This window comes from Pangasianodon hypophthalmus, chromosome 17, assembly GCF_027358585.1.
Source record: "Pangasianodon hypophthalmus isolate fPanHyp1 chromosome 17, fPanHyp1.pri, whole genome shotgun sequence".
Taxonomy (NCBI): Eukaryota; Metazoa; Chordata; class Actinopteri; order Siluriformes; family Pangasiidae; genus Pangasianodon; species Pangasianodon hypophthalmus.
In genome coordinates this window covers 11,965,347-12,101,492 of record NC_069726.1, presented here as the reverse complement: position 1 = coordinate 12,101,492, position 136,146 = coordinate 11,965,347, and the positions used below count along the sequence as shown (strand labels likewise).

Here is a 136,146-nt window from a genome sequence, read left to right as displayed (position 1 = left end):
GGAGAACCTTTAGGAATCCCACACAGACAAGGGAAGAACATGCACAGAAACTCCACACAGACAGTAACCCCAGCTCTGGATTGAACCCAGGACCCTTTAGCTGTGAAAAAGCAACAGTACCCACTGCCCCTATATATATATATATATATATATATATATATATATATATATATATATATATATATATATATATAAACACTTATATTCTGATCATTTAATGAACCGTTTGGTTCAACTAATAGGTTTTTTTTTTATACTTCTAACTTTATTAGTCACTGATTTAGTCAGTAATTTCTTCAATCCTTTCAAACCGTTTTCAAGACCCCTCTCAAGAAATATATAAACACACACTGGGTGATTATAATATTACTGTGGTAATTAAAAAAAAATAAGCACTATAACAGCAGCAATTTCCATCCACGCAAGCAGGTGCATATTTGATTTAGGGTTAAGAAACCAAGCAATGGCTATGCTAATTAAATTTGTACAATTAGCTGAGTGTGAAGGTGGTTGGATTAAAAGCTAAATTACATCTGAGCAAATGACACAACCAGCTTAACACAGACCGACAGGCATTGCTAGTCCTGTAGCTAGCTACTTATGTAGTTAGAAATAACAAATAGGCCTGGCTGGAGTACCATGGCACCAAGCCACAAAATTCAACACCAGAACTTTGCCAAGCGTCAGTGTAACTCTAGTTGGAATTGTGTGTGAAAAGCACCTGTTACTGGATCATCACTGCTAATTCAACTAATTAGATTTCTCATTAGATTATTTCAAGCGTTTATTTCTAGAAAGAAGCAAGATTATCTGCCAATAGAATAACTCGTAGGTAGGTTAGTGGTCTTATATTTTTTTACATAATCATCTTATAATGAGAAATTAGACCAATTCTCGCTATTCAAGATACCTTCACTTGCTAATATAATATTTTTTGCAGTGCAGCTGCCAAAACACAAACCTGGTAGACCATCTTTGCCAGCTGGTAAGTTTTTTTTCCAGCTTCCTTATTAGATTAAATATTTGAGATTTTCTAATTGACTGACTGTTGTGCAGCATTAGTAATGCTAATTGAGAACATGTCTCCTGTCTATCAGCACCTTCTATCTAGCAAAAAACTGTCTACCAGTTTGACCAGCTCAGGCCGTGTTTAGGCAGCTGGTAGCTGGTCAGACCAAGCTGGATTTTTCAGTAGTGATTTCAGTGCCAACAATAAATCGAAGTCAGAGTTAGTTTTTACCCCTAATGTCTAATACATAGTCATAGCCAAGAAGTGTCAGTATTTGTTTGAAGTTGCTTAAAGACTGCTTTAACCACAGTGTTGTTTGCTGTTACTATTACTGACATCCTGACTCATTAGTTGTGATAAATGTGTGCAGGGGAGACATTGAAAGGTAGAGACAGACAGACTAGGAGATGAAGGGAGAGAAAGAGACAGAAATGAAATACTGACTCCAAATGCCAGCAGCATCCTGCTGTGATTGATGATGTTCCTGGGCAAAGGCTCCACTTTGCTCATTAACAGAAAACGCAGCATCGAATGAAACTGGAAAATTGACCCCTCTCCCATTTGCTAAAATAGGCTGCTTTTTCTCACTAAGACAATTAACATGTAATCCCCTTTTTTTTACGCTAATGAGGCATGCCACTCATGGTGTGCCTGCTCCATCCGTTACTTGGCCTAAGGGATATGCCAGAGAGATTTGGCACAACGAGGGAACCAGGGAGTCATTTAGTCCGAATCAGAGTCATGATTATGCACTTTTAATCACTAACAGGCTCGTTTTAAGTGGTGTCCTAGTATTCCAGTATACCTGGTAAAATAGATTCTTGTACTGGGTTTGAGTTGACTGAGGATGGCTGTAGATTATAGAGATCTCTGTAGCCTATAAGAGCCTTGACGCGCCGTCATCTCACTCTCTCACTCTCCATCTTTCACTGTCTCCGAGATTTCTGAGCCTAGAGCACTAACCTAGAAATCCCCAGCCAGCCAATCACACACAGACACACAGATACATTCACCTCTTGCAGTGCTTTTTAACTGTGTCAACTCCTTCTCTTTCCTGTATTTCTTTTTAACACTTTCCTTTTGCTGCCCCGCGCTTTATCTTTACCTGTGTGCAGATTATTAATGGGTCTTGAATAACAAGCTGCTGTAATATGGATCATTTTGTATGCTCAGTGTCTTAATTGACTTTTTGCTCAGCATGTCATTTTATATTAATTAGTATATTAGCATGGTGGTGCAGCTGGTAGTGTTGCTGCCTCACGGCTCCAGGGTCCCAGGGTCCGATCTTGAGTTTTGCATGTTCTCCCCATGTTCGTGTGGGTTTCCTCCATGTCCAAAAATGAATGAATGAATTTTCCCTACTGCATCCTACTTCATAGCTTGGATTGTCAGTTCCTGAAAATGACCACTAGGGTAAAACAGGCACATTTATCCAGATGAACCAGTAGGGGGCTGCAGAGAGGAGCAGCCCTCATAGCCTGTTTCTGAAGCCCACACTAGAGAGTGCCAACACACCCGTCAATACCATTCACTGAGGTGAAGAACACATCAGCTCTCTCACCACTGAGTGTGTAAAAGTGCCACATGGGGTCTTCTTGAATCAGCTGGAGCTCAAGGACCACTTCATTTCCCTGCTCTTCCAATCTAAAGGCAAAGAGCAGACTTTTGCACTTATCTTCCTTCTCTCAGAAAAAAGAACCGTTCCCAGTTTCTTTACAGGTTCTCTGGATAGTCACCGGTTTATATTTGTTTACTAACAAGGTTCTATTGGATAGGGAAACATTCAGCTGTTCAGCATAGAACTAACTACTAATGCCATAGGGTCTATGAAAAACCCTTCAAGAGTTGCAGATTTGAACTTTTTCTAAGAGTATACCACTGCTTGCTATTCCCTTCAAATATAAAGGCTAGAGAGTTTGTTAATGCTATCTCTTTATGTACATTTTAAAACATGTTATATGTTAGAAAACGTGTGTTCCAATAGTTCTATTATAACTTGCCATGGCACCCTTCCTTCATCTTTCCCTAAGTGTACCGTCTCTTATGTCCTTGTATCACGGCACAGGTTAACACAGTTGATTGAATGCTGATTGAATGGTTACATTTTCAAGCGCTCTTCCCTGTGTCATTTACAAAGATTAAAATTAGTATTTAGGCCGCATTATTATGTTACATCAGCGTAAAAGGAACTGCATTGCATTGTTTCAGACACACTTTTCATTTGCCCTAAATTACCTATAATTCCTTTGTTGAATTATCTTGATGATCTGATTAATACTTTAGGATGTCAACCCAAGGTTACACCTTTTATATTAAAGCCTGTCAAAGTAAAAAAAATCCTATCTCTAACCAGTGTGATAATGCTCAACAAAGGTGTGACCATCAGTACAATACTCAGTAAGATTTAATTAGAAAGGGAGTGAGGGGTTAGAACAATGGTCCCTTCAAACAAAGGCCCCTTACAACAAAGTAAACATGCCAAAGATATATAGTTTTAATCCAAAGTTTAAGTGCAAAGCTGGATTCAGGCTTCTATTATCACATGAACTTTCATTATTCAAGGGGTTCATTTAATATACTGGAAATACCATCATGCTGTAAATTATTCTAAATGTACAGTACTGTGCAAAAGTCTTAGGCACATGCAAAGAATGGTGGCTTGTTTCAGTTATATGATTCAGGTAAGAAATTACCGCTGGGTATTAGCATGAATTCTAAATACTAGAAAGTACTGCAATTTCTCAAACATAATATTTAATGTAGCTCAAGTAATGTTTGTTTTTATTAGTTTCCAACAGATAACATCATCCAGAATTTGTAATTTTATATTACTCACTCACAACGCTAATAAGCAAATGACAGGAACATAACAACACAAATTATCACACCAACTGAAAAACTACACAGTGCATATAAACAGGGCGGATTTAGTTTAGGGCCTTTTTAATGAGATAACATGAGTCCTTAAGAGATGATTCAATCCCTGACCATGTCGATATTGCAGCGGGGTGGCTTTATTAATCACAGCAGTAGTCAGCTCAATCAAGACGACATCATTATATAATAATAACTGTTGTCGTGACATTTGTGATTGTGGATTATTTCAGTTGTGTAAAATACCCTTTATGGCTGCAGTAAAGCCAGCAAAAATGTAACCTTAAAAAAAACCTATTTGAATCATTTAATAAACACAGACAAGTGTTCTGGTTGAAAGGAGTCAGTGTTAAATGTTTTCTCTTGGTTTTCAAACTGCAGCTTGTGATATATGGAAGTGTGGCCTTCAGAGTACAAAAACAATTTTTAATGTACTGTATATATAATATTACATTCACAGTTTTGAAAAATTTTGAAAAACAGTTAAGTATCCCAATTATATGAATACTGTGTCAAACTATAATATATTAGTACTACGTGTTAATAGCTGACTAATTTACACAGATAAAGTATCAAAGTATGCTGTCTGCAAGGCTTGTTTTCAGGTTGAGATCCACTGCATCAGCACCAGATATTGACTCAAATACAGCTCTATGCACTGTTATCTTATTCCAGTTAATAAGAACACGTTAACCCTTTCAGTTAGACATTTGGTTTCATTTCATATTTTCATAGTTTTTGATAGGTAATGAGTTCTTAGTCATGAACTCAGATAATTGGGCTCAAGTGCATATGAAAACAAATGTCTCCTCCTCTTTAGTACTTCTACTTCCTCAGATGATGGCAAAGGCAGTAATGTGATGAACAGGGCTCAGAAATGTCTACATGGAGTCGTTCCTTTCAGGCTACCCTCCACACTGTCATTACAACTGCTCAGCACAAGACAGCATAGCTCTGCAGACAGGGCAAGGAGCCTGGCCTAGAGAATCGTCAGAACTTCTCACAATGGAGGCCACTGTCAGTACTTCAGTTACAGCAGCAATGTGACACGCATCAGGAAGGACGCAGATGAATAAGTACATAAGCACATGAGCTGTTCACATTTTTATCATCTGGGCGAAGGTACAAATCACTTGGACCTAAAGATCTAGAAACAGATACTTCCAGTCACCAGGTTGCTCAATAGGCAGTAGTTTGCGCTTATACACTATACTGCAGTATTTTACTCTTAGTACTCTAACTGCTTTACCTAATTTTTACCCACTTGCCACTTTAACAGATACTTGTCACTTTAATCTGTGACAATTATGTCAATCATGTACTGTATACTAAAATTTGCTGTGTGCCCTAATTGTGTGTCATCTGCTGTTGTCTATTATGGTGTTACTGTTACTCTTATTTCTAAACCTGGGTCTCTGAGCATGGACAAACCTGTAAAACATGTCTGTCGCTTCTGATGTAGTATATACGATATCAGGACTTGGCTTGCACAACTGATAAGGACATCCTTATCCTTATAATTCTAGACTGTTGTGACATTTCTCTGAAATTTCCTGTTTCTCTGACAACTCTGAGTACTACGTTCAGCTTTTACTACGTCCTGGAACACCTGTGCACCTGCTTGTTCATGCAGCACAATGCATAAAATCATCAGTTAATGGGGAAAAATGTGTTCTCAATTAATTTGGCCATGGCATGGTTACTTCTGCCAGACAGGCGGGATCGAGTACTTCAAAAACTGTTGATCTCATGGGAATTTCACACACAACAGTCTAGAATTTACACAGAATGGTGTGAAAAACAACAACCAAAAAAAAAAAAAAAAAAACACTTCCAGTGAGCAGCAGTTCTGCAGGCAGAAACACCCTGTTAATGAGAGAAGTCAGAAAAGAATGGCCAGACTGGTTCAAGCTGACAGGAAGGATACAGTAACTCAAATAACCAACCAAACCTCCCACTCATGCAACTTTTTTCCCAGCAGGATCCTAGTCTTGATGCACACCTCTGCGTATTTGTACTTGTATCAGTTTACAACACATTATCTGTTATTCCTAATAATGCATTCATATTCCGTTACATCGTTAATAGATAGACAGATAGATAGATAGATAGATAGATAGATAGAGAATGGAGAAATCGAAAACATGATCATCCAGTCTCCTCTTGGTTTCTCCAGTGTACAGCTGATTACACCTATTACAAGAAAGACAATAAGCAACTTCTGCAGTGATGCATGAGAAGAGAGAGGTGAGAAAAACTAATCCTTTAGGGCCTGTGATTTTAGTGGCTGTGATAATAGATTTGCAAGTGGAACCTCTACAGTTCATGTAGTTACTCTTAGGCTGATTTAATTCACTCCTGACATGTCTTTCATGTTTTTATCTCGTCTGTAGGAAATGACTGGAGCTTCCTTAAAAATGAAAGCAGTCTCAGGATCATTCTGGAGAATTTTTTTATTGGCAGGATGATAAGTGTGTACCAAAGGAATTCTCTCTGTCCTGGTGGTGGATTCTGTAGAGGCCATAAAAAGAAATTAAATGTTTTGTAGTACTTGGGATGGGAAGAGTTGTACTGTAAGTAAGAATGAGAATCTGTAAGTTGGTGGAGTAATAGATGGTGGTTTTCAAATAAGAATCTTCTGACATGTCCAGAAAGATTGTGCTTGAGCTAGGGTGCATGATACCCCATGTACAGTATAGTTCAGGGCTGGGTAAAGTGTGGAGAAGGAATAAATAAACATCTGCATAACAGCTGCATAAAGTTCTCCAAATGTGCTGGTAGTGATTCCATGGATGTTGCCAATGTACCTAAGGAATAGTGCAGATACCTGCAGATCACTGCATGTCATACCGTGTATGGTTGTATATGTGACCAATAAAATTTGAATTTGAATACATGTCCAGTGAATAGTTTTGCTCAATAAATCCAACAGATATCTGCATAGGATGGCTCCATTTTAGTGCCCAAAACATTAAAGCCAAAGCAGCTACAATGGAGAAAAAAGTCTACACACCCCTGTTAAAATGGCAGGTTTTTGTGATATAAAAAAATGAATCAAGATAAAACATGTCAGAACTTTTTCCACCCTCAATGCAAAATTACAACATATAAAAATAAAACAAACAGAAAAACAATCAGAAACATTTTAGGCAACATAGGAAAAATAAAAACTTACAATAACCTGGTTGCATAAGTGTGCACACCCTTTTATAATTGGGGATGTGGCTGTGTTCAGAATGAACCAATCACATTCAATCTCATGTTCATAAGTAATTATCATACAGCTGTTATCAGTGAATAAAGACCAGCTGTTTCTGTAGGATTTTCTTGACATCTTCTTGGTTTCATCTTACTGCTGAAGCCATGGTCCACAAAGAGCTCACAAAGCATGTACGGTATCTCACTTGTTTAAAGGTATTGATCAGGAGATCATGAAATCCTTGTTGCTTCCAATTTCCAAAACATTAGATGTACCGTGGAACACTGTAAAGGCCATCATCAACAAGTGGAGCAAATGGAGCACCACAGTGACATCACCAAGAACAGGTCGTCCCTCCAGAATTTATAAAAGGATACGACAAAACCTTACCAGGGAGGCTGCCAAGAGACCTATGGCAACATTAAAGGAGCTGCAGAAATATCTGACAAGTACTGATTACTCTCTGCACGTGACAACAATCTCTCTTATTCTTCACATGTCTGGGCTATGTTGTAGGGCAGCTGGACGGAAGCCCTGCCTCACTAAAAACATACCCATGGTGAAGCATGGTGGTGGCAGCATCACGCTTTAGGGCTGCTTTTCTTCAGCCAGAACTGGGGCTTTTTTCAAGGTGCAGGGAATCATGAATAGCTACAAATACCAGTCGATTTTAGTGCAAAACCTTCAGGTGTCTGCTAGGAAGATGAAGATGTAGACTGCTACTTTCTTTAGATTTTGGAAAATAGAACCAACTATACCGACTACTTATCATTAGGAAATGACACAAGCAGGATTAAAAAAGTCCTGTGCAGAGCTCTTGAGTGATATGAGGTTGAGGAGCTGTCAGAGCCAGAATTCACAGACTTATAGTGACAGTGCTGGCATTTCTACTGCTGGTTTTTTTTTTCAGTGTTTTCCAGTGTTTCCAGGAGAATAGTTTGTAGGGTTCACACCCTTTGATTAAATCCAAATAGACAGATATTTAGAGCACAAAACAGATACAGATACTGATATTGGCATTACATTACATCCCTAGTGTGGTAACTTCAACTACAGTTGAGGTCAAAAGTTTACATACACCTAGGCTAAAGACATTTGATCTCAGTTTTTCACAACTCCACACATTTCATGTTACCATACATTTCTTTTGGCAAGTCAGTTAGGGCCACTACTTTGTTCACAACAGAGTTAATTACAAGACATCAGCCAGAATGTTAAAACTCGGTCTTCCAGCAGGACAATGATCCTAAGCATACCACCAAAATGGCTTAAAGACAACAAAGTATTGGAGTGACTATCACAAAACCCTGAATCTCATAGAAAATTTGTAGCCTGAGCAAGGAGGCCCACAAACCTGACTAAGTTACACCACTTCTGTCAGGAGGAATCAGCAAAAATACTGGCAATGTATTCTGAGAAGCTTGTCGAAGGCTACCCCAAGTGTCTGATTAAAGTTCTAGCAATTAAAAGGTAAAGCCACCAAATGCCCACTGAAAATCTGAAATAGGAAATAAAATCTGAAATAAATCCTTCTCTTAGCTATTATTTTAAAATGGAAATAAAGTAGACACCCTAAGTGACTAAACACAGTACATGTATGGGAACATGAGATGTGTGGACTTTGAATGACTTTAGCCTAGGTGTGTATAAGCTTTTGGCCTCAACTGTACACCTAAAGTTTCTGCTGGAGTAACTGAGGTGGGGTACACATGACTTATTACAAAAAGGTAGAAATTCACATCTACACATCATGAAATCCTTGTTGCAGGTCTTATTAAAGCGTTATCTACAGCAAAGAAACTGACCAAAGTGTTGTACGTAGTTCAGAACATACAGACGTGGACAAATTTGTTGGTACCCTTACAGTTCATTGAAAGAATGCTTCATTCTTCCTGAAAAGTGATGAAATTAAAAGCAACATGCCTTTGGTATGTCATAGAGTAAAGCAACTTTTCTGGTACCCCTAGAAAAGATTATAAATAATTGGATTATTGTGATAATTCAAACTGTTTTCTTTAATTAGTATCACACATGTCTTCAATCTTGTAATCAGTCATACAGCCTATTTAAACGGAGAAAAGTAGTCACTCTGCTCTTTGGTATCATCATATGCACACTGAACATGGACCAGAGAAAGCAACGGAGACTGTTGTCTGAGGAGATCAGAAAGAAAATTCTAGACAAGCATGTTAAAGGCATAGGCTATAAGACCATCTCCAAGCAGCTTGATGTTCCTGTGACTACAGTTACAAATATTATTAAGAAGTTTAAGGTCCATGGGACTTTAGCTAGCTTCCCTGGATGTGGTCGCAGGAGGAAAATCATCCCCAGATTGAACAGAAAGATAAAAGGTAGACAAAGAGATACAAGCTGAACTCCAAGGTCAAGGTACAACAGTGTCTGATCGCACCATCCGTCACTTTTTCAGCAACAGTGGGCTCAATGGAAAAAAACCCAGGAGGACTCTACTGCTGAAAGAAAAACATAAAAAAGCCAGACTGGAATTTACTAAAATGCATATTGCCAAGCCACAATGCTTCTGGGAGAATATCCTTAGGACAGATGAGACAAAACTGGATGTTTTTGGCAAGTCACATCAGCTCTATGTTCACAGATGAAAAAATGAAGCTTTCAAAGAAAAGAACACCATACCTACTGTGAAACAAGGAAGAGGCTCAGTTATGTTATGGGGCTACTTTGCTTTGTCTGGCACGGGATGCCTTGAATCTGTGTAGGGCACAATGGAATCTCAAGACTATCAAGGTATTCTGGAGCAAAACATACTGCCCAGTGTCAGAAAGCTCTGTCTCAGTCGCAGGTCATGGGTCCTCCAACAAGATAAAGGCCCAAAACCCACAGCTAAAAGCATCCACGAATGGCTAAGAACAAAACAATGGACTATTCTGAAGTGGCCTTCTATGAGCCCTGATCTGAATCCTATCGAAAATCTATGGAATCTATGGAGTTGAAACATGCAGTCTGGAGAAGGCACACTTCTAACCTGAGACAGCTGGAGCAGTTTGCTCAGGAAGAGTGGCACAAACTACCTGTTGACAGGTGCAGAATTCTCACTGAGAGCTACAGAAACTCTAAAGGTTGTGCAACAAGATATTAGTTTAAGGGTCCCATCATTTTTGTCCATGCCATTTTAATTTGTTTTATTATTTAAAATATTCTATCAAAAATCAAAAGCAAAGTCTGATTTCTATTAAATATGGAATAAACTATTATGGATGCCAATTACTTTTGTAAGTTTCACTTTATTTCAGAGAAAATTGTGGGATCTTCTATCTTCTTCTTCTAATTTGCCCACATCTGTATATACAATAAATGTAGAAAAACAAAACTGAGAACATATAAAACACTAGTAAGAGGACAAACAATACATGACTCATCCACAATGATTAAAAAAAACTAATTTATAAAACTATGTTTTCAGTCTGGATTTAAAAACTGTGATAGAGGGAACACACCTGATGTCCAATGGTAGGATGTTTCAGTTTATTTCACCCTACCACTCGCATATCTGAATACTTTTACATTGAGTTCACTATCATCTCACTGTCCAGCCCCAAAAAACCTCCCCTCTACATATTTCAATCCATCATAAGCTCAGTTCCCGCTCTACAAACCTACTTCTCCTCCCTGATTTCCTTAAGCCTTCCTCTTCCCTAGAAGTTCTGTTCTCTTGAAGTAAACAAATCCAGTCACTCTTTGCTCTCCATTAACCATTTGCCTTGATAGCCTTTGTACTATCCAATCCTAATCAGTGCACACAGTATCTTCTAAGGCCTGGCTTTCTAGTGGTGTCTACAGATCCAGAACTACAGATACATCTCAGGATTACATTACATGAGAACTGGTACAGGTCAAAAGACCCCGCAAATGTGAGCAGCTATCTTCTCTTCTTGCACTATTACAGCTGCTAAATCCAGCAATTACAAGGATAATATTAACAACACTACGGAAACACGTAAAATGTTCTCCATGTTCAACACCCTTCGCAGCCTTCAAAACATACTGACTTTAGTAAAAGTACTGCTAATGTAACTCATCTGAGTAAAATTTATCGAGGAAATTACTCAGGTAAACATTAAGACTTCATCTAGTGAAAAACTACTTTAGTAATTATTTTACAGGTTACTTCGCTACAGCTGGGGTCCCTGGAGGACTAGTGGTTAGGCCACAGTGCTCTCACTGCTGCGGCCTGGGTTCGACTCCCGGCCAGGGAACCATCCTCAGCTACTGGGGTTGCATGCAACAGTACTCTCTCAGTGCCGGTCCCGAGCCTGGATAAAATCAGGAAGGGCATCCAGCGTAAAAACTGTGCCAAATCAAATACCCAGACCAATGATCTGCTGTGGTGACCCCTAACAGGAGCAGCTGAAATAGGAACAACAACAACTTTGCTACAACTAAACTGAAAATGTTCCATTTTCTATTCTGTTCTTATGTTAATTAACCAAGTGAGCTATACTGAAGTGAACACCACCTTGATTATCAACAATATATATAAAGAAATGTAACATTAGCTGGCTAGCTAACTTAGCTAAATGCTGTTGGGGTTTCAGTAGCTTGTTAGGTTCATTAGCTAAGTTAGCTAACTCATATTAATACATGTTTCTAACTACATATTTCGCTATCTGGCGAAGATGCCCCTTACACATTATCCTGAGTATTACCTGTAGACTGTAGCAGCACGTTGCACTTATGTAGCTAGTATTTAGCTAATGGCTTACCCGTAGATATTTCCACAGGTTGTTGTCATGTGAAATGGCAATACCTACACAGGTTTTGGTTCACATAATTAGCAGATTATTATCATGCTGTTTCTTTTGAAAACTAAAGATAGCTGATAAATTGAGGCAGGGATGCTCATCTGTCTCCACTGTCTCAGACATTGCTGCTGCTGACTAAAGCATCTGCCATCTGAAGTGTACACTTTCCACAGGATATTGCATTATTTTGATTGGGTATCAAAATAAATGCTTTATTTTGATTGTTGTCATCTCTCCCATCAAGATTCACCAGGAAGATTGGGGGTAACAGTAAATTACCAGCTTGTCTTACGAGACCACTTTGCAATGTTCTCCTGATCTTGTATATTTTGTGTGTAACATCATGAAGAGCTTACTGTACTTGTACCTGATATGTATTCAGGTATTTGTCATCGCATACCTCAACTCAGCTGTCTGCTGACTGGACTACCAGCTTGCAATAATAATCTTAATAATATCCCAGGCCACCATGCTCACACATATTCACACATTAATTCACACCTGGGGCAATTTATCTCCGCCAATCCACCGAATAGCATGTTTTAACAAAGGGAGGAAACCAGAGTACCCAGAGGAAGTCATTTTGGTACACAGCACACTAGGAGGTACATGGCACATTGCAGCTTGAGACATACCAGATCGGTCACTTATTAGTGACACAGTGCTGGCTCTAATGAAGTGTTGCATAGCATTAAAAAAAGATGCTATGGCAAACGGCACTGCTTGAACCCGTCCTCTTTTTATACAGTGGCATTTTTAATTGAATGACTTATTTGTCTTAATTTTATGGATTTACGTTGGCTTGATTTCTTATTTTGTTGTTCCTATTTATTTTTTTTACTTGATGTCTTTAATATGAAATTACTGTCTTTCATAAAATTTTCATTAAATTTGGGTGTAAATCTGAAATACACAACCTATTTATACTTGACAGCATAATCTATATATACACTGAACAGACCATTGACAGGTGACATGAATAACATTGATTATCTCGTTACAAGGGAACCTGTTAAGGGGTGGGATATATTAGGCAGCAAGTGAACAGTCAGTTCTCAAAGTTGATGTGTTGGAAACAGGAACAACGGGCAAGCGTAAACATCTGAGTGACTTTGACAAGGGCCAAATTGTGATAGCTAGAAGCCTAGGTCAGAGCATCTCCAAAACGGCAGGTCTTGTGGGGTTTTCCTGGTATGCAGTTATTAGTACCTCACGTCACCTGTCAAGGGTTTTACTGTTAAGGCTGATATATATATATATATATATATATATATATATATATATATATATATATATATATATATATACATACATAGGAAACAATGTTCGTATCCTACTTGTGCTCCCGAGTGTGTGTGTGTGTGTGTATAGATCTATATATATATTCCAAATTTTTCCAAAATTACAGAACTTTCATGAATACTGAATTTCTTGTTTAAATGCTCGTATGAATGATTTACAATTGAATCCGTTTGTATCCAGCTTGAGAAAAAAAAGACCCAATATCTTTGATGGCTGCATCTTTATTTTTGCCTGACATACTATTAGCAGAGATGTATGATCATTTTCCACTGCACTGTTCTGTATTTTGCTTGGGTTCATCATCAGTTCACCATTTCCTTCATATAAGTTAATTTATCAAATTCCTACCAATGACCAGAATACATCCTTGTTTGACGTGAGTAGTGCACACTATTAGTGTGTCATTCCATCATAGAAACATACGTAAGTAACAAGTTGCCTTGTGAAAATCAATATCTCTTTCTGCTCAGTGGATGGGAGAAAAGAGGCTGGCAACTGCTTTCTCAAAATCTTACTGTATAACTATTAATTACACCTGCCAACTCTTGCTTGGCAATTGGTCCATCAGGCAACTATGAATAAAAACCTAACAGCCCAGATACAATCTGCTTGTACCGCACACCGGGCTAGTGATTTTTCCACCCCTGTTGTGTGTTGGCAGGGATTGTGTGACCAGTTGGTACTATGTACATCTCTCACCACCTCAAAATACAGATGCTTGGTTTATATTCTGCCTTACTTGTGCAATATTTTTTATAGACGCATATGGGAAAACTCCAACCTGATAGATGTATTAAATTGAGTGTACAGTTTAAATGTGCTATTTCAAGTTATTGAATTAAACAAAAACTTTGTCCATGATTTTGCTAATGTTTTTTGCTTTTGTTTGTGCTCTTTTCTGAAGGTAAATTTATAATTAAAATTAAACAAAATCTGGGCTCAAAATCTAAAAATTACAGAGCTGTAACTGATTTTTTTTTTATAACCAATTAATGTTGATTCCACCCCAATTAGTAAACTAGTAGTAATCTAGTGCTTGGATTACTTTAAAAATATACAAACTACCAAAAAATATTTATTTAAATATTTCTTTCTTTCCAGCATTTTAATCAGCTAAAACTACTAGACAACTTTTATCTAGGCCTTTAACAGTTCACTAACCACAATACAATATTACTGACATTTTGGAGTGTGGCTGCGGGGATTTGTCCATTCAGTCACAAGAGCATTAGTGAGGTCTGGCACTGATGTAGAGTGAGGAGGCCTGGCATGAAGTTGGCATTCCATTTCAACCCAAAGGTGTTCAGTGGGGTTGAGGTCAGGGCTCTGTGCAGGCCACTCAAGTATTTCCACTCCAACCTTGACAAATGTCTTTATGGATGTGGCTCTGTGCACAGGGGCATTGTCATGCTGGAACAGGTTTGGACCCCTTAGTTCCAGTGAAGGGAAATTATAATGCTACAGTATACAAAGATATTTTAAACAATTGTTTAAACAACTACAATTATTTAAACAATCCACCTTCAAGGCTACAGTTTGAGGAAGGCCCACATACGGGTGTGATGATCAGGTGTCCACTTACTTTTGGCCATATAGTGTACTTCGGTATATAGTAAGTACCTTGCATGTTCAATCAGGATGCTGAAGATGAAGGACACAAGTGATGAACTTTCAACAGTGCTACCAATTGCTAATGGCTAATAAGGATGGAGTACTGTTCATCAGTGTAGTTCAATCATTTCATTATGCCTGCTGGTTTTCTATACTAAACAAGTCATTTTTTTTTACAAACAAATATAACAATAAGTTGCTATATTGCTAATTGCAATCATTTATCATCAGAAGGGTCAGAAGCATAGAGACAATGGCCATTCAGAAGATCCACTGTCACATCAGGCCTGCCACATAAAATCCACATATACTGTAAAATACTATAAAACACGTGTTTTTATGAATGTGTTTTGTAATTCTTCTTGGCATCTGAATGGGACATTAATACACACATAACATCACAGCCACATATACTTATGAAGAGCAACATACACTCAGTTGGAAGCTTATTAGGTACACCTACAATATAGGTGAACTTTGTAGGTACTTAATTACTGACTGTGGCCCATCTGTTGCTTTGTGCAGTTTGTCAGAGAACACCCTGCCCCTGACAATCCACCCCCCTAAACACACACACACACACATTCATGAATGGAAAGCAACCATTGTAGGACCACCGCTAACCAGATATTGGGTGATGGACCAATTGTATATAATGACTATGTGGTGCTGGTATAAGTGTATCAGCAGGTACAGCAGTACATGGTGCTTGTGTTTTTACTCACTGTGTACACTTATTAGCCTCTTTATTAGACACATGTACCTTGTTATACCACATAATACGTGTACGTTATATATAGAAATTGTAGCTCATCACTGTGTTGCCCTTTATCAGAGGTCAGTTTCAGACTAAAAGGCATTTTCTCAGTAAACTATTTACTGGTTGGCACACTGCTCTCAACCCAGCAGTGACACTCAGATGTTTATAAATCACACCAACACTTCTGCACCTAATGCACTCGTACCAGTGCAACACACACACATTACTATGCCACTACTACTTTAGTGTCCCTGCTACACTGCAATTGCTCAACCTCTCGCTTATTGTCTCATCAGTGGTGGTCCTAAGAGGTGATCCCTTTCCACTGATGGATGGGGTAAAGGGGAACTGACAAATTGTGCATAGCAAAAGATGGAGTGCAAGTAGTTTTACACTTACAAAGTGCACCTTTATGGAGGTGTACCTGATAAAATGGTCAATGGGTGCAGGTATAAGCTAGGTGTACCTAATGTAGGGAGTACCAGACTATTAGTTGAGAATCTGACCTTATGGTTATCATGATTTAATTTCTTTTCTTTTTTTGTTTTTTAAATCAGTCTCAATTCAGTGTGCCTAGGTAAGCAACATGGATGCACATTTAAATAAAACAACAAAAAAATATATGAAAAGGTGATCAATTCAATTAGTCAGCTTTGCACAGTGATGTTAATAAATGGTGGGAATTAATTTGGACAGAGAAGCCACAGAAAAATCCAAACTCTTGATAACAGGAAATTACAACTTTTCCAACCACTGGCTCGACACTCTAAAAAAAAAAAAAAAAAAAAAAAAAAAAAAAAGGTACTGTACTGTACTAACCTGTACCTTTCCTTGTCACTGGGCTGGTACCTCACAAATACACCTACTGTACCTTTAGTACGTGTCTTTTACCTAGAAATGTGCATGTACACTAATGTACCTTTAAAGCATTACTTTAAAAGGTAATTACAGTCCAATTGTGTACCTTAAATGTTTTTTTTTTAAAGATAAAAGATACATAAAGGTAGAAAAGATAAGGGTCCCACATCAGCGACAAGGAAGGAAAGGTACAGTTTAGTAGCAGGAAAGGTACAGTTTAGTAGCCTTTTTTTTCTGAGGAGTGCATAACACTGTCATTTGTGACTAAATTACACTGAATTAATTGACAGTATCTTGTCTATGGTTATCTGATGGTTACTTAGTATGTATAGTCCATAGAATTGGTCCTTTTGAGTGATTAGAGGTATAAATGGCCAGAAATCCAAAAGGCTGGACTAGCAATTGCATCAGTGTAAAGCTTGAACAGTGGCTTTGTAGTGAATAAGACTTAGATACATTAGTAAGCAGGTCGACTGTATGTATATAACAGCCCACTGTTTCTGATTAAGAGAATATACATGAATGAATAAAACAAGTCACCAGGATATCAAGTGTTAGTTTATAGAAGCCAAAACACCACCAGCTACTGTATACAGTAGGCTATAACTGACCTAATCATCATTCACTCATGCTCATCACCTCACCACCTCATCTTGCCTTTTGTTTTGTTAGCTACAAGCTGTGGGCTTGTTAAGGAGATGAAAAAAGAGATTACAGAATAGATAGCAAAGTGCTGTTGATAAAAAGGAACGAGGAACGAGTGCGTATGAGTGTGTGTGTGTGTGTGTGTGTGTGTGAGACAGGGAACCAGTGCATGGAAGCTCGACTAGGCTTTTAACACGACTCTTTTTATACGGAAATTGAGAATAGCAAGCCACTAAGCCACTAGCCCGTTTTACCTCAGCACGCTAGAGTATAGAGGAATAGTGCTTTTGTGTTTTGACTAGATGAAATGTAATAAAATAAAATAAAGCGCTAGGTGTGTGACATTGGCACAGTGCTCTCCAGCGAATGAGGAGCTTCCATGTCGTTACTGTTCACACCGAATGAATATTTCCTCCATAACCGCCGAACAAAACCATCTTGTCGTGTATGTACAGTAGTGTGAGTGTATAAGCAAGACATTTACATGTTGGATTAATGTATGTTTCGGGTGGGCGGGGAAATGGAAAGCTCTCTGCTCTCTGGGTGGCTGTGTGTCGCTGCCTCTCAAGTGCGCGGCCAATCGCGGCTGGCCATACAAAACACACATTCACTTACTCTGTGTACAGTAGCAAAAAAAAAAAAAAAAAAGTGAACAGAGAGATACATAGTGTGTGTCGGGAAGGTGACAGAGGTGGATAACGATACTATTAGAGCAACACTGTGTCCGCCGAGTCACTTTAAAGTGCCCGGGTTTGTTTCAGGTAAGCGCCTGAGAGCACTCATATCACAAACACTTCAGTGACCATTTCTCTCATACAACACCCAGGAAGCATTACTCTCTCTCTGTCTCTGTCTCTGTGTGTCTCTCTCTCTCTCTCTCTCACACACACACACACACACTCTCACAGGCTTGGTGGTCTGCTGCCTACATGCAATTTAGCTATCTGTCAGCCTCAAATGCGAAAAGTTGACGCTAGGCCGACATGATGATGCTGTTATTTAATAAGTATAGCTAGGCCAGTCTACACAAAGCTCTGGACATCCACATACACACACACAGAGAAACACACACTACTCCATGCACTTAGTGGGGACGCGGTTAAGGGGGAGGGCTGGAGAAAAACATGCAGAGAAAAAACTGTTCGACTGAACCGAAAGTACTGCTCCAGCACCTCGTTTCTCCTCATCCAGACTCGTTCAGACGATTTACACACTGTTTCTCTTCACTTTTTGTCGACTTCGAGGTCAGACTGCAGCGTTCACGCCGACGTCCATCCGGTTCAAAGCAGCAGGCGCTTGAAGTGTGTGTGTGTGTGTGTGTGAGTGAGTGTGTGTGAGTGAGTGTGAGCTCTAGTCTACTGTACGGCCAGTGCAGAAGGATGTGTCAGTAAGTTTAAGGTGGACGGAGGTTGGAATGACAAGGCCTTGGTGTTTGGGCTCGCCTTCATGGGGTAAGTTTCCGTTTTTCGACGCCGTCATGACAGAAAACTCGGATGTATTTTCCTGCTAAACAGCGTCAGTGCGGATTTATTGGCAGCTCGCGGCGATTCGCTGCGAAATTTCGTGTCAGTTTGTTGCACCGTGCGGCGCGAGACAGCTTCGCGACTTAACACCATTTCCTCCAGCCGCTTCAGTGATAGACACATCGCGTTTGCTGTTTGGTCACTCAAGAGCACAAAAAATCGCAATTAGAGCAAGCGTGAGATGTGAACTCGACCGTGCAGAAGAAGCACACGGACGACATGTACGACACAAGCCGAGAAGCAGCTTATTTACTCTCATCAGAGCCACAGAACGGGGCACTTCCCCTCATCTCGCCAGCTTCCACAAAAATACCGGCGAGCACGCGTGTCCTAATCGTCAAAACGGCCAATCTGGCAAAAAGTTTGAGTTAGAAAAGTGGCAGGATGTCGAGGCAGAAGTGAGCAGGGGCTTTTACTCGAGATCTGCTCATGACACGTTCGTTGAGCGGAGCAGCAGTTCGCATCAGTGAGCTAAGCTAGCTAGCGAGCTACTTTTAGTCGCTCTAACTCAGTTGCACAGAGCTGTCGAGGCCGCCTTGGCACAAAACTCTTCCCTCAAAACTCCTTTTAAGTAGCAAAACCACCCAAGTGCTGGCGGGATCTCGCAGTTATGTCTCTGAGAGATTTCCCCGACAGGAGTTTGACAGGAGTGAGATTTCTGCTTCGATTTCCCTAAAGCAAGATGGACTCTCTCTGGCTTGTCTGTCTTGTCAGACCCCAGAACGACATTTTGCACCGAGATGTAAAACTGAGCACGCTTTGACTAGGGCTCAGTCGGCCTCAGTAATGCCTCAGATGGGGGAAATCTAGCAAATATGGGTGATATGAGGGGCTTTTTGATGTACTTCTGGGTTGATAGGCTGATCTCGAGGGCACTTGGCTTGCACCGGTGTCTACCTGCAAAACTAAACACTGGTTCATCGTCCGGTTTATCCAATCATCCAATCATCCAATCACACAGCGAGCGGGTAATGAACCGATTCCGGGATTCAACTTTACGATTCATCGACTATTAAATGAACAAACCAACCCTAGTTAGTAGCCTGATCGCTGCACCTCTCTCTCCCTCCCTCTCTCTCCCTCTCTCTCTCTCTCTCTCACTCTCACTCTCTCTCTCTCACACACACACACACACACACACACACACACACACACACACACAACGAGGTGAAATGTCCTCTTAAAATGTCGCTGACCGACGCTGTGTACTTCATTAGGCTCTAGTTCCTGCATTGAGGACGAGGTGTGTGTGTGTGTGTGTGTGTGTGTGTGTTTTTGTAGGTCACCATCATCGCATGTCACAGCCTGACTGACAGCTCCATCTTCATCTTTCAAATCCAGCATTTCCATAGTCTGTGATTAAGTAAGTACACCTTCAGATCATGCCACGTTTTGCTTTTGAACTCAAACACCATACAGGCTCTTTATACCTCTTCAGCGAACCGTTACATCGCCGGTATATACTTCCGGCCTGGCCGCAGATCACCTCATCGTTACTGTACATCATGATCATACACTCATACCTAACCTGCTCAGGAATAGACAGGATTTATTCAGTGAGGTGGAAAGGTATAAAAGATTCATGGTAAGATACCTGCACAAAACAAGAACATGAATATCAGTCTATCATAGTATCTATTTGCAGTTTTTTTTCCCCATTTGTAAGTATTAGATTATATATTAGAGATAGTACTAGAAGATTTGTAAAATGGACCTTTCGGAACAAAGTAGAAAGAAACAGTTTTCTTTTAAAAGTCATTGTTGCATAGTCCAAAGGACTGGAAATAACATTTTGTGTAATCTTTTCTCTTATATGAATATGATAACAGTATAGCTACTAGAGATTTACATACTTATCACTGTATAACTGTCATACAGGTTATTGTACTGTAACACCCCTATTCCTGTATCAGCTAAACACAGCACATTCAGTTAGTAACAGAAACAACTGCATGCTACTATTTTTTGATGATATCTTACTATTTAAAGTCGATCAGGATAGATTATGATGGAGTCATTCACTACTATATCTCATACGATAATATTGTCCAAATGCTGAAATGACTACAAGGCCCAGGCAGAACTCGATTGATAAGTCATCGTAAGTGAAATGAAATGTTGGTGGAATCTGAACTGCTATTTTTACCTGCATTATTGTTCCTGTTAACACCTTAAACACTCGGCCTTGCATTCCTCAGTCTACATACCTTTCCTATTCAGCTATAGTTACAGAATAATTCATAGTTATCACCAAATAATATGCTTATTATATAATTAATAAGACAGAAGTTTAAGGAAACACCCTTTAGACTTTTTTTTTAGTTTATTAACCATGCATTTTAAGTGGTACTCCTCATTTTTTTAAAAGAATACTTGCACAAACAAAACTTAATAGACACTGTATGGCCAAAAGTATGTGGACACGTGGGCATCACACCGATATGAGCTTGTTGGGCATAAAACCATGGACTTTAGATTTAATATGGATTCGCTTCCACTTTGCAGCTGTAACATCCTCCGCTTTTCTTGGAAGGCTTTCTACAAGTGTAGTGCATTAAAAATCTTAAAACAGCTCACAACAGTAACGGATGAAAAACACTCCGTAAAAACCTCAGTTTAATCATATTCACGCTGTTAGTTTCTCAGACCGGCGTCGTTTGCCGATTGTTTGATTACGTATAATTTTCATCGAGGATTTTTTTTTTTATAATTGAGTATTCACGGCAGTGTAAACTCAAGGTGAATCAGGCTTTATCTTGGAGACATTACTTTGACATAGCTTGCTTTTTTGGGATACTTTGCTTGTTTTTGGTATGAATCATTTTCCAGGCTAAATGTTCAGGAAATGGAGTTCAAACATCTTAGAAACACGGAAGCAGAAAGTCTGTAAGCCTTGTTGGGTTTTATCAGGTGTTCTAGAAAATGGAAATGGGAAAAGGAATGTAACTTTAACAATAACTCTAACCACAACTCAGTTATCTTATTTAAAGATAGAAAATTCCTTGAATCAAAAAATACCTAGTATAATACATGTTTTAAAAAAAAAAAAGGTGTATTGCATGAGCAATGAAGCAAATTGATCCAACAGTTGATTGCACCAGCTGCTGGTGTGTAAACAGCAATTTCAACAAGTCAGGTGTACGATTTAGCTTAAGTACAGTTTGAGGTGTAATGCTAGGTTGGAGTTAGATGATATGCATCTAGAGGTGACAGTGTCTATTCAAAACCCTTATGAGTGACACAGTTTCACCTGAGAGTAGAGTGGAATATCATTTGTTACAGCAAAAGCTAAAAAGGAACACAGTAAGTGAGAGGATTATTAGTCAGTGTCCATTCAGTGACTTTGCATCATAACTTTCTAATAATATTTGAATTCCATGTTTGCATTTACTCATTATGTTGGCTTGACAAAACCAACATTCTGTTCTGCTGTTTAAGCTTAATATTAGTGGTGCTATGCTATGCAATGCAAGCATTACTATTATATAGCTTTTTCTTCTTCTTCTTCTTCTTCTTCTTCTAGTTTCCGGCCTCTTTTTCGGCATGTAGCTAGTCCCACAGATTTTGCCCCACCATCAAGACACGTACATCAGAACGTGCAGCCCCATTGGGACACGTTTGCTATTACTTTTCTCAGCGTTCCCTTGTGCAGTTTTTGTGCACGTGGCCAAAAACGGCAGTTTTCGTCCCATAGAGAATGAATGGAGAATGAAACACGGATGTCACAGCTCGGACATCGTTCAGTTGACATGCTCGTATCACATATCCTTTCACACCTCTTAGGGAGTAGACCTGGCATTTACAAATCGTGTTTTGAAATTTTTGCCAGAAATGACTGGAAAATGTAGTTATTCTGGACCCATAGACAATATAATATCCCCCATTGTCAGTGACACAGACATGAATGACATGTCGGAGTGTTCGGCTTGGTCCAGAGAATCAGGTAATCCCATTTGGGAATTTATCCCACGTGCAGGTTACGTGGAATTTCCCATTGGGATTCACAATACTCATTTATGTAAAATGAGTCTAGAGGAGCAAACAGGTAAAGACACTGTTTAGGTTTACTATCTCCATAGGAAATCTCTGGGGCCTAACTAGTTCCGCACCATTTGCCTTACAGACGTACCACAAATCGCTCAGAATTCTCGGAAGGTGTGTGCGATTACTTTTCTTGCCATTCCCACATATGTGTTGTGAAATTCCCAATCAAATTTTCCCCCTATACACTCATTGAGAAATCAGTAGCAGAGCGTAACAGGCCATAAAGTGAGTGTAATCACCAAAGTACTGCAGCCATGTCATACATCAAAACGATGTACATCTCAAAACGGCTCAGTGAGGAGAATTGCATTATGGGGGATGACCATACCCTCGACTCATTGTGCAGAATTGCATTATGGGTCAATTGCACATCATCACAAAACTGACTGTAACCACAAAACTACTGGTGCATAGACATGGCTTAGACACTTGGCTGACTGAGGAGAATTGCGTTATGAGTATTTTAGTGATGTCACATGCACATCAAAATAACCCCCAAAATAAGCGGAATCACAAAACTACCACAAAATGAACATGTGATACATTAAAACCCTTTGCTCAATGAAGAGAATTGCATAATGGGTATTCTAATGATGTCATATGCACGGCATTAAGCCTATTATATTAAAAACTTGAGATACATACACTCATTACAGCTACATATAGGTCAAATTAGTTACTCTTCAACAAACGTGTACACACATTAGCTCCCCCTACTGACCGGCGTGTGCACCTGCATGTCTGTGTAGAATTATGCACGGGCAACTACCACTAACGTTTTCTTCAGAAAATGTAAATTCTAGTTATTACTGTTGTTCTGAGACCCAAAATTTTTAAACCCTACTTCTCCTAGAGCGTACAAGCTATGTGCACCAAACTCTCCAGACCATCGGCCTGTTCTGACTTAGTGTGATATGACTTTCTAACTGATTGGAATTACAATTTTCCCACTACGGAAGCTCAAAGTGGTAAAAATTCCCACTGACTTCCATGGTCTGTTGTAACTCCTAAACCTTTCAAGCTACACTCACCAAACTCGGCCTTTCAGGCTGTTCTGACTTACGGTTTTCCCCGTAGCTGATGATCAAAAATCCCAAATACTCCCATAGACTTACATTGAAGGAATGTTCAGAGCCTGGTTTGGAGTGTTCAGTATTTCAAACTCCAACTGTTAAAACTCACACACACCTGTGTGCGCAAGGCCTGAAGCCCCTCTTCTCTCTCTCTCTCTCTCTCTCTCTCTCTCATTATGTCAGTGTACCTGTAACAGAGACTCTCATTTCATCTATCTCTCTATCTATGCACCACACTCTCCATCCATCTCTCTATCAATCTACCAGTAGCACTCTCTCTCTCTCTGTCTGTCTCTCTCTCCATATTTCTTTCTATCAAGGTAACTGTATCACTCTCTCACTTCTTCTTTCTACTAATAACATTCTCTCCATCTATCTACTTGTCACTCTCTCACACCATCTGACTTTCTACTTGTATCACTCCTTGTCATCTGTCTTTCTAGTAACTAACTTTCTGTCTGTCTGTCACCCTTACTTACTTTCTTTCTTTCTTTCTTTCTTTCAACTTCAAACTATTTTCAAGCTTATGAAACAGTTTCAAACTTTCAGACTGGCTTTGTCAAACCAACATCAAAGTTTGTCATGGCAAACTTTACCTATCTAATCTGGCAGATACTTTTTTTAAGTATCACAGTGAAGCAGAATCCAATCCTAGCATGGAGCTGTTAAAGGAGTGGATATTGATGTAAATTCTGTAACTCAGCTGAGCAGAAACAAGTGCAAGATATTTGTAGGAAGAACACAGAAATCTCCAGTTAAACATGGTGGCTGGAGAGACCCTAATACTCTGCTACCACAAACCCTACACTGTTAGGAAAAAGGTTTGCCTCAGGGGTTCGGTGGATGGTTAACAATTCTAGCTTTATAAAATGCTCTATACCACAGCACTGTTGAATTCTTCAACCTGATTGATCGGATTTCTATAATAGTGGCTCTGACAGTAGTGACGGCTACAAGGCAAAGCACAGGTCTATATTAATTCACTCATACTAATACATTTTTATTTTTGTAGTAGCAGCCAGTTCACAGCAACTTTAGTATGACAGACTCTTCACTTTACCTAATTCTTATAATAAACAGATTCACAAGTGTGCTGTTATTTAGCAATAATTGTGTAGAATCTTTGCTATGATGAAGCTTGGAGACTTTTATTTAGTATGGAATATTATGGAAGGAGTCTCCAGTGTCAGCACTTTGTACTAGGTAAAGCTATTCCTTTAAATTTTCCCAATGATAAAGTCTTCAGGATAGAGGACTTTATGTTGTGCAGTTTCTCAGTACCATGAAAAGCAATTTATTTTGTATTATTTATTTCAAGAGAAAGGAATAAAAAGGCTAGTGAGGGAATTACTGTTTATAGCTGTTATAATAGGAACCATCTTGTGTCATTCAGACGTTCTGCAAAATTAAAACTAACTGTAAACAGACAAAAAATATCACATCATTCATTAATAAATAAAAAAAAATCTGTAAAAATTTGCTTAGTGATTGCTGAGCGATTGCTAAGTGATGGTATAAGAGGAATAAAACAGTTTGTGACATGCTGTTCATCAGTTTTGGTGTGGTAATGGCATCACCGCCTGGTTGTTGATTATTTTCCTGTAATAACACCCCTGTGGCATCCTTCCTTAAGGGTACTTAACCCAGAAACTCTTATAAGTGCTAGATAGAACCTAAAGTCATGGTGTAGCTATAAAAACAAACATATTACAATATGGAGACAAACTTGCAGTAGATTGTATATACATATGGATGTAAGCTACGTTCACACAGTAGGCAAAAAGAGATTCAAACACGGAGTGGCTGTGGTATGTGCCTTCTAATTTTGCTTGTACGGCAACATCACCCCAAATGTTTATGATGTCCATTACCTCACTATCCTGCCACTGAAATCCTCCATTATTATCCTCCATTTTTCCTTCCTGGTAGCGTGAAATTATGACGAATGTCAAGTTGGATTGATGTAAAAGTCGCATGAATTCCGATCTGCTTGTTCAGACAGAAGTCGATACAGAAGATATGTATCAGATTTCAGTGCCACATATGAAAGTGGCCCAAATGGGAATGGAGAATGTCAGATTCATTGTGTTCTTTGTTGTTCACAAAGCCGTACAAGTATCAAATCCATGTCCCATTTGAAGAAAAAGATCAGATTTGGGCCACTTTTGCCATCTGTGTGAATGTAGCATAAGCTACAGTATACAGGTAACCACAAAGAAACAAGGGTTGTGTCTAGGCTTGTGCAATATAATGTTATCATTCCTATGCGATATTACATTCTCACGTTATCCAGTGATGTTTATTCCAGTTATATTATATTACCATGCCTGCCAACCTTTACGCTCCACGATTTAACATTTTGAGTAGGCTGTCACTCAAACATACTCAGAAACAGTGGTACTTTTCACCCTAATAAAACAGAAGACGAGCCACATGTGAATCTGGAATGACCTGCTCAGGTGTTTTTGACCTCTCCGGTATTAACTGACACTTCCTGAAAGCCCCGCCCCCTTCACCTCATCTCAAGTGCTCTCGACTCATGTAGGCTTCCTCGCGTTATGTCAAGGAAACTCGAAAATATCTTGAGTTCATTAATGAGAAAAAAAATCTATTTGAGTACGTTCAATTTAGCTAACTGTAGACAAGTATATATTTAACATCAGTTAACTATATTTATTAAGGACACCACAAAAAAAATTTCAGCTGAAAATGATCAAAAATGACTCTTTGTTTTCAGCTGAAAGACGGGGAAAAAGGAGCAAGACCCAAAAAAGATTAAATAGGCCTAAAACAAAGTGTCAAATCTAACACTTCACAAATAAAGTTAATGGTGGTGATGATTTTTTTTTTTTTTTGCTCTGTGCTCTCACTGATCACGGCAGATACTCACAGAGCAGCAGCAACAGTGAAAATCTCGGCCATGTGGACATTATATGACTGATTTGTAACAGGATTACATTGAAACTGCACTGTTACATGGTTTATTTTTTTTTAATCACTTAAAAATCTGCCGTCCAGCTGAGTTTTTGCAGTTAACTTCTGGAGCTTCCGACTGCATATTATTATGCATATTATTATGCACTCCTGTACTCTCCTTAAACATGACACAGTGGAAGCACTCATTTTTCTGTCTTTGTTTAGGCCATCAGTTCTGTACAATTAAATCATTTATTGCAGTATTTTAATATGGAAAGTCGCAATCAGGGAAAAAATCAATATCGCACAAGCCTAATTACATCATTTACTTATCATTTATTACCAGCTAGCAACTTGTCTATATTTGAAAACACATCCCCTAAATTTTCAGCTCCTCAAGGTGTTCAGGTGTTACTGTCCCTGGATTTGGAGCGAAATTCGGATTTCATCTTTACCAGGCCTAAGATGAAACCCAAACAATTGTGACCATTCTATAAAGGAATTCATCCCCAGAGGAGCAGTGTGTCTCTCCAAGCTCAGAGTACAACCTCAGAAGTAGCATTACAGTTAATCAGTTTCTGTTATCTGGCCGCTGGAAAGCAGAGGTCAACTCCATTTCAGCTCAGTCTGCTTAAGGAATTCAGTCCATGGACTGTGAAATCCACTCGAGAGGACAATTATTGATTTTCATTCATGGAATTATTCAGCTAATTCCATGAGTTGACCCAAATAAAACTGGCATCGACTAATGCTAATCCAATAATCTTTCTTCACACTGTCTTTGATATATTCATAAAACATAAAAGCAGACTTGACCTTTTTATAGTAGGATGTATTGGAAACAATTGTAGTGAGACAAGTCTTAATCTGAAATCATTTTAAAGTGAATCACTGAGGGTCTGTCAACAACTGCTTTGGCAGTATTTTGCAGTATTTAACTTTGGATAAGAAGTTATTTTTCAGCTATTTTGACCATATGTTTAATAAGCACTATTATTATTAACAGAAAGTACTATTGTTCACATAGTAGATGCATTTAGTTTCACTCTGCACAGTGGTCACACAGACAATTTCCAGGTTATTCTTAACATTTTTCAGCTTGATTTTGGTTAAATATAGCTTTACTCTTGGTGGTGGTTAAATATTAAAAAAAAAAAATATATATATATATATATATATATATGAAACACATATTACATATACATACATCTTGTATCAGTTTCTATTTGAAAATGGTATTCTTTGGTGTTTAGTCAGGTGTTTGGAGTCTTATTTATATTTAGAAGTAGAATTTTATAACGCTGATGTTAAATCCTTGAGAATTTGGCACAGAGTAATGTGTACTTTGACTGAACCAATGTCCAGTAGAGACTGATTTGATTCCAGAACATGTAGTAATTAACCGAGTGATACTATCTGAGCTGAAGTAGTGACCTGAAACAAATTCACTGTTAATCGTAGGTTCTTACATTAGTAGAGGTTTGTGTGTGTGTTTTTTTTTTTTTCCTCATTTTGGGGCGGAAGTTTTAGGCCACAGACTGAGTCTTCATTAAAAGCCGTTGTGTTACTGGAGTGATTTATTCGACAGCAAGAGGGCAGCAGATACTCAGGGAGGAAAACCAGCTAGAAAGCAGTGAAATGTCTGCTAGTCACAGATGACTGTGCATACTGCTTAGCAGGGGTTATGCTAAGCACTGCACTGCAGATAATGTATGGGTGATGGGTGATAGGTATTGTGTGTGTGTTTGAGTGAGTATGAAGTGAGTGTGCATGTTGTGGTAGGACAGTGTAGGTGTGTAATGTACTGTATGTGTGTATGTGTGATCGTGTTAGCAGAGGGGTGTGTGTGTGTGTCTGTGTAAAGGTCTCATGTACAGTAGAGATGCAGTGAGGCTGTAGCAGATGAACAAAGAATCCTGAATCTTTTCCTCTCTCTGTGTCTATTTTAAAGCCAAAGCTCACTCGGGTCACATCACTCATGCACAGGGGATTGTGCCACAATTTGAGATATTTTGAGCGTGTTCGAACAGATATGAGTTAGAGGTTTCCTCAGATTTAAGTGTTGCTTGCGTTTGAAATTTAAATCACAGCCTGTCTCCACACTTCCCTGCTACAGAGCACCACCTTGCTCAGCCAAAAAAAGAAATGAAAATGTTCAGTTGAGCCAAAGTAATTACAAGTGTGTCACGCCTCCCTGCCTCTTTTCTATCCTCTTTTAAAAGCTGCTTGTTGGAGCCTGAGCTTGACCTCTGACCTTTGCTCTTGTTAGGGTCAGCAGCAGCATGAAGGGCGGAGGAGGGGGGAAGGAGGTTCCGGTGGAGGGAGAGGTGAGCGGCAAGCAGCGGCCCAAACGCAAGTGCCTGCAGTGGCACCCGCTGCTTTCCAAGAAGAAGGCCCTGGACTTCTCAGAGGAAGAGGAAGAGGAGGATGAGGAAGAGCTGGAGAAGGTGCCTTAACTACACTTTTGTCCAATTTGTAATACTTTCACAAATGTGTTTGTGTCTCATTTGCATTCGAATACCATGCGTTTAGATTGTTTTAATGATAATAATGGCATACTTTGTAATTAGAGGAAAGGTTAAAAGCTTGTTCTTACACTGTTGTAGTCCTGACTACTGCAGAACTATTTGGAGAAATAAAGGATTGATGAAATATAACCTGCAGCAATGACATGATATAAATACATTTATGGAAAATAAATTTGATTTCCAGGTTTTCAGTGTGTTATGTATTGCACTTATGTACTCAGTAGTTTAACAGCAGCTGATTGGAAAGGAGTTAAGTGTAACTGGAAGCCTGAGTTGAAAATCCAGGTAGATTGAGACCTGTGTTTACATTGGAAGGTCAAGGCTTTACAGTCTCTCACAGTGTTGTTTTGCGTGTGTGTGTGTTTGATAACATCTCTTGACGTTGTAAAGAGAAAAAGACTACAAAGTTAATCTGACCTTGGCCCCGCTTGCTCTCTTGTGACCCCAAAAAGTTAAAACATTAGCACAAAGCAACAACAGGAGGAAATGGCCTATAGTCAACCGAAAAGAATAACAGAAGAAAAGTCCAGTATGACTCAAAAAATGACTCAGAAATCATTCATGCCAAGGATACTCATTGCAATATGAATGGTACAGTACAGTTTACAGGGATGTACCAAACTTTAATGGTTAGAAAATTTTCAGCAGTAGGAGTAACACAATTTCACAGAAATGTACGGGTACAATTTACCTCCAGGTAAAATACCGTTTTGAAGCTACAAGTCTGAATGACTCAAAGCCTGAACAGTAACGGGTTTTAAATGTGAAAGAGGCTGTAGCTTCACTAGGTAAACTTTCATCATTCCATGGGTAATAATATATTAAAAAAACAATGGTGACCGATTTAATTTAGTGTTTAACATTGATTTTACAGGTACAGATCTCTTCCACGGTAGTGACCACAGTGCATCTCAGGCCTTTCTCTGCATATGCTAAAAATAAAGCAGAATATCTGTCACTTTACAGTCAGATCGGATCAGACTCCGGCAAATAAGCAGGCTAGAGATGTTTAGCCCCTGATTGGGGACTTTAATAAACAGGCTGTACAACCAGTTTTGTATTTGTTTTATTCTTTGTTTTGTATGCAACCCAATTACAATATTCACATGCACAATGTTAAGTAGTAAAGTTAAGTGTATTTTTCCAGGTTCCAGTGGAGTGCCCTGAGCGCAGCGGTCAGGCTCCTGAGTGTGTGGCGATGGACGATGATGGTGAAGAAGACTCTTCAGAGCAGCGTGCTCGCCGGCCCATGAATGCCTTCCTGCTCTTCTGCAAGCGGCACCGCTCACTGGTGCGCCAGGAACACCCGAGACTGGACAACCGCGGAGCCACCAAGATCCTGGCAGACTGGTGGGCCTTGCTGGAGCCCAGTGAGAAGCAGAAATACACCGACATGGCCAAGGAGGTGAGACAGACCACCAGAGGATCTCTGACAATTTCCAGAGTTAACAAAGTTCTATTTACCTCAGGTTGACTCAAGCCATCTCATTTAATTTTATAGCAGTGCAGTTTGTAAAGGTGGAATTAAAATTGCAAGTACCTGCTCCTAGAACTAGATTTCTTCATTTTTAGTTTTCCACATATTAGAACAACCGTGAAGACAAAACTATGAAAATAACACACAGGGAATTATGCAGTTTCCGAAAAAGTGATAAAAATATGAAAACTATTCTGTATTTTAGCTTTATGAGCAAGTCACCTGACAAGTCTAAACAGACCAAGAATCAGTTCTAACAGCTTTTAGTGATTAAACAATTTTTATAAATAGAGTGTTGGAACTTGCCAGATTTCACTGCCTAGTGAAACCCAAGCTAATTGGTTAGATAAAATAATTGTTTACAGATTGTGCAAGATAATTGTTTAATGATCCTGTAAGACGTATGGTCTCATAAACTAAAATTAAGAACCTATCCAGTAGCATTAAAGTTTAGGCAGCCAAACTTTTAACAAGCCTGTTTTAATTCCAGAAACTGGTAACTACAGCCTTAAGGCCTAAGAAAAGTCTCGAAGTGCATGTGTTACTCCATTCTTCAAGTCAGATTAAAGGCTTTACAAACCAATTTAATGTTTAAAAATGTCCTACTGCAAAAAAATGCATTGGGTATCTGGAACTGTATGAGGATTTTTTAATTTTTGTGTACAATGTGCAGCATTTGTACCGACCAGTATGTGTCTGTTTGTTAAAAAGTGCGTATTTATTTAAATAATAATTTACAAGACACAAATTGAGAAACATTGAGAAACAAAGAAATTGTTTACTATTCAGTAGTTTATACACTCACTGAGCACTATATTAGGAACACCTGTAAACCTACTCATTCATACAGTTATCTAATCTGCCAATCGTGTGGCAGCAGTGCAATGCATATAATCATCTTGTAGTGAGCAGAAAAGCATCTCTGAATGCAAAACATGTCAAAACTTTAGGCAGATGGGCTACAACTGCAGAAGACCACGTCGGGTTCCACTTCTGTCAGCCACGAACAGAAAGCTGAGGCTGCAGTGGGCACAGGCTCACCAAAACTGGCCAGTTGAAGACTGGAAAAAATGTAGCCTGGTTTGATGAATCTCAATTTCTGCCGAGGCGCACAGATTGTAGGGTCAGAATTTGGCACCAACAGCATGAATCCATGAATCCATGGACCCAACCTGCCTTGTGTAAACAGTCCAGGCTGGTGGAGGTGGGGTAATAGCATGGGTAATGTTTTTCCTGGCACACTTTGGGCCATTTAATACCAATCAATCATTGCTTGAATCATTGCCTTTTTGAGTATTGTTGCTGACCATGTGCATCTCTTCATGGCCACAATTTACCCATCTTCTAATGGCTACTTCCAGCATGATAATGCACCATGTCACAAAGCAAAAGTCGTCTCAAACTGGTTTCATGAACATGACAATGAGGTCAGTGTTCTTCAGTGGCCTTTCCAGTCAACCGGATCAGAATCCAGTAGAACACCTTTAGGATATGGTAGAACGGGAGATATTCAGCATGAAAGTGCACCTGAAAAATCTGCAGGAATTGTGTGATGCCATGTCAACATGGACCAGAATCTCAAATGAATGTTTCTACAGCTTGTGGAATCCATGCTGCGAAGAATTGAGGCTGATCTTAGAGCAAAAGGAGGCCCTACCCAGTGTTAGTATAGTGTTCCTAATAAAGTGCTCAGTGAGTGTAAATCTATCTAGTTTTTAACACCATAAGTCCCAGCATATTATTCAGTTATTCAAGTTAAAGCATATGTAGTAACAAGTATGAAACTATTAGTAAAGGTATGTAGTTATGAGTGAGGAATGTAAGTCTAGACTTTAAAGGGTTAATATTGTTCTTCAGTTTTATTCACATACAGTAATCTTTCAAATTTCACAGTAGTACTTGTGCGGTGTGCTGTTTTGTACCTCTGTATTCTGCAGTATAAAGATGCCTTTATGAAAGCAAACCCAGGCTATAAGTGGTGTCCTGCCACCAGCAAGCCGGTGAAGAGTCCCACTCATGCAGTGAGTAATGTGCGTAAGAAGGCCTGGTCTCTGCCCTCCAACAACACCAAGGACATCACTGTTGCCAAAAAAGTGCCCAAAACAGACAGCACACCACAGCTAAACTTCGCCATGGCAGGTGGGTCTCATAAGATGCAGATATATTTTGGTCTTTTTATGATGGCTTAGATTAAATATATCCTTATACAGAAAAAGGGTAATAGTGGAGAATCAGCACTGAAGAATTTCATTCAAGACCGGGTAAAAAGTATGTAATGGTAGTTTACATAATTTATTGATTATGGCTTTAATGTGTGTAATAAATGATAGGATTCATGACTGACTACAACAGTGCAAAAGTTGTGAACATTGTTTTGTAGGACTCAGTTGTATAACTTCAGTGTTATCTTGATTGGGGTTTATCAGATAATTGTGGTTATCGTTCATAGCAGAGGTCAGGCAGACAGTCCTAGCATAGGATAGTCCATGACCATAAACAAACGAACAGGCCAGGGTCAAAACAGGAAACACAATGAAACACAAGCAACTAAGGATAGGAATAAATGTTTCAAATGGCAAGACTTTGCAAATAAAAGGGGCGCACACAGGGTTTAAATGCACAAACTAATCAAAGTGAAACAGGGTACAGGTGAACACAACAGGAGAACAAATCAATGATGGGACGAGGGTGAAGACAGGACCAAAACAGAAACAAAAGCACATGATGTTTGTCACCTTGGGAACTGTGACACATTCAGAGAGGGGGAAACTGTGACAAAAGGCCCAAATCTGTAATCCAAGATTGCAGAAAGATCATTATTTTGATCATATTGACTTGCAAAGTGTCTGATTGCCTGCACATGCATAGCTTCAGTAAGGGAGTGTACACATCAGGTCAGTGACCTTTCAAGGAGAATGATGTCAAATATTCAGAAGTAAGATATTCACTTTCATAGCAATTTATCAGCACACAACAAAATTAAAATGTAGACCAGTATACAGATGTAGTTTTTATGTGTAGCACCATAATAGTTAATCACATTGATGGAACCAAATAGACAAGAGTTCATAAATGAAGGACGGAAGCAAACACTAAATTACAACATGAACACAAGCACTAAGAGCCTGGAGCTTAGAAAGTTTAGTGTTTAGTGTGCAGCACAAACCTAGAAGTATTTATATGTTGGCATCCTTACAATTGTCTCTTAATTTGCATCACTCATCAGAGTGCATCAGAGTGTAATTTGCATGAGTTTTTTCTTTCTGTACAAGGATTTTTAAAAGCTAGCATATTTGTTAATCTCATTTGTATATTGCATTCTCAACAGAACAAACTTCATATTTTGTGCTTTAACTATGTTCCCAGGCTGGTTTGGTCCTTGTTTATAGAGGTGTGTATGTGTGTGTATGTGTGTGTGTGTATATATACATATATATATATATATATATATAATGATCCCTGTTCATTCACACACATGTTGGAGAAGATGGAGATCTTCAGTTCACTTCTAGAGCTGTACAAACCAGTGCTAAAAATCTGTAAGACCTGTTGGGTTATAGCACAAAATATACACTCATCATCCACTTTAATAGGAACACCTGTATAGCTGCATATTCATGCAGTTATCTAATCAGCCAATCAAGTGGCAGCAGCGCACTGCATAAAATTATGCAGATACAGGTCAAGAGCTTCAGTTATTGTTCACATCAAACATCAGAATGGGGGAAACAGTCTCTGTGACTTTAACCGTGGCTTGGTTGTTGGTACCAGTCAGGCTGATTTGACTATTTCGGAAACTGCTGATCTCTTGGGATTTTCACACACAGCAGTCTCTATAGTGTACACAAAGTGGTACACTCTGCACAACCATCAGTTGTTGTTTGTTTTGGGGGGTTTCTCTCTTCAGTCTGCTCTTCAGGAGGTGAAATGCATGCTCATTTGGGTTAAGGTCTGGTGATTCACTTGGCCAATCTAAAACCTTCCACTTTTCTCCCCGCATGAAGTCCGTTGTTGTGTTGGTGTGTGTTTTGCGTCATTGACTTGCTGCATAATGAAGTTCCTCCCAATTTGACTGGATGCATTTCTCGGTAAACTGGTAAACAATATTTCTGTAGACTTCTGAATTTATTCTGCTGCTACCATCATGAGTTACATCATCAATAAAAATTAGTGAGCCCGTTCCAGAAGCAGCCATGCAAGCCCAAGCTATGACACTACCTCCACCATGCTTGACCAGTGAGCTCGCATGTTTTGGATCATGAGCAGATCCTTTCTTTCTCCACACTTTGGCATTTCCATCACTTAGGTAGAGGTTAATCTTGGTTCCAGAACTTTTGTGGCTTATCTCTGTATTTCTTCTGTATTTTTGCAAATTCCAACCTGGCCTTCCCAGTATTACTGCTGATGAGTGGTTTACATCTTGTGGTATGGCCCTTATATTTTTGCTCTTGAAATCTTCTTTGAACGGTGGATTGTAATAACTTCACCCCTGCCCTGTGGCAGTTGTTGGTGATGTCACTGACTGTTGTTTTTGGGTTTTCCTTCACAGCTCTCTGTCATCATATGCTGTTGGCCGATCTGTTCCATGTCCACATACCAGTGGTTTCTTTCTTTTTCAGGACATTCAGATTGTTGTATTGGCTATGTCCAGTGCATGTGCAGTGGCTGTGATGGATTTTCCCTCTTTTCTCAGCTTCAAAATGGCTTGCTTTTCTTCCATAGACAACTCTCTAGTCTTCATGTTGGTTTATCTTTTTTTTTAACAACAAATGCAGTCTTCACAGCTGAAGCCCAGGGCTTAAACCAAGAGTAGATATTCAGAGCTATTAATTGTTTAATCAATCAATCTAACCTGGGCATCAAGAAACACCTGTCAATCCCATGTTCTGATAATTTTGTGGGTTCAAACAAAAAGTGCCATGTTGTTTAACACATCTAGATGAAATATCAGGAAATGAAAGCTGAACTTCTGACCTATCATCTCATATTCATCTTTTGATCACAAAAACAAATGTCTTCAGTGTATAGTTATAAAAAACGAAAAAAAAAGGAAAAAAAAAAAAAAATTTGCCATGCCGATCCAATACCTTCGGAGGGAGCAGTATACACTATACGGCAAAATATAAGTGGATGCCTGACCATGACGCCCATATGTGGGCATTCCCCAAACTTTTGCCACAAAGTCGCAGGCACATGATTGTCTCGAAGGACTTTTTGTATACTGTAGCATTGTAATTTCTCTTCACTGGAACTAACAGGGCCCAAACCTGTTCCAGTACTCCTGTGCACAAAGCGAGTTCCATAAAGACATGGTTTCCAAGGTTGGTTTGTAAGGTCTCAAGTGGCCTGCATAGAGCTGACATCACTGCCCGACCCCACTAATGCTCGTGTGGCTGAATGAGCACAAATCCAAAAGCAACATTCTAAAATGTAGTGGAAAGCTTTCCCAGAAGAGTGGAGGCTGTTGTAGCAGGTTGGGGAACCCATGCCTCTGGAATAGGATGTTCAACAAGTATGTGTGTGTGTGTCATGGTCCGGTGTCAACATACTTTTGTCAATATCATGTAAGTGGCAGTGATTACCCTTGATGTATTGTTGCTGTATATGTGTTTGTGTGTGTAGATCCGACTAAGATGGGTGGCCTGAGCATGCTGCTGCTAGCTGGGGAGCACGCCTTGACTGCCAGAGAGGTACTACAACAACACTACTGCCTGTTTAGCTGTATCACTGGGAATGAGTACAGATTGTCTAGAGCAGGGATACTGGTTGGTACTTGGGTTAACAGATTGTATAGAGCAGGGATAGTGGTTGGAACCTGGGTTTGAGAAACAGATTGGGCTCTAAGGAAAGGAATTATTACATTTACCTTTACCTTTGCATTGCAAAGTTTCCAGTAGTGGATATTGGCAAGGATTCTCAGTAGGGAAATGACCACAGCAATACAGTTATAGCAGGGATTCTCAAACGTTTTGCAACCAGGGACCATTAAAATTATAATATAGGTTCCACGGAGCCCCACAGCACCAGTTTTTAATGAACATAATCAAACTGTTCAAATATGGCTCATTATTTAAATGTGTACAACAGTATTTTGACTATTTATTGGAGCCATAGAGCATTTTATTTCTGAGCGTTTTTCCAATAGAACACACATACAAGTTCATGCAAGTTGACATTATTTATAAGCAGCATGTTTTGAGTTCTTGAGGTATGGATTAAACCCATTCAATTCAGTGACCAGTCAAATGAGATAATAACTCTAACAACTCAATAATAAATATAATATAATAATAATTAATTAGATAATAGTGGGATTTCTACTACTATAACTTTTTTGTTTTTTTTTAACTCATGGACCCCTGGTCCTTAATTTGAGAACCACTGAGTTACAGCTGGGACTGTAACTTAAATTCAATTCAATTTTTTAACAAGGGACAATGTCACAAAGCAGCTTTACAGAAATAAATAAATACAAAACGTTTATAGCTGCACATCAGAGCACCGTTTACTGCGTTTGAGGTAGGGTTTATATTGGCCTTGTAGTGACTTTAAGGATGGCAGCAGTGTACAGTGCAGGTTAATGAATATGTCACTACTCATAAACATATGATACATGACATACATATTCAAATAAGAACTGGGTAGCAAATATTATAAGAAATTCATAACCTAATGAGGGCGCATGTCCTTTTTGTTTGTTTGTTTTTTTTTGGCATATTTGATTTGATCAGGAAAGACTTTCTACAAGCTGAAGAAATGACATTTCACTTTTTCAGTATGATCAGAGCCACATTTGTATGTGGTTTCAAACCTGATTAAAATCTGATTTCAGGATTCAGTTCGATAGATTTTTTTCCATTAGATACCTCCTGCTGACAGGAATTTGTGACAAAATCACCAGCATGGACCAAAACAAGCATTCAGAGGCATGCGCCCTTTAAATTTTTTTTTTCACTACTCTTAGTACATTTAGAACTATGACTGGAAGTTGGCTTTATGTGAAATATAATCCACTGGGAAACTCGGTGTTGGTAGCTACATAACTTCTGCTTCCCTGAACTACTTAGTATGTGCACACATGCACTGTTAATATAAAACCAGGGTACATATGTGATGGATTGCGTGAACAAACAAATCAGATGTGGTCGCTTGTAATTTACAAGGAGAGCATTCTAAATTGCTTACGTTTAAAAAAAAATTGCATTTAAAAAATAAATTAAAATCTGTGTTAACTAAAATCATTGTAGCACAAAGATCGTTGTTGTTGACTGATGCTAATACTAGATGAGAATTATAATGAACACTTTCAAGTGAAGTCAAGTGGCTTTATTGTCAATTCAACCATATACAGCTAGTTAGTACAGAGTGAAACGAAACAGTGGTTCTCCAGGACCATGGTGCTACATGAAACAACACAGAACTACAAGAGGCTACATATTTTTTTTTTTTTTTTTACATATAGTGCATGTACAGACATGTGTAGACAGCACAAGACAGTACAATGACTACCAAAACAAATCTATACTAGTTAAGATCATGTAATACAAATTATTAACATTATTAACAAATTATTAGATTATTATTATGTTCATGAGTAATTATGAGTACTGATTACTATTAAAGGCAGGTAGGGATCATGCAATGTTTCCTCCAAATACCAAACATCATAAACAGAAAACAGAAAAGTTATTTTGTTCAAACCAAATAAAACTAAACTTATGGTTCTGTCATCTGTTCTTCTATGTAATTTGTACTTTGATTAGACCAGGGGTTCCAAACTAGGGTTGCAACCCCATGTGGGGTCACTTGATTTACAAATGGGGTCATGACAGAAACCTCTTTTTTTTGTTTGATTCATTTATTTCACAAAATAATGTTAGAAATATCAAAGATGGATTTTGTGGAACATCTGAAAATGTTCCTGGGAGTCACATTCAGACAAGCCACATTTACATTAATAGGCTATGTGTTATTTGAGCCTTTTTCACTATCGTAACACACTGCACTAATGTGGTTCAGCACTAAAAATGGACAAATTTCTGCATCCATCTACCTCCGTGAAACAAACTAACACTGTGTCTCAAATGGCATACTTATGTACTGTTCTAGATTGTTAAGTACTAACACTAACTTCTCAGTTTTTCTTCTTCCAGTAAGTGTTTAAATTTTAGAAACCTTTCATGAAGCCTTCAAATGAATTTTACTAGTGAATATCACTTTTAAATCTTCCAAATGTACATAAGATACGCAGCAAGTGTGTGAACAATGTCACTGCTATGCGTGCACGCAAAATCACATGCCAAGTAGAAACCAGGCTCCTCTGCCTCTCTGACCGTGGATTCTTTTCTTATAACAACACAAAAACACTTCCCACTAGACTGGTAAGTCAGTGCAAGGACTGTTTCTTTGGTGTTTAATCACTTACGTTACACATATGCATGTTACTGACATAATAAAATGTTCAAATGTTGCAGTAGTCGTATATTATGAATCTGGAATAAAAAAATGTAGAGTGATCAAGGCTTGGGGTCGCAGAAAATTCATAACGCTCATCTGGAGTAGTTTGGCGAAAAAGTGAAAACCAAGTGAAACCTTAAATGTCTATCTTTGAAAGACGGTGTTGCTCCTGCTACCCTGTTTTACACCGAATATAAATGTAATAGAAATGTAGCATCTCACTGGGTATAAAATGCAAAAAAAAAAAAAAAAAAAAAAAACGATACAAGAGCACTCTGAGAAGTTATGTAAATCTGTGCCCTGATCTTATCTGCTGTAAGTGAATTACCAAGATGATCTCATTATCAGTGTAAAACAGCAGCTCTGGCTGCATTCAGCAGCAGTGTCTTCTGCCCCCTAGTGACATCACATGGGTATCACAGCTCCATTCATCAAAGGTTAGGATCTGTTTATAAGGTGCACTTACAGGCACAGTGCACCTCATATACACAGACCAAGCTGCTGCGTCAACTGTGGTGTATCACATATGTTAAAAGCGGCAACTTTCTGACACTCCACTAGTCTAATGCCTCGCACATGAGAATATTATTACAGAAAACTAAGGGGGCAGATTAGGGTGAAAATTGATATTATGTTCTTGGTACTATGACGTTAAATGGTAGGAAAACAGCAGCAGAGCATGCTGACTTTTACACTAGTTATGGTCTTATAGTTTACAATAGCAGGTAGGGTCAAAAATCAGGATACTGTATCATGTATATTTTCTGACAGTATTATTTAATAGCATGATAACCTCATTTGGCATGCATTTAAGAACAAATAAAGTGGATATGGTTTGTGGTTATAGTAAGTAAATATGTTTATTTATAAAGCATATTGGAACCAAAGTGCTGTGCATACATGTGCAACAAGCATTAAAAAGAAGACAGACACAATAGCACACACATTCTGCATCTACTTTAAAAGTCTGAAAAGATAACATGTTGCGGTTTTGAACTTTAACAATGGGAGCAGACCTAATACATCAGAAGTCTCTTCCACAACCTTAGGGTGGCATTTGCAAATGCTTTACCAGGACTGTGGAACAGCCAAAAGCATCTAACCTGAAGATCTCAGAGACCTGGGACGGAAATACGGTCTATCAGTGAAGTGCTATAATTTAAAGAACTACTGCAAATAGCACCAGCAAGACTACAATGCATAATGCATGCACCGATTGCTTTGTAAACGTGCTTAAAGGGCACAGATGAGCATTGTATGCTGTAGGTGCAGTGAGCAACAGAAGGAGCAGGGTGTTCATTCTGCTGTCTGTGCCTTGAAATAAGTTCTCTTTGTTCCCTGATATAATGAACACATGATCTCTGGCCAGTGAAATCGATTGTGACAGGCCCATCTCCACTGTTACAGAGGCTGAGCCGTGACTCATTTTAAGCCCTCGCTGCTCTGACTGTGCCATTAGAGAAAGATATGAGGAAATATGTCTTAATTGTGATTGTGTGTTTGTGCTTTGGGAAGTTGGATAGATGGGCTTCTGTGGTATAATCTGTAAGCATCTCAGAGTAAGAGTACTGACCTAGGACCAGATCTTCTCCATAAAAATGGAGTAATTAGGAAATAAAGTGGGAGATCTCTTTGCAGAGCTACAGTTTCTTATGTTAATTAAATAATTTGTTGTTTTTTTGTCTATATGATTATGAAAAGACATTTATATTAAAGTTTTCATCTATAATGGGCAAACATCAAAGGAAACACAATCCTTTTTATAGATACCCCTGGTTTCAGGACACCATAAATAAGACCAAAAGAAAAGGGGAATGTATAAAAGGGAAAAAAGCCCTATTCAGTATAGAATATACTAAATATGCTTAAAATGGAGTGTGTAGTCTGCATCAGTCTCAAGATCACATTTCAGAAAAATAATGTTATCCAGTCACTTGCATACTGCATCATGTATCAAATATGGAGGACATTTAAAACCAGGTTCAGTACGTGTCTGTGTTGCCTGTGCCTGTGAATTCTTCTTCACTACAAAGTAGAGCTTTCCCTGGCATGCGTGTGTCTCTGCGGACTCCTCTCATTGCTGTTAATCTGCAGTAAACTCCATTTTGCTGCTACTAAGTGATTCTAATTGCCCTCAGCTCTGCATTTATGTCACTAAAGAGCGCCCTAGGGGGTCCATCGAAAAACAATAAACAGCATCTCTTTTTGTTTTATAGACAAATAGCATTACATCATTGGCCAAAATGTGACTGTATTGATTGAGAAAATATTTTCAAAAGCAGGCAAGCTAGATTCTTCATAACAGCACAGGATGTGTTTTTTGTTTTTTCTTCTAATGAATGACCACACTTTATTTAAGGAACACACAGACATACCACAACGCTCTGACTGCTTCTGTGGCCTTTTACTGCTAACGTGTTTATATGTCACTTAATTAGAAGCAAGAAATTACACACATGGGTTTTTGTGAAGGTCTGGCAAGTCTGGAAAAGTAGAGGATTTTAGACACCTGTTTACAAACCAGGAAGTGTATGGAAAATGAGAAAATGTTTGGGAAAATGTATTCAAATGTATTCATATATCAGTTTGGAAAAGTGCTAAAAGGTATGGAACTTTGAGAGATTTTTACTTTCTAACATTTTCCCCTGACCTGATTGTAGACAGCTTGGAGTGTATTAGGTGGCACATGTATGAAAAAAAGTGAGGGTTTGTGCATGCTTCCTGGAATGTGAGCCCTACGGTGTGTTTTAGACCTACAGTTCCAGGGTTCTTGTCTGAAACTTGAATAGAGGAACTTTGGAAGTGCTGGTTTTCTCAGAAATCTCAGAAATGCACAGGACCTGAACCAGAATTCCTAAACCAAGCACTAATTTGTCTGGAAAATTACATTATGCAAGTTATATGGCTAGGAAAATATACAATATTCATTTTGACCTTTCACATCAGCTTTGATTTGTAGAGGTCTCTGTGAGTGCCTTTTATTTCAAGTCCTTAGATGTGTTATTTTTATTTTTTTTTATTTTTAGATCTCGTCTAGTAGTTCACAGAGCGGAGTTGCAGATGTTGCAAAGCATACTGGGAAATCTGCCCTTTTCCAGTTGGCTGAGGTAAAAAAAAAAAATAAATAAATAAAAAATCTGAATACAGACACAAAGTGATCAGCAGCCGTGTACAGATTTAGCTTCAACTATGTGTGCTGAATGTTTTGTACTTTATATTTGCACAGATTTCCTCCTGTCCACCCGAGCTTGTTCAAGGGTGTAAAAACTCAGAGTGTCGAAGCGCAGCAGCCCCCCAGACAGAGGTGAGAAAACACTAAATTCTGATCCTGTATATTAACATGAATATGGAATTGCTCTCTTTAATTAAGCTATCCACTTATGATGAATTAAAATGCAGCGTGTGGAATTGCTAAGCTGAAGAAGCTTTACGTGGTCATAAAAATCGCTGGTTAATTGTGAGCTGCTGACCTTTAATTAGCTTTTTAGTATTCCACTCTCTGGCACACACCTTGTTAATTTAATTGAAATGTTTGTGAAGAATAAACAAAACAATAGTATGTCATGCTGTAATAACAGCTAAGTGCCAGCTAGGGAGATGTCCTACACCTCCAACTTTAATTAAATCACACTGCTTAAACTAATGTGGCCCCAGCTGTAATCTGTCAACCACGTATATGCTGAATATTGCCTTCTCAGTTTATACAATAACCACACACACAATAAAAGAAAGATCTTATCTAATGTCTGCACATTTCTGAAATGCTGTCATCATTCTCACTGTCGTCATCTTGTCCTTGCTTTTCAGGTATGTGGCCTTTCTCAGCCCAACTCGCCAGATTTACCCAGCAGCTGCATGCGGTCTCCTCTCTTCCAGCTGGCGGAGGTGAGTGCAGCCTGGTACAGTTCCATCATACACTGGCGTACAGTAGGGTCAAAAAGTCTAATCCAGTGCATTTTTGTTTAATAACTAAAACCTGTCAAAGCTAATAGTTTTGTTTAATATATTTCTCAAACAATAGTATATCATTCTGCACTATTATAAGACAACAGAAATTGGTTCTTATTTGTTGATAGCGGTAGGGATGATAACAGTTTATAGATAAGAGTAACACACTTCATAACACAACATTTCCGTGCTGTTATAAGAAAATAATCCATGCTGGGGTGCTGTTCACCTACAGTGGATTATTTTCATATGACAGCACAGTTTGAAGTGTGTTATTCTGCTTATACCACAATGATTTGCCAACGATTACAATATTTATGCCTCTGCCACATTAAAAATTGTAGTACAGGAGGCATTATTTTTTCGGGTTGTCCATCCGGCCAGCCACATGAGATTCTCGTTGGCGTGAAATTTTAAGAACGTGTGGTTGAATGGTTGTAGAATTTATGTGGAATTATCATTGATTAGATTTTGGTATTGATACAAACAGCCTCAAGGTCACAGCAAGGTCAAATAGTTTCCGTCCTGTTTGTCATACAAAAATGTTACTTGCATCTCCATGGTCAGGAACTCAAGACCCATTTTCATCGCTATCTATGATTTTTACCATCGGCCCATCAGTCTGTCCATCCATCTATGTCCTTATGTCTGTCCCAGATTCACTGACTACTTCTAAAAAATGTTACATAACCATCTCCTAACAAAAAACTTCAGCACATCAGTGATTATACGATTCATAATATGAATCCGCACCATCTGACCAATCAGTGGTATAAGAGATGATAACGTTGAAGACATTGTTCAACAGCTGTTATGTACTCATAACAGTCAGGCTAAACTAGTTAGGCTTTTGCAAACATTATCTAAAAGTTTATTTGTTCAGTGTGGTGTTTTCATGCCTTTCAGCAATGTCAGCAAAGGAGTCCTGAATTCACACTGTCATTACTCATGTACTTCTGCAAATGTTTTATAATGATGATGCAACTTCAGTTCTTTTCCATTGAGACATGGATGAAGTCATCTGGTCAGTGCTTTTACCAAAACAGAAATTGCACAAGCTCCCTCTGACGAATACACAACATGCCAGACCATGTCAGAATTAGCTGCTTGTCATGTGGCTCTATGATTATTTGGTAGTTGATCATCATAACCCTTACATTTATGGTAAAGGATGCTTTAAACCTGCATCAGTCCATCCATCTGTCCATCCATCAGCGTGTTTTTGTGTCTATCTGAGATTCTTGTTAGCATGAACGAGTGGTTGAATGTTTGTAGGATTTATGTGGAATTATCATAGGACCTAGCAGATCAACTGATGAGATTTTGGAATTGCTCCGAACAGCATCAAGGTCACAGCAAGGTCAAATGTCTGAAATAGTTTTTCTTCTATAGCTTCCTTCATGTTTGAAGTATGTTTTAACGGTAGTTCTGGCATACAAATTAGTAACAGGAAGGACTAGGTTTGGTGGAGGAGGCATCCCCCTCAACGCCGTTGGTGTCGACTTCGACTTGTTTATTAAGGGACTTTTTTCTATTAATAGTTACTTTTAATATTGCGTAATTTCCACGAGACAAGTTAGTTCCCAAATACACGACATGCCAGAACTTGTGGGAATTAGCTGCTTCTATGCTTGACTTGTAGTGATGATTCGATAGTTGATCATCATAACCCATACGTTTATGGTAAAATATAATGTGTGTGTGTGTATGTTTATATATATTATATATTATATGTGTTATATATATATATATATATATATATATATATATATATATATATATAATCACTCACACACATACATACATACATACATGTATGTTCTCCATCATTGAATTTAATGTTGCCCCACATTGTTGTTTCCTGCCCTGAACAAAGCAATTGCATCCGATTAATCCTAGCTAATAATCGCAGGACGTTCAGCTGATCTGTTTACGTGCACCCCAAACTCGCAGTTTGTTAAAAATCACCATTTTTACATGTAATCTCAACCAAATTCTTGCATATGCTAGGACCATCAGCGTTACCATAAGGTCCCGTCACAAGACTGTCCCAAGTATCCACGATTAGTTCAGCATAGTTTAGCCGAGTTTTTAATAGCTTCACTCGTGCTTTGTTCCAAATATTAGAGTACGTCAAAAATAGCAAAACATATTTCAGGTACAAGAGAAGGAAACTGTGTCCTGCAATACTCGAATCTGAAGCTTCGAATACAAAAAGTGGAAGAGTGTGGTAAACATGACAGACTGCAGTGGTTGTGGTTCTGTTACTTGTGGGCCATTGTGGGTTACGGTGCTTACTGGGGTTTTAAAAGTATGGTCACAGGAGTGATCATAATTATTATATTTGGATATATTATCACATCTTTACTGTGGAAAATAACCAGGTACTTTATCATCTTGTGTTGCAGATATCATCTAGTGGCTCTCAGGCTTCAGTATCTGAGGTGAAGCAGTGCGGTCAGTCTGCTCTTTTTCAACTTGCTGAGGTACAACACACATGCACACACAGACATGAGATTAACAGATATGTATAGTACTGTGAAAAAGTCTTAGGCACATGCAAAGAAATGCTGTAAAGCAAAGCTGCCTTCAAAAATAATGAAATTAAATGTTTCTATATTAAAAAAAACTATAAAAAGCAGTAAACAGTAATAAACTGAAAAAGTCAATATTTGGTGTGACAGCCCTTTGCTTTAAAAAAAAAAAAGTAGTAGTCTCAGGTACAATTTGTGTAGTTTTATAAGGAAATTGCAGAAAAACCAGCAGCATAATATATATGATGTTGCTTTCTTTTACTGACATGGACATATTTTTCTGTAACATTTGATTTTTTGTTGGAAAAGTAATGTTTGGAAAGTGCGGGAGTAAAACATCTATAACAACATTTGCTGGGGAAAAAAAACCAACAAAAAAACGGCTTTTGCACAGTACTGTATATGTGTAAGTGTGTGCGTATGATGCCCTGAGTGGGACTGGCATCTCATCCAGGGTGTATTCACACCTCTCACGCAGTGTTCCCAGGAAAAGTGACTCTGACCAAGATAAAGCAGAAGAAGAATGAATGAATGAATGAATGAATAAACGTACCTAGGACTGTGTGGATGGTAGTGCTGCCATCTGTTGGCCCGTATTAGTATTACCACAACTACGGCAGGTGTCTGGGTTATAGTGATGCCCTGAATCACGTATCTTGCGGTCTACCTTACAGAGAACTGATACACTCTATTTAGATATTAATTCACCTGATTGTCAGAGGCTGTTAAAGATTAACTGGATGGCGTAAAATTAAACTTTGCTAATCTGTTCAATGATTCGTGCAGTTGTTCTTGAATCATCTTTTAGACTTTGTTGTAAAAGATGCGATATATTTGTGTGTGTATTTTAGATGTGTTTAGCCTCTGAAGCAGAAAAACTGGAGGCCCTCTCCTCCCAACCAGCCATGGACTCATCCTCTCTCTGCGCCCAGGACACTGCTCCTGACACATCGCCCACCATGGACCTTCCCACGCCGACACCACCCTCATCCTCCCCAATTTCCTGTAAGAAGAAGAAGAAGCTAAACGATGTGGCAAAAGGTGAGAAAAGCTCTGGCTCGCCCAAGAAACCCTGCAAGAAGCGTTCTTCATCTGGCTCAGACCTTGAGAGCTTGATGTACACTATTGAGGCGGTGGCTAAAGGAGCCTGGGGCTCAGAGGAGATGGAGACAACCAGGAAGCGAGCACGTCCTTCAGGCAGTCCGGCGGATCAGCGTTCAACAGCAGAGAAGAAAAAGACCAAACCCAAAGCCAAGAAACAGCTCAGGACCAAGGAGGAAGAAGAGGAGAAGGCAGAAGGAGAGGACTGCAAGCCACTGGAGACAGAAGGGTCTCTGCTTAGCCATGAAGCAGAGCTCAAAACCGAGTGCAAGAAGGAAGAGGACATTAAAGTGGACAGTGTGGAGGAGTCAGAGCCGCAGATCTCTACAGAAGAGCAAAACAAAGGTGTAGATCCGGGCTCCCCACTGCCAATCAAAGGAGAAGAGAGGGACCTGGAAGTTAAGCCAGTTGTAATTCAAACAGAAGAGAAAGACATCGAGCCCAAACCTGAAGCCTGTGGATCCCGGAAATCAGAGAGAAGCTGTAAGGGAGCGCTCTACAAAACTCTGGTGTCTGAAGGAATGCTGACATCACTGCGGGCCAATGTCGACAGAGGTATCAGAGTTGTGTCATAACTATTATAAAGATCAGAAAAAACTTTAAAGTTTTATGTTTATAGCTATTATTGGATTATGTTGTCATACGAGTGAATGCAGGGTTTTCCCTACCATGGAAAGGCTTAGCCGCAGCGCCTGAGTGTTTTTGTGGAGTGTCTTAAGCTGAATGAATGAAAAATGGCATTTAGGCAACATATCAGAATGAACGTTAAAACAACAGTGAGAGTTCTATGCGCTGAAAAAAAAAAAAACTTTTCTGTGATTGGTGTGTGACAGATGCTCATCTCCAAGCTAATCAAACAGCTGATTAGATATTTCTCTGTACTGTCGACTCGGGATGGAAGTTACAACCATCGACTCGGATAAGTTATAAGCCATCGATAAAGCAAGCTTCAACAAAGAATAAATGAAGTATAAACTGTTTTGTTAGTGAGTAATTCTTGTGGATGTTAACAACAGTGATAACAGATAGAGAAAAGATACAACTAATGTAGCCTATTTTACAACTAAAGAAATTGCTAACCTAGCTAAAGAAGCTCAGGGTGTATTTGAAAACATGGGCAGGATTATTATGTAGAACAGGTGCTGACAGCTTCAAAAAAAAAAGATGTACGTGTGAACACAGCCTTGGGTAGCTTTGTCTCCAAACACTTGCAGGTTGTGCGGCATTTCTGACGACTGTACCTGACAGAAATAGTTTTCCTGCAGTGTAGTGTGAGAACCAGTCACGCACAGCGATGCAAGTCCTCATCTAGACAGTCATGTAGTGCGAGGTGCCGTGCCTACACACAAAATTTACATATTTCATTTTTGTAAAATAAGTTGTAGCATATTTTGCCATAACTTGCGAATTATTTATTACTCATTTGTGAATAAATGTAATTTGGTTGAAACATTATTTAAAAGTGATACATATTTTTAATGGGTAAATCCCCACATTGTATGATAAGAATAATGGTCGAAAACAACATGAAAAAACAGTAATTTCAACAACCCCAACCACCACCATTCCGGAAAATTTTAAGTTATTTTAAGTTTTTTTCATGTTGTTTTCGAACATTATTCTTATTATACAATCTGGTGCCTTTGTTTGTTTTTTTTTTTTTTTAAAAAAAGGGTATGATCTTTTTCATTATCTGTAAATCAAATGAGCAGATACAAGATTTACCCATTAAAAATATGTATCACCTAAAAATATGTAAATAAAAAATATGGGTGTCATTTTTCTTTTGGTTAGGCTTAGCATTAATTAGCTGTAATACATTAACACTACAGTAACAGGAAGTCAATAGAAATACACACATATAGGAATGCAAGACTGTATGTGTGTGTGTGTGTGTGACTTTCAGGAAAGAGAGGCTCCATGCGTGGCACTGTGTCCGAGTCTGAGATAGGATGGACAGATGAAAGCTGTAATTTCAGTCAACCTGCTGCCAGCAACCCCAAAAAACTGAAAAAGTCCAAATCCAAAGATGAGCCAGTGCCAGGGTGAGCTCATTCACTCCCATTACCTTTTACCATTAATCTCATTTTTCTGCTTGGTCACACAATTGTTGATCAGAGATTAAATGATTGTTTTCGTGTAAATCTGTATATTATGTAATGAGTTTTAGCATCAGCACAAACATAACTTGCTTGTATTTGAGGATAACTTGTATGAAAAAAATACAGTAAGGGTTAAACTGGTCTATACCAGTTAACTCTAGGTTTATTGGAAGGAAAGCAGATTAACAAAAATGGTTTGGGAAGCTGTTTTTGAGATTGCAGAGGGTATTGGATAAGTTTAGTCTTTGATCCATTTTTTTGTATGTAGAGGGAAATCATCCACAACGAACACTTTGCCTCGAAGTTTTAATTAGCATGTGATGCATGAATGTCTTTTATCTGCAGCAATTTAGGAAAGCTGGAAGAGGAGTTTGAGAAGAAGTTTAACAGCCTGCCCCAGTACAGTCCGCTAACGTTTGACAAAAAGAGCACAGCTGTCACCAAAAGGAAGAAAGCCAGTGTACCCAACCCTCTGGAAAATCCTACGCCTAATAAGGGTGAGTGTATCGCTTTAAATCACTTCCTCCTAACCCATCCACTCATTGCCTGTTTTAGTCATACCAACAGGAAGTGCTCAGAGCATGTCATGATAGCCATCTAACATAGCATGCCATCTTCCTCTTTTCTTTTTTATATACAATCAGGTCCATCCCCATCTCAGAAAAAGACTTTATTCCACAAGATTGTTAGCAAGTACAAGCACAAAAAGGAAAAGGCTGGAACTTTGGACAAAGGTGACACAGAGAAAGCATGCATCATGTGCCTGTGCTCTCTTTTTTGATTTCGTTCTCTTGATCAGATTGCTTGTGGGTTCTTGTTTGTGCGTGCATGACTGACCTAGTGGGTGTGTGTGTGTGTGTATGTATATTTGTTTTTAAAAGTTCATCTAGCTAAAGAGACTAGTGGTTAGGAAAGTTGGTTCTATGTGGTTTATAGTGCTTTCTCTGTGCTTTCTGCTGCAAAACAAAGTAGGTCACACAGAAAAGACAGAGGCACACATGTAGGGCTTTGTAGAAATTATTTTCTCAATAATCGCAAAAGACAAAACAGTCTTTTGGCATATTTCCAAATAAAGAACCCTCTACGTCCTCCAGTGCTGCATTAAGCAAACTATATTTGGCGCCAGCCTAAATGCAGCACTGTAGCGAGTAGTGTGGTGTAATGTGTGATTTGTAGCGCTGACATGTAGCATTTCTAATAATGGCATACCTGTCAATGTCTCCTATCTGTAGCCGTAGCACAGCCTGACCCAGCGGCCAGTGACACAGGCACAGTGAAGTCAGACTCCTCATGTGTTTCTCTCTCTACTGAGACCCGTAAGATGGGTGATGTGCCTGTGGGCAGCCAGAAGAGGAAAGCCAGAAAAAGCAAAATCACGCACTTGGTGCGCACGGCCGACGGGCGACTATCACCCGCTGAGGGTGAGTCACAGAGCATACAAAATCACACACGCTCCTCAATCTTACTGTTTGTAAGCTATTCAAAACTACAAATTCAGATGTTCCGCTTTTAGTAGCCTATCTTAAATCTTCTAGTCAAATGACCATTCACCCACTTCAAAAAAAATTTCTTAATTTAAACATGCCATTTATGGCGTATTTTATTTTTGCATATTTTTTTAAATTATATGTCAAATTTCTGCTCAAATAGAAATGTGATATTACATGTAAGTAGCATAAATAAGTCTCCACTAGAAGCTCGGGGACTTGAGTCTCCAATAGACATTTATTCGAGTTACTTTTTTGTGGTTGAATCAGAAATGCCATTACATTAGGCACAGTGCACTATACAGCAAAAAATGACATCAAGTGGAAATACCTTGAATATAGTCAAATGTATCTACTATTTCCTATTATAAGATTACAATAAACCAATTATAAGATTATTAAACCTATTTCAAGCCATTTGTACAAGCTTGAAATAGTCTTGTTCTATTGGCAGATTATTTTACTCATTTTAAGCATTTATTTCTAAAAAGAAACAAAATTATCTGCCTATTGAATAAGAAAACTACAAGCTTGAAATGAGTAATAATGTCCAGTTAAATAATCTTATATTTGGTTTATTGTAATCTTATAATAAGAAATACTAGATAAATTTGACTATATTCAAGATATTTTCACTTGCTAAGATGACATTTTTTTTTCCAGTGTATGAGGATTGATTTAAAAAAAAAAAAAATTCCATGGGAGTCGGTGATCAGATGCAGCTCATGGGACAAAGAAAGGCCACATTCGTGAACAAGGGAGTGTAATTGCTCGTGCACTGCTGCTTGATGCATATACACTACACACGTTTATTCATCTTCAGTGTCTGCTTTATGCTTATCAGGGTCACAGTGGTTTCATATACTAATTTGTCTATAGTTTGGGAAACAGAACCAACTACTTTCAATTAAAAATATTGCAGGCAGATGCAAATAAATATAATAACAGGGAATATGCACTCACCTTTGCATGTTCTCCCCTGCTTGGGGGGGTTTGCTCCGGGTACTCCGGTTTCCTCCCCCAGTTCAAAGGCATGTGCTGTAGGCTGAATGGCATCGTCAAATTGTCCATAGTGTGTGTGTGTGTGGGCGTGATTGTGCCCTGCGATGGGTTGGCACCCTGTCCAGGGGACTCTGTGTAGGATAAGCGGTACAGAGAATGGATGGATGGATGGATAGATGTACTCACCAGCCCTTTTATTATTACCAACTCCTTGCTTTCAAAACAGCCTCAACTCTTCATGGCATGAATTGCATATGTGTTGGAAATATTATTTTAAGATTCTGGTCTATGCTGACACGATTGCACCACATAATTGCCACACATTCATCAGCCGCACATTCATGCTACAAATTTCCTTCCTGCCAGCTTGAACCAGTCTGGCCATTCTTCTCTGAACTCTCTCATCAACAAGGCATTTCCACCCTCAGAACTAGTACTCACTGGATGTTTTTTGTTTTTCACAATAGAAAAAAAAAACTCTGTGTAAACTCTAGAAACTGTTGTGCATGAGATCACATTTTCCACTCATTGTGATGTTTGATGTGAACGTTAACTGAAACTCTTTGCCTGTATCGGCATAATTTTATGCATCGCTTGGCTGTCACATGATTGGCTGTCTAGATAATTGCATGAATTACCCAAGAAATTGTCTGGTGAGTGTGTTTTTGGCACAGTTAGGCATTATACAAATATTTCTGCATGAAGGCAAGTTGACGATGGCAGAATTTTACAATAAATCTCAGATTAGTGTAAGGAATGTACAGTGTAGCTAAATATTAGTAAAAGCAACTGTTGGTTGTTAAAACAAATCTGAAACAGTTATACTAGAATTTCATGATTTTCTTTCCAAAGCTACTGTCAATGTTTGTGAATGAAATGACAGCGTTTAGTCACGTACATATCTCACTGAGTCATTTCTGTGCAGACTTGGGGGTGGATGTAGTGTAAGGTGTAGTGTAAGAGCTTATAAGAGAGCTCTGTATGCTGAGAGCCATATCCTGAGCAAAAGCAAGTTCACACAGTTTTTCCAAACAGATGTCCAACAGCTTGTGCTAATTGTGAGCATGTTGCAAAATGTGATGCTACAATGTATAGAACAAATATGTCCTGAGTGTGGCTTTGTGTCATTGCAGCGGACAAAGTGAAGGAGCTGACCCAGGATCAGGATGGAAAGCCATTAACTCATGAGACTTTATGCAACACACAGAGCTGCTCTACTGACCCCGGATCAGCCGAGTCTGGCAGCCTGCCGGCCTTCTTCAGCCTAGCAGCCCTCGCCGAGGTCGCTGCCATGGAGAACATGCATCGGTATGCAGTGACAGTGTACACGCACACGTGCATACACACTTACACATACAGTATTGTTCAGAACTCTTAGGCACATAAAGAAATGCTAAAGTAAACCAAAGATACCTTCAAAAATGATTAAATGAAACGTAAACAGTAAAGCAGTAAACTGTAATAAACGAAACTAAGTCAGTATTTGGTGCAATAACCCTTTGCTTTTTAAAATGCATTCGTGGTACATTTTGTGCAGTTTTATAAGGAAATGAGCTGGTAAATTTTACTAAGTATCATTCCACAGACACTTGCTTCTGTTTCTGCAGGTAAAACCCGGCAGACTTCATTATATTTTTGTCTGAAAAGAGTCTGTTATTTAATGTTTGTTGACGTACATTTTTTATAACGTTTAATTTTTTGTTGGAAAACTAATGTGTGGAAAACATTTTTTTACTGAATCAACAATGTGAAAAAAAAAATATCCAAGACAAAATTTTTATTAAACAAAAATTACAGTGCCTAAGACTTTTGCACAGTACTGTATATCTGTACAAACAAATTCCAGGAGGTTCATGCTAAACTATTGCACGTATGTGTGTGCTTTCAGAGGCCAGCGAGCGGTGAGCATGGCTGCTGAAGGTCAGGTGAAGGACATGGCTCCTCAGACTCCTGTGCTGATCTCTTGCGCTGATCAGTGAAGGTGTAGACCTCATCTGCGAGTGGAATTTTTGGGACATATCCGAGAGCTTTGTGCTGGGGAATATATAATACATAGACAGAGAGAGCGAGAGAGAGAGCTTGGAGCAAGCAGAGGTGGAAGAGGAGGAAGATGCATTACTACGTTACTATGGAGGCTTCAACACACACACTAGAGATCATGTAGAGGTGTGGCCTGGCTTCCTCCATTTGCCCTAGACATTCAGAAACGGGAGATGGCTGCTGTTTTAAAGTAAACTTTTTTTTGTATATGAGAAAATGGACCTAAGGAAGCTCTCTTCTTTTAATTTTGTTTTCAGTTTCAACCCTGCATAAAACCCCACTCTGACTCTCTATCTGTTAGAGAAAAATCTTGTGGCTTCCTGCACACCTTCCTGCCCAGAAGCAAACAGACATACACTGCATACTGTGTGTGTGTAATTTTGCTCTACAGCCCCCATACCTCACAGCCAGCCTGATTATATGCCCAAGTCCCTCTCAGCGCAGGCTTCACCTTGACAATGCACAATTAATGCCTAGATGCCTCTTTTCTGGTCAATGACCCGTTTTGGACACAGTGCAAGCATACATGTCTGCTTCTCTCACACAAGCAGCCTGAGTGAGACTGCAAAAGTGCACGTTTGTGATCCAAAGCAAACAAGTTACTAAGTGACTGAACACTGACCTGGTCAGAAGCCATTCTCTTTTTCCTTGCGCTCTAACAGCTCCCCGTTACTGTACTGGGCACCCTTCCACTCTCACGTGCACAGCTATAGAGATGAATAGATTTTTTTAGAGCAGTATACTTGAATGATACAATGCATTTTATGTCAATACTTGACCTTCCTGCAATGTGTGTGTGTGTGTGTATATATGTCTGTATGTGAGCGCCTGTGTGTGTGAGTAGCATCCCGATAGCTACTCCAAAAGAGTGCGTGTGTGCTTGTGTGTATTGGTGTGTGCGTATGTGGCGTCTTGATAGCTAATCCAAAAGAGTGCTACTAGTTTCCTAAGGTAGTTTCGTAACAGACACTGCACTAATTTTTAGCTATATTACACTAGATGGCAGTTTATTATTTGCTAGATGGGCTTAGATTATTTATATATATATATATATATATATATATATATATATATATATATATATATATATATATATCTCCTAATCTGGTACTTAATAACCTGACACCTCAGTGTGGATCAGACTTTTTAGGCAATTTTTTTTTCCTCTCAGCTTTTTTGATTTTCTACCATCCGCACTGAACGCGTATGTAATTAATTTCTGGGACGAGGTGACAGTGTTAATTTTGATGCACCTCGTTCCCCATCATGTGCCAGCAGAAGTCAAATGCAGTTTCTTACATGGCGTTTGGCTTTTCTGCTGCTTCTGTCCATTCCTGTGAGTTTGCAATGGAAGAGAAAGGAAGACAGTAGAGAATCAAGTAGAGAAAGTAGCGAATCAGTTCTTTCTCAAACTCTTACAGCATAGTGCACACAGCACTGAGGATCTTACACGGCTGATGATATGCTCCTGGCCCAACACGCACTGTTTTGTATATCCAAGAAACCATCATAGATCCTTTCTATCAACCCCACTGTGCGAATAAAAGTTTGCATAGATTCCTGGAAAAAACTTCTGATTCTGCTTTCAGAAGGCTCATCTCTCAGGCTAAATGAAGGAAAGCTCAAGCCTGACTACACGATGAATAAACCTCCACTAGACACCTCCACCGTCACAATGACTGATGCTTTTTTTTTTCCTCCATCACCTACATTTTCCTGCAAATCACGTCTGTGAAGTTCAGATTTTATAAGTAATATGTTTTTTTAGAAACTGTAGTATGATGTATTTGATCTCTTTTTTTTTTTTTTTTTTCCCTTAAATGTGTAGTGTGCTTTTTGTATGATCTTATAAGCCTCACCATGAGGCCAGTTCTACTGGATGAAGATTATTGTCAGAAACTCATACAAATATATATATATATAATAATAATAATAATAATAAGCCAATGAGCACTGAGAAATAATGCACCGCTTCTAGAGGAAATAGTCCCTGCTTTGTTGGGAATGCACATGTTAGGCAGCCTGCGTTGCCATGTTTAACTATCGTCTAATGAGCACAGTGAGATGTGTGTACCTGTGAGAGTCTGAATGTCCCCCTGCTCTCCACAGGTAGTCAGAGCCAAGGGATTTAACCTCATTGTGTTTGAACAGAAAGGGTTAACAGGCTCAAATGACCGCCTAATCGGCATGTCGAGAAGCTGGGAGGAATATTGACCTGTAATGGCCAATAGAGATAAGGCAATTTCTCTTGATCAGGACATTACAGAGTGATATTCACTGTGGTGTTAAGAAGTTTGAGGTTTTTGGTAAATCTCAAGCATGTCTGTTTATGAACAGATTGTGATTGTCAGAAGCATACCTTATAGGTGGTCTTTGAGGAAATGATGAGTTGTTACAACTGCTAATGTGATGAGAAATACTCCGGCTGATCAGTATCTCAACCTCCAATGAGTTTAAACAATTTCTAAATGTTTGTCTTAGATCAACTTTCGCTAAGAGATGTCTTCCCAAGTGTTTTGTGCACATCCAGGGTTGCGGCAAACGAGTTCTTCCCATCATGTATCTGCTATAAAGGAAGAAATTGTACATTATAAACTGTACTATAAACTGAGTTGCTGTTTATAGATAAGTGTAACTAATAAACTGGCAACATTGTGTCTACAAATATGGATACATACAGCAGGGGTGGACAAATAGCTAACCGACTGGACAAGTAAACGCTTTAGTGTGCTGCTCAGTCCCATGTTTTGGTTGCGCAGAAACCTTATTTCCCAGGTAGAGGACGACTCGGCCATAATCGTTTGTGCCCCTGACCAGAAGAAAGCAAGTCGTTCTGGTGTTTTCTTTTCACATCACACAAACGATATTTATCAAATCTGGTTAGTTATGACAACTTTATGCTGCATTTTATTTTGCTTGGTTTTATTAGTATATCCGCATACCTGCGTTTTTCCAGCTTACTGAAAAGGTTGTGTACCATCTTGTGCACACTAGAAAATCTCACTAATAAAAGCCTAGATGTGTAGTACAGCAGGCAGAGCAGATTCAGAATGAGCAGTATGCACTATGATTATAGCATCAAGGTGGGTTGCACCACCATTAAGCTCATTTTATTTAAATGTATAACAAATAAAAACTTTCTCTGGTTGAATGAGAGAAGAAAAAAAAAAAAAGATGGTGACTGCTAGCCTGTTGAGCCAGCTTGTCTGCGGGGCAGTGATGAATAAAAACTCGCCCGGACGTGTAATCTTCTTGTCCTGGGCGTCGAGCTTGTTGATTTGTCCACCTCTGATACACTGAGTTGACAGTTCATTAGGTATACTGCGAGTGTAACTAATAAACTGCCAACTTATAAACTGTATATGCTAATAACTAAAAAGTGGGTTGTTTTTTTTTTCCAGACATTTGCCAAAGACAAGGAAGCGCTGTCTCTTTAAGTAATTTAATGGTGGGTAAGGACAAACCAGGAAAGTTAATTCTAGTCAGTGAGTCTGTCTTCAGGTAATAAATGCATAAATGCATTATATTAGCACAATTAATTCTATATTTCTGATGGATTTCCTCAGCCTTTACTTGCAGGTTGGCATGGTGTACAAAGTGTTTTTAAAATGCCTATTTTAGAAAAACTATATTTGCACCTTAAACCCAAACCAAAATGTCATACTCTGAATGATTTCCCTCCTTTCATGGCTATGACCCCTTTCATGAATATTTGCTCTGATTAGTCAGCCCTCTGTATCTCAAGACACATTATCGCATTGAAAAAACTGGCATTATACAATAATGCATTGAATGATGATGCACTTCTGCAAACATCCTTGCATGATTCATAGATGAGGTTTGATCCTTTTCCCAAAGCCTCCATTAAATGTCATTCCCCTGTTTTTTCTAAGTACTGTAGAAGATGCCTCTATAAATCTCGAGTTCCTATAATAGCTGTAAAGCTTATGGTATAATACCCTTTTGTGCTAGAATTGTCTCTTGAATGTAATGGATTTTGTACCTGTATTTTTCTAATTCCAATTTCAGTCTTTCTGTACATGACAGCTTTGTATGGAGGAGTTTGCTCCCAACTGCGATACGATTTATATCAAATTCCAGTCATCACTGTAACCCTGATCTGGAGCTCTATGAAGAGCTTCATAGCCTCATCACTGCATCATCTCTCTGGTCAAATAATTTAATACTTTAAGGATATTAGAAACATCATCCCATAATCAGACATCCAATTATATTTGATGAGGAAATAAAAAACGGAGAAATTGATGGCAAACATTGTTGCCAAACCCTCTGTTTAAAGTTTATTTATTTCTCTTTCCAACTCATCAGAGTCTTAAAAACCTGGATTATGCATCCATTTGAAATGGCCATCTTCTGTTGTGTACAAGAATGTATGTCCACTGGCTTTTGAAGCAGTCTTGTTGAAGGGTTACCTTTCCGTGTCCTCAAATGAGTTTGTACAACGTGTGCTTGATCTAATTAGTGTCACTCGTACTGTATGACGCCATGCTTGTTACAGCCCTGTTGTCAATGCAGCCTTGCCTTATTGAAACCCTTGCATAGAAAAAGGGTCCCTTTGCCATTACCCTTCTCAACGAGTCCTACGTCATAACACTGTCTGCTGACGCAAATGTTATTCCTTTAACACCTATTAAAGTAACATATAGACATACAACTGTCTGTCTGATTTTTTATTTCCTGCTCAAGGCCCAGCTGAGCTCAGTTTTGGATCAAGATGGCAGGAGGAAAAGATCTAAAGGACTTTTATTATTGGGATGAGCTTCAGTCACGGACACTGCTCCGCTGGCTGTGTTTCAGTAGGAACCGTGACTAGAGTGACTTGCATTTAGCTCTATGGGAAAGACGGTAAATCTGTACATGTGGCTGGAAATTGTGGTTGAAATGCTCACATTCAATGAGTGTGAAGCTTGGTGTGAAAAAAGGAAAAACAGAAGAGCAACTGTTTTTCAGGTGACTGAGAATATCACTGCAGGACAGCAAGAACAGTGTCCACAACTATGTTGGTTTTGCCTTAGTTTGTCACATACGTATAACAATATTCCTTGTACTACATAATGTTACTTTTAATGCTTTCCAGGGATGTAATTTTTTTCCTCCTCAGTAGCCATATCCTTTTAGTATGTGCAACATTGTGGTAGAATATGATTTTCTAGTAAAGCTTTTTGAACAGTGACTTGAATTAAAAAGTTTCCGTTCTTACTAGTGCTCCGGAGACCTACATATTCATGGGTGTTTTCACATATACGTCTATTTAAGTGAGTCCTGTTAAAGTGGACCCACAGGGGAACTAGCTGCAAATGGCCACAGTGCTTTTGGTGTTCACAATATAAGTGGACTCAGAGAGTGACTTGGTTCTCTTTCTGGAAATTTTAGCATTGATGACAACTCAGACCACTTGTTCACACCATGACCTTTTTTTTTTTTTTTTTTTTTTTTTTAAATAATTGACACACCATGACTTTTTTTTTTAATAACATAATTGAATAGTCAATATGTTTAACACTGAATACTGTCATTCAAAATGGTTGCTTTACATGATGCTATCATTTGGCTGAAATGTTATGATTTGGCTGAAACACTGAACAGGCAAAACAGATTTGAAAGGAAACACTAGAAAAAATTGTGATGCAGAACCATCACAATCAACTCCTGCTTCATGCCATAGACCTACTGTCTGTTTAGCTATGAGTGGTTGGGGTAGACAAAATACATGAATACACTACATATATTACAAACATACGGTATACTAATCAATTTATACAGTATTGTTCCTTTCACCGACACAATACTATTATTCCTGCTGCCTAACAGCTTAAGCTCTACATCATAATTGCTAGTGGCACAGTGCCTCTATTAGCCCATCTGTCATGATGCAACCTAACATGCTGACCTTATTGTGGGACCACACAACCTCCCCACAAAGCCATTTGAGTTGCTTTTCTGTTTGGTGACAGAAAACTGGAGCAATGTATGTAACGTAATGTACAGCAACTCTTTATCAAGTTCTTTATCTAGGTTAAAGCAAAATGTGACGCAGACTGAGAACACTTTGTTTTCATAATGTACAAAGACCTCTGAAAGTGCTCTGAGTATGGTTTGCTTGAGGGTCACTTTAGAGGAGTTCATTTGTTGTGTTCATGTGAACAAAAAAAAAAAAAAAAAAAATGCTGAGTTATCAATCTGAGACAACTTGAAGCAATAAGATTGGCCATGTGTGAAAACACTCTATATCGAAAAAAAAAGAATGGTTTCTGTGTCATACTGGCTTGCAAGATTCATGTGTACAGAAAGGAATGTACATAAAAGGAATTCCTAAATAATAACTGATCATGTCTGTCTTGGTTTTACCCTTGGTTTAACATGCAATGTTGTTTTGGCATCAACTCCACCCTATCTATATATGTACATATGTCTTATTTTTCATGAACTCTGATGCTATCAGAACTATAGGATATAAAGTGTTAACAACATTGTGCAGAAAAACAGAGAGGATCCTTTATGAGATGTGAGGCATTACCTTTGGGTTATATAATATGATTAGAAGACCACAACAAACTAAATAACTTGCTTTTCCAACATAATTAGAGAAGCATATTAGGAACACTATACTAACACTGGGTAGGGCCTCCATTTGTTCTCAAAATAGCCTCAATTCTCTGTAGCATGGATTCCATAAGATGTAGAAACACTCCTTTGAGATTCTGGACCATGTTGACATGATTGCAGATTTTTCAGGTGCACTTTCATGCTGCATATCTCCCATTCTACCACATCCCAAAGGTGTTCTACTGGATTCAGATCTGGTGACTGGAAAGGCCACTGAAGAACACTGACCTCATTGTCATGTTCATGAAACCAGTTTGAGACGACTTTTTTGTTTGTGACAAGGTGCATTATCATGCTGGAAGTAGCCATTAGAAGATGTAAATTCATGGTCATCAAAATACTCAAATTGTCTGTGGCATTCAAAGAATGAATGATTGGTATTAACGGGCCCAAAGTGTGCTGAGAAAACATTCCCCACACCATTACACCACCTCCACCAGCCTGGACTGTTGGCACAAGGCACGTTGGATTCGTGCATTCATGTTGGATTCCATTGGATTCTTGCACCAAATTCTTGAACCAACCATCAGGCCACATTTTTCCATTCTTCAGCTGGCCAGTTTTGGTGAGCCTGTGCCCATTACAGCTTTCTGTTCTTGGCTGACAGAAGTGGAACCCGACATGGTCTTCTGCTGTTGTAGCCCATCTGCCTCAAGGTTCATCGTGTTGTGCATTCTGAGATTCCTGCTCACCACAGTGGTTATCTGAGTTACTGTAGCCTTTCTGTCAGCTCAATCTAGTCTGGCCATTCTTTGCTGACATTTCTCATTAACAAGGCATTTCCATCTGCAGAACTGCCACTTACTGGATGTTTTTTCTTTATTTCACCATTCTGAGTAAACTTTAGAGACTGTTGTGCATGAAAATCCCAGGAGATCAGCAATTATAGAAATACTCTAACCAGCATGTCTGACACCAACACCATCATGCCATAGTCAAAATCACTGAAATTCTAATGGTTGATGTGAACATTACCCCAAGCTGCTGCCCCTTATTTGCATGATTTTATGCATTGCACCACTTCGACACGATTGGCTGATTAGATAATTGCATGAATGTGTAGGTGTACAGGTGTTCCCCTAATAAAGTGTTCAGTGGGTGTATACACTTATACATACATACATAGGTATGTACTCACAGGCCACTTTATTAGGAACACCTGCTGATTCATGCAATTATCCAATCTGCCAATTATGGCAGCAGTACAATGCTAAATAAAATCATGCAGATACAGGTCAAGAGCTTCAGTTCACATTAGACTAAGTAAAAATATGATCTCAGTGGTTTTGATCATGGCATGGTTGTTGGCATCAGGGGGCTGGGTAACTGTATATCAGAAATTTCTAATTCTCTGGGGTCTTCATGCACAACAGTCTATAGAGTTGACACCGAATGGTGTGACAAAAAAAAATCTAGTGAGCAGCAGTTCTGCTGGTAGAAATGCCTCGTTGATGAGAGGGGTCAAAGGGAAATGACCAGACTGGTTTGAGCTCACAGGAAGGCTACAGTAACTCAAAGATGGCAGATGGGCTGCAATAATACAATACAATTTAAATAAGTATTATTCAAACAGAATAAAATGTATAATGCATAACGATAACATTTTATTACTCCCAGGTGTGAAATTCCAGTGTTACAGCAGCAGGCAAGAGACAATAGACAATATTACAGCAGAATGGTGTTAAAACATTAAAAAAAATTTATTAAAAACAAACAACTATACAAATGTAAAAAAAAAAAAAAAAAAAAAGTATAAAAGTGTAGATGTACTTTATGTTCAAAATAAGATTGTAACCAGGTGTACACTCATGTGCCGGTTATAACAGTGTGCACAGATGTTGTTACACAGCATTGTACTGAGGAAAGTGTAGAAATCTGTGCAGGTACGAAACTTGCCAGGAGGCAAATAATATAGCTACAATAACACAATACTATATACTATACTAGATGCATTATAAGTAAGTGGAAAACAGTATGAGTGTAAACAAGACAAAGTATAGTGCTAAAGTAAATTGTAAAGTGAATTAAGTGACAAGTTGCAAAATAGGTCCATACAGCACACACATTAGATTACCAGTTTAGTATGTACAGCTAACATGTATATACTGTTACTGGCCATTTTACCAAATAGGTCACTTTGCAGGTACTCCATACATCAGTAGAAAAGGACCACCACTGATCAGATGTATAGTGGACCATTCCCACCGCAACAGTGACACTGACATAGTAGTGTGTGTGCTTCTGGTGTGAGTGTACTGCCTTCCTAAACTGCATTATGTTTTGCTTCTGTCACTTTTAGCTGATGTTACGAAATTCTGTAATGAAATGCTGTGGCCTGCATTTCCTGTATTCTGAAGCACCGTTTTCCATGTTGCCTTCTTCAGAAAGCAGAACTGGCAGAGGTGAAGACAAAACATTTCAAAAATATTTCCCTGATGTCATTGTGTGTATCTGTTTGTAAAAATTGTCTCTATATATACTTAAACTCTAAACAGTAACAAGTAAATTCTTTATGAAATCAATCATTTTATGCTAGTAAGTTATTACTTAGCAATGTACTTTATTTTTTGTGTAAATCTTGATATCTAACCGGAAAAGGCAGCGTAGTTATTGTGTCACTTATGCGGGGGCTGGAAGTGTGAGTTCATTTGGACAGAACTTGATGTGATGTGGTGTGTGCGCGCGTAGGAGAGCGCTAGATCTATTAGACATCTACCACACTCGAGGAGAAACAGTTTAAACCTTTGTGCTAAACATGTTATCAGGGAAGCTCTTGTGCCTTCTTCTAGCTCTTACTTTTTCCTCTTCTAGAAACACAGGTAAGATATTTTATTCTCACTTTTAGCTTGGTTTGTGTGCTGTTGTCAGTTTATGCAAAATTGTTTATAGCAAAGCTCTAAATTTGCAACAGCTGCCTGTTAAAAGACAGTGTTACATTATTAAATAATAAGTCAATTTATAACAAGATAATAAATGTAGATAATGTAGATAATATACATGTGATCTGAATGTTTTGTTGTTTCCTTTAACTTTCTTTTCAAACCAGCATGGAGAAACTTAGTGAATAGATTATTGCATTTACACTTAGACTTTTTAAAGATCTGTAATTTTAGAAAAATAAAACAGTGATGGTGCTATTTAATTCACTAGCTGAATAAAAGGAATCAAAGTCACATTTTAAAGTTCTTTGCACTGATTTCATTATAGCTCATTATTCTTGTTTCTAAACAATAGGTTTGCAAATCTCATATTTTGGTTCAAAGGATAAAAATTATTCTCTGGGCTGTTCAGGCATCTATAACTGTGCTCAAGGATTTAAGCCTTTTCATGGAATATCATGGAATGTAATCAGTAAGGGTGAGCAATTAGGTTAAAATTTCATAACACGATACCTCCAGGCATTATGATCCACTATAAGTATCACAATATTTCGTTTTGCTGAAGTTTACTAAGGAAACATTAAAACGAAAAAGTTAACAGTGTTTTCAACATTAAAATACAAATGATAGAGCTTTTAACATACAATAACTTGTCACTGGTACCAGCGATACTTGCTTTTTTCTCAGAAAGCATACCATGACTAATTTATGACATGAATAATATCAATTTGTCATATTGCCCAGCCCTAGTAGTTGGAGAGTAGATATTTGTGTTATAAATCAGTTATAAATCAGTGCATTTCTTCATGCCAGTATTTTGCACTATTCTAATTTACTCCTTCACTCTATAGGTGCTGTGGACGTTACAGTGTCTAGTGGAGATACTGCCTTTCTACCATGTCCTTTACTCTTCAAGTACAGTGACTTTATGAAGATCAGTGTTAAGTGGGAAAAGGATGAAGTCAAGGAGCCAAGTTTATGTACATATTTTATTAACAGTAATGAAACTCTCAGTATCTCTCAATGTGGACGTCGGTTTAAAGTAAATACAGAACCTTTAGGGCTGAATATAACAGATGTTGAAAGCAACGATGCTGGTGTTTATAAATGTGTGATGACCAAATTAATACCACCACCAACAGCAGAGAACTCTTCAACCCTGATGCTTAAAGGTAATGATGATTATAATCTTCTTTTACTCTTCACTTGCTCTCAAATTCTTTTCTGTCACTCACTATACTAACAGTAAATGTAATATTATTTACGTCTCTGAAAGCCTGTACTACATTGTATGGTTTCTTGAGGAAATGCTGCCATGACTTACTGATTTCAGTGTTCTCTCCGTTCTCTCCGCAGTTTCGGCTCTTACCCTGCAGCTGATGAACAGCACTAATTCCTCCTGCGTGGAGCTGCTCTGCTCTCTGAAGGGTTTAAGACCACAGCAGGTGAACTTCACATGGACCAGAGCAACTCAGCTTCTTTACCATCATGAGTCCAGCAGCATGAGAAACACACTGACGCTCTGCAAGCCGCACTGGACAGACGGCGAGACACTCACTTGTCAAGCCAGTTACTCAAACAACCACACACTCTACAGCAAGAGCATCACGCTTCCATGCGACTCAGGTGAGCCTTTTACCTACTCTCCAATGTGGACATTTATTCGGTTAAACTAGATCACGTAAGACATGTAAATAGACCAAAAGAATACAATTTTTCACTCAGGCTTTTTATGTTAACATGACAGCAATAATTTCTTCACACCCTTGTTTACTGAAGACTTCTTCATTACTTGCTCAGTCACATGATTTCTCTTGATATGTTTCTTCCCCTAACCCTGTGTGCCACTTTTCATACAATGGCTATGGCATTAACACCACAAACTACACAAAAAAAAACCCTCAAACTGTAACCAGAGAAGCCATGACAAATGTAAATTTAGAGGATACATCAGAGACTCAGATCTTTTCAAAATCTGTCACAATTATTACAGGATTGTTTGATTTCAATTATTTGTTGCAAGCAACGCAAGGAAGAGCATTTTGTAACATGGGATTTTGTATGAATGTCAAATCAGTGTTCAGAGCTGTGTTTCAAACCCATAGTATGCAATAGATTGCATCAAAATAGTAACAACAACTGATAATATTCAATGTAGTAGTAGGTGGTTTAGGACCCAGCCCAAATATCCTGTTCTGTTAACACACACACACACACACACACACTCAGATAGATAAGCTAGAAAATAGACAAGCTTGCACTCTTTTTTGCTTTCATATGAAGCAAAGGTAAAATGCTTCAGAATTATGCCCACTAATGATTTTGACTGAGAGACTCATTTGCTAAAGGCCTCATCCTCCTCATTACTCTGAGTAGTCATTGAATGAAAAGCAGCAAAACTGACAAGCAGTATTACAAGACAGTTTCCTGACTAATTCATTAACAAGGTTCTATATATGAATGAATGCGAATTAATAAAAACAGCTCACACTGAGAGTTCCAAAGTAGCTAGAGTTAAAACCACACAGTGCCTTACAGCTCAGGGCACCTGGCTTTGGGAGGCAAGCAAAATCACACTAATTGCCAAACGTTTAATACATTGAACTATATACATAATCAGCCACACTTCACACTTCTCCGGCTTTTGCTCTGACTTGCTCTACTTTGCATGATCTTCTCTCAAATTCATATAGGGCTGTATTCAGCTGAGTTACGAACATGAACATAACTAGAGTTTTAAACACTCTTCAGAGAATTGCGGGCACTCTTCAGTGTGCCTAACAGCGGTGTGTCCAAGTTACATGTGATTCTAATGTTAAACTTAAGCACAGTTTTCTTGCAAGATATTAGCATATGTCACACTGAAGCTTATGATTTGAACTATAAATACACAAAAAAAAAACACTATGAAAAAATGCCATTCAAGCCAATATTAAATACATAAATATGACACTTTTAGTGTTATTTTGTAGTGTTATGTTTGGTATCTTCTCATTAAAGTCGTATTTTTTTTTTTTTTTTTTTTTTGCGTGGAGGACACTGGAGAAGGCAGCATCTTAATCAGAGACATTGCTTATCTCTCTTGTGGATATGTTTATGAATTAACCTAAAGTTAACCCGAATAAAGTGGAAATAAAAATTAGTTTTAATTATTTAAATAATTCAAAATAGCCAATTAAAAGCATGATAAAATACTCTACATCCTGCGTGCACGGTACATTACACATTACGTCGTATCATTACATTGCATCATTTATATATTATCATATAAGTATTTTTTTTGTTCACTTTTAAATTGTCCCTTGTTTTTATGATTGTTACATCATATTATACTTGACAGAAAAAAGCTATTTCCTTTTTCAGTCAGCATTTTCTATCCCTGAGCTTTTTTGGGCTTAAAGGCAAGTGCTTTTGACTTGTGCTTGACTAGATGCTACTGTCTCACACAGATGAATTGCATAATCTGACTGGGGAACCTAGAAAAATCTAAGCAGCTGCAAAACCTGCTTCTGAATATGTGTAATTATTGATATAACTTTTAGACTTAAGTTACCAACTCTGAATACAGCCCATAACGAGGGGGAGATTTTCAGTTTGCATGTTGCTGTGTGCAGCCTAATTAAGCCTGTAATAGGCACAAAAGGCTTTGCACATCATACCCATAGTCTTATGCTTTGGCCGTACTATATAGTTTGTATCCTGTAATATACATAATTCCATTATCAGGTGTCACTCAGAAGAGGTTGTGTTCCCTTTGGTGTCTGCTTGCACTTCCTCAAGATTTGATCCTCATGTTGTGTCAAAGTCAGCTCTGGCTTTTTCATTATGGATCCAGACCCACAAGAGGATTTACCCCAAAATGGAAAAACCCCTGCCTCTCGGGTTAACCAGACAGTCTCTGGGATTTTCTGTCGACAGTTTGTTAAAGAACATCTCTAAGGTTTGGTTGTGCTTTACTTCTTCAAGAAAGTGGGGGCGTACATGCCTCGCTTGTTGTCAGATGTTGTCGAAATTAGGGGGGCTTGGGGGGGGGGAGATGAACGGTGGAGGGCAAAGGAGCTGAATTGAGTATAGTACGGCCTTCAGAATTAATTTAACTGTTGGAATACTATTCTAATTTTCTTTTATGATATCTGCATATTCATGTTTTTCAGATCTATTGTTCTACTTTAGGTCCCCTTACATAAGTCAATCAAAAAGTATTTCCTATACCTATTGGCTAAGTGATCATTGATGACCCTTTTTTTCTAATATCAGTTTTCTGTATAAGTATAAAATGAAACGGTGCGCTATATTGCGCTATGTACATTTTAGAATGCCGTTATGTTATATGCTGTGTAGTAAGTTTATGTATAATGAAAAGGAAGCCATTTGGGATTCTGCTTGTGTGTAGAATGGGCTTAATTAAAATAGACTCCTCACACTGATAATATTAGGCTTATACTATACTATATACTGTTTGTATGACAGTTAGTCTTTGGTTAATGCCATGATTCTAACAGGCCTAATCTTTACTTTCAGAACAGCAATAGGTAGCAACACTTCTATTAGTAGTATTTGTAGTAACAGTAGTAGTGAGTTTCTAAGATTAAATTGTGTAGAAGACAATATGTAGCAAATGTCAATATGTAGCAAAACTATAGGGTGTCCTAAAAATCTCCATATATAGGGGACTATGTAGGCCAGCACCACGTCGGCTGTGCCTTCATCAGTGGCTGTTCATGGACGTCAACTTCTCGGTTGGCCCACAACGCGTCTAGTCTTTTGCATTTGTTAATAAGTTTGTTAACATGAGAATGAGTTGAATACATTCTTCTTTGTCAAAGGCTATCTGAAAAAAATATAATATAAACTAAGTATGAAAAACTTTGGAAGATATTTTGCTAAAGTGTTCATTTCCCCTATGTATGGAGACTTTTGGGATACCCTGTATTAGTGTGTATAATGGAGTACATACAGAAGAACTGCATCTACATGGTATTTAACAATCCTCAGTCCATTTAGCTTTTCTTTGGAGTATAGAGAGGCATCTGTGTTCATCGGACAGCAAGAATAACTCTGTGGAGGCTGAAATTCTTAAAATGTCTGTATATACTCCACCCCCTTCCTTCTAGAATGGTTTCACTGGCGTACACAAAAAAGGAAGATACAGAAAACACTGCCTACCTTTTTTGGTAGTGCTGTATATTTTGATAGTTTGATTCACTGTTAGTGTGTGTGTGTGTGTGTGTGTGTGTGTGTGTTTCAGGGAGCTGTAACATTGGGGAGGGATCATGGCTGACCATTATTATTATCAGCACCTGTGCAGGGCTGCTTCTCCTCATTCTGCTTGGTGTAGCCTTTTTCAAATGTGAGTCCAATCACTATTTCACACTCAGTATATCATGACATCTCAATTATTCACGACATAAACAATGTGTATAGAAAAAAGATTCATTTTCATTTTCATTTTTTTACAATGTATTTCATCTTGCTACTCTGAGGTCAAGATGATGAAACTAAATCATAAATTTACATATATGTAAATCTATTAATATGTTACATAAGTTTGATACTGAAAAATCATTCACTGGAGTGAACTGCTCTTTACGGGGAAATTATTTCTGTTGCAAAGATATTTCATCCAGTTCACATGAAAGCTTAGGTCATTTTAAACAGAAACCTGTAACTTTCCCATAAAGCCCCTGTTTTGTCTTGCTGACATCTTGCTTATGTTTGAATATCCTATTTTAAAAAAAAGTTAAACACAGTGCAAAGTTTATATTCTTCTCCACTAGATGGTAACAGAGCACTTCAGACAAATTCCTATCAACATACACATATTTTATGAATTCTGTCTGTCTCTCCACCTGTCTGTCTATGTAAATGGGTAGGTAAGGAAAGAGGTGCTGCAAATGGATCCATAGTCTACAGCAATAAAATCTACGAGAACTTCACTTTTTCCAGTGCTACAATCAACACCACTTCAAGTTCACAAAACGCTCAGCCTGGTGCCGGATCAAATATCAGAAGTACTACCACATCTAATCAACAGATAATCAGGCAGACTCAGAGAGAGGAGTGTATCTATGAGAACTAACAATAACTGTGCAAGTGCTATCAGAAAAACAGACTCAAGTGTTAGTCTGTGTGCATTATGTTTTATTTATGACTAGTCACTTTTTTTAAAACACACAAACTGTGGGCATGACTATCACAGCATCTCTGTTCTAATTAAAGTAGGACCAGATTGTCAGTGTCTTCTCTGTATAGTGGTTTTATTTCTTCTAAATAAATGACAAATGCTGCATAACCTGGTCCCTTGCACAACCTAGTTTCTTGATGCAACACCCTTTATCAGGCGATAGATCTCTACAGCAGTTTTGGTTTTGGTAAAGAAAAAAAAAGCCAGACCACAGTGTTGCTTCAGTCATTACCAAAGGTCAAAGGTGTGGCTGCAAGTCTCATGTGGTATTTTCATATTTACATTTAAATCTATTAATATGGTAAAATGTACAAGTGAGTGAGAAAACAACCAAAGCTTAATATAATTATGGGCAGAACTTTGCTTTAAAAATGCTGAGGACAAGAATGTATAATAGATGGCTATTATAAGATGGCTACAGCACTGCTCTCCCCTCAGCAGATGTCCATTTATTGCACTTGGGAATTTAGTACCCGTCATTACATTTCACTTATTCACAGCAACTTGTCGTCTAATCATCTCATCCAAGCACTCTTGATACAGCAGTGTTTTTGACAGTAGGTGTTAAACTCCCATGTCACTTTGCCTGATAGCAAAGTTATAACTCTATAAACAGTTGGAATTTGGCTCATACTGATTTATGGGAATGGTCAAAAGTGCCTTTACTGTCTTGTTTTCTTTGTAAGGAGCTCTCTTTTTTTTTTCATGAGTTTTTCAGCTGGCTGCCACTATCAGTGTTAGCTAGCCAGCATCGTGAGCTACCGCCCACGTGGCTAAAATGATAGATAGCTAACACTGATAGAGGCAGCTGAAAAACTAGTGAGCGTGCATAACATATTGCTGCTGTGAGAATGGTCAAGAATGTCTTTGCGTTCCTGTTGTTTTTTGTTTTTTTTTTGCAATGAGCTCTCATATAGTTAAAAAAGAAAAGGATTGGCCTTACAGTTCTAACACTTTCTCATGGGACTGTAACAAAACACTAAAACATTGCTCCTGAAATTCCCAATTCACAAATGACTGAAATATAAATACATTAAAATCATATCTAGCCACTGATTTATATTTGACTACATCTATTAATAACAATAATTTGATAACTATTAGATAGCGGTCACAAATCAGTCACAATTTTCATGTTTTGCAAGAATTACAGTAAATTGGGGTAGAAAAATATTCTCCCAGATTTTTCCAATGGACAAAATACCTCCTTTCAAAAACCCTAATTATACCACAACTGATGCAACACTCTGCCACTGCTGTGCTGTCATTTCTGTTGTGCTATGACTGGGGTCAGTCATTTTATAGACACTCCTCAATGTCCCTTCACTCTTCAAGAGCCAAATTTTGTGTGTTTTATAATGCTACAACTTGGCTTTCATGCACTTGAATGGCCAAGTGGGCAAAAGCTAAAGGCTACAATGCGAACATCAACCAGCCTACATAAAGAGCTCCTATGCTCACTGCTGTAACAAGCACAGCATGTCTGTAAGATGATTAGAAAATAAGTAACTCAGGATAAGTGAAATCTAATGGTTATTAATCACCAAAAGCAAGAAATCAACTCCTGCTAAGGGGACATAATTATCTGAGAGCTAGGTTTCTGAATGCCAAGCATAGCCATACTGTATATAAACTAACCTATTACCATGCTGTTCACTTTTGTTAACAGGTTGTGAAATTGTTGTTTTAGCTATGAAAGAGGACCACACATGTGCTCCGGTGTTGTCGGGCATTGAGGCGATAAGTGGAACAGAGAGGTGAAGCAAAAACGAGCTAGTTAGTTAGTGGAAGCTTCTGGCTTTATCAGCTACTTCTATGTGAGAACTGTGTGCTAGGTGAAATGGAAAGCATAATTAATTAAAGTCCCGCTGATCTTTGGGAACATGGGTGGGAATGGGGGCAGGCTCAAGGACTAAAAACAATCATTCAAATAACACACCCAACTACTTAACTGTTAGAGACCTGGGGCCCGTTCTTCGTACGTCGCTTATTACATCCGAGAACAAAAGACACATCCGAGATGATATGATCCAGATAATCAGTATCTGGCTAATTAGGTTCTTCGAACACACCTGTTGTTGATTAGTATGGCTGGATTGAGTTATCTGAGATCATTGCGCGTTCACGCGCTGGTTTAAAAGGGGATATGTATCGATAGTAGAAACACTGATCAGCAGCGCTGCTATTGGTTGCCCACAATGGCCAAAGAGCACGCCCACTTTTTCTCAGCGACAGAACAATAACTCTTAATGGAGGGCTATGGCGAGTTCCTAAATTTAATAAAAACCTCAGGGAACACCTCAAAGGCTGCAAAAGCCAGGAGACAGGGTTGGCAAAAAGTCGCAGACAAATTGAATGCATAAGTAGTGACAGTGTTAGATGTTTTTATCACTTATTACAGTATATATTATGTACTTTTTTTTTTTTTTTTTTTAATTTTCATAATTACTTTAATCTTTTATATTAGAGCCACCACGGGACCCACTAGAACTTGTGAACAAGTAAAGGTGAAATACAAGAATATTCTACAAAATGGTAATATTAACTACATATACTGTTCATGTAGTGTATGTGTAGTGTTGTAGACAAATACAAGTTCTCCGCATCTCCAGTAGTGTAAAGGAAAGTTTTAATATGAGGTTCCAACAAATTATTTATGTAAATGACACCCTCACGTGTGCTAATGGTTCCTATCTGTCTCGCAAAACGCGATTAATTCTAAAAGCTCTGTGAATTATCCTCGCACCTTCCGCAACAGGTCGCTCTCGTAAAAACGGGCAAGACATGGCTGCAGCACACTTCCCCTATCACCTCCGCTTAGAAAGCCGCGATCTAACCCTGTTTACATGAAATAAGCCTGGTCCCGAGCAGGGTTAAGCTTACCGACCCGTTGCTATGACAACAACTTCAGGATGAGCGTCGAAGAACCAAATAATCCAAGATCATGCCAAATCGTCAACAATCAAATCCAGCTAACTGAGTTAGCGACGTACGAAGAACTGGCCCCTGATCTAGAAAAAAAGGACTAATCTTACCTCATATCTTTAAGCATAGCAAACTATCAAGCTAATAATTAATGGTTTCATGATAATGATGTTTAGTGAACATGCACTCATGTGATGTGAACAGTGAGGCGTTGTTATTGTGGTTGACCATTTTGAAACTCCAAACTGGATGCATTCCTATGAAGGATGTCTTCCTATGAGACGTTTGTTTTGAGATGTACCTTTATTAAAAGGATGCAAGAAGTACAACAGACCATTTAATATCAGGATAAAACATGCAGGAAAAAAAAAAACAGGATTTCTTCTCTTCTCTATTTCCTTGAAAAGCACAGTGTTCTAATTAATTACAGATTTTAAGTGTAATTACAGATTTTCAGTGGTGAACATGTTATGTGACTAAGAAATTTTAAAGAATCCGGAGTTGCAAACTACTGGTGGGAAGAGTGTTTTGTAGCATGGGTTTTGCTGCACTCTTCCTCCAGTTTCAGTATTAATCACATGGCTCACAACACATTTGAGTATATTTTAAAGTTATGTTCCAATCTACACAATGTACACTAATGATAACTGGTGTAATGAACAAATTTTAGTATGGTAGCTTGCAGTTTGGGACAGAGCCCAAGTATCTGCAACTCATGATTGCTCATTGTTAAAATAACTTTTATCAATGTGACTGTCACAGTTCTTGAATACTAGATGAAAGAACAAAGTTTTACAATAAGATCATGTCTTTTAGGCACCATCGGCTGGTTGTTCTTACCATAACTGCCTGATCAAGCAGCAGTGTGGCCAAATTAAGAAAAGTGTTGCAGCTGACCCTACCTTTTTACCATATCCATTTATAGCTTGTGAGTCCTAATGAATAATACTTGTCAACACATTTCTATTCAACACTGGTAAACCAACAATAATATAATAATGTGTGTGAACTCAAGAGTAACCTAATGCAGATAAATTAAGTTTCTTTAGAGCATGCTTAGCCAACCAGTAAGATCATGCCATTTATAAAAGGTCAAAGAATAGACTAGGTACAGAGGTGTAGCAGTTCCTGTCTCCACAGTGGACCGTTTGTGGGTTTTGCAGTAAATAGCTGACAATACTGTAGCCCTGCTGCAGTTTACTTTATTCAGAGAGAAAGCTTTACCTTCTAAATTGATAAAATGGTAAGTGCTATCAATATGAAGAAAGTTCTATCCTTGATGCTGAATTTGACTTTCTTATCAACCTGGTATACTAAATATGTAAAAATATCAGAGCTCAAAAGTATGTTAATAATTTTTCGTTTTTCTCAGGTATTGCATTTATTTCATTTATTTTCATATTATTTATTTTATTTTCATATTATTTATTTTATTGCTGTGCATCAAGTTACATTAACACATTAATGTTTTTAGTAAAGAAATTTTAAACCATATATACATTTTAAACTTTTTAAATTTCCTTTTATTACAACAGAATCACATAAAAACATAGATGTACTCACTGGTAATAACAATCATTTGGCTCACACTAAACTGCATAACAAATTTAAATCACTTCTAAACATCTATTTCAGCTGTGAAAACATGGAATTGCTGTAAATTAATTCAACACAGATAGTTCATCGAAAACACAGGGACTGTTGACTCAAAAACAGGGGTGGTGCTTTTATAGTAGTTTCATAAGAAATAGTTTACTGTGTGCATACTTCTATTTAAACCAGTCCTGGACTAAACAGCTGTATAAAGACAAAATTAGACTTGGATTCCAGAAACAGAGCAAATATCATTTGACTTGCTAAATATTCAGATAAATCATTCTTGTCTACAATAGAAGAACACATCCCACTTCCCACACGTTGTGTGTTAGTCCAGAGGACATTGATTCATTTTATAGGTAAGAATTTAATAATTGTTTGTATTTATTTATTTATTTTTGTTCACATGAACATGCATGCATATAGATATTGTATTGCATATTGTAATGGATTATAATTGTATTGTATTTTGCTTAGTGTAAAAACACTACCACAAGGAGATCTAGTTTTAATATCTTTTCACCTTTCAAATCGTTTGTGGATATTATTTGTTCTTTGGGACAAAATATTAAATAAAATTACTAAATCTTCTCTCACTACTTTTCAAACCTTTTGGGATGATTTCTTCGATTTTTGTGGATCAAGTCAAGCCATGGCTTGAAGAGAACATGATGCAGAGCAGGGATTGAAAAGTACTTTCAGCTACACTGCAAAAATGATATCTTAACAAGTGAATATAGTTTGAATAAAAAAGTAATTAGATTATTATATGACAAATGTATGACCACTAAGCCTATTTCTAGGCATATTTACTAATTAAACCTAAAATTGTCTTTCTGTTATCAGATAATTTTTCTTTCTTTCTAAAAAAAATTAACAATGAAATAAGTGAAATGGCTTAATAATCTTATATTTGTTTAAAAACAATGTAATAATAAAAATATTAGTTAAATTTTTAGTTAAAATGATATCGAAGATATAATTTGTTGCAGTGTAGGTGGAAGATGGTGTCTTTTTTGTCTATGTAATTTTAATTCTGAGCTCCCACAATGCTTTGTGCTTCTGAGGGCTTTTACCCTGCTGTTGTTGGGATCCTCTTTGGCATATTGATTGGCAATGCTTTGTTCATCAAAGTTTACTACCAACATCTCAGTAACTTTTTGTTTTTATATATATATATATATATATATATATATATAATCAAGAAGTCAAGAATACTCTGGAGAAGGGAGGCGTATCATTGTCAAAATCTACAATCAAGAGACACCTTCATGAATGTAAATACAGAGGGTTTACAACAAGGTGCAAACCACTGGTAACATTCAAGAACAGGAAAGCCAGATTAGACTTTGCCAGAAAACATCTAAAAAAGCCTCCTGTGTTCTGGAATAAGATTCTTTGGACTGATGAAACCAAGATTAACTTGTACCAGAATGATGGGAAGAGAAAAGTATGGTGAAAGAAAGGAACAGCTCATGATCCAAAGTATACCACATCATGTGTCAAACATGGTGGAGGAAGTGTTATGGCATGGGCATGTATGGCTGCCAATGGAACGGGCTCACTGGTGTTTATTGATGATGTGACTGCTGACAGAAGTAGCAAGATGAATTCTGAGGTGTATAGGGCTATACTCTCTGCTCACATTGAGCCAAATGCTATAAAACTGATTGGATGCCACTTCACAGTGCAGGTGGATAATGACCCTAAACATACTGCGAAAGCAACTCAAGACTTTTTGAAGGGAAAGAAATGGAATATTCTTCAATGGCCAAGTCAGTCGCCTGATCTCCACCCAATAGAGCATGCTTTTCATTTACTGAAGACAAGACTGAAGGCAGAAAGACCCACAAACAAGCAGCAACTGAAGGTGACTGCAGTGAAGGCCTGGCAAAGCATCTCCAGGGAGGAAACTCAGAATTTGAGTTTTGAGAACATGGGCTCCAGACTTCAGGCAGTCATTGACTGCAAAGGATTTTCATCCAAGTATTAAAATTATGATTATATTTACAATTATGTCATTTTGTCCAAATACCTTTGAGCCCCTGAAAATGGAGGTACTTTGCTGAAAATGGCTGTAATTCCTAAATGGTAAATGCCATATTTTTGTGGGACCTCTTAAAATAAAGCTGAAAGTCTACACTTCGATCACATCTTGATTGTTTTATTTCAACTCCATTGTGGTGGTGTATAAAGGCAAAATCACAAAAACTCTGTCATTGTCCAAATACTTCCGGAACTGACTGTATATATATATATATATATACATACATATATAGTGACACAGCGCTCCTCGCACAACTGTCGGCAGGTTGCTGAATGGACAGTGCCGGTTCAGCACCCCTTTTGTTTTGGACAGCCAGAGTGCATGTGGCTGTGAGGCGGAGCAAGCGAATTCAGCACGGCTGGCATCCCATCATTGCCGTGGCGCTAATTCACCCTGCCGGAGACAATGGGGAGATATAAAAGGAGCTGGCGGCCACTCTCAGAAAGTTAAGGAAGGCGCACTTTGTGGCTTCACTAATGTGTACTCTTTTTTCCCCTCCAGATGGAGACATCAGTGGAGAAGAGTAAACGCCGCCCATGCACGCCGACCTCCACTCAAGCTAAGAGCGTCCTCCGCGCCCTCATCGTCTCTCGGAAGAGCCGCTGCTGCCAGTTTGCCGTGCTTTGCCTCAGGATGACTCCGCCCTCACCGCACTGCCCATGCCACGCTCACCTTCACCCCCACACTTCCCCGGCACCGCGTTTTTCAATAAAGAGCACTTTAAATCACATTTCCTGTCTCTGGGTGTCTGTGTTCATGTTGCCACAATGGTGGAGGATGTGGGCCTGAACACAGCACCCAGCTTGAAGATGGATGCCATGCTCCAACAGTTTCTCCAAGCCAGTCTGCAGCAGCAGGCCGTCACCCAGGACCTTGCCCGTGGCCTCCAAGTGGCCACCCAAGAGCTCCAGGAGCTCTGCAAAGGAGCTAGCGCTGCGGCGGTCCCCCTCCCCAACCCCTGCCGAGAAGCCCAGCGCTTCCTCACAAAGCTCACAGCCGATGATGACTTGGAGGTGTTCTTGGCCACCTTTGAGTGCTTGGCCCAGCAAGAGAAGTGGCCCAAAGAGGAATGGGCCCATGCCCTCGCTCCCCTGTTCACGGGAGAGGCCCAGCTAGCCTACCATGCCTTCTCCCCCCGAAGAAGTGGCAGAATATGAAAAGGTCAGGAACAAGATCTTATCACGCTGTGACCTCTCCCCCACCAGCGTGGTGGCAGAGCTCCACCGGTGCAGATATGACCCCAATGCCTCCCCTCGCGGCTAAATGGACACGTCGTTGCGTAATTGCCAAGAGTTGGCTGCAGCCTGAGCAGCTTTCTGCCCTAGAGGTCATCGAGTGGGTCGAGCAGAAAGCCATGGGCATGCAGGGTGGGCGCAACCCCTGAGAAATGCTGGAGGCCCTGGAGAGGGCTGTAGCGACTCTGCACATTGGCAGAGGCGAGCGACAAGAGTTGCCCCAGCCTCCACTGGTGCGACGCTCAGAGATGCACCTCCCTGGGGAGGGGAGAGGCCAGCGTTCTGCTTATGGGATGCTGATGAGTCCATTCCTACCGAGAAGGACCCCGCGACGCGGAGACAAGCCCTGAGTCGCAGATTGTGCCCTCCATAAGGCCACCCCTCCCAGCCTACCCACCATCTCCGTCCAAGTCAACAGCCGGACAGTCTCAGCCCTACTGGACTCTGGGAGTACCATCACCCTGGTGCGCCCATCTCTACTGCCTTCCCCTAAAGCCCAAGGTTCCCTCACAGTCATCCTCACTGACCAAGGTACACCCTTCATGTCAAAGCTAATGGCAGATCTGTGGCGGTTGTTGCAGGTGAAGCACCTGAGGATGTCTGTCTACCACCCCCAGACCGATGGGTTGGTGGAACAGTTCAACCAGACGCTGAAGAGGATGCTCCGGAGGGTGGTAGATGAGGAGGGGAGGAATTGGGACCTTCACCCTGATCACAGACCATGCTCCGTTACAATGGATGGCCAAGGCTAAAGACATGAACGCCAGAATGACGCAGTTGTTCACCATGCAGCACTGAGCAGGGGTTCAGCAAGGTAATGTGGATGGGCTCTCCCGGCACTTCTCACTCTGGGCCCATCGCTTACTAGCAGTAGGCCAGTAGGCTCGGAACTTCGGGGGGGTGGGGGGTTGACTGTTTATCCACTCTGGGTTTGTGATTTCAAATTTATATGACTTGACCTTTTCATAACATGCATCTGCACATGTTAGAAGCACCTAATCTGGCAACCCTGTCGTTAACTATCTGTCCGTTGCTGTTTGCCAGAGCATGAGGCAGAAGGTAAAATAATAACTCTGTGGAGCTAAATATTGCAGTGAACATGCAGCTCCATGATCGCACAGCATATAGAGTGATGAGCAATCAATGGAACATCAGCTTAAATCTGTCAAATAGCAACATTTTTTAAATTGTTGGTCACTCAAAATAGGCAATTACTATTTCATCAGAATTTAAAATATATTAATCTGACGGAGGCCTCATGTGCAGTCAGGGTCCCAATTCATCACACATATGTTCAGTGGGGTTGAGGTCGGGCCAGTCAAGTTCTTCCACTCCAACCTTGGCAAACCATGTCTTCATGGAGCTTGCACAGGGGACTTGTCATGCTGGAACATTTGGGCATGTTAGTTCCAGTGAAGGGAAATTGTAATGCTACAGCATAAAAAGACATCCTGTACAATTGTGTGCTTCCAACCTGGAGATGGCCCACATGTGAGTATGAGATGTCAGATGTGGTGTGCCAGATGGAAGCTGCAATTCTTGGTGGCTCAGTCCTAGGATGAGGAGACCATTCGATCTCACCTTTTTTAGACATCAGACTTTCTTCTCTGGGTGCTGATGAGCTGGTGCTGGGAAGGTTTGATCAAATTCACTGCCAGAAACTGAACTGATTGAGACATGATTCTCATGTTCAGAAATTTCATTATCCTCCAAAAGGAGAACTCCTTTTACAATTGCTTCATGCTCTTCTAAAAAAGCTTTCTGAACCTAGATTCTTATTGTGCCATATTGACTAATTGTGGTGTGATGCAATACACTGTGACACAGATAAATTTTATAGGGGGTACTCAGTAAAAAAGTTTTTTTAGCATGTTTTTCAGAGCAAATGAGCCAAGGCCAATGAATGTCGGGTTGAAATAATAATTGATTGTAGTAATAATTGATTTTTCTTTTAATAAACATTGAAAATAGGTCACATTACACCATGTAAGGGTTAAAGCTGTCTATGAAAAAAGCATGCCTTGGCTATGTATATTGGGCAGCAAGTGAACAGTCAGTTCTCGAAGTTGTTGTGTTAGAAGTAGAAAAAAAATGGGCAAGCATGAGGATCTGAGCGACTTTGACTAGGGCCAAATTGTGATGGCTGGATGACTGGGTAAGAAAATCTCCAAAATCCAGGTCTTGTGGGGTGATCCCAGTATGCAGTGGTTAGTACCTACCAAAAGTGGCCCAAGGAAGGACAACTGGTCAACCGGGTCACAGGTGCCCGAGGCTCAGAACAAATAGTGCAGACCAGTCAGAGTGCCCATGCTGACCCCTGTTCACCACCGAAAGCAACAACAATGGGTATGTGAACATCGGAACTGGACCAATGAGCAATGGAACATTTTTTTTTTTTGACATGATGTGGATGGGCCGGTGCATGTGCGTCGCTTACCTGGGGAAAAGATGGCACCAGGACGAACTATCGGAAGCAGGCAAGCCGGCAGAGGAAGTGTGATGCACTGGGCAATGTTCTGCTGAATGATAACACTGCATGTATTCATAAGCACAAAAATTATATGTTTCAAAAAACTAAAACTAATAAGGAAAAAAGTATTAAGACACCACAAATTACCAACATTAGTACTTTGTTGCAAAGCTGTTGTTGGTAATTGGCCACACCTAATGTTTTAGCTTTCATTTCAAATGGGTTTATTTTCATTTTCCAGCCTAATGATGGCTTGTTTCACTGGCAGTGACAGCTCTTTGGGCTTCATATTGAGAGTTAAAAGCAATAGATTCCAAATGCAAATGCCACACTTGAGATCAACTCTAGAATTTTTGTCTGCTTACTTGTTAGTGAAACAACACACACCTGGCCCTGGAACAGCTGAGCAATTACTGTTGGTCCCTAAAAAAGAGGGGACCACCAATTTGGATGTAAACAACCTAAAATTAAAGCTGAAATTCAGCACTTTAAACTCATATGCATTATTTAATTTTGTCTCCAATATACTGTAGTAGACAGCAAAAATAACAATATAACAATAACATTGTCAGTGTCCAAATATTTGTGGACTTTTCATGCTTATGAATACATACCTTTATGTTCATATTTGGAAGTACCAAGCTGAAAGATATTATGTGCACTGGAAATACAGCAGATATAAAAAGTCCATACCTTTTAAAACTGTAGGATCTTTTGGTTTATAAAAATGAATCCAAGATAAATCACATCAGATCCCTCCTCTCCCCCATTTGACATTTCTTCCTTTCAATGTAGATCTACTCCTTCTATTTCTCTTACTATTAAATATAGTAAAGAATACTTTTAATATTTTTAATAATAGTGCGCAGTCAAGCAATATGCTACCATGGAGTGGCTTCAATGTGCTTTTCTAGGTGTGTATACAGTATATGTATCTATGTGTCTATGTATCTATGTGTCTATGTGTGTGTATATATATATATATATATATATATATATATATATATATATATATATATATATATATATATATATATATATATATATATAATGTATGTATGTATGTATGTATGCAGTCACTGGGTGTACCATTTTCACCAGAACAGTGACACTCACATTTTACTGATATTTTGTGTGTCTGTGTGTGTGGTTCTGGTATGAATGAATCAGGTAGAAAAATGGTACTTTATAAATTACATTATAAAGAGTGTTTTTGCTTCTTTCCGTTTTAACTGATTTTATGAAATGCTGTAATGAAATGCTGTGGCCTGCATTTCCTGTATTCTAAAGTAACATGTTCCATGTTGGCTTCTTTGGAAAGCAGAACTGAACAGAGATTAAAAAAATTTCAAAATATTTCAGCTTTTCATCTGAAAAGGACTTGATGTAATGTGGTTTGTGCACATAGGAGAGCGCTAAACTGATGAGACACATCAGTTACCCTCGAGGGGAAACAGTAAAACTTTGTGGTAAACATGTTATCAGGGAAGCTCTTGTGCCTTCTTCTAGCTCTTACTTTTTACTCTTCTACAAACACCGGTAAGCTATTTCATTCCCACTTTTAGCTTGGTTAATGCGCTGTTGTTATATAAAATTATTTATAGCAAAGTTCTAAATATGCACAGCAGTTGGCTTTTAATAGTGTTACATTGTACACATTACAGTGTACAATTTATAAAATTCAAGTCTTACAATGTAGAATAATAAATCTGTAATAATGTTCTTTGCTTTCTTTTATTTTATTTTTAAATCAGCACTCTGGAGAAACTTTTTTATTAGATTATTGCAGTCACAGTCAGGCTTTTATGTTATCTGCGATTTTAGAGAAATAAAATAGTGTACAAAATAAATACAGAACCTTTAGGGCTGAATATAACAGGTGCTGAAAGCAGTGATACTGGTCTTTATAAGTGTTTGATGACCAAATTAATATAACCACCAACAGAAATCTTCAACCCTGAGGTAATGATGATTATAATCTTCTGTTACGCTTCACTTGCTATTCACTTGCAAGTTTTCCGTCACTCACTATACTAACAGTAAATATAATATTGAGTATCAGCAAGCCTGTACTACTACTGTACTAGTATGGCTGCTTACCTACTCTATAATGTGGATATTATTTTAATCAATTTCCACATTATACAAATAGTGCAGACCAGCAACGAATCTGCAGCAATTATTGCGCTGTGCTAAAGTAAGGTATAAAGTCATATAAGGTGTCAGGTGAAAGTATCAAAATAGGTCAATACAGCACATACGTATCACTTCGCAGGTACACAAATATTGAATGTAGCTTATCTGTTCTACACCCCAAAAGAAATGCATGGTGGTCCATTTTGTGTGGAGAATCATTCTCACCACAGCAGCAACACCGTTTATGCTATAATTAAATGCTGTGGCCTGTGTTTTGTTTATTCTAAAGTACCATTTCCCGTGGTGGCTTGTTCACAAAGCAGAGCTGACAGAGGTTACGACAAAACCTTTCCCTTATGTCATTGTTTTTAAACTGTGTTTAAAAATGGTCTCACACAAAACACACAAACTTAAACAGTGGCAAGTCTTTAGATATCCATCTGGGCATCTCATAATGCAATATTATGTGCTCTTAAGCAGTTATTCAAAGAGTAGTTTAATTTTCAGAATGTAAAGCTTAATCATATTTGGGTTAAACATAACTTAATTAATAACATAATTAATCATATCTTGCTAACCTGGAAAGGTGTTGTGGTTATTTCGTCACTTATTATGTGGGGGTTAGAGAGGGTTGAAATGATGTGATCTACTGCACTCAAAGGGAAACATATTTTTAGGGCAGCTCTTGTGCTTTCTTCTAGCTTTTCCTTTTTGCTACTTTACAAACAAGCTATTTGGAAGCTATTTCATTCCCACTTTTGGCTTGGTTACTAAATGATGAGTCAGTTTATATCATTTAAGTTTTACAAGTTTTTGTAGACAATAAATCTATAAAGATGTTGTTTGCTTTCATTTGCTTTAGTTCGATACCATCTTGTAAACTGGAGAAACATTTGTGAAAAGTTAGTGCGGTTACAGTTAGCCTTTTTAAAGACGCCATCTGTGAGTTTAGAAAAATAAAATGTTACTGCTGCCACTTAATGCAACAGCTGAATTAAAGGAACCAGGGTTACAGTTTCATCTGATTTGAACTCTCTTCCTTGATCTCATAGTTTGGTACAAAACTACTGTTATTTTTCTCTGTGCTGTTCAGGCCATACAAATGAAACACTGTTAAATGACTAAAAAGTTAAAGCTATTTCAGTGGATATCATGGAACATTTTACATATTATAAATAACAATGACTAAACAGTATTTAACATTTTTCTATGTTCATAAAAAGTGTTTGTTGGATTAGAAGCTGCTTTTACATACAGGAAGAGGAAATTGTCAACCGTCCACCTTGACAAATGTACAGTATATTGTATCATTGGAATATTTAGTTTTGCTGAGGTTTTTTGCTGAAGGAAAACAGTGCTGTCACTTCAAAAATTAGAATGGGATTTTAACATCCAATAACTTGTTACTGTGAGTAATAATTGAGATAGTCAGTAAGCACCAACAATACTTACTTTTTTTTTGGACAATTTATGGCAATAGTAATATCATTTTGTCAGTTATAAGCATCCTTCTTCATGCCAGTATTTTGCACTATTCTAATTTACTCCTTCACTCTATAGGTGCTGTGGACGTTACAGTGTCTAGTGGAGATACTGCCTTTCTACCATGTCCTTTACTCTTCAAGTACAGTGACTTTATGAAGATCCGTGTTAAGTGGGTAAAGGATGAAGTCAAGGAGCCAAGTTTATGTACATATTATATTTTCAGTAATGAAACTCTCAGTATCTCTCAATGTGGACCTCGGTTTAAAGTAAATACAGAACCTTTAGGGCTGAATATAACAGGTGTTGAAAGCAACGATGCTGGTGTTTATAAATGTGTGATGACCAAATTAATACCACCACCAGCAGCAGAGAACTCTTCAACCCTGACGCTTAAAGGTAATGATGATTATAATCTTCTTTTACTCTTCACTTCCTCTCAAATTCTTTTCTGTCACTCACTATACTAACAGTAAATGTAATATTATTTACGTCTCTTAAAACCTGTACTACATTGTATGGTTTCTTGAGGAAATGCTGCCATGACCTCAGTGTTCTCTCTGCCTCTACAGTTTCATCTTTTACCCTGCAGCTGATGAACAGCACTAATTCCTCCTGCGTGGAGCTGCTCTGCTCTCTGAAGGGTTTAAAACCACAGCAGGTGAACTTCACATGGACCAGAGCAACTCAGCTTCTTTACCATCATGAGTCCAGCAGCATGAGAAGCACACTGACGCTCTGCAAGCCGCACTGGACAGACGGAGAGACACTCACTTGTCAAGCCAGTTACTCAAACAACCACACACTCTACAGCAAGAGCATCACGCTTCCATGCGACTCAGGTGAGCCTTTTACCTACTCTCCAATGTGGACATTTATTTGGTCAAACTAGAGGTGAAAAGACAAAAGGAAGACAGTTTTATTGAGCTTTTATTTGAATACTTCTTGAATACTTCTGTTGGTATGTTTCTTCCCTTAGCCCTGAATGTGACTTTTTTATACAATGGCTCTGGCATTAAAAAAAAAAGTAAACAGAAAATCCATGACAAATGTAAAGTTAGAGCATGTGGTGGGTACTCAGATCTTTTTTTTTTTGTCTGTCACAATTATTACTTTAGTGCCTATTTTTGCAAGCAACTTGAAGAACACTTAATGTTCAAGGCTCCATCTCAAACCCCATACTACACACACAATAATAACATACACACTGCTTTACTGACATAATATGTCAGAACACAGCCTAAATATTCAAGAGTCTGAGGATGTAACTGGATCTCTTAAAGAGTTTCTTTGCTGTTACTCGTGCATTTTTCTCTTAAAAGAGTAACAGGGTTGAGTTTTTAGCTTTGAATCAACAAATAGGCAAAATGTGGTTGACTAGCATCCATGCTTGCTCGAGGACATTAAGGACAATCTAATGTTTTGCTTAAAAGTGATATGGGACTACTACTAAAATATGTATTTTTGTGACCTATAATGGATGACACATGGAAAATGATGTTTTAAGTTTCCACATTAATGTAAAATAATCTTTATAATAAGTATTTTAATGATTATATTTCAAGATAAACTGTAGTTATAATGGACCGGGCCAGGCATCAATGTTGTAATACTGAAATTCTTTTTAAAGTTAGCTATCTGAAACATGCATGTAGGTTGTTGTAAAGGACACCTTACCTGTGTTTAAAATGTTTAAAAACCTTTACTTTACATACATATTTGTAAATGTCTGCCCTTAAAATGATCTCCTTAGTACACATTAACATGACTATCACAGTTACTGAATACTATGCAAAAGATTTAGTCTGTTAGATAAGAGAGGAAAGTTAATGCAGCTGCTGGTGTCGCATCTAGGCAATTAAATAAGGATAAGGCACGGTAATTGCAGAAGGTTATAAAGAAGGAGAAATAAGTTACAGAATAGTAACTAACTACTAAGTCACTAGCTAAAACACTAAGCATAATAAGCACGCACACACAAACACAACACTCAATCAGTTAATTAACCTTCATCTGAGTTTTAAGGCATCCAACTTTAGCAAACTGAACATCTGGGTAACAATTAATTAAATAATGAACAATTTTGAACTGCTTTTCTTCTCATTAAGTAGACATACACCGAAGTTTAATAATAACCTATGTATACTGTATGTATATGCAGCAGAGGTTTAAAAAAGCTTCAGAACTGTTATTTTTACTGGAATGTTTTTCACAAGGACACAGAGATACATTCACAGAAACACTAGTTATGAATGTAACTGTGGCTCTATGAACACACGTTAACCGCCAGGGGGTGGTGTTTACCCCCAGGAAACTGAAATGGTACACCTCTCTGCAATGACATACTGCTTGTCGAATGACATGTCATAGTAGGGCCCGGACATCCAGCCTGTGCATAGGTGGGATTTTAACATAGGCCCTTTATACATACATACATATATATATATATATATATATATATATATATATATATATATATATATATATATATATATGATGTATCTCTCAGTAATTGTTCATCGGTTTAATAACTGAATTTTAGGGTTGCACCTTGCTGGTATTGAATTAAGTGCAGAATACAGAGTGTTCCTCTTACTACTGATGTCTTTACAGGTTCATTTGTGCATTTGATAGTCCTTGGGACCCTTGTCGGCTTATTGATTGGCACTGCTTTGTTCATTGAGGTTTACTATCAATGTCTCAGTAAGTTTGTGTTTATATATACAGTACATAATCATAGTAAACACAACAATTCGTCTTTTCGATAAAGTTTTTCATGGGTTGAATTGTTTGTCATGTAATATTATAAACTAATTGCTGTTGTTGCCTTTCAGCTGCACGCCGTCGCCAGTCTACTGCTGATGGGATTGTTACATCTGAACTTGTCTCCTCCTCACAGGTTTAGTCCATCAGCAGCACAAACTGAAACAAGAAAGAGGTTTTGATGACTTTAGAAGTGCCATTACTATTGTGTAACACCAGATATTACTCCTCCCAGCCAGCAGAGGTCGCAATCTCCCAAATTCAACTACAACTTCTGCCAGCCACTTCTAGGTCACAGTATATACTGCATACAGATCATCCATACCATTAAAACCACCTGCCTAATATTGTGTAGGTCCCCCTTGTGCCACCAAAACAGCTCTGACCCATCAAGGCATGGACTCCACAAGACCTCTGAAGGTGTGCAGTGGTATCTGCCACCAAGACATTAGCAGCAGTTCCTTTAAGTCCTGTAAGTTGTGAGGTGGGGCCTCCATGGATCGGATTTGTTTGTCCAGCACATCGCATAGATGCTCGATTGGATTGAGATCTGGGGAATTTGGAGGCCAAGTCAACACCTTGAACTCTTTGTCATGTTCCTCAAACCATTCCTGAACATTTTTTGCAGTGTGGAAGGGTGCGTTATCCTGCTAAAAGAGGAGAGAGTAATTTTAATGTTATGGCTGATTAGTGTACATACCCATCAAGTTCAGCAACACACTGCAAGGTCTTGTCAACACTGTGACTGTGTAAATTATGAGCCTAGTAGTTCTGCTGATTTTCTATGCTGTGTCTAACTGCTCTCTCAGTTTATCCTTGAGCTTACCCTTCATCCTGGTTATACTGTCTTCTTGTCTTTTGTCTGCTTGTGTTTTCAGTGTTTATCCATTCTGAGTTTGGTTTGTGATTTTAGGTTTGTATGACTGGACTTATAATAAAGTGCCTCTGAATATGTTAGAAACACTCTCCATCTGAGTCTAGTCTGTTACTGAAGAGCTCATTTCCTACGGTCAATCTAATGGAGGTTTGGGAATCTAAAGTCAGCTGTCACTTATTAACTGGGTTAATGCTTACACTTACTAACTTCAGGACACCCAGCCATAACCATCTCCTTGGTAAACAAAATATTATGGCGGCCTTCCTCGAACAATTACATTACACTCTCTGTGTAAGCATGTCTGGATTTTGACATCTAGAGCCTCCTGCCATCTGCCCACAATGTCCCTCGTTCCACGTCGTCATTTCACTCATCACATATCTGCCAGTATCACAAGGTTTCACCACCATACTCATCATAACTGTGCTATTCTACAAAACCTGTTGATTGTTACCCCTGCCCACGTTCCTTAGACAAGTCAATCCAGTTTCAAAGCACTTTGAATTATCACCATCCTGTAGAATAGCCCCTATATGTCACATCCAGTATCTGTGCTCAAAACTGTTTTCTTCTGGATGGGGCAAGTGACTGAGCTGTGGTTAAGGGTGATAGAATTAAATAAGGACAGTATGTAGAGTATGTTTTTCTGTCACAAACTTCCTGTGTTCTGATGAATTTTACCTTGCAAGTCCACCCCCACATGTAAAGACTGAAAAGTTGTCACTAAACACCTTTTTGTTGTTATGTATCGTCTCATGTAATGTAATGATAGCACTTCTATGGTAACTTAAAAATTAACCTTGGTTTCAGATCTTTATTTTGAAACGAGACCTCTGCCAGAATCAAAGTGATCCTAAGTTATAAAAAGGTATATGTAATATATGTTCTATTTAAAGAATAAATGACCACTTTAGGCCTGTCCATATTATATAAAAGATATAAGATATATACAGGACTAATGTTTGATTCGGCCCTTTTCTGGAGATTCAAGGAACACAATTTACAGACCTTCTCTTGTAGAGTTTACAGATTTTGCTGTGCAGTAAATGTGTCCTGCCAGACCCTCATGTTAAGATGCAAAACAGACATAGTTGTTTTAACAATTGGATTCAGAAAATTCAACACAGTTATAGTAGCATTTTAGCCTTAAACAAACTGGTACTGAGTTTCAAACTGCTACTGCATTTCACAAAAAGGAAACTGTAGCCACAGACCTGCCTTAGAGTTCACAGCCCTGCTTTATTTCAGGATGTATAAGACAGAATGTTCACTACAGCAAAGGATGCGTACAGGGTGCATATTCTGCAGTGTGAGATGGTGAGAAAGTGTTTACTGAGTCAGTATACTGTACAACATGTTTTATATTATATATCAAAAAGGACTTGCTTACATATGGCTAGCATTAACATCTAATGTTCATTTTAATGTTCAAGGTTAATACCCTTTTTACTACCCGTATCACATCTGTATTCAGTTGTCTAATTTGTTATACATTCATGTCTACAGTTTGTGTTCAGTTTACTTTATCACTTATATTTATGCAAAAAATGTCTTTCTTATTCTGAGTAGAACAGTACCTTTCAATCCTTTTCTATACAATTTATAGGAATCAATAAGGAAGTGTTCTTTTGTCTGCTTTGTGTGGATGCTTCTGTTATTTCCCTCAGGTAATATATTTCCACTTTCATTTTTAGTCTCTCATTAATTAATAGCAAAAAAATGTATTAAATAAGAAAAATCAGAACCTTACCATACTAAGGCAGACATTCAGCAAAAGAATGGAATGTAACACATATGAATATGAATGAATACCCCTACTTTTTTTTTTTAATACAAACTGCTTTTTTCAGCCATAAAAACACAGAATTGCACTGAATTGAATACAACACAGACGGTTCATCTGGGAATGTCAATCACAGTCAAGTATCATTACAGCACAAACAGCAGTCTACATTCTGTTGTATATTTCAGAAGAAAACATTTACTGTGTCACTACATCTTCCAAAATACATCCTGGACTAAAGCATCATGTGAAAGCCATATCAAATTTATTTGGATTCAAGAAACAGAGGAAATAGCATTTGAGCTGTTAAATCTTCAAATAAGTAATTCTGGCATTTACACATTAACTGTGGAAGAGTATGCACCACCTCCTGCAAGATGTGTGATAGAGAAGAGGATATTCATTCATGTCATAGGTAAGAGTGATTATATTTGTTTACACAAAAAGCCTCAATGTAACTAATGAAAATCCATATAATATTGATATTCTGTGTACTCATTGTCAGATGCAGATTTCAGATGAAACATGATGGGTTTTTGGCTTACATTGCTCACTTTTGGAACTACCTACCTTACTTAAGTTTCTTTGTATTTACTAAATAACATGCTTTAAAGTGAATAATTGGGCTATATTTGCTCACGCTCAATAACAGCAATGAGTCTAGAAATCTTTTGACTTCATCAAGCTTCAGCCTTAGGCAGAGCCTGTAAACATAAAACCAAGTTCAAAACTTTAAAGCTGTCTATGAAAGAAAAGCAAGTATCTTCATTGCTAAAAAAAAAAAAAATTTAAAAATAAAAATCTTAAACACGTGGTTGTTGATAAATCCAGTATATGTATTAGTAAGGGGGAAATACAAATTTATTATAGCTTGAGTTTGTATTTAAATAACACTTCTTAGCACCATTGTGTTTTCATTGTCATCCTGCAGCACATCCATTAGTGTCATCATAGATAGACATGATGCTAGATGTTATCATAGACTGTGTATGTGTGCAAAATATCCTAGAACCATTTTCTTTCTATTGTCTGTTACTCTGCAGCATCTCCGTCTGTGACTGTGTCATGTGTGAAGGGGCCTGACGGCGCTCCCACAGTGGTTTGCACTTCTGAAAGCTTTTACCCTGATGATCTGGAGCAGGTCTGGTTGAGAGATGGCGAAAAAAATATCAGTTACTCGAACACTTCACATACATTTGTATATGAAGGAAATCGGAACACCTCTGACCGGAACTTCAGGAAAAACACAGACGGGTCTTACAACCTCACGTCATACCTTCACCTGGCATCACCCACAGCACAGAAAGTGATGTACTGCTGCTGGGTTAATCACTCAACCCTGAGTCAACCCATCACGGTTAACATATCCTCTACTGAGTGCACTGAGAGAGAAAAGGCATTAGCAGGTATAGATTTCTGAGTTCAGTTTTCCAGATTGCACACATATGGTCCAAACACTGTATTTCTATATAATAGTATTCAACTTTATTTTTAGGTTTGTTTTCAGCAGTTGCTGGTAGCAGTTGTGGTGTGATGGCTGGCATAGGACTAATACTTTGCAGTTATCAATGTCTCAGTAAGTTTCACTTATTTTTTCGTGTATGTACAGTATAATTATTCTTTTTCTAGTTTTTGTCATCATGCCAAGAATTTTGTTAACACTTTCTATGAAGTACATATTCATAAATCATTATAACTGTGCTTGTAATTCATTGTAAGTTGATAATGATTCTGTGTAAGTGTTTTAAGTTTTTAAAAAACTCTAATACTATCTCATAAAGCTCTAATAATGCACTATAAATAAATCCTTGATAACTTATAATCATGTTATAATGTAAGTGTTGCTACACATAATAGTGATATGTTGTCTGAATACTTGTAATAAATGTAATATTATAAACTATAAAAACATAATAAACATTTAAAATATCATCACTGAGTGCTTAATGTACAAATGTGTTATATGATAAATTATTTGTTATTATAAGTTGTAAAGCACTATTAACTTTATTTTTGTAATGTAATATGGAAACAATTATTTTTCAAATTTTTCACTTAATTTACAAATCATTGAAATTTTTTTTATTGAACTTTTGGTCGTATGTGGCCGAGTGTGTTATGCTGCCATGCGACACCGTATGAGAAGCAATTTTAAAAGATGCGGAGGTATATACTATTTGTCTCATACGTGATAGTGCTATCATTGTTGTGAGTTTTTTATGTTTTTGTTTTTCCCTTTCTTGTTGTTATGATTGCTATGTTGCCTTATTAACAAAATAAAGATTGTTAGTGTCAAAAGATGCAGAGGTTGGCTTCACATGCCATGGAGGAAGCACACCCTCCATGAGAGTTAGCTAGTGGGTGGAAATTGGTAAGACCAAACTTCAAAAGAAAATGGGGTGGGGAATGTTTTTAAAAATAACATTTTCATTTTTAAATTGTCTCTTGCATTTATGTTATGTCCTGTTTCGTGTGACAGCAAAGAAAAAAACGCTGTTTCCTTTTCCAGTCTGCATTTTCTTTCCCTGATTTTTTTTTAAAGGCGAGTGGTTGTGTTTGAAGGTGGTGGTCTAGATGCTATTGTAAAAACCCTTTCTTGGATGTTTTTACTCAAGAAAAATCTGGCAACCTCAGTGGTGTCAATTGTATGAAGTTGATTTGCATAATCTGACAGAAGAGCTCAGAAATACCTGTGTCACTTCAATACCTGTGTAGACTCAGTCTGAATACCCACAAATTTACCATGTAAATATTGATGTAACTTTTGGTTCTGACTTAAGCTGCCAACTCTGACTGCAGAATACTGAATATACTGCAATGTCATTGTAGGAAGAAGACGTAATTTACAGTCTCCAGTAGGAGCTTCTCCATTGCCTGAGCTTGTGTACCATTCTGCAGCGCAGACCCAGGTGTACTCAACACTGGGAAACCATCGGCCTGTTCCATGTAAGATCAACGGCAGCCGCGCCACATCTCCCTCTCTATGACACACTAAAAAAAACACATTTGACTTCTGTACTGAATAAAAGCAATCATATCTGCATACTGTATTTGCATGTATTGTTATGTATAAACTAACTGGTATTAGAGACACTTGAATATAGTCTGAATTAACTTCAAATGTTTTCATTCCCTTGAATATTCTCATCAAACTGGCACAGTAACACCCTCTTTGGCAGATATCACAGTGTACAAACACTTTTTCAGCTGGCTAAAATCTTTCTATTCTTTTTTTTTTTTTTAATTTTCACTCACTGCTCTTTGCAGAATGTTTCTAGTTCTGAGATATTCTTGAGCCTATTGATGCACTGTTTGTTTAAGATCTATGCACAGATTTCCGGTGTTTAAGTGAGGGGACGGTGAGGACCATTCCAAGAGCTTTATCTTGCCTTTGTTAAAGTTGTTCACAGTGGATTTTGAAATACATTTTGTTGTAGAAGCCAGCCTATTTTTAGCTTCAGTTTCTTGACTGACCATGTCACATTTGCTTTCAGAATTTGCCGATATTTACTAAAATCCGTTCTTCCATGTACATACATAAATATACCTTGGTGATTGTGGCCAAAGACTTCCATTTTTACTTAATCAGTCTACATCACTTGTTTCCAAATTGCCTCTGGCATATATAGTTTTTGGTTTGCATACATTCACACTTGTGATAAGGTCACAGGTAAGGTTTCCTTCTGATGACTCATGGCAAGGTCTTCCAGATCTTGCCTTGACTTCCACAGTTCCCCCTAACTGCCAATTCTTAGTGACATTTCAGACTGTGGAAATTGCAAACTGGAAGCACTTTGATATCTTTTTATAACCTTCCCCTGCATTGTAGGCAACAATTAGCTTCATTAGAGGAGCCCGTGGTTGTTGAGTGTTAGCACTTGGTTGGAAGAGTCAGAGAATTTACGCTCTCTGGAACTGTCATCAATAGTTTGCTGCAGAGGTTGGGTTCACTTCAAAAATATATACCACACACATACAAACACACCCACACACACACACACACACACACACTGTATACAGTAGGGCCTGAGACCACAAAATCTGAGACCACTAGTAGAAATGCTTCTATTTTGCATTCTTTTCTAATTTAAAACAATAATTTTCATTACAAATTATATTATTGAATACAACTTGAGTGAAAAGTAGAAAAAGTGAAAAGTGAAACATATACATGAATTTCTTAGTATTTGCTGTTTCCCCTTTTTTGCTTTAATGACAGTGTGTACTCGAGCTGGCATGGACTCCACACGTTTCTGCAAAACCTTATGATCCATTTTAGATCAAATCCAGCAGAGTGACATCTGAACACATGCTTCAGTAGAAGAGATTAGGCATGAGGAAAACCTGACCTTTTGTACAAAGCACTTAACAAGGACAATATCACAAACTTGCAAATGTTTAAATAGGGACCGTGAAATAATGCAGAATCTTTGAATATTAAATATTCAAGATATTGAAAATTTACTTTCTTTGTTTTACAATATTTCAAAATTCTAAAAGCTTCTGTTTATTTCCAATTTTAAATGAAAAAAAAAATTTCACATGTGGTCTCAGACGTTTGGACCCCACTGTGGGTGGGTGTGTGTGTGTGTGTATGTACAGTTGAGGTCAAAAGTTTACATACCCCTTTCAGAATCTGCAAAATGTTTATTATATTACCAAAATAAGAGGGATCATACAAAATGCATGTTATTGTTTATTTAGTGCTGACCTGAATAAGATATTTCACATAAAAGATGTTTACATATAGTCCACAAGAGAAAATAATAGTTGAATTTATAAAAATGACCCCGTTCAAAAGTTTACATCCCCTTGATTCTTAATACTGTGTTGTTACCTGAATGATCCACAGCTGTGTTTTTTTGTTTAGTGATAGTTGTTCATGAGTTCCTTGTTTGTCCTGAACAGTTAAACTGCCTGCTGTTCTTCAGAAAAATCCTTCAGGTCCCACAAATTCTTTGGTTTTCCAGCATTTTTGTGTATTTGAACCCTTTCCAACAATGACTGTATGATTTTGAGATCCATCTTTTCACACTGAGGACAACTGAGGGACTCATATGCAACTATTACAGAAGGTTCAAACGCTCACTGATGCTCCAGAAGGAAAAACCATGCATTAAGAGCCGGGGGGTGAAAACTTTTGAACAGAATGGAGATGTGTACATTTTTCTTATTTTGCCTAAATATCATATTTTTTCGTTTAGTACTGCCCTTCAGAGGCTACAGAAGATAGTTACATGTTTCCCAGAAGACAAAATAAGTTCAATTTACCCTGATCTTCAAATTCAAAAGGTTTTCACCCCCCTGCACTTAATGCATGGTTTTTCCTTCTGGAGCATCAGTGTGCGTTTGAACCTTTTTATGTGAAATATCTTATTCAGGTCAGCACTAAATAAACAATAACATGCATTTTGTATGATCCTCTTATTTTGGTAAAATAATAAACATTTTGCAGATTCTGAAAGGGGGATGTAAACCTTTGATCTCAACTGTATATATATATATATATATATATATATATATATATATATATATATATATATATGTATGTATGTATGTATGTATACATATATATAATTGGGAGTCACAAACACTGCTTAGCTGGCTACAGAGATGGAAAAAGTGATTTAGTCTGATGAGTCATATTTCACTATATTTTTTGACAAGTGGTCGAGTGCTGCATGCGCCCCAAGAGAACAGTGAATGCTTAACCCCTACAGTAAGTGGATGGCTCTGTTACACTGTGGTGGGCTTTTTGTTTTTGTAGAAACTTTGTGTACTTCACTTAACTTTTATATGTGTGTTGTGTTTGTGTGTCATGGCTAAATGTCATTTTCACATAGAGGAAACTGTGACCGCTGTGATCTACCTCAGAGCCCACAGCCTTTATGTCAAGGTGTATGACACATAACAATCTCAACAGTAGAATGTACAGAAATAGGACCTATTCAGCAGCATGAGATGGTTTTCAGCTGCAGCTTAAACCATTTAGATTTTTCCGCCTACCGAATTAACGACAACTTTAAGATTTTTTTATACCTTGACAGTCAATTGTTTTCATCACAAGATACTTCAATATACATCATAAAACAAAATTCTTGTTTTTCAGTAATCAGTCACAATGAAATGACTTTTGCCCACCTCTAACACTCTCTGATTCTTGATTACATCACCATGCATATATGCATTAAAATATTTTTTTTTATTTAACCTATAATATCACATCATCTGGCATCATCTTTTCCCTGAGCAAAAATGTTGAGCCTGTTTCACTTGGAAATATGTGATATTATGAAAAATGAGTTAAGTTTATATTTAGTTATTTTTAAAATAACACACTAGGTTGTTTACAGCTAATTATCACGATGATAACGTGGCTAAATAAAAGAACACCACACTATTCTGTGTGCACATGATTGACATTTCTCTTCTCAAGATAGAATTAAATAGGGATATCATGTGTGGTACATCTTTGATGTCGCCCACTTCCTGTGATCTTATAAACATTATCTTACAAGTCCACCTCTGCACATAAGCAGTAAAAGGTTGTCACTAAACACCTTCCTTTCGTCATTCTTATTTTAGGTATCATCTCTTGTGGTGTGATATCAATTGCATTTATCTTGCCACGCAGAAACAACCTTAAAATAACCTTATTTCCAAAAAGACTTTTGAAACCGCTGCTAGATAGAAACTGATCATAAACTATAAAAATGTAGACCTTGATGAGTACACACATGGGCACTAAACATGATCTGAAAGATAATATGTAATAGAAGTTTTATTTAACCACTTTAGGCCAATCCATATCATGTCTGAGATTAATGCCATTTTATAGACTCAAGGGTTTCTATTTTTAGATTTTTACTTCAAAACTTTCTTTTTCAAAAGATTCTGTCATACAGTGAATTGGCGTGCCAGGAACTCTGAGCTGTGATTTATCCTCATATGTAGTGTTGTATTATGAACCAGGATAAGAATATCATTTAGATTAATACATGGCTATTATCTCTTGGGTGCTGAAGTAAAAAAAAAATATACCGTAGTTTTCATAATAGGAGGAGTCTAGAAGGGTCTACTATGCAGTTACTGTAGTCGTAAACACACTGTTGCTGACTTGCATTTCACAAAAAGGAAACTGTAGCCACAAACTTGTCTCCGAGCTCATAGTCCTGCATTATTTCAGGCTGCATGAGGCTGAATAATCACTAGAGGAATGGGCCCATAAATGCTGCATCGTCTACAATGGTGAGAAAGATGTTACTGTAACAGTGTACAATATATTTCACGTTTTATATAATTTTAAGTATCAAATTAGGCTCCATGATGTTGATATTGTATGTTAATGCCCAGCTGTCAGTATTTGTAAGAAATCACTTACAGTTTCAACTGCAATTTCTGTATCACTTGAGCATGTTTATTATCCTTGCTCAAGGGAATTTAAATTGACTTTTGTATCATTTATAGGCATCATTAAGGAGCTACAGTTTTATCTGCTCTGTGTGGATGCATTTGTCTTTTCTTTCAGGTAGTATTTTCATGTTCTGCTCATTAATGGAAAAAACAAATTAGTGCTGTATAAAAAAAAAAATTAGAACAGTACAGTGCCACCACTGAACCTCAGTAAACCAGCATGATGTAATGCACACAGCTGTTGTGTTTTGGCTTGTGGAGAAAAAAAATGAATATGCTTTTTCTGAACTGTTCTTATTTTCAGCCATGAAAAGAAAGAATTGCAGTGTATTCAATCAGACAGAGATAATCTATCAGGGAAATTCAACTACCATCAACTGTCATTACAGCAAAAACAGAAGTGAACGTTTTACAGTGTCTCTGAAAAGAAACCATTCACTCTGTGAATACATGTATTTCAATAAATCCTGGACTGAACAATCATGCAAGGACAACATCAGATTTTTATGGATTCCAGAAACAGAGGAAATATCATTTCAGCTCTTAAATCTTCAGATAAATAATTCAGGCATGTACACATGTACTGTGGTAAACTACTTACCACCTCCTTCAAAGTGTTTGGGAGAGAAGAGGATATTCATTCATGTAAAATGTAAGTGTGCTTGCTTACAGGAAAATAATCCTTAAACTGAGAAATCTGTTGAAATCTCTACAAGTCTTGATTAATTCCCAAGTTATTAGGTAATATTGTATTTCTGCATGTGTGGATTACAGGCTTATATATGCCCTTTTTAATATCTGGATGATTCATAGATCATTTATTTTACAATACAGTAAGTTGCTGCTTAGTTTGCAATCTCAAAATATAATTACATAGTAAATAATGTGGAGGAAAAACAAGTGGTAAACTATTTCACATTCATCCATAGATTTGGTAATGACCCGCTAAAAGCAAATAAATAACTAAGGTGTATCCTATCTGGTTGTTTTTAGATGCTACCCGCTAATTTCTAATATGTACTTCACTTCTGGAAAATAAATCTAGACAAATTTTTAGGTTACCTACTAGTGAGTATTCACCAAGTATCTTTCTTCACGCTACTGTATTTTGACAGAACAGTAATTCATTCTATAGTAATCAATATGTTTAGCAGTATGTCCTGGTAATAATAATAATAATAATAATAATAATAATAATAATAATAACACCAACAAGTGTATTTTGGATTTAGTAATTAATACCTAATTCTAAAATTATTTATAAGAATTTTTTGTACATGATAATTATTTAGGAACTATCTATTTGTCAAATGTAGAACATATGGTGAAAATACAATGCATTCATTCATAATAATCTGGAAACCCATAGCACCCATATTCTGATCTTTATCATGTACAGACAGTAAGCATATGGACATTTACTTAACAGTGCAATACACTGAAACAAACTAGTGCCATTTGAAACCACTGCAATCAGGTATACTTTAAATGGCCAAATATGTACATATGTATCCAGCAGTTGTGTAGACATTTGTTTATATTTTGGAAATTATTTTTAAAAAGAGAGAGAGAGAGAGAGAGAGAGAGAGAGAGAGAGAGAGAGGGACTACCTGATGGATGGGTTATAGTGCTCCATGGATACTGCAGTATTATGGCTAGTCATGGTGTTAATGCACCACTGACTTTTGCAAAATACCTATTAAAGTGAATTTCCATCTATTATTGTCTGTGTTAATTTTCCTGTAAGTTCCTTAAACAACATTAGTAGGGGCCTACAGATATGTTACATTAAATAAAAGTCGCTAATATTTTTCTCATAAGTAGATTAGCAGTCCTGTTTAAAGGTGGTATCTTAAAAAGTCATGTTATTTGGTATGCATATGCTCAGCTCATGCATATAGACCTGATCGATTTGCATCGAGCACTGCAGTATACCTGGTATTTTCCACATTAATTACTATGTACTTACATTTCTAACTTAAAGTAAGAGATAAACATTACTTGTAAATACTGTATAATCACTTAATAAGATCTGAATAAATATTGTGTTATGACACCAAATACTGCTGGCAAACCTGGTGCATTTTAATTAAATTACTATGTATTGTGTATGTGGCAGAATTGTATTTACGTTCAGTCCTCTGATAGAACATAATTAGGAGGCATACAGTTTGTTGAGTTTTTTTTCTAATTTATATTTTCTGCAATATGTGGATATTATCCACTCCATAATCTTAACTTTTCTCACCCAATCATTACAGTATATATTTAAACAGAAATTGTTTTGTACATGGTAGATACACTGTATTTAAAAGCTTCCTTTGTTTGCCATAACATAAATTGGACTTTCTTATGAATAGGAGGTGAACTATTCATAACTAGTTTGCTAGAAAGGTACACAGGGCAACTGGTAAGGAATAAAAGTAAACTTCCAAGACTTTTCCACAGATCCAGACTTACTTTCTTCTCTCTTGTAACTACATACTTTTTTATTTATTTCACTGTAGTACCAAATAATTTGGATTAGTTACTGAATAATATGATTTAAGGTGAATAATTGAATAATAATGAATGTTCCCTTACACACAATAACAGCACTAAGTCTAGAATGTATCGACTACCAGCTACTTGAAGACTTGAGCAAAAACATCTGCAGTGTTAAAAGATCTTATCATAGACATGATGCTAGATTTTATCATAGACCGTGTATGTGTACAAAATATTCTAGAACCATTTTCTTTCTATTGCTTGTTACTCTGCAGCATCTCCGTCTGTAAATGTGTCATGTGTGAAGGGGCCTGACGGAGCTCCCAGAGTGCTTTGCACTTCTGAGGGCTTTTACCCTCCTGATCAGAAGCAGGCCTGGCTTAGAGATGGAGAATATATCAGTTACCAGAACACTTCACTTAGACCTCTATATGAGAACCTGAACTTCTCTGATGGAGATGACAGCAAATACACAGATGGGTCTTACATTGTCAAATCATATCTTCACCTGTCTTCAAACATATCAGTGTACTATTGCTGGGTGAATCACTCAACCCTGAGCCAACCCATCACTGTTAACATTTCCTCCACTGAGTGCACTGAGAGAAAAGAAACATTAACAGGTATAAATTTTCAGGTAAGGTTTGATTATACAATACTTTGATGGTGCATACATTGTATTCATTTATTATTTTTTTCAGGGGGGGTTTTATCAGTCACAGGAATCAGTTGTGGCATACTGGCTAGCATTGGGCTGATCCTTGCAGGATGTTATCAATGTCTCAGTAAGTTTCACTATGCCTTGTTTACTTCATACAAGTAATTCTTCTTCCTCTAGTTTGTGTCTTCATGATGGTACTGTTACTAAGATCTTAATAGTGGCAGATTCAGGTGAAATCTGTTGCATCATTGCCCAAATCCATAATCATATTTGAGTTCTTCAAGGGAAACTGGCAACTGCATTGTTGTATCTCTCAGCCTTTGTGTTTTAGCCAGAATTTTATGACGTAACCTTTTTGCATTTACTTTCATCAATCTATACATTATGGCACTACAATACCCAGAAGCCATTTTTGCAAATATGTCCCGAAATTATTGAAGAATCCTCACCAGGAGCAATGAATTATTGGTAATATAGCACTAGAGTGTAAGAACTACTAGCCAGTTGTAACATAGGATGCAAGATTTGCTGAAAAACAGGTAGGTGAAAATAGTCTTGGAACAGTATAACAACTGAAGGCTGCCTTTTGTGTGTGGTAAACACAAAATATGAAAGTCTTCACCCAAAAAAAAAAAAACATTGAGTGTGTAGCCAGCACTTAAGACCAGAATACTACTAGGAGGAAAGCAAAGTTACTGGATTATCCATCACCAATATTCTTAAGAAAATTGCAATTCTATTTTCCTTCAAACAAAAGAGATCAGATCAGAAACAAGCCTGTCAGCAGGGGTGGTTATCCATCGGACTAATTGCCTGATTGCCATCCCACTCTAACAGTGCCTGAAACTAAATGCAATTTTTAAAAAAAGTCATGGATTGGCAAAATATTATTAAGGGCAGTGTGACTACAAATCTACTGAAATATACAAGAGAATTGAGTGGTTTGAGACAACTAATCCATGATCCCATCAAAATCAAGACATGTCTCTGCACATACACAAGTGCCAACTCAGAAAACCATGTCTGACTTAAGCATTTGCTTTGCCAAGGCTTGACAGAAAGGGAGTGAGTAGGGCTTGAAATAGTAGCTATTGGCATCCATGGGTTATTAATGCGAATCACCATGTACAAATATGGGACCCTCATGGCACCTCCATGACATGCTGTCATGCATCTGTGAGAAATCATGCGATGGAAGACACCTAAAGCCTAGAATGTCTTTGCTGATTATTTGAAACACACATCTTATAAAAAATCCCATAAATTCCAGAGGATGCTACAGGGTGTGAACATTAACTGAAGCTCTTCACCAGTATCTGCAAGAGTTTATGCATTGTGCTGCTGCCACATGATTGACTGATTGGATAACTGCATAAAAGAGCAGGTGTTCAGGTGTTCCTGTTAACACGGACAGTGAGTGTATTTGAATCCAGAAAAATCCCCAAAAGAATCTCATAAAATCAAAAAGAAACACCCTAAAAAATCAGATTGAGTTCCAGTGAGTGAGTCAAAATAATATGTTCACAATAATAATGCCCACATGTGCCCATACATGAATAGTTTGCTGGGCATGGTTCTCTGGCATACAGTGTAGTGCATGCCTATGCAGTGTGCCTATAGATATGCAGTGGTTGCATGCCTGTGCAGTGCGCCTATAGATATGCAGTGGTTGCATGCCTATGCAGTGCGCCTATAGATATGCAGCGGTTGCATGCCTGTGCAGTGCGCCTATAGATATGCAGTGGTTGCATGCCTATGCAGTGCGCCTATAGATATGCAGTGGTTGCATGCCTATGCAGTGCGCCTATAGATATGCAGTGGTTGCATACCTATGCAGTGCGCCTATAGATATGCAGTGGTTGCATGCCTATGCAGTGCGCCTATAGATATGCAGTGGTTGCATACCTATGCAGTGCGCCTATAGATATGCAGTGGTTGCATACCTATGCAGTGCACCTATAGATATGCAGTGGTTGCATGCCTATGCAGTGCACCTATAGATATGCAGTGCACCTATAGATATGCAGTGGTTGCATGCCTGTGCAGTGCGCCTATAGATATGCAGTGGTTGCATGCCTGTGCAGTGCACCTATAGATATGCAGCGGTTGCATGCCTGTGCAGTGCGCCTATAGATATGCAGTGGTTGCATGCCTGTGCAGTGCACCTATAGATATGCAGTGGTTGCATGCCTGTGCAGTGCGCCTATAGATATGCAGTGGTTGCATGCCTGTGCAGTGCCCCTATAGATATGCAGCGGTTGCATGCCTGTGCAGTGCGCCTAGAGATATGTAGCGGTTGCATGCCTATGCAGTGCGCCTATAGATATGCAGCGGTTGCATGCCTATGCAGTGCGCCTATAGATATGCAGCGGTTGCATGCCTATGCAGTGCGCCAGTGGTTGCATGCCTATGCAGTGCACCTATAGATATGCAGTGGTTGCATGCCTATGCAGTGCGCCTATAGATATGCAGTGGTTGCATGCCTGTGCAGTGCGCCTATAGATATGCAGCGGTTGCATGCCTATGCAGTGCGCCTATAGATATGCATACATATAGGCCAGATGCCAAGCTGTATTTGTTTTGGACTCAGCATTAGTTATTTGGTGGGTTCCCATTTGCACAAGCTGTGATAATAGGCATAGCGTTTTTTTCACAAGAGAACGTCTGGGGGCTTCCCTCTACCACTGTGTCCTGCACTGATTCAGGCATTCACAAACCAGCTGTTCCCCTGTAAGTGTCCCTTCTGCTTAAATCTGTTAGAAAAATCAATAATCATAACTGCCCAGTGCTCATCCCAGAGCACATATCAAGCCACCTTTCACCACACCTAGTATTGTTTGCCTTTTCTCTTTACAACTAATGTCACCCAGAACAAGAAGGTTTCCAATCTGAGTCTGGTCCCTCACAAGGTTTCTTCCTTATTCAATTCAATTCAATTTTATATAGTGCTTTTAACTACGAATATTGTCACAAAGCAGCTTTACAGAAATCCAAATATAGATTTAGAGTCTCATGTTGAATCAGGCAGTTTTTCCTTACCACTGTCAACTAATGAACTTTGGTTCAGTAGTTATCTAGATCATCATTCAAAGTTCTTTGAAGTGGCTTTGGGACTATTATCTTCAGTAAAGGTGTTTAAAAAATTGACAGGGTTTTCCTCCAGGGCTAATAAATAAATAAATAAATAAATAAATAAATAAATAAATAAAAATAGTGGCTTCCTTTTACATGCTCCAGCCTAACTCTGTTGCCTCACCCTGGTCTGCCAGGCTGTTAAGGCTTTAGCTGCCCAGTGCTTTCCAGTCTTGGAACTTGGTATTTAGTTGGCCTTCATCCAGCCGGAGCCACAGGCAGGTCACCCTCAAGAACTTACACATCTGTTTCAATAAGTGGCTGAGAGAATTGCACCAATCATAAACTTGGAACTGCAATTTATGGGTGGAGATTTTACCTTTCAATTTTTCATAGTCCACAGTGTTGACCACTGATATGTTGTGGTATGCTTGCTGTGCTTCACCAGATACTCTGTATCTAGAGTAAGGATCCAGTCATCTTTATCTCAGCCCACACTCTCAGTGATATACTTGAACATATCTAAAAAGGCTTGTATATTGAATGATATATAAAGAATGTAGGAAATCTGATGTATAATATTTCTCCTATCTGAAGGTAATTTGCTAATACTGAATGTACTGGAACATGTCCTTATAGGAAGAAGAACTTATTTACAGTCACCAGTTGATGCACCTCCATTGTATGAGCCTGTGTCCCATTCTACACTGGGGACACTGGGGAACCACTGGCCTGTTCCACAGGTGTACTCAACACTGGGAGACCATCGGCCTGTTCCACAAGTGTACTCAACACTGGACAACGATCAGCCTGTTCCACAGGTGTACTCAACACTGGGGAACCATCGTCCTGTTCCATGCAGAAACAATAGCAATGACACAGCGTCTCCCTCTCTATGACACACACCAAACAGTCAAACACTTTAAAATGTGTGACTTATGTACCCACTGAAAGCTATCCATATCTGAGGTAATCTGATTCTGCATTTCACTCACGCTTTCTAAAAATGTCTTGTGCAACTACAGTTGGGTTAGGAAGAAACTAAACCATGTTCATCATTGTTATTTTCGTTGCTGTTTTTATTATTATTGTCATTTTTGTCATGGTCATTGCTATTGTTATTACTATTGTCTTTCATTCTTATTATTGTCTTTTTTTTTGTATCTAATGTTCACTTGTCCTCTTCCTTTCCTTCTCATATATCTTTTTTCCTTTTTGTTATTAGAGATGGATGGGAATAGGTGTATTTGGAGGGTAGGAGATCTGCACACGAAAAGTATTATGCATAAAACACAGGGGTTTTGCTCACAACATCTGGAAACAGCTGATTATGAAAGAATTTACAAATTCCTGTTAAAGTTCATTGTATATTTTTTTGTATTTATTGTTTTGTGTGTGTGTGTGTGTGTGTGTGTGTGTGTGTGTGTTATTTTAAAATCATCGGCAAATGGGGGGAAAAATGGCACTGTGATTTTTTTATGACAAAAGTTTAACATGGTACAGTGGTACTCACTATGGTTTATTTGAGCAATCAACCTTAAAATAGTGCATGCTGTATATCTTTTGTCCCTTCTGTGGTATAGTTTAGATTGTTATGAGCCCATTGTGTTTAAAATAGACTATGTTTAAAAAGTTATTAACCAAATTACTATGAGGATCATTGACTCATATGACCTTTTTAAAATCAGGGCCAGACTGTCATTCCTCTAAATACTTAGTCTCACTACAGTTACTGAATAATTCATAGTAGTTGCTGAATAATTTGCTTGTGAAATATTGAGGTGAATACCAAAATAAACCCATGGTAGAAAACCTCCCTGTCTACAAAAAAAACCAAAAAAAAAACGTAAATGAGTTCTCACTCTTGAGCAACTCATCTTTCAAAGAGAATGAATAAGAATTAAATACAAATGTAATAATCCTGTTCTCCTTTACTCTATTTATGCAACATTTTTTTGACTATCAGCTATGATGGGACTTTCCCCCCTGCAATCCTCATTGCATATATATATGCAAACCACATAGAGTAAGCAGCATAAATGACTAATTTCCTGGCTAGTGTGCACAAATCTGCACATGCTCAGTATATGCACTTTCTGATTTTCTCTATATTTCTGCCTCAGATCTCCCCCAGACTCTTGAAGTAAACACATCAGACTCTTTTCATGATAGACCTAAAAAAGGACATTATGTAGGGTATGTTTCTGGTGCCACCCACTTCTAGTGCTTTCATGAAGTTTCTCTTTCAATTCCACCCACACACACAAAATGTTGACACAAATACTGCATTTGACTACAGTTCACTACTCATAATTCTCCGACTAGGAAAAACCAAAGAAACACTTTCTTAACTAAGAATTCCTACTTGGGATCTTGGGATGGTCTGCTCAACTCTGAGCTCAGCAACTGACATCAAATCAACATGGTTGCATGCAGCATCAGCAGTAAACAAAGTAGAAATTCTTACCTTTAAATGAGTTATGCTGTATATACAAGTATTTTCTTTAGATCAATTGGCATACAGACATATTCACTTGTTAAATCTATAATACTGACTAAACAATTTGCAGTTTTGAGGAAAAAATACATCACTCATCACATTAGCTGGCTAGCTTGTTTTCTAACAAAAGATATGGAAGTGTGCATGCTTTCCCCACTTTTTTATGTTTCCCCCCATAGAACCCCCATAGAACTGGCTCTTTTTCTAAGCAGACTCAGGTCTTTCATTGTGTGCAGTTGGGGTTAGTCTATCACTCTGTTGCTGCCAACTTGTTTTTCTTTACTGTGGTCTACTGGAAGAGCAGAGCCACCGCAGAGGAATCACCTCAATAAGCTAAGTAGAAAACCCAGCTCTCACAGGAGTGACTACTGACTTGATACAAACCTCTGCTCATCCCCTAAATTGCATAATATTCAGGAGCATCTTTAAGTAAACATTCATTCCACCAAGATCTTTCAGGAGACTTTTTCTCCCAGCTGCCATCAGGCTCCACAATCCCATTTTATTCCTGCAAACTTCCATTCTGTGGTTATATCTTGTTGCATTGAGGCAATTTCTGCCCATTATACGGCAAATTAAGAGAGATGGAAGCTCTTCTTTTACTACATAAAGAATGTTGTAGTGAGTATTTGCACACATTAATCAATAGATTCAAATGTACAGAATGCAGCCATTACTCCACAATATTGGAAATGATCTGAGAAGTGGATATGTAATATGAGTCCTGTGTGAAGAACTATTAGCACTTGAACAAAATGTTTGTAATATCCTAACCCTAATACAAGTCTGATACGGTGCTGTGGCAGAAATTCAAAGGTTTCGATTAACAGAATTTTATGGGTAGAGTTTCCAGATTCTGATGTACTGTGCATGGTTCCTGCTACGTATTCTGCTCTGTGGTTTAACCTCAGATGTAGTCAATAGTGATTCAATCCTGAACAGACAAGAAAGTGTGCATCTTCTGCAGTGTGACATGGTGAGAAAGAGACTGTTTGTTTACCAATGAATAGACACTGTGGCTTTAAATTCTATTTTTATATAATTTATAGGTGTCAGGAAAGAGTTACTGCTGTTTTGTGTGCTCTGGGTGGATACTTCTGACTTTTCCCTCAGGTAATATATTTTCACCATCTATTGATTAATAACAAAACATATGAACATATTCAGCATAATTTTTTATCATCAGGACCTTAACAGTGCCATACCAGAGAATTAATGAACTATTTTCTCTTGTACTCCTGCAGTACCACCTACAACAAATGTCGGGGCACACAATCATAGGTCTTCTCCAAATCCACAAAACACTTTATTTTGCTCTTTATCTGATCACTTCCCTCAGCGTGGCCCTACTAAGAGCATTATGATATAGTCCTGAGATTCACTGAAGTACACAAGCCTCTTCAATGAGACAAGGTTTTGATCCACAAAGGGGGCTTAGTAAACTAACATAAGATATTAATAAAGCTGTTATGCAATAAACTGATTGTGGTTTATGAGGAAATATCGACCACAGTCAACCATCATCACAGCAGAGCATGAGTGAATCTTTCTTCTACAGCAGCTTTGAAGACATTTATTGTGTGCATACATCTATTTTTTAAAATCCTGGACTAAAGGATTCATTAGATCTGAATGCATTCCAGCATAATTTCAGCTGTTAAATCTTTAGATAAATAATTCTAGCCTTGTACACTGTGGAAGGACTGATAACACGTGCCCTACAAGGTGTGTGAGAGAGAAAAGATTATATTTGCTTACAAGAGCATGCTTATTAAACTAAGAAATTTGTTCAAACTTTTGTAAGCCTTGATTTATTCTGGTATGTAGTATTATTTTCTTCCTGTATATTCAGTTAATTTAGATTGCAGATCAAAAAAAGACAATTTCTGTCATGTCTTGGCTCATTACCTATATTTAGGTAGTTTTGGCTGAACTATACCTTAAAGCAAGTGTTTTATATAACTTAATGTTTATATAATAACAACAGAGTGTACACAGTGTTGACATCTAGCTTATATCTGTCTTCACAGTCTTTTTAAAATTAAAATCTACCAGAGCAACAGAAATATATCACAACTTACAGAGATTTAGCAGAGATCATACATAATTAACTATTTAGAAAAAACAGTGCTATAACAAATTGTTATAGACAGAAAAGATGTTAACATAATATAAACTGTACAGATATGAAATTCAGGATAATAAATTTTAGACTTTTAAAAAAAATTAATTAAATTAATTAAATTCTCCACTGAAAAATAATAGAGAATGGCAGATTTAGATGCCAGTTATAGTTATTGCCTATACATATAATTATATATTTAATATACATGTGCTGAGTCTGTTTTACCACTTGCTCTTCAGGGAACACTGGAAGCTGGCAATGTTTTTTAAAAGCTTTAAAAATATTTTACAATATTTTGCCATATAATTTAATCAAAATATTTTTTTGGTTCATTGTTTGTTTTTCCAAATTATCCCATTGATTTACATTGATTTAGTCTTGCCATAAGTCATTATATGTGTAAATTCGTCACTGTTAATAACAGTCACTTATATTGATGAGTTTTTAATCACACAGAACTTCCAAATTTAAAATATCTAAATCAGTTACTCAAGCCTCAAGGAGTATTTGAACCTGAGAATCATTAGGGTTGTAATAATGCTTTAAAATTTGCCAAAACAAGTTTAAGTTAGTAGTACACTATTGCTGCAGACATACAGTATAGCCATAAGCTAATACACATTATGCTCTTCATTAACTCATAAATTGCATTGTAACATAATATGTCGCTGTCGGATATAACACTCACTAAACAGATTACAACCTTTCTGAGGCTTTATCAAATGTTCATTCAGATATATTTATGTTAGTTCATTCAGATATATTTTGAAGTTTAAAGTTATTTGTACCAAACATATTCATGACAACTGTAAATCAAATTTTAATAACAGGATTTAAAAACATTTTTTCCAAATTCAATTTTCAATATTTTCTAATATTGTTTTAACACAGTAGTCCAAGTAAAAAATAACTACTTCATTTTTTACAGCAATAATAGGGTTCAGTCATTTTCAAATTCATATGCAATGTTTTCTTAAATTCAGTCAGAACAGATTGAAATCACAGTAAATATCACTTAACTGTAATTTCCTGCAGAAGCAGCATAACGCAGGCTTTAAAAGAATGAACATCAAACATCAACCTTTAAAATTATAGGAACACAGTACACTAACTAAATATCTCTGCATACTGTGTAATAGGCATAAGCAACATTCTATAAGCATTTCTGCCTTATTTGCCTGCTTATATACAGTATATGCTTTATAAAATACCATTAAATGCACATTAGATCCATCAGTGCATCATTAACCATAGTTGTTGGGTGTTTCATGCATCTCTTCATTTTTCCTCTCCACTTATTAGGGGGCCAAGCACCAAAGCTGAATAGGCACCCTATTATTCTTCTACCTTTTCTTATTATTCTTCTTCTTCCATTTCTTCTTCTTCTGGCTAGGGCGTCTATGGCAGCCCATAGAACCGCCTGGTAAAAAGGAGTAAAATTTGACACTCTGATTGAGGAGAGTCTGTGGAAGATTCTGACCAAATTTGGGCCAAGTGCTGCCAACGCTTTAGCGCCACCATCGGGTCAAATTTGGGCCTAATTCAGAAGTACATTTATGCTCATAATTTTTGACCCGTGTGTCCAAAATGTAAAAGCCAGGCATCCCTGGATTCCCTAGGTTGAGACGAGTTCAACGCATATGACATGTCAATTTCTGCCTAATTAGCCTTTCCGCCATCTTGGATTTTCTCAAAAACTGTTTCCTAGCTACTTCTCCTACAAATTTTGTCCAATCATCACCAAATTCGGCATACGTCATCTTCAAAGTAAGCTTCACAAAAGTTATTAAAAGAATTTTGAATATTGCAAATGGTTTGTAATGGGCCAACGAATCTGACAGAAAAGCCATTAAACAGGAAGTGAGGCTGTATCTCAGCAACAACCTTGCACACTGACACAAATCTTGGTAGGCATCTTCAGGACCATGCCCTGAGGCTATGCAACAAATTTTGTGCCAGCGCCACTTACTGGCCAAAGGTTACAATAAAACAAATCCTCCAGATTTTGCCAAATCATCACCAATTTTGGCTCACATCATCAGGAGACTTGTCTGAATAAGAGTTAAGAAAGGTATTTTGATATTCAAAAAGGCAAAAAACAGGATGTGATGGTGTATCTCAGCAGTACATCATACATCATCACAAAACTTGATAAGCATCTTCAGGACCATGCCTTGAATGTACCCAAGAAGTTTTGTGACTGTGCCACCTTGTGGTCAAGAACTGTAACAATTTTTTTCCTTATATCATTTTTGAATTTGTGCTAAATTCACAGTTCTTTTTTTCTGTAATTCCCTGGAGTATGCTAAAGTGAATGCACACCAACATATGAAATTCAAGTGTACTTCCTGTTGACCATCTTGGATTTTGTCAAAAACTGTTTTTTCGCTATTCCTCCTACAAATTATGTCCAATCAACCCCAAATTTGGCATCCATCATCTTGAGACCAACCTGGACAAAAAATTGTCAAAGGAATGTTGATAATCCAAATGATTTGCCTGTGATGTGCCAATAAATCTGACAGCAATGCTGCCAAACTGGATGTGAGGCTGTATCTCAGCAACAACCTTGCACACTGACACAAATCTTGGTAGTCATCTTCAGGACCATGCCCTGAGGCTATGCAGCAATGACAGCACCACTTCCTGGTCAAAAGTTACAATAATATGCCAAAAAAGCATACATCTAACTGCCATTTTTGCTACTCCTCCTCCAGATTTTGTCCAATCTTCACCAAATTTGGCTCACATCATCTTGAGACCTGTCTAAACAACTGTCTACTGCCATTCTAGTCATTCAGTGTGCTATTATACAGACAACATATGACTGACGGGGTTTAATATCAAATAGCATTTTTATTAAACAATTTTTTTTTAAAAAAGCAAACAATTTAAGACAGATATAAGTTTGGTGCAGGTACTTGCACAAAGTGGGAAAAAAAGGGCCAGGCTGATACCTTAAAAATCAGGTAGAGCAGTAGCAGTCATGACCACAGAGTATCAAATTAGCAACAGGCAACACCACAGGTCACAGCAGTAGTGGCAGCTGCAGCAGTAATGCCACCCTGCTGCCCATTTGTTCATCTAGACCTTTCCTCCTGGAGTCAGAGAATTCCACTGTCCGTGGTCAAAATATACACATCATGAGTGAAAATACAAATCACTCTTGAATCCCTTTGCCTAATGTTATGCCTGTGCTTTCCTGTGATTGCTTGGGCAACAACTGTAGTGCGTCTGTGATTGTACAGCTCACTGTGTCCTGGTGCTTGGCCCCCGAAAATGCTGCTTGCAGCTTTAATAGTATTTTAAGACTGTCCCAATTAACCTGAATCATGCTGTCTCATGTGGAAAATGATTACATTATAAACATATGTACATAATTTTAACTATTATGCTTATTTTGTTACAGTTGTAAATCTTATACACATATCCATAATAAAAATGTGCATATTATGACAATTTTTTAACCTTTTGGGGAAAAAAAAAACAACAACAAAAAAAACTCTATCCAAAGCATATCATTTTTCCTGGATTAAGCAGATCCAGGCCAGAAAATAAATGCTGCTAAGTTAAACTGTCCATTACACATGAACGTGGCCGATTTTATGTCATACAGTAAAGCAAATACATAAACACAGATTCAAAGGTGGAACCATTAAACTCTGGCTCGAGTTTCACATCGGAAACATTTTCTTGTCGTACTTCATGTACATGGACGCTGCAGGTAGATTTTGGTTGCGTTAGTTACACATTACATGTCGAGTTTAATGGAGATTTAGTATGATGTGCGACATTATGTACCCAAGTCTTCTGTCAGAGCCATTTAATTAGCGTCGCAGACTTTAAATATATATATATTTATATGTATATAAAATACTTCATGCTAGCAGCTAAGCGCTGTGTTTTGGTACACAGTCAGTAGCATGAAGTGCTGTCACAGAGTCAGCTGTATTTATGAGCAAACTTCAGAGGGGGGTATGGCTATGTTTGGGATTGTAATTCATTTTATAGCCTGCATTTGAACGGAAAATATGACAGTTAGGAGATTGCTAGCAATAGAATAGTTATCTACGTTGTGTGAGCATTGCCTGTACTTTGTGTGTTTGCGTTGGTTTTGGTCTGCACACTATAGAGCTCAGGTTCTCACCCTTGGCTTGGAGTACACCTTTATATTTTAGTCTTTTTCCCTTCTCAAATACACCTGATTCAACTAACCAGCTATTAGCATGCCTTACTGAGTCGCAGTGGGTGTGTTAGAACAGGGAAAACACTGAAATGTGCAGGACAGGGGGTTCTCCAGGCCCAGGGTTGGGAAGCTGTGCTTTAGAGTCCTGATGGAGCGTAAAGGACATAAACCTTTTACCCACACTGATTTTATTCTCTGCATCAGCACAACACCTTCAGCTATGTCGACGATATCCCATGGCTTCAAAAGCAGCAAGCAAGACTTCACATTTGGGCCGTGGAAAGTCACCTCAGCAAAAACCCATATTATGAAATCTAAAGATATCGAGCAGTGAGTATTTTTACAATTTCTAGCAGCTATAACAGTGACAGGTGGCGTTTGTAGAGATATTAGTATCATCTACACCGTTGTAATGATTTATTGTCGTGCTGATCTTGCTTCTGTTGTCTTCTTGTGAAGGCTGGCGGAGGAGATGCACATGCCGTCTCTCCCAGAGATGCTTTTTGGAGACAACGTGCTGCGAATTCTGCATACCGATGGCTTCGGCATTGAGTTCAATGCTATTGACGCCCTCAAGCGTGTCAACAATTTACAAGACTCAGTACAAGTGGCATGTGCCCAGGAGTGGCAGGAAAGCAGGTAGGACTTGCTACGTAACACACAATACATTAAAAAGCCATTGAAACACCTTTTAGTATGCAGTTTTTGGTTTGGGATTCTGTTTCGCTGCAGAGCTGATTCTGAGCACAAGGACGTAGTAAAGCGTTATGACTGGACGTATACCACAGATTACAAAGGGACATTGCTTGGAGAAGACCTGCAGATAAAGGTAATTTGACACATTATAGAGATAAATTATCATTAAATTATTTTCCCAAAATCTTAAAATGTATCTACCCACCTGGCCATCCTAAAAGAAGTGCATATGATACTCAGGTGTCTCCTACATCAGAGCGGATAGACCTGGAGAAACTGAAAGCTCGGGAGCAGATCATGTTCTTTGAGGACGTGCTGCTGTTTGAGGATGAGCTCCACGATCATGGCGTATCTATGATTAGTGTGAAAATTGTGAGTGATGTCCACTTTATTTGCAAACTCTGTGTTGTGTCTATGTTAATGCAAGATTCAGAGAGGTTTTTACTAATCCGCATATCTATAAATGTCTAGATCTAGAAGAAAGTTAGTAGGGAGAAATATGATCATTTCTAGGTTGTTCTTTAATCCAGACTCGGTGCTCTGTTGTGTGTTTCAGAGAGTGATGCCCACTAGTTTCTTTGTGCTGCTGCGCTTCTTCCTCAGAGTGGATGGAGTTTTGATTCGGATCAACGACACACGGCTCTATCACGAGGCAAGTAAAGCTCGTTTACCCAGCAGCATTCTCTGATTAAAGCGTGGAAATATACAAACAGATTTGCCTTTGTTTTAATAAATATTGCCATGGCAGCACTGATTCTATTCTTGTAGATGTTTCTGAGGCACCTTGTGTTCATACAAGTGTGTCAACTGAAATTTCTCAATTTTATTAGAATTAAAAAATTACTTACAGATGAAATGATTTGGATTGAGCAAATTTCTTAGATCAGTCATATAGACTGGCTTGTACATCCACCTAATGCCTGTGTTTGTTTTTTATGCATTCAGATTAAAGAAAAAAAATATATAATTACTATTTCAACTTCTTGTCCAGCACAGATAAAGCATAATGATAACCATCTGACATCAATGTCCATCAAACAAGCTTTTTAACTGCAAAATCAGATTTGTTAAAATGTGCCTTAATAAGAATTAATAGGCATGTTTTCTCCATGAGTATATAATCTTTAAGCAGGACTGTGTATGATTGGATATCATTATTTAATGTTAATATTAATGATGTTTCTAGACCCAATATAACAAGTATGTGATGTAAAATACACCTTACAGCAACTGGGATTTGGCTAGTTTTTCATTTTAAGCTTTTATTCATGCTTTTCCATGCTTTTTTTAATTCATGCATTTTTTTTATTCATGCTGAAATTAGCTCTGCCCCATCCCTTTAAAAAGGCCATTCATAAAGGCACTCATGCTGCATTCGACTCATCATTTACAACCTCTGACTAGGAAACACCAAAGAAAAAGCCTCCTCAACCTCCTCAAGAATTCCTAGTCAGGAACTCCTCAACCTTGAGTTCAGCAAGTGATTTTAAATCAACATGGCTGCTCACAGCATCAGCAGTAATCAAAGTAATACTTCTTACCTTTAGGACCTTTATGCTGTATATCCAAGTATTTGCTTTAGATTATTTCAATATAGACATATTCGCTTGTTACATCTGTAACACAGACTACATAGAGTAGTTTGCTGTTTTGAAGAGGTAAACATCTCATCACTCATCACAGTTACCTGGCTAACAAAAAGACAAATAGCCGTTTTTTTTCCCCCCCACCTTGTGGCTTGAATGCACAGAGATCGAAAATGACATAATTCTAAGTTCTGACTTTCCACTGCAGAGGTAAGATGAAAGCAGCACAAGTGTTTCAAAAATATGGATGGAGGGCAGGGGGTGGAGGAGACCCATTTTTTGTCTTAAAGCAGTTTGAACAGTAGAAACAGCACAGAGTGATGTGCAGAAATTGTCAAGAATCTCTGTTTTTGCCTGCAGGCTGGGAAAAACTACATGCTGCGGGAGTTCAGCTCACGAGAAAGCAAAGTGTCAGCTCTTCAGGTGAGAGATGTGCTGCCAGTCTAGGCTACTGCACGGACTTAAAAACCTTCTGTGCATTTAAATACTTTTTTCTTTTCGTCATGCGCTAAAAGCAATGATTTCATCCACTTGGTACACATACAGCAGTTTAATTGGTTGGAGAGGAATTCACTCAGATTTCTGGAGGCTCTTAAAGGCAGAGCTCTGACTCATGGTTTGCTTGGAGTGATCAGAAATCTAAAGCCCCTCTCCTCAACATTTTATTTACTAATGAATTCCACATACAGAAGTTATAGCTTTTTAAAATCTGGCCATCCCCGAAAGTGAAAAGTGAGAAAATCACATTTTAAGATTAAATTAAGTTCCACTGAAAGACAGCCACCACACTGACTGTCTAAATGCGACTGCTATTTGATTTTATTTTCATTTAATATGCAATAAATACACAAATTAGAAATAAGACCATAAAAACTATGTTGAACTTTGTAGCAGCCTTTTTTTTTTCTTTCTAGTCTACTAACTACTGACCGAGAGACCTTTCAGCTCTCTGGCTCTTCCACATCCAGCAGTCATTTTATGTCTAATAATAATATATTTAATTTTAATTAAAAAGTTGTTTAACTAGACAAATGTTTATGTTGTTAGAAACCATTATATTTACACCAGAAACTGTTTTAAGAATCCTCTGTTGTCATCTCTATATTATTAGACATATTATCACTTGTATTTGGAATTATCTTAACCTGATTTAATATTATCCTGAGCTGACAGGCAAGGAAACGCCCACCAACTGCTACATTTGTAATCTAATATACGTTACGTTAAAAGCAACATTACTGTCCAGTTTTAAACACTTATATACTCACCGACCACATTAATAGGAACACCCGCTCATTCATGCAATCATGCAATTACTCAAACAGTCAATCATGTAGCAGCTGCGCAGCAATAAAATTGTGCAGATACAGGTCAAGAACTATAGTTAATTTTCACATCAAACATCAGAATGAAGAATATTTCAGTGACAATAACCTTGGCATGGTTGTTGGTACCAGACGATCTCTAGAGTTACACAGAATGGTGTGGAAAAACCTCCAGTGAGCAGCAGTTCTTCAGGTGGAAACGCCTTGATGAGAGAGGTCAGAGGAGAATGGCCAGACTGCTTTGAGCTGACAGGAAGTCTATGCTAACTCAAATAGGCACTCTTTACAACCATGCTAAGCAGAAAAGCATTTCAGAATGCACATCAAACAGTGAGGTTCTCTTCTGTCAGCCAAGAACAGGACTCTAAGGATATAGTGGGCACAGGCTCATTAAAGCTGTACAGCTGAAGATTGGAAAAATGTTACCTGGTCTTCAACTGGCCAAACTCTATAGACTGCTGTGCCTGGGAGATGAGCAGTTTCTGACATACTAATACCCAGCCCATCTGGCACCAACAACCATGCCACTGTCAGAGTCACAGAGATCACATTTTTCCCCATTCTCTTGTTTAATGTGAATATAAACATGATCCTTTTATGCTTTGTGCTGCTGCCACATGATTGGCTGATAATTGTCTGAGCAGGGGTACACTTACTATAGTGGCTGATAAGGGTAAACCAGTGTATAAAACATCTCTAATATTTCAGAGAATATAGTATCCAACCTTCCAAGATTAATGCCCACATTATAATTTATTCTGCTTCCTCCTGTGGTTGTTTCTGTTCATGCCATTTCCTTTTCTCTCCGCAGCATGTTCCTCCTGCCTTGTACACGGACCCTAATGAGATTGTTCAGCATTTACCACTGACACTCATGGAGTGTGAAAAACTCGAATTCCCAGAGCCACAGTCACCAACCGAGTCTCCACAGTGACACACAGATTACACATCAAACCTCAGAGTGCTGATCTAGGATCAGTCTGTTGCCTCTTACTGAATACAGCTATATGCGCAATGACAGCTGAACCCAGATCAGCATTCAGACATCGAGACGTTTGATGCCTGTGAACCTAGAAATGGAGCTGTAGCAAGCTACAGGGCTGCAGGTCCATCACCTCTCGGCTCTCTTTAAAGACTTTTATAATGAATCAAACACTTACTGTCTGCCTCAGTCACTGTTACTGGATCATTAAATCTGTTTGAGTTGTATTCACACACGCAACGTAATCAAAATGTCAAAGCTCGATTGCAATTATAATGCAGGTTTTGTTTTTGTTTTTTTTTTAGAAACCAGTACAAAAGGATGCGTTTTGTTGGTTGATTATTGGTCTGAGGTGTGTTGAAAAACAAGAACTGCAGAATGATTTATTAAATGTATGTGTTTGTAATGGTCACTCTTCTGTGTGTTTGTGTTTCAAATAATAGAACCAAAAGTTTGTATGTTGTGGTAATTGTGGAGGTGTTGTCAAATTATGTGCTGTTTCCTTAAAAGAAATATGAGTTCCGTTAAAAAAAAAAAAAATTATTCGGGGCCTGATAAGAGCTCAGTTTATGATCTCACCATACAAGGTCAAAGCTGTTGACGTCCAACAGTTATAGAGTACATGAATTAAACCTGTGTTAAACACATACAATATACAACATAGCCAATAACGATGAACAACATGATCACATTTATTAAAGCTACTGCTATTGTTCAGAGTATTGCGATGTAAATCGAGAGTGGTATAGTGCCCCCTTCATGATTCCCTGTGAAAAATCCCAGCTGGTAGAAAATGGAGTGTGCATATATCTGGTGTTTTACAGGAATTACCACTGAAAAAGCAGCAGCTCATCTGTTTTAGTCAATGTAGACACTAGAGAATTTAATTACAGCTCCCAACATCTTTTTCATAGAATATAGTGTTTATTTAGTAAGTATTGTAAGTTCATTCGGTGAGAACAATTGATTTTTTGATGTAAACATAATATACAAACATTGAAATATATAATTTATAATAAGAAAAAATGCAATTTATTAATGGTAAAAGCATTACACTATTAAAAAGCAAGGAAAAATAAAGCATGCTCTGTAAGAAAGAGGAATATGCCTTCAGTTTTGCAGCTGATAAAAAGCAGACAATTAACTGGTATATTCTTACAAAGGACATTCTGTACTATGTGCTTAATTAACACCATTAATATGACATTAATATGATGTTAATTCACTGTCATTTTTAGAAATATGAAAGGAAATTTCAGAAAAAAAGGTTGGAGACTGAAAAAAGCTTAGTTCCAATAAGTAGGGAAAAAAATACATGGTACTTTCCTTCCTGCAAAGGACCTCCTATATATACTATGTGCTTCTTTAATATCAGTTCAGTGTATTTACGTTGCTGGCCCACATTGCTACCTGATATTTTTATATCTTACCTACACTATATGGCCAAAGTGGACATGTGACCATCACACCCATATGTGGTTTTTGAACATCCCATTCCAGATGTAGTCCCCCTTTGCTGTTGTAATAACCTCCACACTTCTGGGAAGGCTTTCCACTAGATTTTGGAGCATGGCTGTAGGGATTTGTGCTCATTCAACCACAAGCATATAAGATTAGGCACTGATGTTGGGTGAAAAAGCCTGGGGTGCATTTGATGTTCCAGTTCATCCCAAAGGTGTTCACTGGGTTTGAGGTCAAATATTTACTAAAATACTAAATATATACTAAATATATTTCTTATTAAGAGTTTTTCAAAATATCATTAGCATGCAAAGGCTCTAAGATAAAATAATTATATATGACTATACTTCTATGATATTCTTTCTCCTAAGGCAGTCATTGTACCTCTACTCACCTGAGGAAGACCTGTCCTTTAGAAGCCTGGTTCAAAGCTTCATTGATTATACCTGCTGTTTTATGTTTTCCATTAGTGAAGGAAATTATGTTGCTAAGTGATATACACTATATGGCCAAATGTATGTGGGAACATGACCATCACACCTATATGTTGTTCTCCCAAACTGTTGGAAGCACACGATTGTATAGAATGTCTTTGCATGCTGTAACATTACAATTTCCCTTCACTGGAGCTAAGGGGCCCCTGTGCACAATGCGAGGTGCATGAAGACATGGTTTGACAAGATTGGAATGGAAGAACTCGAGTGGCCTGCACAGAGCCCTGACCTCAACCCCACTGAAGACCTTTGGATGAACTGGAACGCCAACTGCACCCCAGGCTTTCTCACCCAACATCAGTGCCTAATCTTATATACTCTTGTGACTGAATGAGCACAAATCCCTACAGCCACGCTCCAAAATCTAGTGGAAAGCCTTCCCTGAAGAGTGGAGGATATTATAACAGGAAAGGGGACTACATCTGGAATGGGATGTTCAAAAAGCATGTATGATTGTGATGCTCAGGTGTCCACAAACTTTTGGCCATATAGTGTATGTTTTTATAGATCTTGCATTTTTAAAATTCAGGTAAAGTTGTGGAGAAAACAATAAACCATGTATTATTCTACAGTTTCAGCTGTTTACATGTTCTGGTCAATAGAGTGATACACACACACCTTTGCACTGAGTGATTGTTTATGTGCATCTGGATTTGCTCTCTTATTATTTTATTGTTTCTCTTTCTTTTTTTTTTTTTTTTTTTTCTCCTTTATTGCTATTTCTATTTGTAAAACATGTCATGTCAATGCTTTGGCAATACTGTAACGGCCATGCCAATAAATCTGATTGAACTGAATTGAACTGAACAGAACAGTACAGTCGTTGGTTATAGGTGTTTATTCCAGCACACTGTGGAACGTCAGCGAAAACGTGTTTCTAGTCGGAGGCTTAGCGGTGTGACACATGACTTTCACGTGGGACGCAGTGCGAGTTAGTGCTCATTACACTATTGCAGTGTTCATTACATGTTCCGTTGATTTACTTCAGTGACATCGTTATCGGAAGGTAATTTTGCTTGACTTTAGGCTCTCTGTTTATCTAGCTAACAGAAGTTAGACTTAGTTAAACAGTGCACACATGTAGCTCAGTCAGTCATTTAATCCAAACGCATCAGGGCATTAACACTTGTGGAAATTAAAGAGGTACTTTTAAGATAGAGTGACCAGAGTGTGATGGTTCTGCTTTTTTGTCAGGTTTTTCTCCAGTCACTAAAGCAATACTGTGTGTATTACATCTTACCTTGTCCTACAGTAGCAGCTGTATATAAACATGGCACAAACCAAACTGCTTATTATCTAATGCACAGGTTGCCAGCCCTGGTCCTGGAGTACCTCCTGTCCTGCACCTTACAGGGTTTTCCCTCCTCCAACACACACTTCAGCTCAGGAAGGGCTGATCAGTTGAATCAGGTGTGTTAGTGCAGGGAATCTAATAAATGTGCAGTATACTCCACAGGGTTGGGAATCTGTGATCAAGTTCCAGAGACTTATTTAGAGGTTAATTTTAGAGTTATGTTTGAATTAATCTAAACCAGGAGTGTCCAATCTTATTCAGGAAGGGCCAGTGTGGGTGCAGGTTTTCATTCCAATCAAGCAGGAGCCACACCTGATTCCACCTGTTTAATCAGTTGATCTTGGCTTTCAGTAGACTCAGGTGTGGCGTCTGCTTGGCTGGAGTGAAAATCTGCACCCACACTGGCCCTTTCCGGATAAGATTGGAAACCCCTGCTCTAAACTAAAGTGTAATCTGTTGTGTGCTGGACAGGGATGCCTAAAAAAGGCAGATCAGCAGTAATCTCTCCTGAGGAGAAGAAGAAGGAGGGCATGGAAGTGCCTGCTAAACACAGAAAGACAGACACCACTAGTCCTGCATCTCCATTGTGCTTCGACTCTCCAGCCAGCCTCTTCCAGAGTCTGATCTCACCCACGCCTGTGGACGAGTTCTTCTGTGAGTACTGGGAGAAGAAACCACTGCTGCTGCAGAGATCAGACCCAGCAATCGTGTCTTACTACCAGTCCCTCTTTCAGCTGTCAGATCTTAAACAGCTGTGTGCCCAGGGCCTGGAGTACGCCAGAGATCTGAACGTTTTACGCTGCGTAAATGGCAACAAGCTGGTGATGAATAATGAGGGGCGAGTGAAATACAACCAGCTGAGAAAGGATTTTAATCAGAAGAAAGCCACTATCCAGTTCCACCAGCCGCAGAGGTTTAAGGTGAGCTGTGGAGATTTTCAACCCGAGAGTGAATGCGAAGTGTTTAAGTGAAAGATCAGACTTTGTGATTTTTGTGTGTGTGTGTTCAGGATGAGTTGTGGCATATTCAGGAGCGTCTGGAGTGTTTCTTCGGCTCGCTGGTCGGATCCAACGTCTACATCACGCCTGAGGATTCTCAGGGTCTGCCGCCTCACTATGATGATGTGGAGGTAGTACTGAACAGCATGACCTCAGGCGCTTTTGCTCTCCACCTTTTCACCTGCTCATTTCTCCAAAGTACTCTTTCAGCAGTCCTACGGGGACTTTCACACTGAGAATAAATGACCTGTTCAAAATTTCCCTTGCTTTTATTTTCTATGAAGCGTAGCTTCATAAAAATGAGCAGAGTTACATTTAATGTAATTCAAATTAAATGCTAAGAAGAAAAAGAAGCCTTTGCTATCAGTTTCTTCCATTTCTCAGTCAAGTGGAAAATCCCTCTAACATGTTACTGGGTTACTGCTATTGCAAAGAGAAGCTATAGTTAAAATGTCTGCTGTTATACAGAAAATATTTATCTGATGCACAAAAGTAGTATCTATAGGATGGAATAAAATGCAACGAATAGCAAATAAAACTGCTGCCAGTATTTGAAATTGAAAGAGTCTAACAGTGTGTAAAGCCATGGCTGTGTGTTCTGAGTGCTTTCTTTCCCCCAGTGTAGGTGTTTATTCTGCAGTTGGAGGGTCAGAAGCACTGGCGACTGTACGAGCCGACCGTCCCACTGGCCCGCGAGTACAGCACAGAGCCCGAGGAGCGCATCGGAAAGCCCACCCATGACTTCATACTGAAGGTAACTACACAGAGACTCGACACTGACAGCACAGTGAACATGATGCATAGATACTGAACTGTTCACTCTGCTGTCCTCTGCTTGTCATGCTCTGACCAGCATTACTGAGAATGAACTATAATGAAGAATTTTCAAGTCATCTAATTCCCTTTTTTTTGGTAATTCTTGCACTGATGGTCTGAAATGTTTGTACACTTTGTAATATTGTCACCTATTTCTGTCCCTTTTGTGATTTTAAAGTTAATGGCTTTCAGATTTTTCCTCAGATGGACAGTGCTTTTATTCCAGCTTGCATGTTTCCATTATGCATAATTTTGATTATGCATCTTGTGTGTGTGTGTGTGTGTGTGTGTAGGCAGGTGATCTGCTGTACTTCCCCAGAGGAACCATTCACCAAGCAGACACACCAGCAGGAGTGGAGCACTCCACACACCTCACTCTCAGCACATACCAAATCATGTATGTGCATACACACCACCTGAGTTCTGTAGTATATGTAGATAGTATAATATTTCTGTATAAACTATATTTCTGTGTTTCTTTCCCAGGTCATGGGGTGACTTTGTGTTGGACATCTTCCCTGGTTTTATGTTCGACTCTATGAAGAATGACATCAGCTTGCGTAGTGGTTTACCCAGAAACATCCATACTGTAAGAGCATCATATTTTCCTTATTTGTACTACTTGAGGTGACCACAGCGAAACTCCTGTACACACTGGTTCACTAACAGGGTTCCAGTCTAATTAATACTTCAATTTTGTAGGACTTTCTCCTGACTTGTCTTTACTACAGCGATGTTGATTCTCTAATCTGATTGGTCAGAAGGTGTTGATTCATTTCCTGTATCACAGGTTCAAATTAATGCACTCATTCTAATCTGTTAATCTGTAGTAACACCTCATTCACAAGATCGGACAGTATGACAGAAGCTCCACAAAAGAATATAAGGCTAATAATTAACAAATTTTAGAAATTAAATTTTTTGAACAACAAAAAACATATTGTTGATATGGTGAAGATTTCTCTAAGGAGATATTTAACATTTATGGAAGTAGTCCATAATAGTGTCGGTGGTTTGTAATGGTTGGTATGTTTTCAATTCAATTCAATTCATTTTTATCTGTATAGCGCTTTTTTACAAAGGTCATTGTCTCAAAGCAGCTTTACACAAACAAAAGTAAAGTGAATTGTGTGTGTGTGCCGTCTCTGATGAGCAAGCAGGGAGACGGTGGCAAGGAAAAACTCCCTGAAATGGTGATAGGAAGAAACCTTGAGAGGAACCAGGCTCAACAGAGAACCCATCCTCATATGGGTTTACACTGTAGTGTGCGTGTGTGTGAGCACAATGTGTGTTGGTGTAGTCCATGGAAAACAGCTGAAGCGTTTTCGTGGCAGTATGAAGCATTGCCGGTGGACAGGTCGAGAGTGAAGGGGGGGAGGTCTGGATTACCAGCAGCTCAGGAGTGATAAATGTTTTGCTTTTAAAATGTTATGTTTTCCACTACTGGAAAGTCTTAAGGACGGAGGAGTTGTGTGAAATGCTGTGTTTCATTATTTTCTCAACTTCAAGAGTGAGAAGAAAAGAGAGGCTGAGGAAACGACTATAATATAAGTGATAACAGGAACTAACTTGTGCATAGACATTTCACAACATTTAATGTAACTATAAAAGGATAAAAAGCATGTGTCGTTACTAAACTTTGTTGGCAAATTGCTGTTGTATAAGAAGAATACAACACTTGAGGATGTACCATTATGGAAAATAATAACTTCGGTCTCTGCTCTGCACCTTACCGTGTCACACAACTCCACTGTGGAATTAACACGTTAATTTTTTTTTTTGCATTGTGTGAACATCTATAAACAGTCTTAATCTTCAGAAACAAATGGGTAATCCTGAGATTTGCTCCATTACAAACTACAAGAAGAAAGACTATAAAGACAAGGGCATCATGGGGGAAACAAGGGCATCTCTTTTCCAAGATATCCGATCCATATTCTTATTTGCAGTCTGAAAAGCTAGTGTGTACATTTCCAGGTTTTCTAGAACAGGTCAGATTCCTGACCAATGTTGTCTGCTTGTTAAATAATCCTATTATACAGTGGTATATATGGCTTAAGCCTGTTTTAATGCTGACCTTATCATTTCCCCTCTCTGACGTGTGTGTCAGTCTGCACATATGGGTTCTGAGGTTAAGAAGAAGGTGTGTACGATTCTGAGGAGTCTAGCAGAGCGACTGGAGCAGGATGAACAGGATCTGCGTTCCTCCGAGATGAAGAGAGACTTCATCTCCAACAGACTCCCACCTTACCGCCTGCAGGAGGAAGACCTCGCTCCAGGTGTGTGTGCAATGTAGATGATGATGATGATATTGTCTAATGTTATATGTTTGTTTTTTCTAACACCAGTCAGAAGCAGTGCTTCTAATTTTGTTGTATACAGAGATGTACAATGACAATAAAGGGATTCATTCATGTAAAATCACCTCTGGCTTGCTCATTAGGGATAAATTCACATATTTACTCATATATATATATATATATATATATATATATATATATATATATATATATATATATATATATATATATATAATTTTAATCCATTTATTTCTGTAAAGATGCTTTGTCACAATGTCCATTGTTAAAAGTGCTATACAAATAAAATTGAATTGAATTAAAATCCAGCTGGCTCTAAATAATAATGTAATCTACACTGGACCTTTCCAAAGCCACGAATGTAAAAACAAGGGCTAGAATGTGTGCATCTAACCTTGAATGTGTGAAAGTGGTACACCTGGTTTTATTTCCCCCTTTTTTTCTTCAAGCTGGAAAGTTGCCAATGCTTGAGGACTCGGTGTGTGTGAGGTTCAGAGAACACATTGTTCTGACACTGGAGCCCAGTCCAGACAACACAGTAAGACCATCTCTGTTGAGTCTGCTAGCATTTGTGGCCATTATTCACATGAAAAAACATTCCGCATGCATATTTCTTTTCCTTTAGGATGAGGCTATAAAGTTATCGGCATTCGTGCTACACTCACTGAGAAACAAAAGGGAGACGCACATGATGGGGACTCAGGATCATCATGAGGAGGAGGAGGAGAAGGATGAAGAGGAAGAGGATGAAGAGGAAGAGAAGACAGTACAGGTGACACAAAAACACATTTTGTTGAATTGGTTTAATCTTAGAAATACTAGAATAATATTAGTTTGAATATAACAAATTTTAATAAAAAGTTAAAAGTTTAAAAGTTAAAGAAGGAAAAAAATGTTAATATGACTGATTTTAAAAATGTGAAACATTTTCTGAGTGGTTTGGTTTCTGAGAATGGAGAGTTAATGAATAAAAATCTCATAGCTCTGAAAAAAGAAATAAGATATTATAATAATATTTGAGCAGTTGGGTTTTTTTGAACACAGTTAAACCCTACCATGAGGGCTAGACATACAGGACTCTTGTCACTTTGTTTTTAAACAGTCTTCTTCCCACGCTTATATTTCTCTTCATTTCTGCTGCAGGGTCTGGAGTTCCCCATATCGCACCTCAATGCTCTGCAGCAGCTCCTGAGTGGAGAGCAACTCCGTGTGGCTGAGCTGCCACTGCAACAGGATGCTGATAAACTGGGCCTGGTGCTCGGACTCTGGACAGAAGGATTGCTGCAGGTCTGCTAACTAGACATGTGCTGATATTTGTACAATAAAGATATGATTGGAAAAAATACAAACAATACTAAACTTGCTATTCCTCAGTAAAAAAAAAAAAAAAAAAAAAAAAAGGCAATCAGAGGCAATCATGTGCCATGTGAGGAGAATTGTGAGCCTTCAAACCCGGCCATAAGTTGCCTTAGAATCTGTCATTATGCTGCCTTCTGAAAAGAAAGCATGAGTGATGACGATCATTTAAAGTGTATAACTAATAATCAGCACATGTCTACTCCTGACCTCATCACTCATTGTTGTTCAGTGTGTGACCTTATAGATCCACAGCTTACAGGCTCTTCTTACACCGACTGCATTGCATTTTTAGACTGTCGGGACAGGACCAAGCTGCCTTACCAGTTGGAATATCAGCAGATGAACATAATGGTTACATGGGAGAGTGACACGTGTGTGTGTGTGTGACAGTAGAGGTATTCTTCTGGTACATACTGTGCTATTGTGTAGTGATGCTAGCAGTGGGTCTGAATGATGTGTAGCAAGGATCCTCTCAGTACCATTGTGAGAACATCACTCCACAAACATACACATTCTCCTGTCCTCTATTTCTGTGTGATTGGTTCCGTTATGTTCTGGGAGCTGATGTCTGCAGATAAAAGGCTGGAAACTGGAAATTTTTCAAACGTGTCAGTGTAATCCATTCAACCACAACACCAGAATGTAATATCTTTAATATTAATAACCTTTAAAAACTGAGCTTATTAACTGTACACATTATTTCCTTTGCACATGGCATTCAATACATACATCTTTTCCTGAATATCATACACTCAGTGTTCAGTGATAAATCCAGTGATTTGACCAGCTTTAAATAATTCTCTGTACATAGCCTGACTAACAGAAGTAAGCACTTGCTTTTGGCCTGTGTTTGTCTGAGTAAAAGGAGTGTTGACATCATTTGAGGCTGAAAGTGGACATCATTTGTTATATCCAGTAGCAGTGCGTAAGAAAGGGGAACGCACAAAACCTATGAGAGGGCTACTCCTGTTCAAGTGAGGATCTTGGTAGTGCAAATGTGCTTTGGAGAACAAAAAAAAAAAAAGCAAGCATATAATTCATACTCTTTATATTGCCTCAAACGGGAACTGCGAACAGCTCCTTTCTCCTTGGGTATTCTGCCCTTGAATAGTCATAGACTTGTGTAGTGGTTTTGGTTGTTGGTCTTAAAAATTAGAACACCTTTCTAAACAGGCTCTCCTCCTCGTTCAGTTATGGCTGTTTGTTCCAAGCTTTAACACTAAAGAGAACCTCCAGCTTTTGATTGATACTGCTGAATACCACCAAGTGTAGAACTGAATCAAATGTCTGGTTTCAGATGCCAAAGCTCTAACACCTGATTTCACTCATAAACTGCCTAAACATCACCTAATGGGTTGAACAAGTTGGTGTGTTAGGATCAAGATGCAGAAAGTAATGAGAACTGCTGAGGCTCCTTAGGGCTAGGTGTTAAGGAACAGTGCTTTCAACCTTCTTTGCGCCTGTTCCTCTTTAGCTGGGTGGAGACAGTGCTGTTTAGTTTGAAACTGTCCAGCATGTTTCAGGGAGACTGATTCTTGGCCTCAGCACTAAAGCACCTCTATGTCCCAGAATTGTGTGGCTCTATCAGGACAAAACTCGTTCAGGATCAGATGGTCCTTGTCTATTCCACTCCCACCTGAAACAGCACCAGCAGAAAAGCTCCAGTCAGGCTTCCAGAATGTGAGGCGACGCATGCAAGCATCAGAAATTACTGGTTGTTTTGCAATAAAATGTTAAATGCTTTATATGCAAATTATGTCAAATAATAATAATTAGATGATAATTAGGTAATGATGATGATTATTAAGAAAACTTACCTCTCTGGTCCAGTACTAGGCTGTGGTTTAAATGAGAAGAGATCGTCCCGTTTTCATTTAAACTCCACCTTTGATTCAGTCGCCCATGCTCTTCCCATAAAGCCACTCTGGCGCCCACACAGGCCTTCCCACCAATCACAGACATGCAGCCCTTTCCCACCTGTACACACATTTACAGCATTTGGCAGACGCCCCTATCCACAGCAACTTACAGAAGTGCTTTGTGGTCTTCATCAAAAACATATCCTCATGCTAGTACAACTAGGTCAGAATCTACACACAGCACAAGTCTTTGCTCAGTTGAACTGTAATGCTGTCCCTAATAATTCTACTTGTCAATCAAAACTGAAGAACTGTATAATCAAAACTGTAATCTGTGCATGGAGCAAGATTACATTTCACCAGGCCAAGATCCTTATTATATAGCAGCTATGCTTATCTGTACTTCAGGTTTTGCTGACATGTGCAGCACTATAATTGGTTTAAATTTCCATAATGCTCTATAGTTAGAACTCTATTTTTAGCCATGTGGCACTTCAGTTTTGGAGACAGTGAAATAGGAAAGCAATTATACAGCCTAGTCTGTTATGTAAAGCTGAATCTGTGCCTGGATGATGATCACTAGCACATATACATATATTTAAACAGTATATACGTTTCCACAATGAATAAATTTGAGCTATAATAACTATATAATTATTATATATACTTATATATAATGAGTATTAATATATACACACACAAAAATATATTCTACGATACATAACATAGTACCATTCAGAAAACATGACTATTAATCTATCTGGTAGGAACACTAAATTGCTTAAAACACTATGCTATGTGCCATGTTCACATTTTTTGAAGAGTGCTTAATTCTTATTTTATTTTTTTTTAAATCACATACACTGGGGTCCAAAATTCTGAGACCACATTGAAAATCTGGGATTTTTATTTTTTTTTCATTTAAAATTGGAAATAAACAGAAGGTGTTAGAATGTCAAAATATTTAAAACAAAGAAAGCAAATGTTCAAAATCTTGAATATATAATAATCAAGATGTACTATTTCGAGGTCTCCGTTTAAATGTATGCAAGTTTGTGATACTGTCCTTGGTAAGTGCTTTGTACAAAAGGTCAAATTTTCCTCATGCCTAATCTCTTCTACTGAAGCGTGTGTTCAGATGACACTCCACTGGATTTAATCTAAAACGGATCATAAGGAGTCCATGCCAGCTTGAGTGCACACAGTCATTAAAGCAAAAAGGGGACATGGCAAATACTAAGGAATTCAGATAAATATTTCAAAGATTCTACTTTTCACTCAAGTTGTAGTCAATAATATAATTTGTAATGAAAATTGTTGTTTTAAATTAGAAAAGAATGCAAAATAGAAGCATTTTCACTAGTGGTCTCAGATTTTTGGACCCTACTATAGCAGGTATTTTTCCATAAATGATCATATGAATAAACCTTTTCAACAATCTTTCTCTCTATTCATGTGAGGATTTCACTGCTGACCTTGCTCTTGAGCTGAGACTGTGTGTACACCCAGTGCTGTGTGTGTAGTGAGTGTTCAGCAGGACGCAGTGAGAGTCTGGCTGGACATGGGCGTTCCCCGGTTCTCTCTACAGTCAGTGCCATCCCCAGAGCTCGATTCTGCACCTGCAAATACATCCTTCGCTGAGGAGAAAGAAAACATCAGTCATAGATCAAATAGTAGTGTATATTCACCACATTCTTAACTATAGCAAAAGAGAAGTACCAGACGTGAGACTTAAAGCCAACATTATCATACATGGAAGCATTATCAGTATAATTATTGGCATGACCTATTTCAATGACTATTTTTTTTAATTTAATCTAAACCTGACTGATTAAAATTTTAAATGATGTACACTGAGGTGTTTTCAGCAACCTAATTAAGAGGGATAAAAAAACAAATTCAAGAAACGCTCATCCTACGTCTTCACTCCCACATTTGCTGTCTCTAAACATAAACACATACACAGTCCTTGCTGTGAGCACTATCTAGTTATGTAAATTCATAATATCTTTTTAGGAATGAGTGGGTTTTATCAGGGCACTACAGACCACCACTCAAACAAACACACACACACACACACAAAGTCCCAAATGACTGCAGAAGTCTGATAACGAGTGGGTGAGATTTTGAATAAATTTTGTATGTCAGAAAAATAAAAAGGAGTGAAAAAAGAATATAGGAGCTTGAGAAAGAGTCATTATGAATCTATTTGCAGCACTAGTAAAGAAGCATGAACACGACTCACTACTGAAAGCCAAACAAGAACTCAAAAGGTAATTACTTCAGACCAAATCCGATTTCAATCTCTATTTTGATATAGCTGTCGTATTTTACAGTATTTATTTTTGTTTCCCACACTTGAGACTCTCACTTTCTTTCCTATAACCTATGAGGTTCCATCCCATTAAGAGTGCAAAGCAACACAACTGGCTGGAGCTCACCTGTCTAAGTGGGTGGAGGGAGCCAATGGTTTCCCAGCCACTGTAATCACTCCAACATGGATACTCGCCCGTCTGCAGCAGCATCTGACGTCCCTTAAACTGGCTGAATTCGTACGCCACCCACCTGTAAGGGGCACCGACAGACGTAGCCCATCATCATATGTACTCAAACACAAAAATGTATATAAAGATATAAAGCAACAAAAGATTGAGGGAGTTACAGGCCACTGTTGACTCTAACAGACTGAGTAAAGAAGTTGTTCATGGTCTCCATGGGTAAATCTGTCACAGTCTCCAACCCCTCAAACGAGCTCAGTGAAAAAAGACTGATGGAGGGCTCCGAGAAGCTCTGCATGGGGTAACACAGGCTTACATTAGCAATCACACAGCACGATGCAAAAATCTGTGAACTAAAGCATATCATTCGTTATGACTGCTGCATAAATTTGATGCATAAATATTGTCATTTACTGTGACCGCTTCAGATTTTCAACTGACAGCTGAGAGCAATTTGTTCAAAGAGCAGGACTAACATTTAAAAATCCATTCTATCCAATCCATACTAATGAAGATATAAAGAAATAAGACTTGCCGTTCAATTTAATAGCAGTTATCATTAAATGCAGCACATTCAGGGGTACTCCAAAATAGAAAAAAAAAATGTACAAAGTTTTCAAATAAATGTTTCATGAATCAAAGGCTCACATATTGAATGGGTTTGAAGGATTTAATGGCTGTTGCCATGCAGCCAAAGGACGTGAGGTCTGGATAAAGGCCCTCTTCAAGGACAAACTGGTTACCACAGAAACCCCTCTCATCATACAGCAACCACCTAAACATTGTAAGACAGAAACACAGGGAGACTTTACTGTAAATACTAACTGTATCTGCTGGCTTCCTGCTGTAGTACAGGTGTATTGAACATGGTGTTCATGTCTCACCTGCCCTGAATTATTCGGAATGACATGGGATTTAACATGCCACAGTCTGCCATTTCACTTTCAAATTGTCTGCCCTCTCCCGCAAAGCATGGTTTGCTGTAGGCAGACAGCTACACACACAAACAAACACGATGAGATACAGAGCGAACACATACAGAACACTGAATCAGAATGACAGTGCAATTATAGACTGGCATTATGACAGAATTGTCATCTACAAGAAGTTTTTTCCTGTTTAAGCAGTATCTGACTGTGCTATATTTTCATACATTTGGGAAAATAAATGTAAATATAATAAACATACCATGAACTTTGAATCTCTTTCACCACAAAGCTCCTTAAAAAGACAAAAGTTATACTGGAATCAGTTATGTTCATGCTCAGTTGAGGCATGAGGTTAGCAGCTTTTCTGATTAGACCACTGACTGATTTAACATGATTGATTATGTTTTTAATAGAAGTTCAGAAACGAAATAAATGAGTCACTGTCTTTGCTGGCACAACAGAAACTGATCTGTTGCTGAACCTCGACTGTCAGCATTCCAGTGTGTACTTACCCTCTGTACAGGCCGGATGGAGAGAGGTGAACTCTGCCTGCCACCCCAGTCTAGTGATCCAGAGTATCGGCCCTTCTCGAGTACACACTGTTCTCCTGTGAAATATCTCCCGCTGTAGGCTACCCACCTAAAAACATTTCAAATGAACTGGTTACATCCAACTCCAGCTTTGGAAGCCTGAGCAGTTTTGCAGAAGGATTCCACCTTTTTAAGACTTTACTACCACAGCTAATGCTTACTATAGTACATAAGCCAAAGTCACACATGTAAATTCAACAATGATTAAACAAGACCGAGTTAAATGTGAATGCAAGAATCAACTGACTAGGACACAACCTAATATAATTCCAGGGAACTTAACAGAAATACTCATGCGTGAGCATAAGCCAATACATTACCAGGAAAGAGGATGACGTCCTGATAACTATTTATCCTACAGCATTCTAACACCTTTTCCAGGTGGGTGATTTAAAATATTTGCACAGTAGGAAGAAAACCTAGTCAACGACTAAGACGAATGACTGGAAATTATAGCAAATCAAGGCAAAAAGAGGACAAAATATTTTGTCATATGAATAGCATTAGACATGATGCAGTCATTTATGAGCAAATAACGGGCAGGCTAAAGAATTCACCGTAACTAGATAAAACACACGAGAAACAACCTCACGTACTTGAAGTGTCTATAACAAATTCATGTGAAAAGTGTTATACTTCACAGCCTGTGTAACAAGGCTTAGTGAATGTGCATCTAAATATCACTTTATGACTGCAAGTTTAAATGACATTAAGCTTGAACATTACCAGTAAAGATATGCCATTAACATAGTGGGGTTTAAGTGTGAAAACACTACTGGACTGTCTTCCTCAAGAGCAGAAGGAGTATATCATCAAATGGCAATGAGCCCAGAATATTTCCGCATCTTCTCTAGACTCTGTGATATAAATACAGTATATTAAATTGCTAATGAATAAAAAGATCTTAATGTCTTACTCACACTCCACTTCTAACATGGATGGTGTTTGCTTCATTCACTAGTCCAGTCTGCTGCAGGTCTGCCACGTCCTGGTCCACAAGCTCAATCTGCTCTCCACAATTATTAAGGGACACCGCAGGCTCAATAAAATCCTGGAATGACCACAACAACATTTCCAACTTAACAAAACCACTTAGTACCTCTCAGGAACCATTATTGTAAACAAAATAAATCAATTTTTCCTAATCCATTAAAGTACAGAATGATGGAGTGAATTGTTGCACAGAGTGTTGTTCTAGTTTGTAAATGTCAGTGCTGAACAACCTGTCAGTGTGCAAAAGGTTTCTGGCAGCAGGAGTTCCTTATGCGAGCAGGAACAACCACATCTACCTGAACATGTCTATTAGAGACTAAGGCTGAACCTTCTATACCTCACACCGTGCCTTCACCTATCTCACTTTCACTGCTTACCCCCATCTTGCTTAATTTTATCAACAGTGGTTGTAGCAAATACTTGCTATGGATTATCACATGCTGTTACAGACATACAAGTGTGAGTCGAGTCGAACTGGGTCAAAGCCTTAGAGCCTCAAATTCAAAATCTGACCCACTTTTAGCCCCCACTACATGCAAATATAACTCCTCTGAGACTGCACATATTTGGAAGTACTTGAATAGTTGAATTCTTGTAGAGGAGATGATAACAGAAGAAAGATGGCACATGTTTAAGTGCATGTCATTGTGCTTACATGTGTATATATTAGGGGCTGCATAGACTAGTCATCTGACATATTTACATTCACCGCTGTGGGGATGTCAAGTGGCAGTAGAAAAAACAGTGAGGAAGGATAAGGAGTTGCAGGCAGACAGTAAAGGTAGCTACTTTGTTCGTCTGAAAATATTTCAGACTAGATGAAGCCAATTCTACAGCCAAAAATAGTCTTTTTAATATTCTTTTCCTTTAAAGGACCATTAACACTTTGAGATCACTCTGCATAAAGGGGAGAGAAAAGTCAGAGGGATTTCAGCTGTGCCACCAGCTCGTCTATATGAGTGCATTTTAGAAATTAGCATGTCGTTAAATAATGTAATATGATACACAGAATTATTATTTTGCACATTTACTGTACTTTCGTTGTTAACAGTGTAGCCTAAAAAGCAGAGTGTAGCCTGTGTAGGGCTGTTAACTGAAGTGCGGTTTGATGCGTTCTTTGCTGCACAAATAAAACAGCCTAAAAATAGTGATGTCCTGTAAAAGTTTAGAAAAGACATCTAGTCAACTACTCTTTGGGGAATTACTGATTGACCAGTAAAAATTAGTAGTCATGCCTACATATATGTAGGTAAATACATCAAAGTGTGTTTCTCTGTATGGGTGTGTACTCACAGCCTGAAGGAAGCGGCAGGATCTTAGAACATTTCCTGGTCCACTGAAGAGTGTGGTACAGTCGCTGTACTCGCCCTCCTCTAACAGACATTGCTGCCCTCTGTAGTTTTCAGAGGAGTAGCCCACCCACCTGCATCATAGTGAACATAACTGTAACCTTTGCCACAGTACCCCACCCAACAGCTAAACACAGAACCCTTAATATAAGCTCATCCATCACACACCCTTCACACACACATACACATCTTGTAAATCATGAAGAACATGCCCATCATTAAAACATATAGCAAAAAGCCCTTTTCTCTAAGTACTGCCGTTAAAGTGCATGACTAAAGTCATGTTAAACAAGCCCTGTCCCGGGAACTCGTAGGTTAACAAGGGGAATAGATAGAGAGGGAGCGTCAGAAAGACAAAGAAACTCATATCAGCCTCCTTCCACACCCAGTTACTAGAGACCACTGACGAAATCTGTTTATACCCACTCACACATGCTCACTTAAACACACACGTGCCCTAAAGTATGGTAACAGTTCTTGCTCTGTTTGCAGAAGGTGGAGAACAGGATTTGTTTAAGTTGTGTCTTGCTGCAGTAATGTTAATGTTACACACACACACACACACACACACACACACACACACACACATTACTGTTCATTTGAAGTCATTCTCACTGCAGAAACCTAGCATGAGTACATAGAAATAGAAACATAGAAACACACACACACACACAGGTACGTAATGTGGTTCTAGCTTCAGCAGCATTCCACTCTTGGTCATGTGACAAAGGTTGTGATTTATGCTTGAAAAGTGTAGGTATCAGCCCTCATTCCCAATTATGCACTAGGTACATGCAGCACAATTTCCTTCACCTTCATTTGAAGAGCATGTGAAGCGCAACATTTACTTTAACAGAGCCATTAGCACCTTTGCGGTTGCTGAAATTGTGTTTGTGTGCGTGTGAGAAAAATACTCACACTCCTCCAGTGACTCGTAGCGAGGAGACGTGTACTATTCCCTCAGCAGTTTCTAGGCTAGGTGTGTTCTCCAGTAGCTCCTTGCACTGACCCTGAAAGAGTGGCTTCTCATACATCACCATCTATGCAGGGACACAGGAGAACATCCATCTTCACTGAGACGCATGTGGCCACATTTGCAGTATGAATGGAATGTCTTTCCAAAAGTCTTTCCATTTAACAGCATTGCCAGGTTCTCAGTTTTCACCACTTTGACATTGTTCACCTACCCTGATGACACATGTAATTAGTTTTTTTTTTTTTTGGCTTAGCTGTTTTGCAAACTGCATATTAATTAAATCTCTATTTTAAAATGTGCATACTGGCCAGTCTCTTCTCATACATGGGTTTCTTCTTACTGTTCTCATCATGTACTTAGGAAATAACATCCAACAGCTATATTGTTTTATATATAACAATATATATATATATATATATATACATACACACACACACACATATATATATTCACACACACACACACACATTATATATATATATATATATATATATATATATATATATATATATATATATATATATATGTGTGTGTGTGTGTGTGTGTGTGTGTGTGTGTGTGTGTAAACTGTGCAAAAGTCTTTGGTACCCTATTTTTTTAGTACAAACTTTGTTATAGATTTTTAGGACTTCTACATTGTCGGATCAGTAAGTATTGTACTGGCTTATGCTTGCATATGAGCATTTCTATTAAATTTTACAGAAAAATGTTTGTGTGTCAGTAACAGAAGAAGTATATTTCGTATTTATATATACACGGTACTTAAATGCTAGAAATGCTTTAGATCAAAGACGTCTTCAAAAATAATGAAATTAAATGTTTCTACATTTAAAAAATACTATACTATACTTGGTGTGATGACTGTTTGCTTTTAAAAAAATTGTAGTGACAATTTGTGCAGTTTTATAAGGAAATTAGCTTTCAGGTTTTACTGAGCCTCTTGCTGAACCAGCCACAGTTCTTCTGGAGACTTTGTCACACTTGCTTCTTATTTTGCATGCAAAACCCAGCAGCCTTCATTATGTTTTTCTTTATCTGAAAAGTGGTGGCCTCTTATGTAATATGTTGCTTTCTTTACTGACATGCACACACACACACACACACACACTCAGTCTAGCTTTTGTGAAATTTGGCAAACCTGATCACAACTGGTCATTTTAAAACGGTGAAAATTTTAGTCAATGCATAAATGGTTTCCGAGTTGCCAATTTCTTCCTTAGCTTAGTTTCCCTGAATTAGGCCTTGATTTTCCTTACCTTTGGATCCAGAGGTCTTCGTACTCTCAGACCTCTCTGCAGGCATAATAAATAAGAAAAACAAGATATTTATGTACAGTATAAGCTGTTCATAAAATATACACAGCTAATAAAACTGCACAGCAGTACCATTAAAAAAAAAGCATAGCATATTCATTGTTTATCTTGCAGATTTCATGAACTACATTATTACACAGGTACACCACCAAATTACAGGTTTAAATTCTACACAAATGCTGTTGTGATAATGATTCTTTCTGTGCTGTAATCTGATCTATAGAGGCAGATGTGGGGTTAGTGTCTATGTTGAGAGAGGTTAATGTAGCCGCACCATTCTCAGTGGACGAAGTGACCGCACACAGGAGATGGGAGCATTCTGTAGAATGGGTGTGGTCAGGCCTCCAGCTTCCAGAACTGTGTGATTTCCTGTGAATCCAGCACCATCATAGGCCACCCAGCTACAGTTACAAAAAGACCATAACTGGCTTTATGTCAGGAAAGAAACATGCCTGCCAGCTACAGACACACACACACACACACTCACAAAAGAAGTCAGTCTGGAAAACTCTGCTCAACTTTGTGACTGTAACAACAAAGTGAGCTATATTTGAAGCATTGTGGACACCCGTGAGTATTTTACACCCAATGGTAATTTAAAGGTGTTAAATTCTGTTCCAAGATGTTAGTACACTGTTGTTACACTTCATAATTATGTTAACCCAGACACATCAGCAGACAGTATATGGTGTTTTTTTTTAGCCAAATGGAACAATGAGTAAAAGAGGAATACAGACTGACAGTCAGTGTGTAACTAAGTCAATCACCCAGTCGAGTGTGTTTAAGGTTACATTTTAAATGCTTTTTACCTCAGTCTAGGCAGTCTACCTTCTAGAAAACCTCCAGAATGTCTGACTTAGTAGATGATTTTTACTGACATGAATGTTAATTTTGGTAGGGTATAAAGTGCATAAAAACTATGCTTTAAAAAACATTGCCACATTCACAGTAAAACCTAAATTGTTTCTCTGTATTATAGCTACCCTGACGGGCCTACCTGAGACTGACCCAGGAATATCTGTCATTACAGCTTTTTAACTAACAGTGTAATTAAACATGAAAAATGACCTTTTGCTACCGAAACTGCCTTATCTCCATGCTCATAATGAGTGTTAGATTTGTCCTGGGAGGAGTCACCACTTCAGCTGGAACATGATGCCTTTCCTCAAGACCCACTTATACAAGCAGCAGAACAGGAACAGTGGACCAGGAAGTGGCCTTTCCTTCACAGGTGCAGTTTTCAAGAACACACTTATGACTCAGCACTAAACAATCCAACACAGCCAGTTGGCATGGACGCCCCTTCAAGCTCGGACAGTGCTACAGTGGATTTAACATAGCAACAGTAAAGTCGGCTTAACTTGAACTGTTGCTATTATGGCAACGATTAGCAAGATGTCTGAATCACGATGCTAGGGAGATCCTTAAACCTGCATTAAACTTGGTTTTAACTACAACTACTTGTACGCAAGATGGCTGCCGCATGTATCCTATAGTCGTTGGAGTCTTATGTAAATAGTGGGGGCAGTATAGCATCATGTTACAGAGTCTGCAACGGAACAAACAAACTAGTGCTGCGTCTTAAATGACGTAC

At 38.2% G+C, this 136,146-nt stretch overlaps 8 protein-coding genes across 13 annotated transcripts in view; 7 read left to right on the top strand and 1 right to left on the bottom strand.

Moving 5' to 3' along the window:
- Positions 1–17,617: 17,617 nt before the first annotated feature.
- LOC113543517 (BBX high mobility group box domain containing) lies at positions 17,618–57,943 on the top strand. Of its 4 annotated transcripts, none has more exons than XM_034312598.2 (17): positions 17,618–17,797; positions 19,841–19,922; positions 28,862–29,039; positions 30,268–30,525; positions 32,535–32,736; positions 36,220–36,287; positions 42,081–42,161; positions 42,281–42,358; positions 42,862–42,939; positions 45,411–45,488; positions 46,388–47,192; positions 48,544–48,682; positions 49,085–49,236; positions 49,384–49,473; positions 49,972–50,160; positions 52,362–52,536; positions 53,117–57,943. In XM_034312598.2, exons 3-17 carry the CDS (start codon positions 28,875–28,877, stop codon positions 53,205–53,207), a joined length of 2,649 nt encoding a protein of 882 aa, XP_034168489.2. In that variant the 5' UTR covers positions 17,618–17,797; positions 19,841–19,922; positions 28,862–28,874; the 3' UTR covers positions 53,208–57,943. The 4 variants fall into 4 exon arrangements, with proteins under 4 accessions (XP_034168489.2, XP_034168491.2, XP_034168488.2 ...); XM_034312597.2 differs by lacking the exon at positions 17,618–17,797 and adding an exon at positions 17,847–18,487; XM_034312599.2 differs by lacking the exon at positions 17,618–17,797 and adding an exon at positions 17,847–19,527.
- A 4,053-nt stretch (positions 57,944–61,996) lies between these two features.
- Positions 61,997–69,072, top strand: LOC117599311 (uncharacterized). 2 transcript variants are annotated; one of them, XM_034312288.2, is made up of 5 exons: positions 61,997–62,297; positions 63,626–63,946; positions 64,131–64,400; positions 68,023–68,124; positions 68,648–69,072. In XM_034312288.2, the coding sequence occupies exons 1-5, from the start codon at positions 62,198–62,200 to the stop codon at positions 68,851–68,853; spliced, it is 999 nt and encodes a 332-aa protein (XP_034168179.2). In that variant the 5' UTR covers positions 61,997–62,197; the 3' UTR covers positions 68,854–69,072. The 2 variants fall into 2 exon arrangements, with proteins under 2 accessions (XP_034168179.2, XP_034168180.2); XM_034312289.2 differs by lacking the exon at positions 61,997–62,297 and adding an exon at positions 62,304–62,714.
- An 11,572-nt stretch (positions 69,073–80,644) lies between these two features.
- On the top strand, positions 80,645–86,580 carry LOC113543649 (uncharacterized). Its single transcript, XM_034312290.2, has 5 exons — positions 80,645–80,770; positions 82,928–83,248; positions 83,422–83,691; positions 85,463–85,552; positions 85,684–86,580. The coding sequence occupies exons 1-5, from the start codon at positions 80,707–80,709 to the stop codon at positions 85,752–85,754; spliced, it is 816 nt and encodes a 271-aa protein (XP_034168181.2). The 5' UTR covers positions 80,645–80,706; the 3' UTR covers positions 85,755–86,580.
- A 1,172-nt stretch (positions 86,581–87,752) lies between these two features.
- On the top strand, positions 87,753–91,827 carry LOC113543640 (uncharacterized). Its single transcript, XM_026942020.3, has 6 exons — positions 87,753–87,806; positions 88,096–88,156; positions 88,340–88,687; positions 89,316–89,678; positions 89,768–89,848; positions 91,102–91,827. Exons 1-6 carry the CDS (start codon positions 87,753–87,755, stop codon positions 91,257–91,259), a joined length of 1,065 nt encoding a protein of 354 aa, XP_026797821.2. The 3' UTR covers positions 91,260–91,827.
- Positions 91,828–94,814: 2,987 nt separating this feature from the next.
- LOC113543651 (uncharacterized) lies at positions 94,815–103,301 on the top strand. The gene is made up of 6 exons (XM_034312799.2): positions 94,815–95,520; positions 95,740–95,800; positions 95,990–96,337; positions 98,448–98,795; positions 98,874–98,957; positions 102,545–103,301. Exons 1-6 carry the CDS (start codon positions 95,518–95,520, stop codon positions 102,802–102,804), a joined length of 1,104 nt encoding a protein of 367 aa, XP_034168690.2. The 5' UTR covers positions 94,815–95,517; the 3' UTR covers positions 102,805–103,301.
- A 6,901-nt stretch (positions 103,302–110,202) lies between these two features.
- On the top strand, positions 110,203–115,717 carry tiprl (TIP41, TOR signaling pathway regulator-like (S. cerevisiae)). Its single transcript, XM_026941693.3, has 8 exons — positions 110,203–110,254; positions 110,921–111,046; positions 111,176–111,355; positions 111,449–111,545; positions 111,653–111,784; positions 111,969–112,064; positions 113,359–113,421; positions 115,135–115,717. Exons 2-8 carry the CDS (start codon positions 110,937–110,939, stop codon positions 115,255–115,257), a joined length of 801 nt encoding a protein of 266 aa, XP_026797494.1. The 5' UTR covers positions 110,203–110,254; positions 110,921–110,936; the 3' UTR covers positions 115,258–115,717.
- A 2,407-nt stretch (positions 115,718–118,124) lies between these two features.
- On the top strand, positions 118,125–124,086 carry riox2 (ribosomal oxygenase 2). Of its 2 annotated transcripts, XM_053241262.1 has the most exons (11): positions 118,132–118,266; positions 118,568–118,670; positions 119,026–119,474; positions 119,564–119,683; positions 120,178–120,306; positions 120,662–120,765; positions 120,855–120,957; positions 122,479–122,647; positions 123,136–123,224; positions 123,312–123,458; positions 123,830–124,086. In XM_053241262.1, the coding sequence occupies exons 3-11, from the start codon at positions 119,028–119,030 to the stop codon at positions 123,980–123,982; spliced, it is 1,461 nt and encodes a 486-aa protein (XP_053097237.1). In that variant the 5' UTR covers positions 118,132–118,266; positions 118,568–118,670; positions 119,026–119,027; the 3' UTR covers positions 123,983–124,086. The 2 variants fall into 2 exon arrangements, with proteins under 2 accessions (XP_026797509.2, XP_053097237.1); XM_026941708.3 differs by lacking the exon at positions 118,568–118,670 and having other exon boundaries at positions 118,125–118,266.
- Positions 124,087–124,680: 594 nt separating this feature from the next.
- LOC113543498 (uncharacterized) overlaps positions 124,681–136,146 on the bottom strand; it is a 37,699-nt gene continuing 26,233 nt past the window's right edge. Inside the window, exons 9-22 of the mRNA XM_026941735.3 lie at positions 134,827–134,953; positions 134,496–134,531; positions 133,182–133,303; positions 132,208–132,337; positions 130,842–130,972; positions 129,844–129,970; positions 129,591–129,623; positions 129,287–129,396; positions 129,051–129,177; positions 128,567–128,694; positions 128,346–128,469; positions 127,380–127,541; positions 125,863–126,022; positions 124,681–125,681 (exon numbers count right to left, since the gene is read on the bottom strand). Coding sequence (XP_026797536.3) covers positions 125,593–125,681; positions 125,863–126,022; positions 127,380–127,541; positions 128,346–128,469; positions 128,567–128,694; positions 129,051–129,177; positions 129,287–129,396; positions 129,591–129,623; positions 129,844–129,970; positions 130,842–130,972; positions 132,208–132,337; positions 133,182–133,303; positions 134,496–134,531; positions 134,827–134,953 — 1,606 coding nt within the window. The 3' untranslated portion in view covers positions 124,681–125,592. The remainder of the gene's footprint in view (positions 125,682–125,862; positions 126,023–127,379; positions 127,542–128,345; positions 128,470–128,566; positions 128,695–129,050; positions 129,178–129,286; positions 129,397–129,590; positions 129,624–129,843; positions 129,971–130,841; positions 130,973–132,207; positions 132,338–133,181; positions 133,304–134,495; positions 134,532–134,826; positions 134,954–136,146) is intronic.

Coding starts and splice junctions, on each gene's coding strand:
- LOC113543517 (XM_034312598.2), top strand. CDS start 28,875: ATGAAGGGCGGAGGAGGGGGGAAGGAGGTTCCGGTGGAGGGAGAGGTG. Junction 30,526..32,534: donor ACACCGACATGGCCAAGGAG/GTGAGACAGACC, acceptor TGTATTCTGCAG/TATAAAGATGCCTTTATGAA. Junction 49,474..49,971: donor GGCTGGAACTTTGGACAAAG/GTGACACAGAGA, acceptor TCCTATCTGTAG/CCGTAGCACAGCCTGACCCA.
- LOC117599311 (XM_034312288.2), top strand. CDS start 62,198: ATGTTACGAAATTCTGTAATGAAATGCTGTGGCCTGCATTTCCTGTAT. Junction 62,298..63,625: donor AGAAAGCAGAACTGGCAGAG/GTGAAGACAAAA, acceptor TTCACTCTATAG/GTGCTGTGGACGTTACAGTG. Junction 63,947..64,130: donor TTCAACCCTGATGCTTAAAG/GTAATGATGATT, acceptor TTCTCTCCGCAG/TTTCGGCTCTTACCCTGCAG.
- LOC113543649 (XM_034312290.2), top strand. CDS start 80,707: ATGTTATCAGGGAAGCTCTTGTGCCTTCTTCTAGCTCTTACTTTTTAC. Junction 83,249..83,421: donor TTCAACCCTGACGCTTAAAG/GTAATGATGATT, acceptor CTGCCTCTACAG/TTTCATCTTTTACCCTGCAG. Junction 83,692..85,462: donor CACGCTTCCATGCGACTCAG/GTGAGCCTTTTA, acceptor ATGTCTTTACAG/GTTCATTTGTGCATTTGATA.
- LOC113543640 (XM_026942020.3), top strand. CDS start 87,753: ATGTTCACTACAGCAAAGGATGCGTACAGGGTGCATATTCTGCAGTGT. Junction 87,807..88,095: donor ATATTCTGCAGTGTGAGATG/GTGAGAAAGTGT, acceptor TACAATTTATAG/GAATCAATAAGGAAGTGTTC. Junction 89,849..91,101: donor TTGCAGTTATCAATGTCTCA/GTAAGTTTCACT, acceptor ATGTCATTGTAG/GAAGAAGACGTAATTTACAG.
- LOC113543651 (XM_034312799.2), top strand. Junction 96,338..98,447: donor GATATTCATTCATGTAAAAT/GTAAGTGTGCTT, acceptor GTTACTCTGCAG/CATCTCCGTCTGTAAATGTG. Junction 98,796..98,873: donor GAGAAAAGAAACATTAACAG/GTATAAATTTTC, acceptor TATTTTTTTCAG/GGGGGGTTTTATCAGTCACA.
- tiprl (XM_026941693.3), top strand. CDS start 110,937: ATGTCGACGATATCCCATGGCTTCAAAAGCAGCAAGCAAGACTTCACA. Junction 111,785..111,968: donor CTATGATTAGTGTGAAAATT/GTGAGTGATGTC, acceptor TGTGTGTTTCAG/AGAGTGATGCCCACTAGTTT. Junction 112,065..113,358: donor ACACACGGCTCTATCACGAG/GCAAGTAAAGCT, acceptor TTTTGCCTGCAG/GCTGGGAAAAACTACATGCT.
- riox2 (XM_026941708.3), top strand. CDS start 119,028: ATGCCTAAAAAAGGCAGATCAGCAGTAATCTCTCCTGAGGAGAAGAAG. Junction 122,648..123,135: donor GGAGGAAGACCTCGCTCCAG/GTGTGTGTGCAA, acceptor TTTTTCTTCAAG/CTGGAAAGTTGCCAATGCTT. Junction 123,459..123,829: donor AGGAAGAGAAGACAGTACAG/GTGACACAAAAA, acceptor TTTCTGCTGCAG/GGTCTGGAGTTCCCCATATC.